General features: G+C 31.4%; 5 protein-coding genes across 21 annotated transcripts; 1 reads left to right on the top strand and 4 right to left on the bottom strand.

Annotated features, from left to right (window-relative positions):
* Window positions 1–6,116: 6,116 nt before the first annotated feature.
* On the bottom strand, window positions 6,117–9,479 carry LOC139490545 (myb/SANT-like DNA-binding domain-containing protein 4). The gene is made up of 2 exons (XM_071277365.1): window positions 9,177–9,479; window positions 6,117–8,088 (listed from the first exon to the last, which is right to left on the bottom strand). The coding sequence occupies exons 1-2, from the start codon at window positions 9,466–9,468 to the stop codon at window positions 7,694–7,696; spliced, it is 687 nt and encodes a 228-aa protein (XP_071133466.1). The 5' UTR covers window positions 9,469–9,479; the 3' UTR covers window positions 6,117–7,693.
* A 3,302-nt stretch (window positions 9,480–12,781) lies between these two features.
* Window positions 12,782–24,620, top strand: LOC139490544 (uncharacterized). Its single transcript, XM_071277363.1, has 7 exons — window positions 12,782–13,283; window positions 16,370–16,522; window positions 17,273–17,463; window positions 17,719–17,837; window positions 18,623–18,667; window positions 20,597–20,707; window positions 22,465–24,620. The coding sequence occupies exons 2-7, from the start codon at window positions 16,401–16,403 to the stop codon at window positions 22,558–22,560; spliced, it is 684 nt and encodes a 227-aa protein (XP_071133464.1). The 5' UTR covers window positions 12,782–13,283; window positions 16,370–16,400; the 3' UTR covers window positions 22,561–24,620.
* Window positions 24,621–26,712: 2,092 nt separating this feature from the next.
* On the bottom strand, window positions 26,713–62,453 carry LOC139490543 (cyclic GMP-AMP synthase-like receptor). 13 transcript variants are annotated; one of them, XM_071277350.1, is made up of 16 exons: window positions 62,394–62,412; window positions 61,725–61,835; window positions 61,199–61,270; window positions 60,294–60,395; window positions 59,712–59,783; window positions 58,981–59,052; window positions 58,508–58,579; window positions 52,227–52,328; window positions 51,881–51,952; window positions 50,691–50,792; window positions 39,787–39,855; window positions 39,436–39,489; window positions 37,345–37,556; window positions 35,166–35,400; window positions 33,988–34,200; window positions 26,713–27,322 (listed from the first exon to the last, which is right to left on the bottom strand). In XM_071277350.1, the coding sequence occupies exons 2-16, from the start codon at window positions 61,801–61,803 to the stop codon at window positions 26,898–26,900; spliced, it is 1,953 nt and encodes a 650-aa protein (XP_071133451.1). In that variant the 5' UTR covers window positions 61,804–61,835; window positions 62,394–62,412; the 3' UTR covers window positions 26,713–26,897. The 13 variants fall into 13 exon arrangements, with proteins under 13 accessions (XP_071133451.1, XP_071133452.1, XP_071133450.1 ...); XM_071277351.1 differs by lacking the exon at window positions 62,394–62,412 and adding an exon at window positions 62,227–62,245; XM_071277349.1 differs by lacking the exon at window positions 62,394–62,412 and having other exon boundaries at window positions 61,725–62,130.
* A 9,960-nt stretch (window positions 62,454–72,413) lies between these two features.
* LOC139490542 (cyclic GMP-AMP synthase-like receptor) lies at window positions 72,414–101,751 on the bottom strand. Of its 2 annotated transcripts, XM_071277347.1 has the most exons (18): window positions 101,390–101,528; window positions 95,340–95,425; window positions 89,645–89,791; window positions 89,249–89,374; window positions 87,078–87,206; window positions 86,222–86,332; window positions 85,762–85,938; window positions 85,096–85,158; window positions 84,075–84,182; window positions 83,690–83,794; window positions 83,017–83,079; window positions 81,854–81,964; window positions 81,033–81,095; window positions 78,221–78,274; window positions 76,979–77,190; window positions 76,173–76,416; window positions 73,898–74,119; window positions 72,414–72,867 (listed from the first exon to the last, which is right to left on the bottom strand). In XM_071277347.1, the coding sequence occupies exons 2-18, from the start codon at window positions 95,392–95,394 to the stop codon at window positions 72,455–72,457; spliced, it is 2,403 nt and encodes an 800-aa protein (XP_071133448.1). In that variant the 5' UTR covers window positions 95,395–95,425; window positions 101,390–101,528; the 3' UTR covers window positions 72,414–72,454. The 2 variants fall into 2 exon arrangements, with proteins under 2 accessions (XP_071133448.1, XP_071133449.1); XM_071277348.1 differs by lacking the exons at window positions 81,033–81,095; window positions 81,854–81,964 and having other exon boundaries at window positions 84,075–84,185; window positions 87,087–87,206; window positions 101,390–101,751.
* A 2,876-nt stretch (window positions 101,752–104,627) lies between these two features.
* Window positions 104,628–123,716, bottom strand: LOC139490534 (cyclic GMP-AMP synthase-like receptor). Of its 4 annotated transcripts, XM_071277336.1 has the most exons (14): window positions 123,616–123,709; window positions 121,168–121,238; window positions 117,498–117,617; window positions 115,346–115,399; window positions 114,178–114,231; window positions 113,788–113,841; window positions 113,023–113,076; window positions 112,249–112,302; window positions 111,720–111,773; window positions 111,049–111,102; window positions 109,518–109,729; window positions 108,153–108,396; window positions 106,656–106,877; window positions 104,628–105,193 (listed from the first exon to the last, which is right to left on the bottom strand). In XM_071277336.1, the coding sequence occupies exons 2-14, from the start codon at window positions 121,205–121,207 to the stop codon at window positions 104,781–104,783; spliced, it is 1,629 nt and encodes a 542-aa protein (XP_071133437.1). In that variant the 5' UTR covers window positions 121,208–121,238; window positions 123,616–123,709; the 3' UTR covers window positions 104,628–104,780. The 4 variants fall into 4 exon arrangements, with proteins under 4 accessions (XP_071133437.1, XP_071133440.1, XP_071133439.1 ...); XM_071277339.1 differs by lacking the exon at window positions 115,346–115,399 and having other exon boundaries at window positions 123,616–123,716; XM_071277338.1 differs by lacking the exon at window positions 111,720–111,773.
* Between the last annotated feature and the right edge of the window lie 3,542 nt (window positions 123,717–127,258).

The raw sequence follows: 127,258 nt of genomic DNA, 5'->3' as shown, positions 1-127,258 counted from the left end.
CACCACTTTATCGTAGAAATATTATATTATATATGTTACTGCCTTCATCAGGAATACCAATACTATTTAGAACAGTCATAAATTGTGCGACAACATCACAGAAAGAACCGAAAGAAACCATAATATATGATATTTCCCCTAAAGGAAGAGTTTAAAGATACCAAAGGAATGTTTAAGGGCATACTATACAGTTACAGAGGTGGTAATTACGTTGCTAACGCAAAACGTTATTTTCACGTGGTCAAACTGTGACATATCGGGAAAAGATGCATATTTTGACTGTTTTTATGATACAAACTAATTTTTAACTTGAAAACGGGTACATGGATCCCTCTCTTTATAAAGAGCATAAGGTATGATTATGTTTAAGATTATTTGTACCAATTTTAATGAAAAAGTCAACATTTATTTTTAAATCGATAAATATACCGAAAAAATGTATATTAAAAAAAAAAAACTTGAAACTTTGTTAAAAAAATTATTTCCAAAGAACTGCTGTACATGTTTTAAAAGAACATATTTATGTGGAGAAGATTTTCATAACGTTTTTACAAAGATCCACTTGTGTTTACCAGTTGAAATAAAAAAATGTGTGTCTATACAAATGATAGTAATATAAAAAAAAACGTATCATAAGTTTACAGTTTGTGTTAATGTGCAATCAAATTTTCTCTGTTTTAACAAATTATATAAAAATCAAGCAGATAACTTTCCTAGTGCGGTCGAAATCAGAATATACCACAAATTGATTAGTTTCTAACCGATATTAGCATAACGTTACCCAGCAAAAAGAGAACAACAATTCGATCCATATTCGAAAACCAATTTGCTATTCTAATTATCATATACTGGCAGTTTTTGTTTTATTAGAAACCTTTTTTTATATCTTTGATTTACAATTTTTTTTATATAGCAATTACATACATATGACGTCATTTTTCATAAATAATTATGAATTTATTTTATTCTCATGTATCTGATTCATCTAATTAATAAATGCATTGAATGTTGAATATGCAAAATGCATTGGTTTGTAACATTGGTTAATTGGTTTTCAAAATTTTATTTTTCATTAATTCAGTATGTAAATGAAACAGCACGAGTAAATTTATTAATTTGAACAATATTTGTAGGGCATATCATTATTATTTTGTAGGTCTGCACTTAATACTAAAACAACCTACAAATCTAACGCATCATTTGATCAATTTGTAAGACATGATAGAAGAAAAAACTAACAATAAACTGTAAATAATTATAACGTTCATTCTATTGAAAACTAGTTTTCCAATAATTTGATTTAAAAGACAAATCATATAATTGATATTAAAGTCATATGAAACGAGTGAGTGGTGAAAAATAATGTTTATCCATATTCTTGAACCAATGCATGCATATAACATAAACTTAGTCCTCTGTGCACGATTTTATCATTATTTTCGCAAATATATCATATAATCGTCATTTTTTTTTCTCTCTGTTTGTTATGATTTAAAACAAATATGGCTGCTCATTAAATGCCGTGTTTTGAAGCCGAGTTTTACCGATTGTCACCTTATAGTAAACAAATCACAAAAAACATGGGTATTGAGCACATATTTAACATGTATAATCAGATATTTGTTTATTTCAATGACAGATCCATGCGTATTGCGATCACCGGATTTTTACGAGGAGGGTTACGCTCGGGTCACTATGGATACGGAAAATATGTCCGCGAATTGCTTCCTGGAAGCAAGCAATTAAAAATAAGTAAACTTCTTCTAAATGTGGACAAATTAAAGAATTTTCCTCAGAAAAAAGTATATGTACATAAGTTGTATAATGAAAACTATTCATTTAGTTATAAAAAACATATGCATAGTTTTTTTTAATTTGAGGTTTCTTATGACTTTAAATATGTTGAAATAAAAATTAAGGTGTGTCAATCTAAAAGATAGAAATGTTAGACAAACCGGAAATTTAGAGTAAACGTTTAAAATGTCGACCCGTTTATCTCTTAAAGTGGCACATGAAGGTATGTTTTTTATTATATATTTGAAAATGCTTCGGTGTAAAATAGCTTGTATGCAAATGTTCGTAAAAAATCATCATGGCATCAAAACTGTGTCGTATGACGTTACGCACGGTATTCGGTCTATGTTTCAATTCCGTTTCTTGATGAATTAAGTAGGACGAAAACAAATCAATTCTACGAATTATTAAAAAGTAACTTGTCTGTATTTTTTATTTGAATCGAAATTAAATAAAACCTGATTTTAATAAATAAAATGATTCCGTATTCATAGTGCCATATTTGCCGTGTAAGACGTAAAAAGAACCATCCATCCAAATATAAACGAAAAAATAAATATAAATATCTGAATGGATTTCGATAAAACTTATACAGATTTGATATAATATGATCATATTTATGATGTGAAACGGTCACGATAAATATCTAGTCTGTTCACAATATAGCGGCCATTTTTGAAATTTCATAGAGCTGTAAGATTTGAAAATTCGAGTATACAAAAATGAAAGCAAACACTTCGATATTATAATATTTTCACATAAATTAAATGAAAGGTTCGCCACCTCTACACGAAAATGTGATTTTATTGAATTTTACGAAAACATTTTTATTTTTAACATAGCTTCTCTTATTTTTTTTCCAGTAATTTCCGTGTTTCCCGTAAATGTTACCATAGAGCCATCGTTCAAGATTTTCCCGTTACATGATAATTAAGGGTATTCTAAATTTGTTACAGACAAGTTAACTATGAAAACAAATGTTATTAGTGAAATGGGATTTTTTTTCAAGATGTGTTTAAGCATTCAATTTTAAGGAAACGCTAAATCGTTCATCAATTTCCAGCAAGGTTTTCGTGTCTCCCCAAAATGTAACAACGTTCAAATTGAACAATTTTTGCACGGAACGTCAACGTTACCGGCGTTATATGTACCGATTATCAGGTTATCTGCATGTTGATATCGTAAAATATCAGCTGCGAGACATAATATGAAGCTTTTTGTCGAGTGAGCGTAGCGAACGAGATCAAAAAGCCTTCATATAATGTCAAGCAGCTGATATTTTACAATATCAATATGCAGATAATCTGATAATCGATTTATCGGGCTATATTTGCGTGTTTCTAAAGTGTTTTCTTTGTTTCACCAGCACACAAAAGATGACTTGATAAGTTCGGGTCAAAGTTATTAACGTCGGTTCAAACATTATGACGTCGCTGATATGTCCGGGTCAAAGTTATTAAGGCCGGGTCAACGTATTTGACGTCACAAAGACATGATACGGAATAATATTAAGAGCAGAACAGAGTGATATAGACAGTGGGACGACCGATAAATATATATATCAAATATATAATTCTATTTTCTATTGACAACACAATCATGTATCATGATCTGTGTAATGGTATTATTTTGAGAGAAAACATTTTGATAATGTTTTTTGAAGGGTAATAAATCAACAACAAAATTTGACCTCATCAAACTTTTGTAAACAATTTGCTGATTCTAAAGGCGTCGAATTTTTCGGATAAAAACAATAATATCATGTAATAGGTTAATCATTTTTAATGCAATAAGTTAAGATTATGATGAAATACAGTTTGTTTGTCAAAAATATATAATCAGCCACGTTGTGTACAGAAATGATTTGAAATGATAGAAAAACGACGTCGAGTAACGTTACCATTACTAAACCGAATACCGTGCGTAACATATATGCTCTTTCAGTTAAGTTTTCAGACGAAATATAAGATTTTAAGTGAATTGCAGGGGAATTATGAATCAGTTGATATTTTCTTAGAAAAATGTATGAATTTTGGTTAGTTTGGTGTATCATATTTTGAAAATAATTAAGATATCACTGAAAGGGTATATATTACGTGCCTTTCCAATTTAAGTATCTATAAATAATTTTATGATGGTACCGAATATACAGCAACCGACAACGTGTTAATGTTACAAAGCAAATAATTAACGGATGAATTAAAAGACAGATTCTTCGTCATTCAATGGAATGAGCTCCACGAAGAGTCATATCTACTATGTATTGGATACCTGAACAACATTACATGCTTTCCAGTATCGTTTCATGTTGCCTGTCAGTAATTGTTGCTGATATTATGTTTGTCGGATTGACTAGTTACCTGACGATATTTTTTTATATCACAGTATTTCTGGAGCTCAGTGTAAAAAAACATAATTGGATATTATACATAAATAACGTTCTTTTCTAAAGGTTTTTTTTCGATTCCTTTCACAACTATGAATTCTGATTCCCAAAACTACACTACCATATTTTTCCAGTACACAGAAGATTTCCATTTATTAAAACAATATCAAATAAGAAAAAACGGTAAACATACGAAGGACCAATCAAAAACCATTAGTAGAATATTCAATACAACGGCAAAACAATCTCTTCAAAGATACATGGCTCTTAAGGATGTCTGCTGGTCATGTTTTTGAATTCTTGTCATATTTTCGATTTTCTCAGGTTTTATCCATACAAATGTATTAAAAAAAAATTTACACGAGACCCCACTTTTGTCTTCATAAATCTGTTCAATAGATCATTTATGACCATTTGAATTTTTTGTCATGAAATCCTTGTTATTTTTTCTTGGTTTAAAGGGTAAAAAACAATTCCAATGTTAACAAATAGTAAAGTCTGAAGAAAACCCTTTTCCCGCCATCTTCTAAATGTCTCGTATTTTGAAAACTACACACGAGACTATTGATTTTATTACTTTATTTTGTTTAAATTTCAAAGTTGTTTTCATTTTAAGCAACCACATGAAATCCTTGTTATTTTAAATTAGAGCAGCAGACATCCTTAAATCGATACGTCAGGCGTGTAAGACATATTCATGGCGTTCGTATAAAATTAATTTGCTGATTGAATTTATCATAAAGTATTTTTCGCCAGTCAAATGTTCAAAGATATTGTGCAAAATACGACATAGGCCAACTATGTCTGTAGGAAGAAAAACCTAAGTCTTATGAATAATTTAAAAATGTATAAGAAGAAATTTTCCGAACAACTTATTTACCAATGATATGTCATGTCACCACAAAATGCTGACTTTTGAAATGCATTATGAAACTGCTTATTCCAGAAGTTATGTAAATCATATGTTAATACTTGAATTTTCAAAGATCTATACAGTCTTAGTCACTTTCAAAGATCTATGCAGTCTTAGTCACTTTCAAAGATCTATACAGTCTTAGTGACTTTCAAAGATCTATACAGTCTTAGTCACTTTCAAAGATCTATACAGTCTTAGTCACTTTCGTCTTGCAATGCTATGAACACATTTAACTTTTGTTAAATTTGCAAGTATTCCTCATTCTAAACTAAATAAACAATTTATAGAGTTGGTCCTGCTTTCTATCATAAAAACGTATGACCAACGTAGATGCAAATTTAATGATAGAAAAATCTTACTTTATAAAAGTCTGATTCAAACAAAAGTTCTTTGAAACTGACATTATAAAGAAACTTGTTTTTAGACTGACATATTTGTTACGTTTGGCAGAAGTGTTTTTTAACAAACAATCGACATTCCCATAGGCAGCAACTGTGTCGACAAGTTTCGTTATTAATTTGAGTCTGACGTTATAAAATGATTTTTCTAGGAAAAAAGATAACAAGTAAGAAGTATCATTTAACTTCACATTTCGCAATATAGCCGATGTTATCTCACTATTAATAATAAAATATTAGGTGAACAAGTTGAACTTGATTACGAAGGATAGAACATATACGGTAAATTATCTTTCCGACGAGTTTTAATCTTACTTTACGGTACAACATTTGCTTAATATGAAGATAGACATGTAGCATATCCTTGACACTTGACAATCACATTACATTTGCTTGTGTATACATGTGCAGATGTCTCTCAAACAATCAACAGTAACCCATACTAAAAAGGTTTGAAATTTTAAAAAAATAAAAAAAAATAATTTGTTTGTATAGTGGTATATAAAGTTAACAATAAATAAATTTTGTAATAATATTCCCGTTGTTGTAGGACAATTAATTTGCTAAATGAAAACAATCATTCAAGTTAAGTTTGTGGACAGATAAGGAAAATCCTGGGGCCTGGTTTTCGAAAGTATCTTATGACTAAGACATGTCTTATGATGGTCTTAGGACATGTCATAGTCGTAAGATATGTTTTCGAAAGTGTCATAAGTTGAGATATGTCATAACTTTTATCATAAACTTAAGACGCCTCGCGACCTGACTTATGATGGTCTTATGATTATCATAAAAGTTACGACAGAAAGAATATGGCTGTTGTTTACATGCACATTCGACAACGAGCTGAAAATGTACGCCGAAACAGGGTCTTCCGAGACAGAAACAACCCACTAGATTACATGGACGATGATAAAATTGTACGTAGATATAGACTTTCACGCCCATTGATTCTTGAACTTTGTAGAATGTTTGAAAACGACTTAGCACGGCCAATAGCAAGATCTCGTGCTTTTCCAGTATCATTTCAAATCATGGTAGCACTCAGGTTTTATGCCACTGGAAGCTTCCAAATGGTCAATGCTGATGTACACAATATATCCAGGCCTAGCGTATCTAAAATTACAAGTGATGTTACCTCATGTTTAAAGAGGGTTTGCAGGAATTATATAAAGATGCCAACTGACCAGGCTGGACTGCACAACATAATGAGGGGTTTCTATGAAAAGACCAACTTTCCAAATATTGTCGGTGCCATTGACGGCACACACATCAGAATATAATCTCCAGCAGAGGATGGGCATCGTTATGTAAATAGACAAAAACTACCCATCAATTAACGTGCAAGCAGTTTGTGACTCCAGTATGAAGTTTTGAAACTATGTCGCAAAATACCCTGGTGCCACTCATGACTCTTTTATTTTGACCAATTCAAACATTTATGAATTATTTAATTCGAGAGAAATTGGCATTGGATGGCTTTTAGGGGATAGTGGCTATCCATGGTTGATGACTCCTATGCTAAATGCCAGTCCTGAAGCTGAGGAACGCTATAATAGGGGACATATGAGGGCAAGATGTGTTGTGGAAAGCAGCTTTGGTTTGTTGAAAGCGAGGTGCAGATGCATTGACAATAGTGCTGGAACACTTTTGTACGGAGCTACAAAAAGCTGTGACATTACCGTTGGTGTAGCAGTTCTCCACATTATGTGCATTAACCATGGCATTCCACTACCTCCAGATGAAAATCACTGTGACCGTGGACATATAACAAGGCAGCAGTACGTTTGTCATCTGAACGATGGTGCAACTGTACGCAGACGACTTATAAATGGACGCTTTTCCCAATAAAATACATTTTCTGTAATATGTTTTTTTATTTTTCAATATTTCTATTGCTTTTAAAGCTTACACCAAATACCATTGCTTGTTTTCTATATTTGAATTTTAATATAGTTTCTAGTAGTACATGTAGTATATGGAGATGCAAACACAAATCTAAACTTTCATGTTATCATTATGCGACTTAACTTCTTCAATAATGACATTGATGTAAAACAACCGATAATCAATAATTTATTCTGTAAATGGTAATGATATACCTTCTAAATCATACAACGATATGCAAAATTGAATACATTTTAAATACACAACACGTATAACATAACACACATAAATACAAACACACTTCATCAAAACTTACAAATCACAGCTGCTTTCTGACGGATTGATAGCCACACACGGATTAGACATCTGAAAGAGGGTTGGTTGTGTTGTGCATAGCTCTGCTATTTGTAACTGTTGCCTTCTGCCCCTTTCCATTTCCAGTTTTTCCTTTTCTATCTCTAATTTCTGTATCTTTAAGTTGTACCTGTCTTTTTCTAGATCGTATCTACTTCTTTCTATCTGTAACCGTTCTCTCTCCACTTTCAACCTTTCATTTTCAATTTCAATAAGGCGCAAGGTTTCATTTTCCATCTGAACTTTCTTTGTTGGAATGTCCAATTTTGCAACTTTACTTGAAGATGGCATATCCTGGGTAACTATCACATCATCAACAGCATCATCATCGTCTGACGAAATAAGAGGAAAGGCTGAAACAAAATAAGATAAGTATTTTCATTTCATGTAAGCAAAAAAAAAAAGCCCTCTATAAATAATGTGATTTTTTTTCCGTGGATCAATGAAATGTTATGAATAGATTAAAAATGTTTATGAACTGTGCGTTCTAACACCACAACCAACCTTTTATTCTTATTGGTATAAACTTTTAAGGTTTATGACCCCTTCTGTAGGCAGTTAAGTACGAACTTTTCAAACTATAATAGTATCAAAACAACAACAAAAATGAATAAAAGAGATAGGCCATTGTGTACATATACCAAGGGGGAAACTTCATGCAAAGCATTTTTATTTCATAGAGATTACTAAAACATAGATTAATCACTTGTGTTTCTATGATGTGCTAGCGTTTATTGTTCACAAAAGGTTCCGAACAACCTTAGAATTAAAAAAAAAAACTCTTATTGAGTCACCAAAGTCGAGCGCACTCTAAAAGGTGTACTTGATTTGGTCCTTTTGAAATAAAGAGCAGATAAAACAATTTGTGTTTTATTTCTATTTTGTTAGTATTTATGAAAAGAAATTAAATCATTGATGTTTCAAGATCTCTGCTGTTGAATGATTCGTTAACTAAGTTTTCTCAATATAACCCGTAAGATCCGTGACACAAAATTTTGTATCGAAATTCCCTTACCCCAAATTTTGTATCGAAATTTGACAGGACATTGATCCATGAGTTCTTTTAGGACACACATACTGTTTTATTATGTACAATTTACCTTCCTTTCACGATATAGTTTTTGATGGATCACAAGAGTCCTTCAAAAACGAGAATACACGATTTGATTGCCTATGAGACAACTATACCCATTACATTTCAAATAACATGGATGTAAGTATGTCTCAAAATAAGGCCGTCAACAATACCAAACCTCATACCGTCTACTAAGTCTAAACAATAAATAGTTTTAAAGGAGAAAACCTAAAGTTTGATAAATAAACAGCAATAAAAATTGGTTCTCGCCTTCAATTTGCCTGAAATATTTGCCGCTGGATGTTACACAATCAACAATCGATCGATTTGTCATGTAGTTTATGCTTAAAACATAACTGTACATACCTTGCAAAATGCTGGAACTTGAAGATGACTCTCTTTTATTTTCTGCTAGCTTCTTCTTTGTACTGCTGACGTAACAGGTCCACTTTTTTCGAATCTCTTCAACTGTTCGTAGGTGATCTGTGTCATTGACTGCATTCATCATTGAGCATACAGCCTCCCATCCTCTCTTTTTGGCACTGTTGGTTGCTGTGTTTGTGAGTCGGCTGAATAGTAAGGACTTGTTCTTCTCGACTTCGTCAGTCAAAATCTGTATCTCTTGTGACGTAAAATTTGGGCTTCTTTTCTTACTCATGATTGAGTATAATAAATATCTAAATTATTTATTTTCTTTTATATAGTAGTTTAGTAACGTATTTGCACGGGTATTTCGTTAAGCGGGTGTTCGATGTACAAATACTTAAAAGTAATCACAATTAAATAACACTTAATGTATAATAATATACAAGTGGTGAGACTTCAATAAAATATTGAATCTGTATATAATGATACATGAACTTGGATATCTTTAATATATTATATATATAAACAAACTAGATTTAAACATATAATTAAAAAGAAAATATTCATAAATAATATTGATGATAATAATTATTATTGTCATACTTATTTTTCAGTCTATTTATTTTTTTAACATTTTTTATATAATATTAAAATAACGTAAATATATAATGTCCACTTGTGACAGTCATAAGAGCATCATAGCCATGACTATCTTAAGACAGCTTTGATTTACATCCTATGACATATCATATGATAGTCATAAGATGGTCATAAAATTTGTCCTAAGATATATCTTATGACATATCTTATGATACTTTCGAAAACCAGGCCCCAGTTTACTAAGTACATTTGTGACCTGTCGAAAAAAGCAAAAAATTGCAACTTTGGAATTCTTACTCGACCAGTTGTCTAAAAGAAACAATTTATCTATAATACAATATGAAAGTATCCGAATTCTGCTAAATATTTCTAATCAGCGACAACTTTTGTCCGAAACATGTACTGTGGAATTATCGGATTCATTTAGTAAAGAAATATATAAAATACGCACTGGGATATCCCACTTTTCACTAATTTTTTTCGGCGGTTTTTCATGGCGGGATTAGAGTCTCTGCTTCAATGAATAGCAACTAGATATTGCTACATCGGAATAGTAAAGAATTTCTGGGGTAAGCCTTCTGAAAGGCCAAAAATTTCTTCCGAAACATGGAATACGCACTGGGGTCAGCAATCTTCCAACCAATTATCTTGGTATTTCCTTTTGGCTAAGGGTTAGAGACTCTGCATTTATGAATAGCTTTTATAGATACTACTACATTTAGGATAGTAAATAAATTCTGAGGATAGTCGTTTTACAGGCTGAAAAGTTCGCCTGAAACATTGGGATTTTTTTTTTTATATATATAAAATACGCACTGGGGTCACCAACTTTCCAACCAATTGTCTTGGTAGTTTTTTATGGCTAGGGATTATAGAATCTGCATTAATGAATACTATTAGATAGAACTATCTCGGGATGGTAAAGAATATCTGTGGTAAGCCTTCTTAAGGATGTTTTCTTCTGACGTGTCAGCCTCGTTGAAACCTTTTTCAAATTTTATTATCAATCAAGTCAGTTGTTTTAGTTAACATTTTGAGAAAATGGGTGAGGGGTACAAGAAATGGTTTTACCAGAAACATGTACATGCCATATCACTTGTTTCTTTCCAAATTTCTCAGATATGTATTTTTTCAATCATTTAATACTAAGAAGTTGATATAATATGCATTTGGTTCTTTTTTAAAAATACAGAGAAAAATCCCATATTTACAAGTGTCAGCATGGTAAATTTGACATGATAAAGCATCATAATATGATAAAACTTTCTTATTTTTTTTTAACCTATAGTTTTTTTTATGTAAAAATATAAAGATCCGTCCACTTCATTCATTTTGAAAGTATGAAAAAAAGTTTAATTGTGGAACTGCGATTTTTTCACGATAAATTAATGCCCCCCCCCCCCCCAACCCCCCAAAAAGGGTAAAATTTATGAAAATTTGGAGAATCAAAAGAAAATGAATTGAGTACTTACAGAGGGCCGTAGCAAACAAAGAAGTGCACCACTATATATTACTCTGCATTAATTGCAAGCCTTCTTACAGGCCGAAAATTTCATCCGAAACATGGAAAAAAAAGCCAAATTCTATTCGCACTGGGTTCAACTCGTTTCCGTAGTTCTCAGTGGTTAAGGATTAAAGACTTTGCATTTACAGTCACTGGGGGCCCCAACTTTCCAACCAATATTGCCCGGCGGTAGTTCTATGTGACTATGGATTAGAGACTCTGCATTGATGAATAGCTTTTATATAGCACCAAATCGAGATAGTAACGAATTTATGGGGTAAGCCCATAAAAAAAAGCTTTCCAATCCATCCCAGCATCGGCTTTAAATGTCTAGCTGAAAGCATTATTATTAGAATTTTTCTATATACACAACCAATGAGGTACCTTTTAACATGTTTAAACTGTTGATCTCATGAGTACTTTAAAAGTTTATGTATAATTATACAATTGGAAGGGAAAAAACACGGCCAATGCAAACTGTTTCAAGTTTTTAAAAATCCGATTCGTGTTCACAGTTCCACAATTATCATTAAAAAATGTGCATACCAATCGATTTCTTGAAATTTTATGGAATGATCTACCTGATGATTTAAAAAAAATGCTAATTTTAAGAGGCGAATTTAGGGCGGGGCGGGGGGGGGGGGGGGTGCGGGTCCCCCTTTTGTTGAAAAATTTTGGTTGGTTATATAGAGAATCACTGAAGCGTGACGGGAACGGCCCCCTCTTAGGCAGCCAGTGGGCCCCCACTAATGAAAATTTCTGGATCCGCCACTGATTTCAGTCTGTTCAAAAATATTTTAAAGTCATGGAACGGAAATGACTGTAAGTGCACAGTTTGTGCAGACTTTTAGTTAATATATTATGTAAATTAATTTACCATCTAGATCATACCCCTTTTTTCAAATATTTTATGCTATGCATTTTGCCAGCTTTTATGCCTAGTTTACACTTGTATGCTTTTCTGTAGCTTTAATACTTAGCTTATGCTTATATTCTGCTTTTAGTGCTTCATTTTTTGGTGCTTTGAAATTTATTGCATGTGTATTATAAAATGTAGTATTGTTAAAAATGTCTCACATGTCGGTTAAAAGCTCATTAGAGCTAATGTTTGTCTATGTTTGTATACCTTGCCGACTCTAAATAAAGCTTAAATTTATTATTATTATTTATAGATAACTTGTATTTATATTGAGTATTTACGACTAAAACGTCTCAGACCTTATAATTATTCAAGTTTTGACGATGTTAAAGCAATATAACACCATGTAAACCATGTTCACTTTTAATAAGGCCCTGTAACAAATCAATATTTATCTGTTCTTGTATAAATCCTTGTAATCCCACAGTTAAACTTTTTTTCATACTTTCAATTAAGATGAAGTGGACCAATCTATAGAAAATAAATAACTAACACTAATGATGTTTAGCATCTTCCACAAGTACCAAATTTCAAGATCAACATAGGATTTGCGGAGACTGGAGGTGCTGCTACATTGGAGATAGATTGGCAATAGGATATGAGAAAACGAAAGTAGGACCAATTTACGTTACAATCCACACAATGCTTAAAAAGAGAAATTTGTGTGTATTAGGGTTTTGATTTCATTCACAATTAACACCTGCAACGTTTTATATAATTTTTTTTTTTATAGTTAATTATTATTGTTATTGTTTTCACACTTTTACGTCAACTGTAAACAGGTCGTACAACAACAAAGTGTATGTGGCAAAAATCCATTTGTTAGTCAAAATCAATTTAAAATGGTTAAATATTTATGAAAAATGAAATGACACGTCATGTAAACTATCAGTAGATAACAGAACTGTATAATTAATATTGATAATAAGCTTAGTTTTGAGTAAAAACTGTTTGTCACTATTTCAAAACTAAAAAACATTGAACCTGACACTGAGGAACTCTGTATCCGTATAGTGTTTAGTATTGACGCTGTTATAATAGGCATTCTGCCATATACACAGTTCTATTGAAGTGTATACAACAGGTAAGATATTGTAAATTACTTTTCATCTTGAAGATAATGTTTCCTTGTTCTTCAAATTATTGATTGATGCAGATAATTTTTACTATTCATTTGTATACCGAAACATACCAGATACTTACATGTAAGCAATATAAGTATGGATGATAAAATGGTGATAACAAAAAGAAATAATGAAGATGATTTAGACAATGAATTTATGTTATTTATTGACCTATTTATAATGGAGATCAAGTTAGATTTAATTTTCAGTACTTCTAGGAGGGTCCTCTGTCTCAGATCATGACATTGTCTTTATGGAATTTAAATTTAACACTATCTAAGCTAAAACAAACACCAAGAAATGTGCAGATTTACAACAAGGCAAACTGGGAAACAATGAAAAAAGAAGTAATTAACTTACAATATACCATGATATACTATACAGGAAAAGGTTAATACACATACTGCTGATGAACTGTGGCTAGAATTCAAAACAAAACTTAATGAACTAGTCAGTAAGCATATTCCACACAAAAAGCTTACTACAAAAAATAATACCCCATGGGTTACTTTTGAAACAAGAAAATTAATGAAAAAGAGAGACAGACTATGAAAAGATGAAAAAGTCTTGAAATGACAACATGAGAAACAAATATAAGCAAATTAAACATCAAGTACAAAAACAACTCAGACAATCATTCTGGCAATACATAGAAAATATTGTAACACCAAAACCAGATGAAAATAAATTTTCCAACATGAAAAAATTTTGGTCTTATATTAAAAGCAAAAAAAACTGACTACAGTGGAATAACATCACTTAAGCAGAATGGGAAACTTATAACTGACACCAAACAAAAATCTGATGCACTCAACAGGCAGTTTCAATCAGTTTTCTCAGAACCAAACAAAATCACTGCTACTGAATTTGAAAACAATCAATACATGCAACAGAAAACAGCTTACCCTATCATGCCCGACATAAATATAACCGCCCAAGGTATCTCAAAACTACTTCTAAATTTAAATCCATCCAAGGCAAGTGGGCCAGATGAACTTAAGCCACGTCTCCTTAGGGAGTTGGCACATGAAATTTCACCAATACTATGCCTTATATACCATGTATACCAAAAATCATTAGACACTGGCGAAGTCCCTACTGACTGGCGTACTGCACATGTTTCACTCATCTACAAGAAAGGTTCCAAATATAATCTAGAGAATTATAGACCTATTTCTTTGACATGCATACATGTATGTTGTAAACTTATGGAACATGTTGTAGTTAGCGCAATCATGACACACGCAGACAAACATAACATCCTGTATCCCCTACAACACGGCTTTCAAAAAAACAGATCTTGTAAAACTCAACTTTTGGAATTTGTAGATGATGTCACTAAAAATATGGAAAACTCGAAACAAACAGATGTACTTATAATGGACTTCTCCAAAGCTTTTGATAAAGTCAGTCATAACTTGTTAACACACAAATTTAAATATTATGGGATACAGGGGAAAACAAATGCATGGATACAGGGCTTCTTATCATGTCGTACCCAAGCAGTTATCCTAGAGGGTGAGACTTCAGGCTATGTCCCTGTAAAGTCCGGAGTGCCTCAAGGATCTGTTCTGGGCCCAAGTCTGTTTTTATTTTACATTAATGACATACCAGTTGGACTAAATTCCACCATACACCTATTTGCAGACGACACCATTGCATATCTGGTAATAAAATCAAACAGTGATTGCGAAACCCTTCAAAAAGACCTCAACACACTAGGCATTTGGGAAAATACATGGAAAATGGCTTTCCATCCTGACAAGTGTAATGTCATGTCCATCAGCCGAATTAAAAATCCGTTTGTATATAATTACACTTTACATGGCCACATTCTTGAACATGTCGATAAGGCAAAATACCTAGGTGTGACAATTCAATCAGACTTAAAATGGGACAGTCACATAAACAATATCTGCAATAAAGCCAACAGCACACTAGGCGTTCTTCGAAGGAATCTTAACATCAGTTCCACCTCAGTAAAGGAACAGGCATATAAATCTTTAGTCAGACCATCACTAGAATATGCCTGTTCAGTTTGGGACCCTTACTTTACTGAGAATATTAACAAAATAGAAAAAGTACAAAGAAAGGCTACTAGATATGTCACTAACCGACACAGAAACACCTCAAGCGTTAGTGACATGATAGGTCATTTTAAATGGAGAGAAGAACAGATGCACGCCTGGTCATGTTCTATAAAATCACATATCATCTCATTGCAATAACAAAAACAGACAGACTTATTCAACGGCTCACACAGTCCAGGAACATGCACACACTCTCATACCAAATTCCATCCTGCAGAACACAAATAAGACAACAATTATTTTTCCCATGCACAATTAAAAGCTGGAACAGCCTTCCCTTGAGTATTGTGATGAGCGACTCTATAGAGTCGTTCAAAGTAGTTGTCTCAAACTACACCTACAGTCAGTAAATTAATTATGTGTAAATAGTTTTATCTTAATATTTAAAAATAATAAATTAAAAATATGCACTACCACTATGTAAAAAAATTTTGTTTTGTTTATTATCACAAATTTGTTATATTTCACTGTATATATGTCTTCACAAAGCAATGCGCAGTACAAGTGACGTAAACTTCAACGTGTTGAAGGCGGTCATTATATACATGATATAGTAGAAGTAGAAGTACTGTGGCCGAGTGGTCTAAGTAGTTACTACTGTTATCACTAGCCAGTCAACACTGAGGTTGTGAGTTCCAAACATGCTTGTGCAGGTTAACTTGACTCCAACCATGTCCCATCTTAATAGACAAGGATTATCAGTTTAAGACGTGTCACAGTACTTTTCTATCCAAAATTCATTGTATTTAGTTTTGATGTTATATTTGTTATTCTCATTTGATTTTGTCTAATGCTTAGATCGTTTCTGTGTGTGTAACATAATAACTACTAACATTTTAATGTTGTGTCGTTGTTCTCCTCTTATATTTACAATATCGTACATTATTTGGCCTTTTTATTGGAGCGTCAAATAAACATTTAACTTATTTGATTTAAGAATATGATTTTATTCGCAGATGTATTTATCAGAGGAAGAACTAAAAGACTATGCCAGTAGATCGTCGCGCAGCAATACAGCTAGGACTACTGTTAATGGCAGTACCAGCACAATATTTGTTTACTAAATTCATGTCTACAACAGATTCACAGAGAAGCTATGCTTTAAGAAAGTAAGAAGAATACTGTATTCATTCCTATTGAAATACGTATTGGCTACATCAAAAAGGGGGTTGTTTTGAATAAAAGGCCGGTAAAAGAAGAGGGGGCTTTTATTTTAAAAGATTAAAATTTCAATCATATATTGGAAAGTATTTAGACTGCCAATAAAAAGATACCACTGGAAAAGCAGAAACAACAAAATCTTTTGATTAAAATTAAAATTTGTGATTATATTTATGCTGTTGAAATTAAGTTTAATGTACACTACAAGCAGGGCTTGACATAACCTATTGTCCAATTGTCCTGGACATGCGGACATGGTGGACATACATGTAGGCTTCAGATAAGCAGAATCACCTTATCACATGTAGTTGTCTGACAGGAATATGCTGGCTGACGGAAGCTTTCATATAGAATACAAGTAAATCCTCAAAGATCATAGAATCATATATTAGTCAGTTAGGATTCACAAGGCGTTTTACAAATACATTAATTGTTTGCCTGCAAGACAGAATCTAAGTAAAAAATGTATTTAAGAACTTCAGGTTCACTGTTGCAGCAGCGCTTGTAAATAGAAAACTGTAAGCCATAGAAAAAATAAACAGAACCAAAATCTGGAAATATACATGTACAGTTGAGTATAGCATGAAGAGATGGTCATACTGGAAATGGATAAACATGTATGCTTTCAAAAAATTGTTATTGTTAAAATCTTAAGATGCATTGAAGAAATAAACATATGCTTTGTTTAAATATTCTAGCTTAGTGAATGATGCATCTGTGTTCCAAGAGAAATATTTATCATGGAAGACCTGGAAACGATGGTGTACAGATCTTCTCAATTCTGTCTCTTCACTATCGGAGTCAGATGACCCTTCTCTGGATGACCCCCAGGGAGAATCTCCAGCATTAGAAGTGTTGAAATATAAAGATCCAGAAGGACATTTTGCAGGTATTTTTTTTATATTTACTGATTATGATAGAGGTTTAGGTAGTTTTACTTTGTGTTGTTATATAGCTGTCTTGTTGATGTACTATGTGACATATTTACACCCCACATCTCCTTTTATTCTTCTTAACAGGTTACTCATTACCTGTAATAATGCAAATAAAAGTAAAATAAAAAGTGACATCTAGCAGATGTAAACAAATTGATTTGAAAAAGAATTATAAGGTTTTTTATTGTTTTTTATGCGTCAATTTTCAGCTTCTACACAACCCAGAAGTCCAAGACCTCCTAATGTGAAATACAGAATAGGTCAGGTGATACGACATAAAATCTGGGGTTACAGAGGGGTCATTGTTGGCTGGGATCCTAAATGTAGGGTAAGTACATGTATTGAAACATTTACATTGTATATGTAGATGGAACTAATATCTCTTTTCCTTAACAAGATTTAAGTATTTAACCTGTTCTACATATACATTTCTCTAATTCTTAGTATTTTACCCTTACCTGTTTATTATTTATAGAATAACTAATCGAAGAATTCAAATAGAGAAAAATATTCAAAGAGTAACTGAACAACAAGTTAATTCATGCATATGAATGCGCATAGTGCATGAGTTAATTGTCAGTGTTGTTCAGTCATGAGTTGAATATGTTTTGATATTTAAATTCTTTGATTGGTTGTTCTTTTTATTACATTGGCAAATGGTTTTCTTTCTGAAACTAAATTAAAAAATGTAAGGAATTATATCTTTTTCTAAGCATTCACAATTTGTTTTGATCCGACATCATGACAACCCCTATTGTGTATGACGTCAGAGTAGTGAAATAACCAGATTTATTTCACGTGTGAAATTATTGGTTTTTATTCACTGAAATCAATGTAATTCATTGCAACCAATGTAATAATTCTATTTAATGAACAGTTGTTTTTCATTATTTTAGTTCATCATTTGTCCTCTGAAAAAGGCCCTGACATGACAAAATGTAATACAAATTAACAGGGAAACCAATGACATGATTTATGTAAAAAAATATTAAGGAAAAAAAATAGACAGAAACAAACAACAACCACTAAATTACTGGCCCCTCACAATACATGGTACAGATACATACCAAGTGTTTTAGACAGTGGTGTAACATGACAATTTGTATTTTACAGGCACCAGCAGATTGGATAAAACAGATGCATGACAAAGATAAACCAGTAAGTATTCAATCATGTTCACAATAACTTGACCACAAGGTTAAGACAGACAGTGAGCCAGACTAGAATAAAACAAAGCAGACTACAGCCGAAGTCTGCCTTGGGTTGTTGTCTGACATTATTCCCCTTTTCCTATTTAGATTTTTATGCCCCACCTACCATAGTAGAGGGGCATTATGTTTTCTGGTATGTGCGTTCGTTCGTCCGTCCGTTCGTTCATCTGTCTGTCCCGCTTCAGGTTAAAGTTTTTGGTCAAGGTAGTTTTTGATGAAGTTGAAGTCCAATCGACTTCAAACTTAGTAAACATGTTCCCTATGACAGAGCTCCAGATAAGCTGCGTATTTGCGTGATCACGCAATACAAATAATAAAAAACCCAATGCAATTGCTCATTGCAGGGTTTAATAACCCAATTAATTCAAAGGAAAACCCAATTATATGCCCAAACCATGAGTTCTCAACCCTTTAATTGGCTACTGTTTGCGTTATTTACCCTTATCTGTTTACAGTCGTCGCGTAAATCTATGTTTATAATATTTCTAATTGGAAATTTCTTTTCGTTCTAAAAATAGATCCCTGCATCAAGTAGCTGAAATGGGTCCCTGTTGGAGTTTTCCGTTGCTCAATAGGTACACGTGTTTTTGAAAACATTTCGGTCTTCTCTGCGTTTATCCAATTAGCGTGTGTCATTTAGTCATATTTTTTTGCATTGCTCGAGATTTATCATAACATACATTGAATTAAAACGAAAGTGCATGTCCGGTAAAATTATTAAATAGAAGCATGTTTTCTGCTTCTTTTGAAAAGCTGAGGGAAAGTTATGATAACAAGACTCAGCCAGTGTTTTAGGAAGCGTCCATCGAAAGCACGGGCGTGTGTGTACCTTCTAACGAGAACATTGCTAATAAACACGGGGTTTCGTCAAAAACGAAATCAGTTGGAAAAAATGAAAGGCCAAATCAATTAATATGACATGATAAAGCATGAGAAACCAAAAGTTCATATAAAAGACAACTAAACCCAGATTTATATAAATTGAATAAACCAAAATCATTCAAGTATAATTAGAGTTTATGTAGTATTTTTTTTTCTTCATTTTACGGTTAATTAATGAATACACACACAGGCACTGGTCTCAGAATTTATTATATAAAGGTGCAAGACGAGTGCCTGTGAATACACATATCCGTTTTTGTGAGAAAATACAAAACTGGCAGAAGGTTTGGAACGGGACACAAATTAAACCTACAATTGCTCCTCAGTGAATAAACCAAATAAAACAGCTAGCAAATAACCCTAACCCTAAACCAAATAAAACAGCTAAACAAGAAACATATTTTTTAAGATGGAAAAAAATCTGGGGTTGATATTGCCTAAATATTCAATATTGTGTTGATGAAAAAACCCAATACATTCAGGAGCTTGGTGGTGAAAAACCCAATTTGATATTAACATGAGGGGTGAATTGGAATTGATAATGCAATTAAAAAACTTTATCTCCCAATTATATAAGAAAATGGTGGGTAAAAAATCCAATTTCTGAATTCTTATCTGGAGCTCTGCTATGATATGATTTTTTTTAAATTTTAATGCCAAATTAGAGGGTTTACCCAAATTTCACTGTCCACTGAACATAGAAAATGATAGTGCGAGTGGGGCATTCGTGTACTGGGGACACATTCTTGTTTGTACATGTTTTTCTTTATCATGTTATCCTCCCTTATATGCAGGTAATATTTTGTTATTGAGATTTATAAAAGCCAATATATGGAGAGAAAACAATGATTAGGATACTATTTTCCATGCTTTTGAATGTACATTGAAATCATCAGAAAATATGATATCATGGAAGTAATAGTTTTACACATAATAGTGGAGTCAACATATAGATATACAACTAATCCATATTCCATTTTTTACATTTAAATAGGAATGGAGAGACATGCCAAATTATTCCATTTTAGTAGATACAAGAGATAGATTAACACCACAGTTAACTTATGTTCCAGAAGAAAACTTTGAAATTATCAGTAATATGAAGGTATGAAATTAACATCTTACAAATATATAGGTCCTAGATTGATATAGGTAACCCTATGCATGGTTGATTTCCTTGAATGTTCCTTAAAACCATTCAGAAATTGAAAGTATGGTTTCATTTTTGGCGAGCCTGCGACTTTTGTTGCAGAAAACTCCACATAGGGATAGTGATCCATGGCTACAGTCGCAGCGGCGTTAGCTTACTTCTTAAAAGCTTTATATTTTAGAAAGTGGAAGATCTGGATGCTTTATACTGTGTATATGGATACCTCATGTAAAGTTTCTGTCAGTCACATGTCCAATGTCCTTGACCTCATTTTCATGGTTCAGTGACTACTTGAAAAAAAGTTAAGATGTTTTGTAATGTGAAATTCTCTCTTATTATAAGTAATAGGATAACTATATTTGGTATGTGTTTACCTTGCAAGGTCCTCATGCCTGTTGGACAGTTTTCACTTGACCTGAACCTCATTTCATGGATCAGCAAACAAGGTTAAATTTTAGTGGTCAAGGTCATATCTCTGATAAATAAGCAATAGGTCTAGTAAATTTCGGTGTATAAAAAGACTGTTAGGTGTACATGTCTAACTTGTAGGTGTCATCTGACCTTGACCTCATTTTTATGGTTCAGTTGTTATAGTTAAGTTTTTGTGTTTTGGTCTGTTTTTCTAATACTATATGCAATAGGTCAACTATATTTGGTGTATTGAAATATTTTATGATGTACACAAATGTACATGTCAGTCTTGCAGGATTTATTTGACCTTGACCTCATTTTCACGGTTCAATGGATAGTTTTAAGTTTTTGTTTTGGTTAGCTTTTCTTAAACAACTATAAGCAATAGAACAACTGTTCATGGTTCATTGGTCAATGTTTACTTTTCTCTGGTTAAGTCTTTTCTTAGAAACTATAAGCAATAGATGACCTATATTTACTCTATTGAATGATTGAAAGGTGTACATGTATTTATTGTTTAGTTTATATGACCTTGACTTTATTTTCTTGGATCATGTTAAGTTTATGTGATAGTTGTAGTAAAGCTATATATTTAGGACTTTCAACTTAGTATCAATGATTATTAAAGAAGGCTAGACATTTCAGCGTGTGTACTCTTGTATTGTTTTGCAATTATGAAACATAAGAAAATTTGAATAAATAATTGCCAAGTCATGAAATGCTGCATACTGGTAATAAGATGATATCCAATTCAAAGTTTGAAATATATGTTTTTGCTAAACCAGTACAGTTTCCTTTTGACCAAAATAAAACAATGCGCAAATTTCTGATAAGCAGCATTGAACTATATATATATATATATGGTGAATTATTTATATGGATGTCACAATAATGCACTCTATTAATTAATTTATATTTTATGTTCGTAAAGTTTTGATATAAGATACATGAGTTTTGTAGAGTGGAGAGAATAACGTTTTCAATTTAAAATAAGTATATTTTCGCACATTAAGTTGTATTTGGCAAAATTTTAGGAATTTTGGTCCTCAATGCTCTTCAACTTCCAACGATGGAAGTTTTTAACGACCTTGACTGGCTATACACCCCTTGCACGGTTGGCAACTTTTTTTACTAATTTGGCCTTTTAAATTTTTTGTATTCAAGCGTCACTGATGAGTCTTATGTAGACGAAATTTGCATCTGGTGTAAATATAAAATTTCATTCTGGTATCTATGATGAGTTTATTTTTCTATGTATTAAGATTCTGGCAATGACCAAACAAACATTTGATCTTTTGCAGATAATGCATCCTGGTATTGATGAATATTTTGAAGGATTTGATGGTGCTCAATATTTACCTAGACCCTGGATGAAGGTCGTCTATCCACACGATTGAGAGGATTCAATCTTTTGTATTTTGTGCTATCAGTTTTTACGAAATGTCACTTGACAAGCAGTGGGATTCATAAATAAAGGAATGACATGGCAAACCATGTGAGAAAGATAACAATGGCATTATTGAAATGATAAATAATCAAATTTATTATTAATTATGCAATGTGATATGATAAGGATCTACTTTCTGTTGGCAAATTTTATTTTATCAAAGGGCAAAAGGGAATTGAAAATTGCTAATTTTTATTTCATTTTATATTTTCATTGACTTTTTTTAGCAAGGCTTTATAAATGATTGTATATTATAGGAATGATTTTTTCAGTAGTATGATCTTTTGATGCTGCAGAATATAAACCTAATAACATTTTTTATGCATGATTTTGTTCTGATAACTGATCAATGTTAATTATACCAGGACTGTCATAAGAGCATGTTTTATCAGATTAAAAACGATGTTATATTAAAATAAGGAATAACTAATAAAATTAAAAAAGAAATTGGTATGTATTATCAACACCATGAGAGATTTATTTTCTCAGTATACTGTCCAGAACTGAATTTCTTTGCAACTGTTTGTCTTTCACTTTATGTAAACTGTAATTCCTCCAACATAAAAAGATAAACTTTGCATTTTAAAGAAAAAGTATGAGATTTTGCTTAAGGAGGCTCGACGGTATAAAAATTTCACAAAAAAATTTTTCATTACAAATTTTATTTATTACTTTATTAGTTGTTACTTTATCATATGGTACACAAATCATCCAACAAAATTTTTGGCCCCAAATGACTTTTTTAGCTCATCGTTGACCTGTATTTTTTATTATTATTTTCAAATAAGCTGTACTTAAACTAAACTATTGTAAAATTTGAGCGATTTCTGTAATTTAGTTCTTTTTTTATTTCCATATTACTTCTATTTCTCCTATTTGTTCAACAGAAAAAAAGTACCTTTACAAAAATGTATGCTTCTTTCGAAGGCAGATTGTGAGCGTAAATAAATGGTGACCCCATTTTTTTATATTATTTTTCTTTTAAGTATTAGATAAAGTTCATGTATAGAAAAATATAGAGAAATCCTACATTAAGAAAAAAAATTGATTTAGACCAGCGAGCCCTCTTAAATTCAAAAATTCAACTGTACAATGTCCAGTGTTAAACTGTTAGAAGTAAAAATAAGATCTGTTTTTATGAAGTATATTTTTTTGACATTTTTGTTTCAAAACGGATTTCGATATTAGATGTTGATCATGAATTTAAAAAGGACTGCAAGAACAGTTCAAACCTATTAAACTTAATTCATGTGATTGGAATTCAGAAAACTGATAGCCCAAATTACTTCACCCAAAAAGTCTTTCCATTTTTTCAATAGGTTTTAGAAGTGCATTTGTTTACGTACACCATGATACTATATTTAGACAAATTTTCTCTATAATTACAGGCTACGTAAACTAATAAAAAAAAATCTCATAACTATATAGTTTTAAAAATTAAGATGGATACGCAAATATTTATAGAATGTGAATTTGTAGTTCCACAGCATTTCATATTTCTTAGTAGTACTGTTTTTAATTATGTCAGAAAAATCATAAAGAATGTTTAGTGGCATAACTAATATTGTATAATAATGTCAGTATCTTTTTGAGAAAGTAACATATTTTCTATTAGATATTTTTTTTGTTCCAATGACCTTTTCTGTGTGTTATATTAGAGGATTGGTGTTGAAATATATTCATCATAGATTTGCTCAACAGTGTCATTATTCAAGGGTAATATTTTAAAAAAAAAACTAATCATCCTGCTTCAGTATTTTTTGTACGTTTTCTAAAATTATTTTATACCAATTTCAAATGGTTTTCTTGTATCAAAGTTAAGAGTTATCTTTATATATTAGGATTTAACATTGCTATTTCAAACACCTTAGTTTGATGTAACATAGATTAAAAAAATATTTATGTTATGTGTGTATTTAAACAAATGCTGTAGATATCATATGTTCATACATTTATATTGAAAATACTTTTTTCATTGTTAATTTTCAAATAAAAATGTTATTTTGTTGACACTTGACTTAGCTTAAGTTGTTTATAATTTCCTTTCACACTGACAGGCGTTCACCTAAAGATTTGTATGAATTCAGTTGTTAAAAGCAGGACCTGAGCGGTTTATTGTACAATGTCAGGTACTCTATTTGAAAAACAATAAGTTGGAATGTTTGGTTAATTATGACTTCAATAGTTATAAATCAATAAAGCAGAATGATAAAATGGAGCTACAATGCATGCTACAATGAGTGAGCAACCTTACAAAAAAACAATAACAAGAAATAACACAAAACAAGACATCTAGAGGTCAAATTTTAGTCCAGTTCTCTATACATATAGGCAAGTTTAAAAATACCATGGGGATATTTGGTTGTAGTTTTATTGTGGCTTAAATGGCACCTCCAATGAAAGTGCCAAAACAAAAAACACAAAAATAATGCAAATGCTGAAATATCATACCTATATTTCAATATTTTAAAGTTAATTGTTGGGAATAATACACATACGTACATATGTCTAAACCTATTTGACAAAAGAGCTGATTACTTGTCTGGTGATACCATTTAGGAGGAAATATTCACCAGCAGTGGCATCAACTCGTACACTCAACATTGACAACAGGGATTACTTTTAAATAAAATTCTAAGACCTTATTGCCATCACAGCTCTTAGATTGTATTTTAAGGCTGCTATATGATAGGTTTTATACTATACTACAGACAGAATTTTTGTAGAAAACTATAAGTAATGGAGATAACCTGGTATTAGCAAACTATTCTCCTAATTGTTAGCAACTAAGTGTAACCATATGGCTGTCACTAATGAGCAAAACGAACAAATAACTTATATAGTTATCTAACAGAGACTGCGGCTTAAAAAAAATTAAAAGGCAAACACAACGGACTGATGATGTTAAAACAAGTAACGGAAAACAAATATGACAGATAGCAGAAAAAACAACTATGTCAACTATTTTTGTGTTTTAAAAAAAATGAAAAAGATGATAACTTCTGAACATTAATAAATATGCTTATGATTTTGAACAGGCACATGCAGAATGTGGCAGAGTAAATCCTGTTAATGTGTGTTCAACCTTCTGGTTAACCTAGGGAAGTGATGTACCTGCAAAACACTGTAACTTAACAATAAAATCAATTAGAAATGGATTGTCTCACCAAAGCAACTAGTGTCACAAAAACAACAAACAAACAGACCAAATACACAAAGTGCTGATACTGTTTACAGCACACTTTGCACTCCGGTTAAACAACAATACTGGTTTGCGTTTCCACATGTTTTATATTAAATACGTACTTGTGAATCCTGTTTCAAACCACAAGATAGGAAGTTTCACACTCGATTTCAAATTATATGACATCTGAATCTTAAAGAAACATATACTATTGAATGCATTCTCTGTTTCAGTGCTGGTATGCCTTATTACTATTTTTGCCAGTAAATACAAATGTATTTATCTAACTCAAATAACAAAAATGTTCACCAGTCCTCATTAAATGGATCATTGTCCAAGGTTTAAGTAACATGATCGGGTCAATTTTTCACATACCATGAGCATAAGATCAGCTAGATTTGGCGTATGGAATTATTTGAAGGTGTGCATGTCAGATTGACAGGTTGCATCTGACGTTGACCTCACTTTCATGGTTTATAATTGGTTGTATTTAAGTTTGTGCTGTTTGGTCTATTTCTCAGATTCTATAAGCAATAGGTCAACTATATATGATGTATGGAATGATTGCAAACGGCACATGCCGTCTAGCAGGTCATTTGGCCCTTACCTGACATTCGTTGGTCATTGGTAAATGTTAGTTTTCCCTAGTGTGTTCTTGATCTCAGATCCTATATGCAATAGGTCAACTATGTTTGGTGTATAGACCATAGTTTATTGGTCAAATGTTAAGTTGTTCTGGTTAAATATGTTTCTTAGATACTTTAATAAACAGTCCAGCTAAATTTGGAGTATGGAAAATTGTTAGCTGTAAATGTTCTGCTGGCAGGTATCATATGACATTGACCTCATGTTCCTGATTCGTTGGTAAATGTCAAGTTTACGTGTTAAGTTCTGTTTCTATAAGCAAAGTCGTAACTATTTGTGTTGTATGGATTTATTGTTAGGTGTATATGTTGGTCTGACAGGGTTGGTAATGATAAGTTATGTGATATTTGTAATTAACATTCATCTGAAAGACTATCAACATAAAATTGATTGTGATCAGTAAAGTAGACAATGCAGCCTGTGCAATCTTGGTTTTGTTAATCATGAATACATTTTATTTATTTACTTCTTTTTTTGCCAAGCAATTTTTCGTATTCCATTTTCATTCCGCGACATAAAAGATTTAATTCATCCGTTGGGATAAACTGTAGGACATTATCATTTTGTAAAAAATAATTTGGAATACATCGTTCTTCCAGCCCCTCAATTAGATGTTTCAAAATGTTTCTTTGGATAATGACCTCCTCTGTTGGTTTTTTGGGCCAGTTGTCAAATTCTGTGAATATAAACTGTTTTATGCAGTATGAACTGAATTTCTGTATCTTTCCGGGAAATTGGTCTTTCATATTGCAGATATACAACTTGATGAAACGATAGGCATCTTTCTTGAATGTCGAATCTCCACTACTGTTGGCATGCTTCATTAACATTTTCTCTGCCTTTGCAAATGACAAACGCCACAGCAAATTATTGTCTGGGTGATCTAAAACAATCAAATCGTTCAAATACAAAATTAATAATTTTCGATTGAATTGGATTTTCTAACATATAACTCAAAGTATTTGATATTATATGAAAGTCATGCTTACATACATTTTTTTAAAGGATTGAAATATAGCCATCAATATTTAAGTTGTTGTTATAAAAAATTTATGGAGACACGATCTTATGATGATCAATTTAAGTGTTTAAGGTGGTACCCAACATCTTAACTAAAATTAATTTGGCTCGTTTAATTTTCTTAAAACTTTGACGAAGTATTTACTTTGACCCTTTGACAAAAATATAATCAAAGCACTGTAAGCGCTGTAGGCAGTTAACCAATAACCAAAGCAAACATAATTATGAAAACTGTGGTAATGTTGCTTCACTTTCTTTTTATTGCGAACCCTATCTTAGTTTTCCATAGATTCACCTGCAAGTTACCTGTCGATTTAAACTTTTGGCAGTTCTATTGTCCCATCTAACAAATACAACAGGTATTGTTCTCTGTATATTTTATTCACTGGGACCTTTAAATTTCTTCTAAGAGAAAATCTATCACTCATTGATTAATTTACCTGACCAAAAAATTATCTTCTTTTTTATTGAAATACTTCTAATAACTCACATAAACTGTATGCAATATTGTATTTATTCAATATTATCATTAATATATTTTCAATCTGTTCAATATAAAATCTGGTTTAATACTAAAAAGTTTATTTCAGACACATTTTTAGTATTTTCCAATGCATTTACATGTTTTTGTTGTTGTTCATTTATAGACTTATGTTTATGAAGACCTTAATTTAAAAATAATAATATTCAAATTTTTATTTATCAAACACACAAAAATATTGAATATTTGATCAGAAATCAACTTTTAATTTTTGAATCAGTATTACAAATGTAATATTGAACACATTAAAAACGAGTTACTCCAGGTATCGAATAAATACAACACCACATGCAGTTTTGTGAGTCCTTACTTAGTATTGGTATAAGTATTTTTTCTTCATTGACAGTTCAATTTTTTGTTCAGGTAAATTAATCAATGAGTGATATATTTCTCTTGGAAGAAATTTAAAGGTCCCACTGAATAAACTATACAGAGAACAATACCTGTTGTATTTGTTAGATGGGACAATAGAACTGCCAAAAGTTTAAATGGACAGGTAACTTGCAGGTGAATCTATGGAAAACTATGATAGGGTTCGCAATAAAAGATTTAAAAAAAAGAACAAACATTAAACATTCGTATATTGTACATTGCTGTTCATTTAATGAATTAACCATTAAGGCAAATAATTAATATTTTATCAAGGTTTTTAAAAGCAACACATATATCAAGTATTTTTTTTTCATGGTCGTGAGTCTGCAGTGGTACAAGTTCACAATGATTGCAGTTGTTCTAGTTGATAGTTAACGTTGGTATTAGTTGACTGTTGGTAGTTCAAGTTAACTACAGTAAAAGCTTGTTTAAGTATGAATGGACTTGCTACCCTTGAAAGAAAACTTGAGATTGTTTTCTACAGTACAAAAGTTATGAGACCCAAATCAGACAAATGTTTACTTCTACAGGGATCAAAGGTAGGGTCTAACTGACCTGCCCATAGTAAATGTAAATGACCCCCACCTTCACCCTAAAATCCATGATGTCTAAGTTTTGGAATAAAATGGCAGGTAATTATAAAACAGTAAGTCAAACATTCTTGGGCTTGTAAGTTATGTTTTCTTAAAAATGAGCCATTTCAAAAAGAAATTTTTTATAGGACCAGATATAATTCAAAATATAATTAAGGTAAATTCTTTAAACCTACTAATTTTTTTCCATCAATAAAATTTTATAATAAACAAGAAATAATTGTAATATAATGCTGTTACGCTACACGTAGTCTCCCAACTAAAACTCCCATAATTATTCATTCCCATTGTAGCCTTACATTGGGCAAAGTCTAGTACACATTGGTTAAGTCTAGCAAAGTGATATGCAAATGTGACGCCTATGAGATTGACCTTCCTGGAATAAAGATGGTTTATGGGTTGGTATCTCAATCTTTTACAAGTTCTCAAAACACACACAAGAGGGGTGGGGTGACCCTAGGGACTACCCCTATATTTTATTTGATTTTTTGTCATTGTCCCATACATGAATAATATTATATATGGTTTAGGGGTGGGGATCTCAACCGTTATCCAGTTTTTAAACAGGAGGGGATGGGGTGACCCAATTGACTTCCCCTATATTTTATTTTATTAGTTCTTTTGTCCCATACGTGAATGTATATGGTTTAATTTAAAGGTGGGAATCTGGACGGTTTACAAGTTCACAAACAAGAGGGGTGGGGTGACCGCAGCGACTCCCCTATATTTCATTTGATTTAGAGGTAGGGATCTCAACTGTTTCCAAATTCTCAAACAGGAGAGTTTGGGTGACCACAGGGACTCCCCCTATATTTAATTTGATTTGTTATAGTCCCATACATGAGTATATATATATATATATATTGTATATATATATGGTTAAGGGGTGAGGATCTAGACTGATTCCAAGTTCTCAAACAGGAACGTGTACAGTGACCCTAGGGACTCCTTTATAATTCATTTGATTTGTTATATTGTTCCATACATGAATATATATGGTTTATGGTTGGGGGTTTAAACCGTTTTCAAATTCTCAAACAGTAAGGGGTAGAGTAGCCCCACGAACTCCACCTATATTTCATATGATTTGTTATGTATTGTCCCCTACAAGAATGTATATGGTTTAGGGGTGGGGATCTCGACCGTTTCCAAGTTCTCAAAAAGGAGGAGTGGGGTGACTGCAGGGACTTCCCCTATATTACATTTGATTTATTATATTGTCCCATACATGAATATATATGGTTTAGGGGTTGGGATCTTGACCTTTTCAAAGTTCACAAACAGGAGAGGTGGGGTGACCCAAGGGACTCCTCCAGTATTTCATCTGATTATTTATATTGTCTCATACATGAATATATATGGCTTATGGGTGGGGATCTGGACTGCTTCCAAGCTCTAAAACAGGAGGGGGTGGTCACCCTAGGGACTCCACCTATATATCATATGATTTGCTTACATTCAGGTATCATGGCATATAATCTAGTTGCACTATTTGTGAAAATAAAGTAAGAAACTTCCAGAAAAAAAAATACCCATTGAAATTGCAGTAACTAATATGTTTAGACTTTAAAAGCATCTCACATGCATTATCAACATTTATCACTGATAAAGAAAATTTATACTGTCACCAGGAACATATTTATTGTTATATATACTGTTCCCAGCTGTCACATTCTATTTGATTTTGACATTAAAATTTGTCAAAAAGTAATTTTGAGTTTCTGTACAAAATATGTTCTGCTTTTTCTTTCTCTAACATATATCTTTTGGTTTTCAATTCTAATGTTTATATTTATTTTATACCATGCAAAGATGTATTTTGTCACCTGTATGTTTTTTTTAATGTTGTCATATCGCCAAATCCGGAATTACTCTTATCCGCTTCCGGAATCGGATCCAATATTGTAATTGGCATCCATTTTGTTTTCAATGTTGTTGTCAGTCAGATACGATTTTACTCAAATATACACATTATTTGTCGGCGATTTTCTGTATAAAGCTAGCGGTTGAACAAAATGAATATCGCTGTCATGAATAATAATGATGAACATAAGTTTTGAGGTCGTAACGTTTATTTGGAGACTTTGATAAAAAGGTTTGCAAAGTTATTTATTATTTTCTTTCAAGTGGCATGTCGGGCGTAGCTAGTATTTAAACCAAGTCGAAACGAAAGTCCGACTACAAAAGTGGAAGGTCGCGGACCTCGGATCACCGCTAATTTGAACCCCTGTTTTTATATTAAAAAGATACGCAAATTTCGTCTTCTAATTTAAAATTGCCGCCAACAGTATGATTTTAATAGACTACTGACGTAGTTGACTACGTATTGATGACAAACAATATTCCTACGACTTTTGCCATTTGGGAAATCTAAACTACCTGTCTTTAGAAATTTTCGGCGATTAAATATTTCATACATTTGTTCTTTGACATCTTAGCCAAAAGCTCAGGGGATAATAAAACTACATAAGGATACCTAATGTGCTCTACTTCCTACGTGCAACTTCAAAACTTTTGGGAAAATCGACGATTATTTACGTTTTTTCTTGTCATATTTTTCATCATCCAGAATAAAAAGTATGAAAAACTGTTCAATTAGTTATAAATAACATACTATTCAGCTAGATAATAACAATGGCACGCATTTCAGCATTTATTGGGTAGAACACAAATCAAGGGTGCTCGCATAAGGCAGCTTAACTGCCTAAAAATTTCAAAAAATATTAACCAGCCATTTAATGAGAAAAATTACGCTGGTTGTATAGCAGTTTGACACACACTTATTTTGATCATTGAGAAGCTCAATATTCCCTTTACAACACAACGTCATTAAAACATTCATCTGATTTTACAGAGTTATCTCCCTGTAGTTTTAGGTACCACCTTAAGCCACAGTATAGAAAACAATGTGAACTTGTAACATAAAACAGTCATTGCTTTCATAATTGTCTACGAAGAGGAGACAAAATACTTATATACCAAGTTAGGAATTTATCTTAATATGGAATTCAGTGAACATTGTCAGAAAAATAAATACAATACTTCGTACACTTATAGGAAATGTAGGGATTGCGCGTTCAATTTGTTCTAGTCTGACTAGGTTACTCATTGCATCAAAATCAGAACCGCGATATATCAAATACGCTGCTAGAACATTTATTTTGTTAAGGTAGTTTGGATACTAAAAACAGCATTTGAGCCCAGAAATGATTGCAATAAATTATCATAATTGAATATCCTTGAATATGAGATTATCGGCACACAAGCTTTCAACTTTGTTGGTGTTTTTTTTTTTGTGTGTGTTTCTTTTTTATTTATCGAAATGCGATTTATTCACCCAATTCACGATTGATTTCACAGTTTCACGTTTATGGCATGATTACTTCTATTTATATGAATTATAGTAATTTCGTACCCTAACCATTTCGTACTCCCCATTTCGTACCCTGACCATTTCGTACATTAACCATTTTGTACCTCATAGAATATTAACATGTACACCATTTCGTACCTCATGGAAGATTTATATGTATACCATTTTGTACCTCATGGAAGATTTATATGTACAATTTGACGAATTGACTATCACAACTTAGACACGTGTCGCCTGTCATGTTTGTTTTTGAATATTTGCCGATACTTATGAAAACACTTTGACGCATGGCTTCCTTTATGAGTAAATATCTGCTTGTCAGTGTCCCTTTTAATTGCATTTCCTGACAAAAGCAACTATTAATTTATCATAAAAACAGTTGCATTAATGATTAATTAACCTCAAACTTATAGAGTTTAACAATTAATTAAAATCAAATCCTTCAGAATTAGAACTATTGAAGTTTCCAATTTTTTTACGTCTAGATGCATAATTTTATTCAATATGTTATATTTTAAAGAAACATTAAAATCATGATATATTTTTACAAAAATATAATACGAAATAGATAACATGTATTTAGTCCATGAGGTACGAAATGGTAGATGATGCATTCATAATAATAAATTAACTGTTAACAAAACTTTGAATTTTTGAAATTCTAAGGCTTTTCTAACTCAGGAATAGATGACCTTAGCTGTATTTGGTAAAACTTTTAAAAATTTTTGGTCCTCAATGCTCGTCAGCATCGTACTTTATTTGGTCTTTAAAACATTTTTTGATTCTAGCGTCACTGATGAGTCTTTTGTAGACGAAACGCGCGTCTGGCGTATATATTAATTTAAATCCTGGTATCTATGATGAGTTTATTTGTCCCATAGGGTACGAAATGGATATTATCGTGGGTACGAAATGGTAAATGTTGGGTACGAAATGGCAAATTTGGGGACGAAATGACAGAGGAACGAAATGGTCAAGGTACGAAATGACTTGGTTCCATTTACAATAAGTGTATGGATAGAAGATGCTGTTATTAATATATGCCTGTTGATTAAATGTGTTGTTTCTCAAAATACTATAGTCTAAGAAATAGACCTGCATTTATAGTTACAGTACACAATCTATATGATTTTGAAAAGATTTCCTATGCGTTTTTTGGTGAACATTTCTTTTCTACTTATGGCAGTAATGATTGAAATTTTAAGATATACAATTATCGTTTAAACATACAGATTTTGTGTATGGATAATTTTACGGCATTACCTCAGGCATAGATTACCTTAGCTGTATTTGGAAAAACTTTTAGGAATTTTGGTTCTCAATGCTCTTCAACTTCGTACTTTATTTGGCCTTTTTAACTTTTTTGGATTCGAGCGTCACTGATGAGTCTTTTGTAGACGAAACGCGCGTCTGGCGTATATACTAAATTTAGTACTGGTATCTATGATGAGTTTATTTACATAAAACATTTAAGAGAACCCAACTGTTAAAACATGAAACTATTGAACAACATGGTCAAGGTTGCTAGAACTGTAGAAAAAATAAATAAGAATTAAAAAATTGCCCTTACTCGTGTACTGTATATTAATCCAATCATAAAAAAACTAATAGAGAGTGAGTGTATGGAACTTATTATTGGTTATTATTACCATGTGGACATTTTTTGCATACTATGTCACAAGATTTCATTGCATTGTGAACAACACTGTCATATGAAATCCATTTCGGATCTAATCGTTTTGCAACTGGAGGCCAACCCTCAATTTTAAAACAGGGAACCAAATCTACGTCGATTGCTTTCTTTCCAGGAATTGCCTTATAATCAATTGTGTAGGCCGGACTGTTTCTTGACTTAACTCTCTCTGAAATAATAAGGTGAACATCCTTAACATACATATTTTTAAAACTGATTCAAATTATCTTTCGTATGTTTTGATATTTTTGTTCTGCTGGTACTGAAATTTATTGTCAAAATCATATATGGTACAGGAAAATTGGCACCCTTAAAGCTATGCTTTGATACATTTCACAACATATTGAAGACGAATTTGCAATCTATAAGTTTACACATAATTAATAATAATTTCCGTCAAAAAGTTTAGCATATATATAAGTCGGTTTTAACTAATATGTCTCATGGGTCAAAACACCAGAATGGTATGAAGTTTTGAAATTCAAAGTTGTATTTACTTTTCGTGTCACGATGCTATTAACATAAATCAATCAATCGGTTATAAATAAGCATTATTCCTTCTACAGTTAAAGTGGAAGTTAATTTGCGTTAATCATTCTGAGTCTGGATACATTGTCTGATATAGGTTAGCTACCACCATGACGTAAAAGCAAGTTTTAATGTATTGATAAATATTCTTCAACAAACAACTTAAACCGCGTCATCAATCGTACAGTAAATTTGCCAGGTTGTAGTACTTAATTGTTAATAGAGGTAAACATATTTTTTTATAAGACACATAAGCTGTCTTCTGGATTTAATCATTATAGAAGATTAAACAAGAAAACCGTAAGCATGTCAGCTCCTATTATTGAGAAGAATAACTATGCTTGACAGATACAACGAAATTGTTGAACGCACATATGTCATCAATTCACCTGCTATGATATTTTGAAAGAAACCATAAGTACAAGGTTAATTAAATATTTCTAAGCAACGCCATTCTAAAATTATCTTTAACGGCGCAACACACGTTTTACATAAAAGAAATAAATTATGATTATAAACTTGAAATCTATCACATAAAACACTCTGCTCCAAGATTACTGTTATGACATATATGGATGTGTAAAATATTTGAGTAAATTCACTCACTGGTCACTCTTCTTCCTTCTCTGATTTTTTGAAGAACACGATCAAACAATTCAAAAACATAAGTCTTATAGGCTTCGGGTCTAATGTAATCATTCCTAGTGACTGTACCATCTAATTCGGGAACTCTTGTCGATACCATTTTAACTTTATAGAAACCGAGAACTGACTTGTCATCAAAATCTACAGAAACTTGAACATCTGGGTATATCATCAAATCAAATTCATCAGGACTATTCTGTAATAAATCATCAAATCAAATTTATCAGGACTATTCTGTAATAAATTATCCAATCAAACTCATCAGGACTATTCTGTAATAAATTATCAAATCAAACTCATCAGGACTATTCTGTAATAAATCGTCAAATCAAATTCATCAGGACTATTCTGTAATAAATCATCAAATCAAATTCATCAGGACTATTCTGTAATAAATCACCAAATCAAACTCATCAGGACTATTCTGTAATAAAGATTACAAATCAAACTCATCAGAACTATTCTGTAATAAAGGTTACAAATCAAACTCATCAGGACTAGTCTGTAATAAATCACCAAATCAAACTCATCAGGACAATTCGGTAATAAATCACCAAATCAATCTTATCAGGACTATTCTGTAATAAATCACCAAATCAAACTCATCAGGACTATTCTGTAATAAAGGTTACAAATCAAACTCATCAGAACTATTCTGTAATAAAGGTTACAAATCAAACTCATCAGGACTAGTCTGTAATAAATCACCAAATCAAACTCATCAGGACTATTCTGTAATAAATCATCAAACTCATCAGGACAATTCGGTAATAAGTCACCAAATCAATTTTATCAGGACTAGTCTGTAATAAATCATCAAATCAAACTCATCAGGACTAGTCTGTAATAAATCACCAAATCAAACTCATCAGGACTATTCTGTAATAAATCATCAAACTCATCAGGACTAGTCTGTAATAAATCATCAAATCAAACTCATCAGGACTAGTCTGTAATAAATCATCAAATCAAACTCATCAGGACTAGTCTGCAATAAATCATCAAATCAAACTCATCAGGACTATTCTGTAATAAATCATCAAACTCATCAGGACTATTCTGTAATAAATCACCAAATCAAACTTATCAGGACTAGTCTGTAATAAATCATCAAATCAAACTCATCAGGACTATTCTGTAATAAATCATCAAATCAAATTCATCAGGACTATTCTGTAATAAATCATCAAATTCATCAGGACTATTCTGTAATAAATCATCAAATCAAACTCATCAGGACTATTCTGTAATAAATCATCAAATCAAACTCATCAGGACTATTCTGTAATTGATCACCAAATCAAACTCATCAGGACTATTCTGTAATAAATCATCAAATCAAACTCATCAGGACTATTCTGTAATAAATCATCAAATCAAACTCATCAGGTCTAGTCTGTAATAAATCATCAAATCAAACTCATCAGGACTATTCTGTAATAAATCATCAAATCAAACTCATCAGGACTATTCTGTAATAAATCATCAAATCAAACTCATCAGGACTATTCTGCACTGTTATGTCAATTTAAATCAATTCAAATTATTCAAAAGAGAACTACCATATACAAATATGTGGGAATGCATATACATATCGTTGTCATCAATTCAATATGTGCTAAATTCATGAAATCGTCAATAATTGATATACATCTATATTCGAAAAAGCAAGGGAAGGATTAGTTGTACGACTCACTATGATAGAGCCTAGCTTTTTAATAGCATAACACCTTACCGTGTAAAGTCATATAGTTTATATTGTGGAAGTTTACTTTCTACTGAAAACTGATATATCAAAAGAGTTTTCTGACTGTCGAGGTATTACAAAGTTTAACCACACAAATAGTAATGTAATGCACACTTATGTATAGTTGTGTGAAAAAATCCTAAAACAAATTAACAAAGTTGGTCTGATAAAAAAAAACTAGCTCATGTTCTTCATTTGACAAATATTGATATGATTATGTAAGTAGTTGTATTGAGTTTGTGTAAGATCTATACTTTAAAATATTACTGTGACATTTTATATTTCACGTACTTTTATCAGATAATATTTTACTTAGGTTTAATTGTCGATTGATACCCCAGTTTATTTAAAGCATTTTTAATGTGTGTGAACATTAAAGACAATAATACTTACTCTAGTTTTATCATAAAAGGAACCAGAATTGAAAAAAAACCATTTCAGTTTAGAAATTTTGTTCAACTCTGTCAGGAAAGAATCAGTAAATGAGTTCATAGCCTCTGAAGCTGCACTAGAATCTTTCTTGGACATCTTGCACTCCTCCAATTGATCTGAAAGTCTATCAATAGCTTGATCTGTCACTGTGGCTTTGTCTATTTTTACCATCACTGCAATGATAATCATGTTGTACTATTAATAATCTAATATATAGGAGTTTGTGAGTTTAACAAATAGTGAATCATCTGTCAATTAATAAATAATTTAATTTTGGATGTAACGCGTCTTCTGATTGGCTGACGTTATTTTGTTATCAGACCATAGACATAATTTAGTCATGTGACCGTGACGTCATCAACGTTTTTTCAAGGTTTTCTACGGTTAAAAATGGAATTTAGAATCAAATTATAAGAAATGACTGTAATATTTTTTCTGTCTATTCGAAATAACATAAAAATGTGTGTGCACACTGTTAAATAACCCGCTACGCGCGTTATTCATTGTGCACCAAATTTTTTATGTTATTTCTTCATAGACAGAAAAAATATTACAGTCATTCCTTAATTATCGGTTGTTTTGTTGTATTCGCATTGACATATTCTGTACATAAATTTAATTCATGCAACGTGTTTGTTGAAAACTATATATAGTAATATTGGCATTGCATATTTTGTAGTTGTATGTTATCAATATGTTGTGTCTATAAACTTCGGGATATTCGGGCCTTTTTTCGGGATCCGGATCTGGTTTTGTTTTGCTCGTTCCATGTTTATACGTTGGGTTTGCTCGTTCCATGTTTATACGTTGGTTTTGCTCGTTCCATGTTTATACCTTGGTTTTGCTCGTTCCATGTTTATACGTTGGTTTTGCTTTTCGTAGTGTTATATTTTGTTGATTCATTAATTTTCATTATCATTCTTCGGCCATTAGATTCTGTTTGCTTGTTTACTTCGATAAAAGTGTCACATGCATTAAATACAATATATATGTAGGACTCAAATCTATGGCGGGTTCCAAATCTATGGCAGATTCCTAATCTATGGCAGATTCCTAATCTATGGCAAATGTGACGTTACAAATGCCAAAACAACTCAAATCTATGGCAGATTTTTGTTTTTTTCCAAATCTATGGCAGATCTTTCACACAACGTCACAATTGAAGACATCAAATAACGCCCTATTACATTGTATCCGCCGCTTACGATGGCGGAACCAATATATTTGAACACCATTCCAGATGAAGTAATTTCCCCCGACAACAATTTGCGAATGGTTTAAAGGAATCCATGTCTGACCTATTATCCGAAAGAGAGACAAAATGTGATGTACCAGCCGACGCTCGCAATAAATAATGACACTGCAGTTTTCAGTACAGGATATGTTAGCAAAGGAGTTATAATAATGGATATTTTACAGCTTGCAAAGTTTATAAAGTGAAAGATCAAATTACAAGATACCAATTTGATTTTAATTGTCATCAAATAAAAAAAAAGTATACAATGAAATAACATTATCATGAATATGTGAAAGTTCAAACTGTTCATTTTTTTTCATTTTTTTTTTCATATTTAAAAAAAAAAACTGCCTTTTTATTTGTTTAGGGACTTACTAGTTGGTTTAATGAATGTGTTAAACAGGTACCATGCAATGTTTAAAAAATATTTATTTTTTATGGGGCGCATCATTTTAATCTTTAAGTCTGTATATATGAATTCATTATTTACGAAATGTTTTGGTTTACCATCTTGTAAACGTTTATTTCACAAATGTTAATAGACATGCTCCTGTTTACGTATATTTCCACTTGTTTAAGACAAGTCATTTGTCGTATATGTTCTGCATTGCTTTCCATTTGCACAACATTTGCCATAGATTTGGAAACAACAAAAATCCGCCATAGATTAGGAATTTACAAAACTTGCCATAGATAAGGAATTTACAAAACTTGCCATAGATTTGGATGCCATGACGTCACATTTGCCATAGATTAGGAATCTGCCATGGATTTAGAACCCACCATAGATTTGAGTCCTACATATATACACTTACTATCAAGCGGAACTGAAGGAGATCTTAGAAGTTCTTCTTTTGCTACGCTTTTAGCTGTAAACATGTCGCAAAAAAAAAATTAGTATTTTTAAAACAATAACAATATTCAATATAACGCAGTGAAATAACACACAAATCAATTCATGCATTTTAAAGTTAAGTTTAGGACAGTATCAACTAAAGATTTAACATATCTGCTTTGCATTCTCTTTTACACTTCTGTGAATTCCTTTATTTTATGTAGAACAATTTATGTGCACTATTATATGAAACGAATATTTCTGGAAAACGATGTTATTTTCTTTGACAACAAAACTAGGTGACGTTATAAGTAAACATAAACTTATCTACCATACGGGTCCTTTGTTGCTGCTGTTGAACCAGTTGAATTTTTGTAACAATGTCCAGGAAAATCTTTATCTAAAAATAATGTAGGCCAGGTAAAGAAACACTGAAGATTTTACATGTTACTGCAATGTTAGTTAGATTCTCATGTTATGATATTTTTGTCCTGTATAACCTTTACGCCTTATATGAATGTTGTTGATTATAACGCAAAAGACAAAGATATACACTAACTTATTAATATATTTTGTTCTTTGTAGTGGACGTGGGATGGACAATTACGTTATTTTTTGTATGTAACCAGTTATCCGATGTAAATCAGTAATAACAGGTTTTTGTCTTAACCAAACTTCAAGACACAGGTACAATTTAATATGAACTGTGTTGATAGATTTATTTTGGCAACATCGACATAATGTTGTAGCTTAGTTTGCGATCAGTTGAAATTTTGATCGTTCAGTTTTTATGGTGTTCAGTCGAAGATTTTGTTTTTAACTTGTAATGACCAATAAAAACTCAATATAAGACATTACGGGAAAGTAATATATATATTAATATTGTTAACATGCATTTTTATGATTGTTGAATTTTCGGCTAAAACAGAAATCAAAACAAATTGTTTTGAAAATTCTTAAGTTCTTCAGATGTTATGTATAGCATGTAGATCACAATTGTCATCTCAAAATAAAAAGTAAAATTACAAAAATACCTAATTCCACGGAATATTCAAAACAGAAAGTCCATAAACAAATTGCAAAATAAAAATCTAAAACTCTTCAAAAGAATGGATAACAACTGTCATATTCCTGACTTGTAACTTGGGAGGCATTTTCTTAACTAAGAAATTATGGATTTAAAGTATCAATTGAATGTACCTTTCTTAATGACAGTAGTTTTAACAAAATGCATGAACTAGACAAGAATTGTATATAGAAAAAAAACAACGGGTTAATATTGGGTTTTAATTAAGACGATAACTTGAAGTTTGGTGGAGTTTTTATTTCAAACAATTGATTGTCGAGGGTTTTCATTGTTGTGTTTGATATAGTTAACACATGAGGGATGTCAAGTATGGCTTTCAATAACAAATGATGGTCAATAAAAATGGAAAGTAAAAGTACAGTTTGATTTATTTCATATTTTGACAAATTAAGAACGTGACGTACGCCCCCGGTGTCAAACGAAACACCTGGAGTTTTCATAAAAATGGAAAAGTTCAGTTTTAATTATTCCATTTAAGATCGTAAATCAGACATTTAGCCAAATCGAACCTAATAGTATTCAGTGAAAGGAAACATTCCTTTAAAACAAAATAATTAAAAAGTGTTCTACAGATGGGTGCGGTCCTAACCTTGACAAAAGTTAACTTAGAGTTAACTTGTTGACTGCTTTTTAAGTTAACTTGAGAATTTTTAAGCAGACCAGCAAGTTAACTTCGTCTACGGTGGACCAGACCTACGGTCCGCTTTTTTATGACTGCTGCAGACCTATCGACGGGTCTGTTCCAAACTAGACCTGTGGACAAGTCTGCTTTTGACCAGTCCTGAGGACAGGTCTGCCCCAGACCAGACCTGTGGACAGGTCTGCTCCTGACCAGACCTGTGGACAGGTCTGCTTCTGACCAGACCTGTGGACAGGTCTGCTTCTGACCAGACCTGTGGACAAGTCTGCTATTGACCAGACCTGGGGACATGTCTGCTTATGAAATGTTATCGTTTTTGCGACTTTTCATATCAGACTTGAGCTTTATTAAAATATGTATAAACAACATTCGCATTGTTCTTCCCAAGAAGGCCTCTGATAGCAAATTACTTTACTCGCTATACTCTACTAGACATTATTAATAACAACACAATTCTTTCTTTCTTTATTTTTATATATTCTTCTAAACATTAGTCAATTACATAGAGCTATCATATTTTTTTAATTGGAAGGCGGATAGAAATTAGGGTTATCCAACGCATCGGAAAAACATTCGTATATCATGGGATATCAACATCTTTGTCGACGTTACTTCTTTCCCCGTGTTTTACCTGTCCCTTCATAATTTTTACTTTACGCATTTATACATGCATGGATATTTCATTGTTATTCTACTTATTTGGATTGGATTTACTATTCTTTTTCCGCAGAATATTCTAACGAAAATTGTACAGTTGTACAGTGTCCGGATATGTACGATGTGGTAAAACTACCAACAATCCAGATTTGTCGGGAGATTTGTGCACATGAATGAAATAGTTGTTACTTAACGTTTAACTACAAACAAAATCAATCAACCGACATAATAGATAAACAGTATTACCAGAAGAGAACCCCAAATACTTTTTTTTTATTAAAAATCACAAATGAATTCAGACATGTCAGTGTTGGTACATGTACTTGGATGATGCGGCCTAATAGTTTCGTTTTACACATCCTAGTGACTGTTCAATATTATGAATACAGAGATGAAACGCTGACATTCTCAATGTATGCGGGAAAAAAAATTGCATTAATTGTTTTCCTTATTGCTTACATTTGCCGTCCTACCATCCTACTAACATGTTCACAGAAGTGCCAGGAGAAGACATAATTAGGCGCCATCCAAACAGCAGTCATTTATTTTATACATTGAATCCAGACATCAAAAATATGGCTGATTTACTATGCGGATATATATAGATTTTTAAATTAAAGTGCACATATGCAGGTCAGTTTTTGGTCGATGCAGTCAAATAATTTTGTTGTATAAGTCAGCATGAGGTATCAAATCTACTGAAATTTTGTTACGTATCAATATTTTGAATAAAAGGAAAACATGTTGACATCCAAAATTAATGCGAACAAAAATTTGTTGTTATTATATTGCAATATTATTATTGTCCATTGTATTATACATTGAATCCTGGCATAAAAAATATGGCTTATTTACTATGCGGGTATATATGGCAAGCCGTTGTGGAATTTATTCCCTATTTATTAATATTAAAAAATCATTTATTAATATTAATAAATGATTTTTTAATATTAATAAATCATTTTTTAATATTAATAAATCGAATTTTTAATATTAAATAATACGCTGATTTTTTAATATTGATAAATGAATATTTAATATTAAAAATTCATTTATTAATATTAAAAAATCATTTTTTAATATTAAATATTCAGTCTGATTTCTTAATATTAATAAATGAATTTTTAATATTAAATAATACGCTGATTTTTTAATATTAAAAAATCATTTATTAATATTAAAAAATCAACATCAATGTAACCTTAGCGTTTAATATAAGGCAAATCAATCATTATCTGTCAAACGCTTTAATGATGATTATTGGACAAGTCGGTCCGTAGAAATTTTGGAGACTAGTCTATGTTAAGTTAACTCGGACCACAGGCACTAGACGTTCTGTCAATAGTATAAAAATATTGGCAATTGGAAGAAAATTGTGTCCATATATATAATATATTATATTATATATATGGACACTATATTATATATATGGACACTATATTATATATATGGACACAATTTTCTTCCAATTGCCAATATTTTTATACTATTGACAGAACGTCTAGTGCCTGTGGTCCGAGTTAACTTATTTTATATATATGGACACTATATTATATATATGGACACTATTTTCTTCCAAATGTCAATATTTTTATATTATTGACAGAACGTCTAGTATTATATATATGCATGGACACTATTTTCTTCCAATTGCCAATATGTTTATACTATTGACAGAACGTCTAGTGCCTGTGCTCGGACCATCTTATATCGACCCTGACAAGTATTTTAGGAAAGTTTGAACTATTTAATGATTATAAACCATTAAATATTAAATGTTTAATTAGATTTTCTTTTAATAGTTTCTGAACTTGCCAAAATAAAAGCGTTTTAGGGACAAAACAAATTGAGAATGACCGATATTTGGCAAACATACCACAGTACCGTGGTTAAATATTCTGCATTGCCCCTATCAGAGCTTTGAAAAGATCTATTCATATCAATATTTAAGTTCAGGAACAAATCAAAACATAATGTCACATTCAAGTGAACCACTGACTAAATTCTCGATCGATTTATTTACTTGGGTCGACATAAGCGATATACATGTGTATACATGGTATATAGATTTACAAATTAAAGTGCACATATGGTCAGTTTTGGTCAATGCGGTCAAATCATTTTGTTGTACAAGTCAGCATGAGGTATCAAAACTACTGAAATTTTGTTACGTATCAATATTTTGAATAAAAGGAGGACATGCTGGCACCCTAAATTTATGCGAACAAAAATTTGTTGTTCATGTTGTTATTGTATTGCAATATAGCTGTCCGTTGTATTATACATTGAATCGTGACATAAAAAAATATGGCTGATTTACTATGCTGGCATATAGATTTACAAATTAGAGTACACATATGGTCAGTTTTGGTCTTGGTCAATGCGGTCAAATTATTTCATTGTACAAGTCAGCATGAGGTATCAAAACTATTGAAATTTTGTTACGTATCAATATTTTGAATATAAGGAGGACATGCTGGCACCCTAAATTTATGCGAAACAAAAATTTGTTGTTATCAGCTGGTTATTGTATTGCAATATTGCAATCCATTGTATTATACATTGAATCCTGACATAAAAAATATGGCTGAATTACTATGCCGGGATTTATGGTATATAGATTTACAAATTTAAGTGCACATATGGTCAGTTTTGGTGGAAGCGCTCAAAATATTTTGTTGTTCAAGTCAGCATGAGCTATCAAAACACTGTAATTTTGATACGTATCAATATTTTGAATAAAAGGAGGACATTCTAGCACCCTAAATGTAAATGTATGCGAACACAAATTTGTTGTTATTGTATTGCAATATTGCTGTCCATTGTATTGTACATTGAATCCTAACACAAAAAATATGGCTGATTTACTATACAGGTATATAACTTTACAAATTAAAGTGTACATATGGTCAGTTTTAGTTGACATGGTTGATGCGGTCAAATAATTTTGTTGTACAAGTCAGCATGGTCAGCATGAGGTATCAAAACTACTGAAATTTTGTTACGTATCAATATTTTGAATTAAAGGAGGACATGCTGGCACCCTAAATTTATGCAAACTCAAAGTTGTTGTTATTGTATTGCAATATTGCTGTCCATTGTATTATACATTGAATCCTGACATAAAAAATATGGCTGATTTACTATGGGGGTATATAGATTTACAAATTAAAGTGCACATATGGTCAGTTTAAGTAGATGCAGTCAAATAATTTTGCCGGACAAGTCATCATGAGGTATCAAAACTACTGTAATTTTGTTACGTATTAATATTTTGAATAAAAGGATGACATGCTGTCACCCTTAATTTATGCAAACAAAAATTTGTTGTTATTGTATATAACAATATTGCTGTCCATTGTATTATACATTGAATCCTGACATAAAAAATATGGCTGAATAACTATGCTGGTACAAATGTATATAAATTTAGAAATTAAAGTGCACAAATTGTCAGTTTTAGTTGATGCAGTCAAATAATTTTGTTGTACAAGTCAGCATGAGGTATCAAAACTACTGAAATTTTGTTACGTATCAAAATTTTGATTAAAAGGAGGACATGAAGGCACCCTAAATTTATGCAAAAAAAATTTGAAAAAAATTGCTGATTTAGTATGCTGGTATATAGATTTATGAATTAAAGTGCTCATATGGTCAGTTTTGGTCAACACGGCCAAATGATTTTGTTGCACAAGTCAGCAAGAGGTATCAAAACTACTGAAATTTTGTTACGTATCAAAATTTTGAATAAAAGGAGGACATATGCTGGCACCCTAAATTTATGCAATCAAAAAATTGTTGTTATTGTATAGCAACATTGCTGTCCATTGTTATATACATTGAATCTTGACATAACAAATATGGCTGATTTACTATGCTGGTATATAGATTTACAAATTAAAGTGCACATATGGTCAGTTGTAGTTGATGCAGTCAAATAATTTTGTTGTACAAGTCAGTATGAGGTATCAAAACTACTGAAATTTTGTTACGTATCAAAATTTTGAATAAAAGGAGGACATGCTGGCACCCTAAATTTATGCGAACAAAAATTTGAAAAAATATGGCTGATTTACTATGCGGGTATATAGATTTATAAAAAAAAGTGCACACATGGTCAGTTTTGGTCAACACGGTCAAATAATTTTGTTGCACAAGTCAGCAAGAGGTATCAAAACTACTGAAATTTTGTTACGTATCAATATTTTCAATAAAAGGAGGACATATAATGGCATCCTAAATTCCTGCGAACAAAAAAAAATTGTTGTTATTGTATAGCAATATTGCTGTCCATTGTAATATACATTGAATCCTGACATAACAAATATGGCTGATTTACTGTGCTGGTATATAGATTTACAAATTAAAGTGCACATATGGTCAGTTTTAGTTAATGCAGTCAAATAATTTTGTTGTACAAGTCAGTATGAGGTATCAAAACTACTGAAATTTTGTTACGTATCAAAATTTTGAATAAAAGGAGGACATGCTGGTACCCTAAATTTATGCGAACAAAAATTTGAAAAAATATGGCTGATTTACTATGCGGGTATATAGATTTATAAAAAATAGTGCCCACATGGTCAGTTTTGGTCAACACGGTCAAATAATTTTGTTGCACAAGTCAGCAAGAGGTATCAAAACTACTGAAATTTTGTTACGTATCAATATTTTCAATAAAAGGAGGACATATGCTGGCACCCTAAATTTATGCGAACAAAAAATTGTTGTTATTGTATAGCAATATTGCTGTCCATTGTAATATACATTGAATCCTGACATAACAAATATGGCTGATTTACTATGCTGGTAAATAGATTTACAAATTAAAGTGCACATATGGTCAGTTTTAGTTGATGCAGTCAAATAATTTTGTTGTACAAGTCAGTATGAGGTATCAAAACTACTGAAATTTTGTTACGTATCAAAATTTTGAATAAAAGGAGGACATGAAGGCACCCTAAATTTATGCAAACAAAAATTTGTAGTCATGTGTTAAAATGATGCTTTCCTCTAAAATATGTCCTTTCATAGATATACATATAAATAAAGTGCAAATATGGTTGAATTTGATAGGTATTGGAATATATATTCAGTGCCCGTTATCATTGTAACCAAGATCGTTTTTTAATTTATAGATTGGCAGATCACAGATAAATTTGTGTTTCAAGCAACGTTTTATGCGAACTTTATTTTCAAATATTTGTATTAAATCCTGTTTATAAAACGGAAGTATTAGTTTTACTTTATTTTCGATGTTTATACTACGAAACAAAGATATTAAAAAAATATTTTTAAAAAATCGATGTAGAGCGGTCCTGGTTACAAGTTAACTTAGTGTTGAGCAGACCAGTCAAAAGTTAACTTGGGAACAGGTCTGGTTTCGATAGGATTTGTCAAAGCAAAAGTTAACTTTGTGGCAGGACTGGTCTCGAAGTTAACTTATGTTAACTTTATGGCAGGACTGGTTTCGAAGTTAACTTATGTTAACTTTACGGCAGGACTGGTTCGAAGTTAACTTATATCAATAGCGGACCTGTTTCGAAGTTAACTTTTTGGCAGACATAAAAACAGTCCTAGGACCAAGTCCGCTTTGCAAGTTAACTAGATTTTGGTCCTAGGACTGGTCAGAGCAGTCCTAAATTTGGTCACAGGTTAACTTTGACCAGTCCAAATGACTGGTTATCAAGTTAACTTGCTGTACAGGTTAGGACTGCACCCATCTGTATTTTCTACCAATTAACCGCACTCTAACTAAGACACAAATCAAATGTGTTTTTTAAAACCATGTTACCGCGTGGTCATAGTTTTTGCAATAATCGTCTAATTCAATAAATTTCTATTGAGTAACTACCTGAAGAGGTCCATAATTGCCTATTACCATGATTACTTCGTAAAATTAGAACGTATTTCTCATAAACTGTACACTGTTCAGGTGCATCGCTTTTTAGTGGAAGAAGACGTCAAGTCTTCTGAAGACTTAAGGGGCTGACCATTGGCATTGAGTCTCCGTATGCCGCATTCATTTCGTGTATTACAATTTCAAAACAACTTAGATTCCTGACACCGATTTTTACACATGATTAGGCATCTCAATCATTTAATTTGTAAATTATGTTTTACGTAAAACAATCACTATCGTAAATATGACCCTTTTATTTATGTAAATTATTAGATTTCATCTCATCCACATGAACGTTATTTGTTTACTTGTAACAGGATGTTTTAACTGTAGATATTTGTATTACGCATACGTGAATTTGGTATCGGGATAACTCGCCCTGTTTACAAGTTCGCCCTTGAAGTTACGAATTTGCAATCCTGCAGACAAGAAGATTTTGTTTTTATATAAATAAAAAGGATATATAAAGTGTTGTCTTTATTCATGGTTTTCCTTTGTCATGTGAATTAGATGCCCTTCGTAACATACATGTGAACCTCCCGTTTAGGAGAAAAAACTCCCGTGTATGAAATTTTTCAGACGCCATATTTGATCATTTCTTACTACTGTACGGGTGTAATTGACACCTGTGTTAAATTTTACCTGAACATCAAAGAAGATGTATTATTATATGGCTTCACTTGACAGCTTGGGTGTCAAACATACTGGTAATCAACGATGTTTACCTCCGGCTAACTGCCGTTGTGTTATCAAAACGATGTGTATTGGGAATATTGAAATACTTTTTTGTTACTTCCCTTTGTTTTATCCTGTTTTCAGTTATTTTGCTTTTAAAAATGTAAATTATAAAAAGACTATAAATGATTAATTTTTTAATCAAATAATCATAAAAGGATGTTGATTAAATGAATTTAAATGATTTTGGACAAATAAAAAAATTAAAATTTATAAATTATTTTAGCAATCTAGACCTCCTTTCAAGGATTAAATTGAAGTTTATATCTTAATTTTGTTTACAATTGAATTGTGTTTTTAATTAATTTACGATGTTGCAAATATACATGTGGAGCTTATTTCTTTCTTATTTGTCTATACATTTACAAATGATAAGGAGATGAAGACATGAACAAAAATATATACAGATAAGATATATAAATATAATGATTCATTTGCTAGCAGTGAACAATCATTTGTCAAAAACAAAACAAAACAAAACAAGAAACAGATTCTTCTTATTATTTTATTTTATTCAAATAGAGAGGCAATAATGGAACTATAAACATTACAATTTGATGGAAATTTGAAGAAAAAACACAATTTCTACATCATTTGGTTACATTTATGACAAAATTTATGTCGATAAAAAAACATGATGTTTTGACCATTCAGTACTTAACCCTTTCCTCCATAATGACGCTTTTTGACGCCACCCCCTTTACTCCATAATGACGCCTTTTGACGCCTGTGTAGTACCTCAGTTGAAACTCTTTGACTACAAAGTGTCTGCAGTAGACTCAATAAAATTTGTATCCAATATGAAAAGGAATATCATAGGAATATTCTACTTAAATGTATTTAATGAAATATTTGTTTTTTGCAATGCATTTTAATACTTTAAAGCCTATTTTCAGCATTTTATTGAAAAATTCTATTTTGTGTTCATTTTTTACAGTGGGTTGTGATGATCTTCCAGTTAGGTTACCCTCATTTGGAGTGTTGTTCCCAACCTGTTAAAGGTCCATCTTTGTGCATAATTCAAAATTGGAAATTTCAACAAGCATCTAATATTCTTAATCTGGAAAATAAACCCTGGTCTGCTAGCTTCATGTATATTTTTTCTACCGATTTAATATATAACTAGAATCATGCAAACAGACTTAAGGAAAGGGCATGTAAGTTCATCATACAAATATGACACTTTTTCTAGACAATCCAGATCTTGCAAAATACGTCGCTAAAAATTGTAACCTTTAAAATTGTTGTGCAATAAAAACCCATATGGGAACTTTCAAAAGTTGGCAGGTATGTAACAAGTCTTACTATTTTTATGCTCCATTTATGGGCAATATGTTTTCTAGTCTGTCCGTCCGTCCTGCTTCTGGTTATAAAGTTTATGGTCGAGGTAGTTTTTGATGAAGTTGAAATCCAATCAACTTGAAACTTAGTACACATGTGTTCCTCTTGATATGATCTTCTTAATTACTGCCAAATTAAAGATTTTACCTAATTTTCATAGTCAACTGAACATAAAAAATGATTGTACGGATGGGAAATCCATGTACTTATGACCTTTTCTTGTTTGAAGAAAAAAAATACATTTTAACGATAATGGAACAAAGCAGCCTGGGTAAGTGGGGCTGCTTTTATGGTAATTCAAGTTACCTTTTATTCACCTTCTTCCACTTCAGAGCTATCAGCTCTTTGATTTTTTTAGAGTTCTTGCGTTTAGCGTTTAATAGTATTTACACTTAAAAGAGGGCCAAAAGAAACCAGAAGGACATTTAAACTCATAGATCGAAATTAAACTGATAACGCCATGTCTGAGCACATGCGATCACCCCCAGTTTTGCTGGGGTTCGTGCTGTTTAGTCTTTAGTTTTCTATGTAGTGTCTTGTGTACTAATATTTGTCTGTTTGTCTTTTTATTTTTAGCCATGGCGTTGTCAATTTATTTTCGATCAATGAGTTTGACTGTCCCTCTTGTATCTTTCCACCTTATTTTGTAGTTATTTATTATGTGTACAACATAAATGTATGTGCTATATAACATGGACTGTGTTAGACGTCATGAAACAATCGCTCAAGGAATGATCAGATATTTATAATCTAGAAATCAATAGAGACTATGTAGCAACCACTGACACAAAAATTTGCAAATAGATATTTCAAGTTGATATAAAAACAATGAATTATAGAAAAGGCACTTACGACCCGGATGTATTTACCAACCTTGATGTACTCGTCCATGATGTATTTTCAAACCTCTTTCTGTTTGGGATGTTTTGTCACAAAATTTACAGTTAAATTGCAAATCATCTGTATGATTGCCGCCTACAAAAGCAAATCAAGTTACCTGTTTGTTTTTGGTTAATATGTGCTAATTGTTACTTGCTCATGAGTAACTATACTGTTTTACAAACGTAGCGAGTTATCTAGATAGTCCAAGTAATGCATCTTATGCCTGTCAGTACTAAGGTTGTGAATTCTACCCTCTCCCCCGATCTACATGTGCGTTCGGCTAAAATCTTAATTTACTAAGATAGTCAGTTTTCCTATCGAAAGGCTATTGTTACCCCAACATCAATACAAACTTACCGCCACAAAATAGCTAATAGTGCTGAAAATAGCATTAAAACATAAAATCAAACAATCTGTAACTACCCTCCGCATCTTCGTATGGTATTTCCATGTCTTAGATTAAAGCGTAACATGCATGTTCACATTACAAGGACCTTGTTTACAGGAGTGGTGTCCTTAGACAAAAACTGATGCAACAAGGATTATATGGAAAAAGATCCACACTTCACTATAACCAAGTTAGCAAATGAAGACTGATGTACGTTGTGCTGTACCTCGACACAAGAGGGAAGTGATTTCATTAAGTTGATTTTGGCACGAGAATAGATGTCTGATCTGTTTAACTTATTATTATTTATCTATTCCGAATGGTATCATTTTGTCTGAGTCCTAATAAGAACGGTCGTTGATGCACTCATAACAGGATACATATACACTTGTCCTGTTGAAAGCTCATGCATTTTTATTCTTCAATTTTACCTGTTTATTTAACGAATGTTTTTGGAAGACTAATGTTGTCTCGTATATAACAATGGTTTGAAGAAAGTGTTTGTGTTATTTTCATCACAATTTTGATTAGAAAATTAAATCTCAACCGTTTAATTTTGATATGATTGTTAAAAAAATGTTTGAAAGACTTTAAATTATACGAAATGCTAAGGATATTTTTATCCAAAGTATAGATAATCTAAAATGTAACACGAGTAATCGTTATTTTGGTCTCAATGCACCTTAAATACGTACTTTATTTTATCTGAGTGTGAAGTGTATGACACTTATAAGCTGTGAATCTTTAAAGTGTTTTTATTAAATACCATCTTATGAAGTATAATTATGCTTACCATGTGCATCCGGCACACTTTTTGTTCCGCTTCCTTTCTGATCTGTAGAAGAGGGCTCTGGATAGGTAGTACCTGTGAGAAATCATAAGATAACTAGGTCTGTAATACATAGAAAGAGCATCAAGTTCTTATTATACTTTTAGATAGCTGTTAAGATATCTGATCATTTCAGAAATGATCAGATATTTATAATCTGGAAATCAGTAGAGACTATGGTAGTAACCATTAACACAAAATATTTGCAAATAAATATTTCAAGTTGATATAAAAACAATGAATTATAGAAAAGGCACTTACGACTATGAATTATAGAATTAGAACATAAGACCCGGATGTATTTACCAACCTAGGTGTACTCGTCCATGATGTATTTTCAAACCTCGTTCTGTTTGGGATGTTTTGTCACAAAATTTGCATTTGAATAGCAAATCATCTGCATGATTGCCGCCTACAAAAGCAAAAAATCAAGTTACCTGTTTGTTTTGGGTTATAATGAGCTAATTGTTATTTGTTCCTGATTAGCTATATTTTAGCAAATGTACCGATTTATCAAGATAGTCTAAGTAAAGCATCTTATGCCTGTCAGTACTAAGGTTGTGAATTATATCCCCCCCCCCCCCCCCCGATCTACATGTGCGTTCGACTAAAATCTTTATTTACTAAGATAGTCAGTTTTCCTATCGAAAGGCTATTGTTACCCCTACATCAATACAAACTTACAGCCACAAAATAGCTAATAGTGCTGAAAATAGCATTAAAACATAAAATCAAACAATCAGTAACTACCCTCCGCATCTTCGTATGGTATTTACATGTCTTAGATTAAAGCGTAACATACATGTTCACATTACAAGGACCTTGTTTACAGGAGTGTTGTCCTTAGACAAAAACTGATGCAACAAGGATTATATGGAAAAAGATCCACACTTCACTATAACCAAGTTAGCAAATGAAGACTGATGCGTTGTGCTGTACCTCGACACAAGAGGGAAGTGATTTCATTAAGTCATTTTGTCTGAGTCCTATTAGAGATTTCCAATAAAATGACTTTACTCGACATAACCGACCTTACTAAACGTATTTCGTCCTATTGCATTGAAGCATGACTGAAGGGAGCATACACTGCATGCATTTTTTGCTTTTTGAAAAGACATTTTTGCTGATATAGACTTAATGTTAATATCGACCCCAACTTCTTTTTTTAATCTTTAAATACTTTGTTATTAAATTTTAAATGATTTTATTGACACAAATATTTTAATGGAATAAGTAAGCTAGAAACTTGTAATCAAATGCACCCATCATTTCTTGTCATTTCACTTGACCCATATTTCAGTTCTTCTCAAAATATGAATTTAAAAAACTACAAAGTTAAAATTTAGCATAAAAATATTAAACTATGAAATCCGAAGCAAGAAGGTTATCTTTTTTGTTTGTTTTTATAATTAACAAATAAAAGTAGATTCCAACACACCCGAATGAAAAAGGTGTACGCGACTAATTTTTTTTAAAATTATTTTTGTATAATTTATTTCAAGATAATTTTACGAGGGCAGAAATTAATATCATTTATAAATTTATCAAATAGTACTGTTTCGTCTTTAATAATAATGCATTGCTAGAGGTTTTTGTACATGTATATCTAAACATGCATTTCGGGATACAGGGGTAGAGAGGGTTCTGTTCCCATTCGATTGCCAAATAATTTTGAAAATCTCACGTTTTCCTCGTTATCTATACAAATGTTTAGTATGCAATCGTTCTTTTTTTTTCATTGCTACGCTCGGCAGGATGAATTCAATTATCGGGAACTACGCCTTCTTTCAAATACTAGTATCTTGGATCCGGCCTTAATCACAAAATCTGTAGCACAAAAAAAAATAATGATTGTCGTTTGACTTTGATAAATACGTTTTAAAAACAACAATGTTTGAACATTTGACATCTTGCATGAGATTTATAAGTTTTAGACTACATACTGATTTTTTCCCCCTTGATTTAAATCTAACTTAACAAGAAAATGTGATACTTGGCGTGCAAATTATGAACACCAATGGTCCTACAGGCACTCTGTGCTTTTGACATGACAAAGGGTCTTGCTTTTCTAGACTGTTTATGTACTTTTTATACTTAATTTGTGTTATGTACAAAAAAGAAGATGTAGTATGATTTGCAATGAGATAACTCTTCACAAGAGATCAAATGACAAAGAAATTAACAACTATAGGCCACAGTACAGCCTTCAATAATGAGCAAAGCCCATACCGCATACTCAGCTCTAAGAGGCCACATACTTTATATATGAGGACAAATATAAAACAACTAAAACGATAAATCAAACAGCCTAATTAATGCAGAGAAAAATTAACGAAAGCACAGAAACAGCAGCAGCACGATAACCACTGAATAACAGGCTCCTAACTTGTGACAGGCACATCCATTCATAATGTAGCGGCCCACTTACCTGCGACAGTCGGGTTACAGTACGAAATAATTGATTAATATTTTAGACATGATCGTTAGTTGTTGTTGTTTTAAAGATAGGATTCAGTAGTTATGAATAATCTTAGATCGGCACATGAAGTTTATTTGGAAATACTAGTCATTGTTGTTTTTGTGCTTCGTTTTAGTCGGACGAGTCAATCCCTTGCTTACTGTTTTGATTATAGTAGACGTGATCATTTGATAAACATACTTCTATCATCTCTATTGGCCTGAACTTGGATATTTACAAAACCTATGTAGCAAAGAGATGCATGCGTAAAAAAAAGTTCTCGTCATAAATTGGCTAAAATATCAGATAAGAATTTAGCCTCAAGCTATAAAACATACGACGAAGATTTAGCTTCAACTTTTATTAAATACTAATGATGATGATGATACTGATGTATGTCTTATATCCAGCGACAAATATTACATATATTTTATGCTTTATGTGCATATATTATTGTTCTAGCAACATTTGGTTTGATTTGATAACACTTTTTGTTGCATAATTTATTTGATTTTTTGTCCTTGTTTCTCTGTATCAAAAAGCTCAGTTTTTATTGTAAAATGGCGTTTCACAGCTTCCATTATCCTTGTGACTTGCTATTGTATTAGAAATCCAGTAAGCATGCAGTTATTATTCTAAATAGTATAAAATGTTTTTAACAAGTAAAGATTACCCGTTTTGATCCAGACTTCCTTACCACTAGTATCTAAGATACATACACTGAACAAATATTTTACTCGCACTCATGTTACAATCATCCGTCCGCCTGTCTATCCGTTCAATATATATTTTCAATTTGTCTCTTTAAAAGCATAAGTATGCTGAGCATGCATTATTTTTTTTTTCGATTTATTCCTTACACTCCGACATGTATATATGCAATCTAATTTAAATACAGATCTCTGATTTCGTTATACCAGCAATCTAATTAAAATATAGATCTCTGATTTCGTTATACTCATATGTAGTATAACGAAATCAGAAATCTATGTTTTAGTTAGATTGGTATACCTGGATCCGTGTGGAGCGTCAAACTATCAAACAGAGTCCAAATGGCGTGAATAACGACTACAGTGGTTCGTGCTGTTGTCAACAATAAGTAAATACTCATATCGTATTATCAGGCACTAGCAAATAAGGCATTGACTTTGAAAAACGAAAATAGATATTTTCACCTGAGTAAAAATATACCAAAATTGGCAAAAAGTAACCAACGACATCAATTGAATTGAAAGCTCCTGACTTGGGAACGCCAATATAGTATTTGGTTTGATTAAACGCGTTTATCAGCCCCAACACTCTGTTGTAACAACACCAATATCAGAAAAAAAATTCAGTTGGTAATTATAGCTCAACTAATTAAATTTGAATTAAGCCCAAAACAATTACATTTTTTTATGACCAAAGACACAGAGTACCGATCTTAAAGTACCCCCAGGTACTGAAAGCTGATTTTTACATCTTAAATTATCTGAGAATATTTAACGTAATTAGTTAAAAAAAATATCAAGGCGATGTGGTATGATTACCAATAAGAAATGAAGTTGATGTAAGCAATGATAGGCAACCGTACGGCCTGCCTAAATGAGAAAATCCATGCCACATAGTCGACTATAAAACGGTCCAACTTGAAAAATATGAAACAATTCAATTGAGAAAACTACCGGTCTGGTTTAAAACAAAACAATTTACGAAAAAGAAATATAAAAGATATGAACCAACGACAACAAGTGAACCATCGGCTCCTGCACATAAACATGATAAAGAATATATACATATTGAAAGTAATTATGAATAAAAAATGTGTTTTCAGCCGTGTATCACATTCACTGGTGATACTACGCATGGATAAGTCGTACAGTTAAACTTGTATATATAAATATATAGCTCTAAGGCGAGACAAAAATTGAAACTTTTTCTTTTTTTTTCTTTACTCAATCAATATGTTATCATTTTAGAATCCACTTTTAAGTGGATTAGTAAGAGTTGTAATAATCTAAAAACAACTATGCCAATATCAAGCCTTATCTTACCTCCTATACATTTCTAGGAATATGATTGGTTAAAAGCGTCCTCGTGGAGACCGTGTATATTTGATATTAGGTTAGAGGGAGGCGGGGCTTATTTCATACACGGTTAGTAGTGGTGTTACGTCCCTTTATATTCCATATTAGGTAAAAGGGAGGCGGGGCGTATTTCATACACGGTTAGTAGTGGTGTTACTTCCCTTTATAAAAAAAAACGGTACTGAGAAAAAAATCTTAAAGGTTTCAACAGACGAAGAAATTGAAGATTTAGATGGAAATAAATTCATAAAACACATTTAAACCTAACAAGTTGTTATTGTTGGCATCTGTTTTTGTAGGATCAATGGAAGTAGCTAAGTTTCTTAATGCTAACAGTATCGAAGTATTGCTCATTTTGATAGGTCACCAGGTCTAAATTTCACATGTTAAGATAGTCGGCAAGAAAAATTCGTTACATAGTGTGCTAGTTACGTAATACGGTATATATGGGGTCAGTAAATTCCATATGGGGATTCGAGTTTCGCTCTCACCTCATATTAGGTCACTAGCACACTATGTAACTAATATTACTAATTAAAATACATTATAAAAAGAAAATTACTGTAAAGACTGAAGTGGCATTATAGTTGTCTTTAAAGTATAAAAGTATGTAAAGGAGTAGGTCCGGTAAGGACCGATTTTGGCCTCAAATTTCAGGTTCATCTGATGAAAGATTTTGACCACTTTTTAAACACTTAAGTGTCTATTTTATTTGAATTAATTAGTTTATGTGAAAGATTTTAACAGATTTAGTCCTTAAAAACGATACGTTTCAAGCTCAAATATGAAAAATCTACCTAATATGCAGAAAAATGTCACTTTTCAGATGGTTTTTGGTAAAAATGAAAGTGGCCGCATCCGTGTTATTCCTCAACCTTTATATATGTTATGTATTATCATAAAATACAACTTACATTTCAATATTAAGGATGAACACGAATGCGGCCACTTTCGTTTTACACGAAAACCGTCTAAAATTTAACTAAAATGCTAGAATTATGAGGATTTCAGTAATTTAGCATGACTTAATGGTGCTAGTACCGGATATATGTGCATTGTATTGTCAAAAACAGCCCATATTTATGTAGCAAAAGCATTCTACTGTCCAATAAATAACTAAAGGTTTACATTTTAACAATTTTGTAAAACTGCTTTATTTTGGGCCAAAAAGGGGTCTTACTGAATCTACCCCTTTGAATTCTCATCCACTGTTAATCAGAGATACTTTGGGACAGTCAGGACATGTGTTAACCAATTACTATGTACAATATATTGATAGTTTACTATTCACAGCGGTCAATGTTTATATGCAGATTAGTCATCAATTGCACTTTCCAAATTACAATCTATGTAACGAGTTGGTGTACGCACTTATTTACATATATAATTATTATTTACAAAATTATTTTTTTTAATATCATGATTTCTGTCGTTTTTCATCATCTTAGAAATACTTGATATTGATAAAATTTATCATGAATGGGTTAAATAGTTTAGGAGTACTTAGTTAAAACTTGAGCGACGCATTTAACAAAATTAATAGGTTAGCAATAACCGGTCCCGTTACGTGCGTACGTCGAGATAGGTGCGTATTTCATTTTATTGGAAATCTCTAATAAGAACGGCTGTTGATGCACTCTTAACAGGATACGTATACACTTGTCCTGTTGAAAGCTCATGCAATTTCATTCTTTTATTTTACCTGTTTATTTAACATATGTTTTTGGAAGACTAATGTTGTCTCGTATATAACAATGGTTTGAAGAAAGCGTTTGTGTAATTTTCATCACAATCTTGATTAGAAAATTAAATCTCAACCGTTTAATTTTGATATGATTGTAAAAAAAATGTTTGAAAGACTTTAAATTATACGAAATGCTAAGGATTTTTTTTTTATCCAAAGTATAGATAATCTAAAATGTAACACGAGTAATCGTTATTTTGGTCTCAATGCACCTTAAATACGTACTTTATTTTATCTGAGTGTGAAGTGTATGACACTTATAAGCTGTGAATCTTTAAAGTGTTTTTATTAAATACCATCTTATGAAGTATAATTATGCTTACCATGTGCATCCGGCACACTTTTTGTTCCGCTTCCTTTCTGATCTGTAGAAGAGGGCTCTGGATAAGTAGTACCTGTGAGATATCATTAGATAACTAGGTCTGTAATACATAGAAAGAGCATCAAGTTCTTATTATACTTTTAGAAAGCTGTTAAGATATCTGATCATTTCAGAAATGATCAGATATTTATAATCTGGAAATCAGTAGAGACTATGGTAGTAACCATTAACACAAAATATTTGCAAATAAATATTTCAAGTTGATATGAGAAACTATGAATTATAGAATTAGAACATAAGACCCGGATGTATTTACAAACCTTAAATGTAACATGAGTAAACGTTAATTTGTTCTCAATGCACCTTAAATTCGTACTTTATTTTATCTGCGTGTGAAGTGTATGACACTTATAAGCTGTGTATCTCAACAGAGTTTTTATTAAATACAATCTAATGAAGCATAATTATGCTTACCATGTGCATCCTGAACACTTTTCGTTCTGCTTCCTTTCTCATCTGTAGAGGAGGGCTCTGGATAGGTAGTACCTGTGAGAAATCATAAGATTACTAAGTCTGTAATACATAGAAGGAGAATCAAGTTCTTATTATACCTTTAAAAAGCTGTGAAAATATCTGATCATTTCAGGAATGACGAGAATAGATGTCTGATCTGTATAACTTTAGTTCTATTCCGAATTGTATCATTTTGTCTGAGTCCTAATACGTCTGGTCGTTGATGCACTCATAACAGGATACGTATACACTTGTCCTGTTGAAAGCTCATGCAATTTCATTCTTTTATTTTACTTGTTTATTTAAAATATATTTTCGGCAGACTAATGTTGCCTTGTATATAGCAACGGTTTGTGGTAGCAACATTAAAATATAGTTTTGATTCTTCTGAAATAGAAAGCGTTTGTGTAATTTTATCACAAATTTGATTAGAAAATTAAATCTCATCCCTTTAATTTTCATATGTGTGTTATCAAAATTGGTCGCAAGACTTTAAATTATACGAAATGCTTAGGATTTTCTTTCGAAAGTAGAGATAACAGAAAATGTAACATGAGTAATTGTTAATTTGTTTTCAATGCACCTCAAATTCGTACTTTATTTTTTCTGGGTGTGAATTGTATGACGATTATAAGCTGTGTATCTTTAAAGTGTTTTTTTAATACATTCTTATGAAGCTTAATCATGAATACCATGTGCATCCAGCACAGTTTTTGTTCTGCTTGCTTTCTTATCTGTAGAGGAGTGTTCTGGATAGGTAGTACCTGTGAGAAATCATTAGATAACTAGGTCTGTAATACATAGAAGGAGCATCAAATTCTTATTAGACTGTTAAAAAGCTTTATTTTATTTTGATATATACGAATGCAGATAACAACCATTTAGATATAGCCCACTGCATTTAATAGTATGTTTTATTTGAACCTTTAGATTAATCGTGTAAATGGAGCGTTCCTTATATTGGTACTAAATGTCATGTAAACTGGAATTAAATAAGTATTGTAACTTTAAATAAGATGTGTTATTGGTTAGGTTAATTATCTGTTTAAACGTAAATATTTGATACTTTATTATGCGGTAATTTATATTAGATATTTATGGGCCAACGACGAACACAAGTCCAATATAATCCATTAACACCGTGGATAAAACGAAAACAAACAAAAGGGAAGCGACTATAACACATTAAATAAATATGTTAGAGATTATTTTTCATTACATCTATCTTTAAACAATGATTTAAACATATGTTTAGGTGCACTGTATCTACATACCTTTATGAACTATTCCATGATGAATTCGCAAACCAGTTTCTGTTTCAGTTCTTTTATCACAAAATTTGCATTTGAATTTAAAATCTTTTGTTTGATAATCGCCTACAATTAAATAAAATAAAAATTACTAGATTTACAAAAATGATACGTGGACAAATTGTTGTGTTTGACATGCAAAGTTTGTACCTATTTATCAAGAACTTCTTAAGTGGTGGTCCTATATAAAGGCTACAATAGTATACCGCTATTCAAAAGTCATTAATCGATTAAAGAAAAACAAATCCAGGTTACAAACTAAAACCGAGAGAGAGACATCAACTATAAGAGAAAAACAAAGGAACAACAGGCACACTGAATTCGAAATGCAACAAAAAAGCAAACGCCAACATACATAAGGACGAACTATGTGATTACACCTGCTATACTCCTGACTTAGTTCAGGTCTTAAATCATTTGAGTATGTTCCTGTTGTGTAGAATATGAAAGTTATAAAACGTTTGTATAGTCCGTATTTGATTTAAACACAGTCGTTTAAATTCTTAACGATTATAGCTTGGAATATATCATCTTCTATAGTTATCCATTTATCAAATATAACTATACATAGACCTATGGATGTCTGCGTTAGGTTGAGGATTCACTAATTTTACGAAACATCTCCATTAACTTCAACACAAATACTGTGGAATCATAAATATTCGTTTGATACGAATTTTCGCGGCTTTCGAGGTTACAGGAGAACCACGAATTTCAATGTTAAACAAATAACAAGTTTTTTTTTTAAACAAATGTATGCAGACTTTGCCAAAAGCACGAAACTAAATATCCACGAATATATAAGTTCTCCTAAAAGCACGAACATTGATATAATATATAAAAAATATAAAAAAAAGTATATTACTTACCATATGAGGCCTGTACAGCTGTTTTTGTTTTACTATGTTTATCTTTAGTTGATGCACCTCCTAATGGTTCATCTTTAACAAATGAGAATAATTTTTAAGTCTGTGGCAATGCAGAAATAAACAGCTTCTAGTCATGATGTGTTTGGTTCATACAAATAGTTTCAAATTAAATCTTTACGAATAAAAGAAAATGAAATGGTATAAAGCAAATGCATGTACAAAAATATTTTATTTTATTTTATCAACCTAATCTACCGAAAAATGAGGTTTGAACAGACCTATATAATATATGTATCATTTTTCATACCAGTCTTATGAATAAACATATATCAATTTTTAAACCTATGTATAATTTTTTATCCCTTTTGAAGAAAATTCAATACTCTTCTAAATATAAACTGAAGCAATTACTGTAACTACAATGTCAACACTTCACAACAGCACTCTAAAAAGAAAGGGTTAATCTACAATAAACTAATGAGATACAAATTTTCAAATGTTGTTAAAACCAGTATGAATCATTTACCTTTGTGCGCTTTGCTTTTATGTATCCTGATACCAGCATCTCCTTTGTAATCTTTGAAACAAATGTCACATTTCTTCATTCTTTAGTTAAACTGCCCTTTTTGTATGATTACTAAATACAGAATTGTTTTGATCAGATAACTTCTTATAAAGCGTACATTTAACATTCCTTGTCAAGCTATGTTACACAGGTTTTTATCATTCTGAATTCTACTTTCGATTTGCTAATGATTGCACGATGCATCTACAGTACAAAATCATTTTTTGGAAATCACTATAATTAAGTCGTGTGCATCAGCCATATAATTGTTATGTGTGTTTACTTTAACTCTTTTGAATAATATTTGAATTGTTTTTAAATGTATACATGTCGTCTACCGAATATCGTAAAAATCGGAATTTACAATGTGTCTATTTATATCTTTTTTACATTTATACACATTGTTTGGATTTATTTTTTATTTCATTGATAGGAAAGGAAAAACATTGTATTTTAAACGTACTTGAGGTTGAATGTTAAAAAAAGTAATACAATTCCAAAAGATATAAAATAATTCACAACTACATCATTCGATTTTAACCAATAATGTCCCAAACACCAAGGATTCCAAGTCAAAATGACATTATTTTAGGCAAAACGTTTGCGCAACTATATTGTTTTACTACCAACTGTTATGTTTGTAGCGCTACTCATCTTGTATAGACGAGACAAATAATTGTCCTACACACAAAATGGGAGCATGATATCTTTGATGTTACACACAGTAGGTCGAAAACACAACCTTATGACGTTTGGTTCTCGAGGTTATCATCAGTCTAGTCGTTAGTACTTCAGTTATTTGACGTAAAATGTGTCTTTTGTCTGTACATTAACAGTAAACAATGATAAATGTATACACTAAATATAAAAAAGAAGATGTGGTAGGATTGTCAATGAGACAACTGTCCACAAGAGACCAAATGACACAGAAGTTAACAACTATAGTTCACCGTACGGCCTTCAACAATGAGCAAAGCCCATAACTCATAGTCAGCTATAAAAAGCCCCAAAAATAACAATGTTACACAATTCAAACGAAAAACTAACGGCCTTACTAAGGTTGTTCTATCCCAGGAAATGATGGCCGTTGTTGTATTTAAATCAGCTCTTCTGAATAATTGGTTGTCAATGCTGTTTAAATTTGCACTTGATTTGGCCTTCCATTTAGGATAATGCGAGTGTCGAGTACCAGCAATATAACATTATTGCTACTCATTTGGATGTAAATATTGGAAGATGTGGTATGATTGCTTATGAGAAAGCTCTCTACAAGAGACCAGGTGTTGAAGTCATAAAACTTATATCGGTGCTCGTAGCACAAAAATCATGCTCGAAACATGAAATCCGGCATTTTGATTGGTCGAGTTTGGAGTATGATTTAAAAAAACTGACTTGAAAGTTTTATGACTTTAAGGCCAAATGACATAGAAATGAAATAATCACCAATACGTAATCGTACGGACTTCAACAATGATTAAAACTCTTAAAGCATAGTTTTGTCTAGTCAGTTAAAAAATGCTCCGAAATGAAAAATGTTAATTGATTAAAACGAGACACCCTACGCTGAATGAAACAATCTTATCACAGTTTTGCTTTTATTATCTCTACCTGAAATTTAAAACTTAACCTATGCCCCGTTTCCTGTGTAAAAATTACTTTTATTAAAATATTTAGAACAAGTGTTTTGAAGGCAGTTTTAAAATGTGACCATGTGTCTCTTTTGGACCCCACAATTCATCTTTGGGTTTGTGTGGCTAAAAAAAGGGTGGGGGGGGGGGGGGCTTTTGTGTAGGTCAAAGAAATCGTTCTCATCTTGATTCAAAAACCTTATTCATTTTTTAGAACAACCCAATTTTATAATTTTTTATTAATTTTTTTTTGTGATAACTCCTTCCTGAAAGTAAAAAAAAATGTTTATATCTATATTATGCATAAAATTGAGAATGATAATGGAGAATGCGTCAAAGACACAACAACCCGACCATAGAGAAGACTACAGCAGAAGGTCACCAACAGGTCTTCAATGCAGGGAGATATTCCCGCACCCGGAGGCGTCCTTCCGCTGGCCCCTAAACAAATATATATACTAGTTCAGTGATAATAAACGCCATACTAAACTCCAAATTGTACACAAGAAACTAAAATTAAAATAATACAAGACTAACAAAGGCCAGAGGCTCCTGACTTGGGACAGGCGCAAAAATGCGGCGGGGTTAAACATGTTTATGAGATTTATGCAGGTCTGTTTGAGATCCATTTCATAAGACCAATGATTTTTATAGAAATCATTGTGGGACCAATTATGAATACATTTTTTTTTATTATTCCTAGAGTAGATAATAATTTTCTTTTAATCTTTGGAATGGTCAACTGATAAGTTGTATGGCTGCTTACAGGTAAATCAGTAATTTCTATTTGACAGTTGCGTGTATTCTGGGGTGTGGAATACCTTAATTTTATGGGGAACATCCTGTCCAAGTGTAATACTTAATATATATTCCAACAGATACCATCACACACTTTTTTCTTCTGTTAAATGAATGATTTGTATATCATCATAATTTGCTATTAATATAAACCACATTTTTGTACAATAATTATTTACCATATTAACATTGAATATTATGAATGTAGAATGAAATATGTCTACAGTATGATTGGTTTTAATCATTTAATTAATAAGATTTAGGAATCAAAATTATTTTATACATTATATTTCAAAGCCATATTTGCATTTGTAAAAATATTTAGATACCCAAATTTTCAATTATAGTACATGCCTAACTTTCATATTTGCCCAACTTTGGTTGTTGTAAGAAGTGTAACTTAAAACAACAGTATATTATGTAAAGAGAAATAAAGATGAAATTTTATTATGAATATTGGTCATGATTTGTAAAACTCAGAACTGTCAAGTAAATTTAAGACACAATTCAAAATGTTCCGAATACGTCAATCTATACTGAGAAAAAATAAGAATGTCGAAAATATGTCTAGAAATTTCAAGACAGTATTCAAATGTCAAGAATTTGTCAAGAAATTTAAAGACCATATTCAGAATGTCGAGAATGTGTCGAGGAAAGTTCATACAAATTTGGTATAAATGAGAATTTGTAAAGAAATTTAAAGACCATATTCAGAATGTCGAGAATGTGTCGAGGAAATTTCATACAAATTTGGTATAAATGAGAATTTGTCAAGAAAAATTAAGACACAAGTCATACTTTTGGAGGATGTCGAGTAAAAGTTCGTGCAAATCAAGACAAAAATTGGTCTTTTCAGACTTTTTGAATTTTGTAGTGTTGACTTGTGAACCCTTACAATGTACAACAGCATGACTAATGTATCCTAATAACAATTTATTTATTCTTATTCCGTATTTTATCGTTAACATTTAATATAGGTTTCCAATAAAATGACATACGTACGTAACTCGACGCACGAATCTTATGGAACTAGTTATTGCTAACCATTGTATTTGATAGAATAAGTTGCTCAAGTTTAAATAAAAATTCGAAGACTTTTAGAATCACACACTGGAATTTTCGTCCACATAAACTAATTTTATTATGACGAAAAGTAGAAATCTTCCATTTCTAGTTCTAACTAACTAATTCCAGACTCCCACCTTTATTTTTTTACTGACATAAGATCACTTATAAACTCACTATCTAATACGTAAGATTTTAGTTATATTTCATAGTTTTGATTAAGACAATCATTGTTCAATATAATTAGCAGACGAACGTTCCATTACACTTTTTGTCTGTATTTCTTTAAAGTGTTTCTCCTTTTTTATGAAATCTGTTGCTGGGAAAATGTTAAGAGAAACCTGTCGGACAGTTTTAGATATACGAAGCGCGAGTTTGTCATAGTCTGACTCTATAAAAAGTTAGAAATTAAGATAAAATGTATTGATCAAAAAATCTCTAGATAAGATTTTTTTTTTATTAAAGTGTGTTCGACTAAGGATTGTCCTGTATTAATTTGTTTAACGAGAATGCTTTCGGAGTCCAAAATTTATACAAAAGATATTTCCATGCTATTTTTTTTATATCCCCTAAAATAATTTTATTGATAAGAATTAAAATTTATCTTCTGAACAAATCATTCACGGAAATGTGTAAGATAAGAAAGAAACATTTAACAACATCATCTCGTTGTATTTTACATACTTATGAATATATTTAGGACGAGAAGATGGGTATGAATCAAACGTTTGCTATAACTGCTTAACATTGCTGATTTGAAACGGGACAAGCATCTATCACTAGAATGCACTCTCTCGTACAGTGGTGCAGATTTCATACCAGGCAAAGTGTCTTTTTATGTCGGATGTATAAGTACCGGGCCACGTCTACTTGTATTTTTGTCCATCTGATGAGTTAAGCCTTTTTCAACTGATTTTTATAGTTCGTTCTTATGTTGTACTGTTATACCACTGTCCCAGGTTAGGGGGAGGGTTGGGATCCCGCTAACATGTTTAACCCCTCCACATTATTTATGTATGTGCCTGTCCCAAGTCAGGAGCCTGTAATTCAGTGGTTGTCGTTTGTTTATGTGTTACATATTTGTTTTTCGTTCATTTTATTTTACATAAATAAGACTGTTAGTTTTCTCGTTTGAATTGTTTTACAGTGTCTTATCAGGGCCTTTTATAGCTGACTATGCGGTATGGGCTTTGCTCATTGTTGAAGGCCGTACGGTGACCTATAGTTGTTAATGTCTGTGTCATTTTGGTCTTTTGTGGATAGTTGTCTCATTGGCAATCATACCACATCTTCTTTTTTATAAACGCGAGAAAGAAGACGTAGATTCTCTTCCCAAATGGATTAAGGCTTTCAGGTCGTTAATACAAATCCGAATTAAGAAACTTAATGGGTGTATCAATACCAACGCTACGTCAATTCTTAAAGACCCAAATGTTACAAAAAACTTGTCCTACCTTCATGACAAACATATTGTTGTCCCCGCAGATAAAGCCCCAAACAATATCGTTTTTTGTCTGGAAATATCGTTACATAAACTGCTTGATAAATAAATTAGGTATTGACAATTCACTCGGAAACTCAACAAATACCCTCCCGACACTTACCAAAGAGGAAATCATGTTTAATCATAGGTCTTTTCTATGTTCCTTTGGAATTTCAACCAAAGATGAAGAACAAGATCTTCAATCACTGTATTGGATACCTGAACTACATAAGTGTCCTTACAACCAACGGTATATTGCTGGGTCTTCAAAGTGCTCCACGAAACCTCTTTATAAATTATTAACATCTTTTTATCAACAATTAAAGATGGCCTCCAAAGTTATATTTTGTTAAACTGCCTTTTCTAGAGGTGGCGTGAATCAGATGTGGATACTAAAAAAATCAAAAGATCTTTTATTGTACATACAATCTAAGACTCTCTCATCTTGCAAAAGTATTAAAACATTTGACTTTTCTACACTTTACATAAGTATTCCCCATTCCAAACTAAAAGACCAATTGAAAGAGTTGGTATTATTTTGTTTCATTAAAAAGAATGGCGAACGTAAAGAATTACCCTGATTCAAACCAAAAATTCTCTGAAACTGACATTATTAAGATGCTTGATTTCTTGATTGACAATATATTTGTTACGTTTGAAAGACGTGTTTTTCAACAGACTGTAGGAATTCCAATGGAAACCAATTGTGCCCCTCTTCTTGCCGACTTGTTTCTTTATTATTATGAGGCTGACTTCATACAGGAACTTCTTAGCAAGAAAGATAAGAAGTTAGCCATATCCTTTAACTTTACGTTCCGCTATATAGATGATGTTCTCTCACTAAATAATTCAAAATTTGGTGGCTATGTTGAACGAATCTATCCCATAGAACTGGAGATAAAGTATACTACAGATACAGCTTAGTCTGCCTCATATCTTGACTTACATCTAGAAATTGACAATGAGGGTTGGTTGAAAACAAAACTTTACGACAAAAGAGTTGAGTTCAGCTTCCCAATTGTGAACTTTCCATTTCTATGTAGCAACATTCCAGCAGCGCCTGCATATGGAGTATATATCTCCCAATTGATACGGTATTCCCGGGCTTGTATTTCTTATCATGATTTCCTTGATAGAGGATTGCTACTCACAAGGAAGCTATAAGACCAAGAGTTCCAAATGGAGAAGTTGAAATCATCCCTTCGTAAAGTTTACAGACGCCATCACGAGTTGGTTGAACGTTATGGTTTCACAGATGATATCGAATATGTTCCTTATGTCGTAACTACAATACCCTTTCCCCTTCACGAATGTGCCCTACCGAATTAGACTATTGAAAGGATTTGTTATAACATAAGCAACACGAGGGTGTGACAAGTAGAGCAGGATCTGCTTAATCTTCCGGAGCACCCCAAGTTTCTGGTGGGGTTGAATTGCTTAGTCTTTAGTTTTCTATGCTGTGTCTTCTGTACTATTATTTGTCTGTTTGTCTTTTTATTTTAGCCATGTCGTTGTCAGTTTATTTTCCATCTGTGTGTTTGACTCTCCCTCTGGTATCTTTCGGTTCTCTTTCATTGACGCAATGAAGCAACCGCCTCTCCAATATGTTTTAGCATTTAAAAGACAGATAAAGAGATAACAAAAAATGCATACCTCGCAATAAAAAGACTGATTCAAACAAGTTGTAATAACTGTGAAACTGATATGATGCTTTATTCATTTAACAACGAACTTGTTACATTTGTTGGACAAAGTTTTGAACAGACACTTGACATCCCGACATTTTATGTATTGTTTTTCTACATTAGTTAATATAAGCAAGATTTTATGCTAGTAGTTCATCCAATTATTATTATTGTTACATTTTAACAGAAGCTTAACATATAAAGTTAAAATAAATACTGGATCTTAACCGTAACATCCCTTAATCTGTACAAAAATATTTTAGAGGAGGTCATTCATATAATTCTGTGAATTATGTTTGCTTTAATCAGGACCTGCTGTAACTGGATACTGATAATTAAACCTATAACGAGCAGGTTTTTTTTTTAAATTTTAAATATATTAGTTTAATGTGCACTAGAAATATTCCGTGATAACGTTACAAAAATCTGAGTTTTTCATTGACAGGATCTTTTTGCCAGTGTGTAACCTATCATGAGAATGGTCACCTACACCTATTTTGCGATTCATATTTTAAAATTAACTGTCCACTTCCTGTTGGCATTGATGTTTATTAATCAAGGTGAAACATTGACTGCCAAGAAAGACTGAAATCATTTGACTCACCAAAATAAAATTAAAGTTACCGTCGATTGATTGATACTTGGTTGCTTTACATAAGACTCGTCAGTGACGCTCAAATCAAACAAGTTTGAAAGCCAAAAGAGTAGAGTTGAAGAGCATTGAGGACACAAAATTCCAAAAAAGTTGTGCCAAATACGGTAAAGTTAATCTATGCCTGGGATAAGAAAATACTTAGTATTTCGAATAATTCATACATTTGCAAACAGTTAATTGAAAAATTAAAAAATGACCATATAATTGATATGCATGTCAACACTGACATACTGACTACTAGTTAAAAAACAGTAAAAGTAATAATTTACAAAGACAAGTAAAAAAATACTATATAGATATAGGAAGATGTGGTATGAGTTCCAATGAGACAACTGTCCATCCAAGTAGCAATTTATATACGTAAACCATTATAGATCAAGGTACGGCATAAGACACGGAGCCTTGGCTCACACCGAAGAGAAAAGGCTATAAAGGGAACCAAAAATTACTAATGTAAAGCCATTCAAACGGTGAAACCAACGGTATAATCTATATAACACGCTTTTATGATGATAAGGAACTCCAGTATATAGAATCTAAACTTCAAGATCATCATTTGTTATTTGTGTAGTTGATACGGAATATTATAAACAATGTGTTAGTATCATCATAACAAATGTTCTTGAATACCGAATGAGTTGGAAAATGTATATTTCACATGCAGGTTAAGTTGGTATATTAGGTGAGGGTATAATGATAATTTTGAAATTAAAATAGTCTAGTTGGTACTGAAATAATCGCTCAGGTCAAATTATAGATATAAGTCTTGAAATGAGGAAGCGGTTTCTTTTGTGTCTTTTATTTCTAGTTCTGGAGTATAATGAAACCCAATCGGAAAAGTTTGAATTGTTAATTGAAAGAACATTATTAATATATCTGAATGTTAAATTAAAATATCTGCAGTCTTTGGTATTCTTGGTTTTTTTTTTACAAGTGTCTGAAAAAACATTGACTTATATGATATAAAAAGAGGTCGACCAGGAAAGTTCCCATAGGAATACCGACATTTTCCTTCCGAAATCAACACATAAGTTGTCAGTTAGAAACTCCAGAAAACTAATCACTTCTTCCTTTGTGCAGAATTTTTCACTTTGTTTTTTCACTATTAACAAAATACCCGTACGGTACAAGTTTTATGTTGAAAAAAATTGTGGATTATTTCTTATAGACGATTTTTCAAATTCACATGAGGAATAGTGGTATGCAAGGTTGAAATTTTTTTGGATAGTTTGAAAGAACTAATTTCATAGCGCATATATGTAAGCCTCAAATCTATGTCCGGCCTCAAATCTATGTCCTTTCCGCAAAACTATGTCCTTTTTAATATTGCGTCATAGACATTCCAAATCTATGTCCTTTATTGTCTCAAATCTATGTCCTGTACATAGTCTCACATCTATGTCCTTTATTGTCTCAAATCTATGGCCATTTTTGGCTCAAATCTATGTCCTTTCATCGACGTAAAATATAACAAAACGTCATCAAGTAAACAATGAAAAGTTAACAATAACAGGTGTAAGTACGGCCTTCAACACGGAGCATTAACTCACACCGAACACACATAGTAAAAGTGGTACAAAATATGACAAAAGCAACGTTAACATTTTAACTATTACCACACATGATTTAAAATTGCTTTATGATTTGTCTTTAAAACTGGAGGAAAATCTGTTATGAATAGTGGACTGATGGGAAATTTTCAAAAAATTGTCTTTAAAACTGGAGGAAAATCTGTTATGAATAGTGGACTGATGGAATATTTTCAAAAACGTCAACTATAGAGATTTATCCTCTTGAAATGTTTTCTGACAATTATCAGGATATCTTTACTCCTACTATTGTGGAATATTTACAATTCAAAACAAATCCAGCCATGAACAAAGGGACTGGAGAGAAGGGATATGTCAAAACATAAAGAATGATTCTTCTCGGGGAAATATTTTCGTTATTAAAGACATTATTACAAGTTTTACATTTAAACTAAATAGATATCAGCTAAGACCAAACAATTGAAATATGTTCTTTTGTGATCCACAAATATTTCAATTAAAAATATAAAAAACGTTTTATTTTTAGCAATTTAAAATGATTTTTTGATACTAGTATTCAAGAAAAAACATAGATAAAGTGGTATAAATGTCAATGAAACAGCGATATGAACAAATTCAAAGACAAAACGAAGTAAGTTGATGTTGCAAACAAATATTCATTCTTTACTGTCTTTTTGAGTAAAATTAATATGGTTTTGTGGTTTCATTCTTAAAGACGGAATACATACCACATCTTCTTTTTTATATACAATAATAACACACGCATCATATGTAAAGATTTTAACCACATACATGAAGAAAGACTTAATAAAACAAAAGCATATACGACTGTTCTTGAAACAATATCATAAATACCAGCTAAATAATTTAGCTGGATTTTCTTAAACGTATACTATACTTCGGCTCTTGCACATACATGGATAACACATACCAACTTAATATTGAATTATGAGAAATTACTTAATAAAATAAAAAACCTATAAAGCCGAACTTATTAGACGGGCATAAATTTGCGCATGGCGAAACAAATTGCAAAAAAATTTAAAACATAACACTGATTTGAGACCTTATCTTTCTTATTACGGACACAGATTTGCGAATGACGTCGCGATTAAAAATCGGACACAGATTTGAGGTAGAATCTTTTTTTACGGACATAGATTAGCGATTGACGTCACGATGGGGCATAGATTTGAAAAACGGACACAGATTTGAGGTCGTACACAGATCTGAGGTTTACATATATATTCACGGCATATATATTATAGCATTGTCATTATTTATGAAACTTTTGGATTGTTAGGGTAGCAAATCAACACCCTGCATTTATTGGAAATTAATCTATTGATAACTATTTACACCACTGGGTCGATGCCACTGCTGGTGAATGTTTTGTCCCCGAAGGTATCACCAGCCCAGTAGTCAGCATTTCGGTGTTGACATGCATATCAATTATATGGTCATTTTAATAAATTTTCTGTTGACAAAAATTTAAATTATTCGAAAAACTAAGGATTTTCTTATCCCAGGAATAGATTACTTAAGCCGTATATGGCACAACTTTTTGAAATTACGGGTCTTCAATCCTCTGGTCTATAATTTTGGGTCCTCAATGCTCTTCAACTTTGTGTTTGTTTGGCTTTATAAATATTTTGATATGAGCGTCACTGATGAGTGTTATGTAGACGAAACGCGCGTCTGGCGTATTGAATTATAATCCTGATACCTTTGATAGCTATGTAGATCAGACGAAATTTCAATTAAACATAAGTAAACATCAATAATACTCAAAGAAAAGTATTTTCAATTGAAAAAAAAACTTTTATGTCAGTGTAGTAACTTGTCTTTTTCCTGTAATCCTTTTACAATCACTGCAATTTCTTCGCTCGGCACATATCTGATAACATTGTCATTTGTTATGAAATAGTTCGCAATTGTAGGATTAGCTAGACTTAACGTTTTTATTAGCTCTCCTATTAGATATCTCTGGATACGAACTCCTTCCCTTTCCCTCGTTGGCCATGTATCATACTGAGTCAACATGAATTGCTTGATATGATAAGAACAAAACTTTTTAATTTCTCCAGGATGCTTGTCTTTTAAATCTTGAATACACAGTTTAATAAACCGAAAAGCATTCTTTTTTAAATTCAGTTTGTCTGCACTGTTTGCATGTTTAATCAGCATTTTTTCAGTTCTCGAAAAAGATAAGCGAAAAAGTAGGTTTTTGTCAGTTGCATCTAAAATGAAAAACAAAGTATTACACTAAGAAATGCAATTAGTTTTGAGTATGACTAGTTTCGTATTTATATAATTAGCCAATGTTTTTATTTTACAGCTTTTGTTTTTTTTTCAATTCTCAAACCATTGTATTTGGTTTTGGATTTTCAAATATTTTTACCTTGAGCTTAACTGAAGATTCATTACTTGTCGAAATGTGCATCTGGTTGAGACCAAATGGTACCACCAACGGGGTAAATGTTCATTTCAATATCTTATAAAAAAAATCTTCATCGTCCAGACATTATCAGGTATATTCGCCGTTTTCATAATTGAAAAGATAAGAAATAAAAATATGTTGTTCATAGATCGATTACTTGTATCTGGCTTGCTCTCTAGTAATTCAAAATTTGCGAACCGAAAGTGTAAAATGTGTTTTGGACTTTTACGATAACGCTTGCAAAAAAATGTGATATAGTGTCATGGGTATTTGCTTTGTCTCTAGCGGTAACACTTTCAATTTTTGATAATGTGGTCAGTTAAAAAGCAGGCAAAATCGAATGCATAAACAGTGCAATATCTATGGGAATAATGCCTTATTGCACCTTCTCTTTTCCCTAAATACATACAACAAGATATTCAAAATGTATATAATTGTGTTTTGACTATACAAATTGATTTGTAATTTAATTTTATCTTTATTGAATAAAACAGGTAATTCAGTGACTTACTTTCACGTTAAGTGGTCTCTGTTGAAAAGTTGCCTGATTTGCAATCATACTATATCTTCTGATGTTTAACATTTTTAGGTGATAAAGATACATTTTAAGCATTTCCGCCCATAACTCAAATATGATGAAGGCCGTACATTGACCTATAATGCTTTACTTTTTACAAATTGTGACTTGAATGGAAACTTGCCTTATTGGCACTCATACCCCAACTTTTTATATCTATATACATTATATTGCTTCGGAATTATATCAGAATATAGAAGTAGGAATTATGTTTCAGTTTCAAATTTCACGAATAATATTTCATATTTCCTACCTTCCGGGCAGGTTTTGCAAACAACATCATAAGATTTCATTGCTCTGTTCACAACATCATCAATTGCTATCCACGATGGATTAATTTTTCTAGCTATTTTATCTGGTGGCCATCCATCAATATTAAAGCATGGAACGAGATCAATATCGATCGGCTTTTTTCCTGGAAATGCATCATAAAAAACTGTGTAAGCTGGACTACATCCGCCTGGTTTTGGCATTTCTAAAAAAGGAAAATAAAGAAATATATGAAAAGAGGGACGAAAGATACCAAAGGGACAGTCAAACTCATAAATCTAAAACAAACTGACAACGCCATGGCTAAAAATAAAAAAGACAAACAGAAAAACAATAGTACACACGACACAACATAGAAAACTAAAGAATAAACAACACGAACCCCACCAAAAACTAGGGGTGATCGCAGGTGTGAAGTTCGGCATTAACAATTAACATTATATATGTAATAAAACTATATAGTAAATTATCTTTCAATGATTTGACAAAACATAATAAGATAAATCATTTTAATAATCATATCAATGAAAAAGTTACTGATGTTCATACTTTTTTCCAAATTGAACTAGTCGATGTTTGGTATGCTATCATTGTTTAATTCCAGCAAACATTACCCTTGTAAGAGATACATGTACAGGCAAACATGACATCCTTTACAGGAATGTATTATAACAATATGTCAATAGATATAAGAAGATGTTGTATAAGTGCCAATGAGACAACTCTACATCCAAGTCATAATTTGACAATGTTAATCATTATAGGTCACAGTCTGCTAGTCTTGTTGTTACTTAGTTTATGAGATTGCAACTCAAACGGACAAAGTTGACCTTATATGAAATTGGCTTTTATTGTAAGATTCCGTTTGGCCATTAAGATTCTAAAGAGGCTGCGTATTTCTACATCATAAGGCGTTCATTTCGCGATTTCATGAAATAGGCAAAATTCATAAATCGTTTTTTTTTCATTTAATACCTGCATTGATGGCATTAGAAATAAAGAGAATATAAATATCATTTAAAATTACTATGTCTTAAAACTAAGAAATTGATATAAAATTTATTCAATATGATAATGGTTTCTCAAGCATGGGAAACGTTTATACTTTTATTATATGGACTTCAAAGCTTGATCACATAATAATCGCTCTCGCCAATTCATTTTCAATTATTATAGGACAAAGGACTAGGTCCGGTAAGACCCCTTTTTGGCCCCAAATATAGCAGTTTTACAAAATTGTTAAAATGTAAATTTTTAGTTATTTATTGGACAGTAGAATGCTTCTGCTACATATATATGGGCTGTTTTTGACAATACAATGCACATATATCGGGTACTAGCACCATTAAGTCATGCTTAATCACTGAAATCTTCACAATTCTAACATTTTAGTTAAATTTTAGACGGTTTTCGTGTAAATCGAAAGTGGCCGCATTCGTGTTCATCCTTAATATTAAAATGTTAGTTGTATTTGATGATATTACATAACATATATAAAGGTTGAGGATGAACACGGATGCGGCCACTTTCATTTTTGACAAAAACCTTCTGAAAAGTGGCATTTTCGGCATATTTGGTAGATTTTTCATATTTGAGCTTGATTCGGGTCGTTTTTAATGACAAAATCAGTTAAAATCTTTCACACGAACTAATAGAATCAAATAAAATAGACACTTAAGTGTTTAAAAAGTCATCAAAATCTTTCGTCAGATGAACCTGAAATTTGAGGCCAAAATCGGTCCTTACCGGACCTACTCCTTTCATAAACAAGGCAGAAAATTATGTTATTTATCAAAATAAAACTTTCAACTTTTATTCCAGTCGTCATTTTGTGAATTTAATGCGTTACATAGGCAAATAAAAGCTAAAATATCAGAAAAACTACTAAAAAATAGATTTTCTAGAAAAAAGAAATGTAAAGGATGAAGGTCAATTAGTTTACTTTCCAAACTATAACGATAAGTTCAGGAACAAAAATCTGTTTCAGTTAGAAACATCGTCATAAAAACATCTAATTCTCGAAATTAGTCTTTGTTGGGGTTTAGCTGAGCTATATGATTAATCAACTGTAAATACATTTTATCCTATATTTATAGCATCAATGAATTGACTATTCAACTCAAACAAATTCTTAAGAACATAACGATACGGTGCTCAACTTTTGTTATAAGATTTGTGTTATCGTCCTGTAAATTTTTTTTTCGATCTTGAATTATTCAAAACACTAAATAAACACATTATATGATTTCTTTTCTCACTTTTTGTTCTTCTTCCTTGTCGAATTCCATCTGTTCCCAACACCCGATCAAACATTTCAAAAGCATAGTTTTTGAATTTGCCAGGAATAATATATCGATCATTGTCCAACACGTGTTCTAATTCCTGCACTCGTGGTGACACCAGTTTAACCTTGTAGAAGCCAGGGGTTTTTATGACATCGAAATTAACTTCAACAGACAGATTAGGATAAATCATTATATCAAATTCATCCGGATGGCAATTCTAAAAAAAGAAAACCAAATTATTTTCTGTTCCGTTATTAGTTCTGACAAATAGACAACAATACGTGTATAATAACGTATAAAGGCAATTTTTCAAAATTGACTTTTACACAAAAATTATGACACACCCGTTCTCGCTCCAAAAGAAAAGTTCATGTTATTACATAGGGATTTCCCCTTCATTTGTATATTTAAATGGACAAACATGTTGGAAAACAGCAAACCACTGCTGCCTATCTTAATCAATTTATTAATGTATACATTCATCAGGGATACCAACATTAAAATGTTGGTCATCAGACGCGCGGTTTGTCTACAGAAGTTTTATCAGTGACAGGCAAATAAAAAAAGTTGGAATTGAAATGCCAAGAAATAACGTACGAAATTAACGAGCATGAGGACCCAAAATATGAAAGTTATTTTGTAACTTTTACCATATAATGATAATTCATTTCAACACAAAAGTTATAATTACTGTGCCTGTGATACAAATAACAAAATCTGTTACAGTAATCGTTCAGTTTTTCCCGTTTACTTTGTGAAATTATACATCTAATACTTGCCTTTGTTTTGTCATAATATGATCCAATATTAAATCTGCTCCAATTAAGAGTAGATATTTCTTTCAGTTTTTTTATAAATTCGTTACTGAAGCTATTTATAGCTTTTGCAGCCGGTGAAACTTCTTCCATGGAAAGTTTGCATTTTTCTTGATGATCAATCAACCTTTCTTTAGAAATTGGACTGACAGGGGCTTGGTCTTGGGCTTTAACTTCTGGAAAAAATACGTTAAAAAGAATATATGCTAAAGCTTAGAAAAATGGACTTTAAATTAGTTTTAACCTCAATGAATCGTTTTAAAGTCAAATGAAACCTCAAATAAAAAAAAATGATGCATATGTCTTTTTTATAATTAAATGGATAGTTTTCAATATAAAACGTATGTACATATACTTTTTGCTGATGAAATTTCTTTGATTTGTCCACATTTAGAAGAAGTTTACTTTTTATAATTGCTTGCTTCCAGGAAGCAATTCGCCGACATATTTTCTGTATGCAAGTGACATCAGCGTGACCCTTCTATTATACATCTTCGGATTTCAAATGTTTGGCTTTGAGCGTTCCTGATGAAGGTTAATCCAGAAAAGCGCTTCGGACGCATGAAATTATTAAACGTGTTGTTTTCCATTTTTTTTCTCGTAAAAATCCGGTGATCGCAATTCGCATGGGTTTGTCATTTACTATTATCTGATTGTAAAAGTTATACACATGTTTATCATCCATGCTTCTTGTTGATTGTTTACTATAAGTTGACAATCGGTAAACTTCGGCTTCAAAACACGATAATTAAGTAGCTGACATATTTTCACACAATAACAGACAGAGAGAACAAAAAATTACGATTATACGAAATGTTTGCGTAAAAACATGATAAAATCGTGCACAGAACACTAAGTGTTTGATAAATACATGCATTAGTTCAAGAATTGGATAAACATTTTTTTTCACAAGTCACTCGTTTTATATGATTTCAAGTAAATGTTAATATCATATAAATGACATAATGATACAATGGGTTTAAAACTTAAAAACAATGTCTATACATTTGCTTTTAATATGTTTTGATTACAATATATGTCAGCAAATAAGATATTTTTATTTTTATTTTATTAGTAAATGTATTCATAAATCAGTAATGCACAATATTTTTTAGCTTAAATCTGTTAAAAAGTAATAAACATCTACTTGCAAACATACCACAGCTTCTTATTTTTAATACAATAATGATTGAAAACTTAACTCACTCCCCAATGGTGTTGATGGAGACTTCTCTTTTCCACATTTATCTGTACGTTTCTCTGTTATGAACAAATGTATATAATATATAGTAACACAAAATAGACATAGAGGTGTTTCTTAATTACAGTAGTTATCCGATCCCTTAAATTGCAAAGATATTTAAGGCTTTAACCCTGTTAATGGTACTACTTGATACATCATAAACACTATTATTTTATAGCTTTAACCTGTTTGATTTTCAACAACAAGGCTCAAATGTAATAAATCAAAAGCATATCTATGTACAAAATACGAGAAAACCACTTTTTTAGCGCTATAAAACCAGGTTTAATCCACCATTTTCTACATTTAAAAATGCCTGTGCCAAGTTAGGAAAATGACAGTTCTTGTCCATTCGTTTTTGCTGGGTTTTGTCATTTGATTTTGCCAGGTGATTAGGGAATTTTCGATTTGATTTTCCTCTGAGTTCAGTATTTTTGTGATTTTACTTTTTACAACGTTCCAACAGCACCTGCAGACGGATTATATATCAAAATGATTAGATATTCCCGTGCTTGTTATATTTTTTTTCTATCAGGATCTCTTTGGTAAGAGGTTACTGATCACAAGAAAGCTATTAAACCAAGAGTTCCAAATGGTGAAGTTGAAACCATCCCTACGTAAATTTTACAGCAATCACGTAATGGTTGACAGTTATGGAATAACTGTTTCACAGATGATATAGGATATTTCGTCGTAACTACAATCCCCTTCCTTTTTCATGAATGTGACCTACCGAATATGACTATTTACCGGGTTTGTAATAACATGAGCAACACGACGGGTGCCACATCTGGGGCAGGAACTGCTTACCCTTCCGGAGCACCTGAGATGACCCCCATTTTTTGGTGGGATTCATGTTGCGTAGTTTTTAGTTTTCTATATTGTGTCATTTGTACTATTATTTGTCTGTTTGTCTATTTTAATTTTAGCCATGGTGTTGTCAGTTTGTTTTCATTCTTTGAGTTTGACTGCCCTCAGGTATCTTTCGCCCCTCTTTAATTACAAAGATATACTTTTCATTTACAAAATAACTTTCCTTATTCGTACAATGAAATCATGACTAAAGGCACAATACAAAAAATGACAAAAGCAACTGCAGTTGTCCAAAATCTAAATTAAACTCTCTCTAATAATAAAGCTTGTATCAAACTATACTGTTGATAGCAGTACCTCACACTGGTGTTATCCCGCATGTAACATTTGCATATAGCTTTGAATAAAACCCCACACCGACGAAATGCCATTGAAGTAAACAAAACAGCACATAAAAGCTACCCAACACGTCCCACATAAACAAAAAAGATAGATATTTGTTTAACAGTTTGCTAGATAAGTGGTCCACATTTTGCGATACGATACGGATAAGTAGCTAGTGACTAAACGTAATTTCTAATCTAACAACATAGCCACAAAGATATTCTATAAACCTCATATAATGTATCGTCGGTAACAATAGATGTATGATAAAAAGAACTTCCAGACTTTTGTGATTGAACGATAGGAACAGTGACTCAGTATTATCAAGTATAGAGGCACATAATCGTGAGCTTCAAAATCATTAAATACACTTGATAAAACGACAAAATTAAGTTACTTTATTTTTTAACATATATCACTTTAAAAAGGTCTTCTGGTCTGTTTTCATTATCTTGCTTATGATAAATAAGGCAACAGTAGTATACCGCTGTTCAAAACTCATAAATCCATGGACAAAAAACAAAATCGGGGTAACAAACTAAAAATGAGGAACGCATTAAATATAAGAGGAGAACAACGACACAACATTAAAATGTAACACACACAGAAACGGACTAAGCATTAGACAAAATCCTATGAGAATAACAAATATAACATCGAAACCAAATACATGAATTTGAGATAGATAAGTACCGTGACACGTCCTATAGTAATGTGAATTCACACTCAAAATTAAGAGAAAACAAACGACACAACGGAAACGTGAATATATATTGTAACCAAGGCACACAAGGGTTAAGTTTCTTATGAGCCATTGAAGTTCAATTATATGTTGATAATGATAAGGCTAATATATAGGTAAAACCTTATTTGATAAAACAGCACAGAAGAAAGTTATTTTCTTTAAATTTTATGTCATATAAATCGATTGGCTGATGTTTTAACGCCACTTTCAACACTATTGTGCTATGTCGTGACGCTCAGTGTTGCTAGTGGAGGAAGCCGGAATGCTCTGAGAGAACCAGCGACATTGGTATGGAAAATTTAAAATCCTAGTCCATTAAGACCATGTACACAAATTGGCAATCGAGGTCCTATGATGTCATATGATAATGCTCTGCATTTAAAAAGATACCAACTAATAGTTGTAGGAATAATGTCCCGAATTTTAGAATTCTTCTTATATTATAAATAGTATTTAGAAAATTAGATTAAGCTTTGAAAATGATCTTTTTTTGTATAGTCAAATTAAAGATTTAAATTAGTGCTGCTAAATATATAAGTTAGTTTATCTACTAACCATTGTAACATTCAGGCAGATCTGTTGTTCTAGGACAATGTTTGGTTGCTTGCTCTTCAGATTCTTTAAAATATAAAATCTTAAAGTTTGTCTCATTTGAAATTATGTATTTTTTTGTTTTTATAATTTCATATCATGTTTGAGGTTTAAAGTATCGAAAGGCGCTTCTGACGTACACAATTTTTTACTGTAGTTATTGAAAATGATCTTTTTTTGTATAGTCAAATTAAAGATTTAAATTAGTGCTGCTAAATATATAAGTTAGTTTATCTACTAACCATTGTAACATTCAGGCAGATCTGTTGTTCTAGGACAATGTTTGGTTGCTTGCTCTTCAGATTCTTTAAAATATAAAATCTTAAAGTTTGTCTCATTTGAAATTATGTATGTTTTTGTTTTTATAATTTCATATCATGTTTGAGGTTTAAAGTATCGAAAGGCGCTTCTGACGTACACAATTTTTTACTGTAGTTATTGAAACAGACATTGTCACTTGTATTCTGTAAAAGCAGGATTTCATTTTTGTTTATAATTATATTATGATCATTTTGTAACTGCTAAAGAGCAAGCTATTCGTAATGTTAAAATAAACATTCTAATACAACGTATCATTAGTAAATGGCCTAGTGATTAAATCTCATAGCCATTAAAAAAACACAAAACAAACACAAACATTATTTAAGACGACCCATGGTTGATTTGGTATTATAATTTTCTTTATTTTGAGTGCCATTGATAAGACCCAAGTTGACGAAAATGCTGGATGGACAGAAGAATTATCTTTGATAAGACTCAAGTTATTTTGTTCAATACATTGTGAGTGTATTTTGACGATAGACGATTTTGATCGAAATTAAACATCTAAAATCACTGTATTCAAGAAAATTGCGCTGATATGTGTTAAGATGCTATCTCATACATGTTACCATATTTTGCCTTTTATTCACACATACCTGCATCCCTTTGAACATAGCATTGTCTATAACCACATTGATCTTTATATCTAGCTCTTCTGTAGTCATAATTTCTTATTTCATATCATGTTTACAAAAATCTGCACTGTAAAATTACGAAATAAATGTTATATATTATATGTTACCATCATCCTTTGGAGTATTTGATCGTCTATGCCTATATTGGTCGTGTTTATTTGGTCTTGGTGTGCCATGATAGTCATCCTCGAGGTTGGACATTAGGTTCTCTGTATCTACTAAATATTCAATAACTATTAGCGTAAATATTCCTGCATATGTAACATGGTTTAATCATTGAATTATGAATAAAAACTTAGAACTTTTATAATTACGGTGATTAAAAAATGTGATGAAGAACTAATACGTTTGCATTTGCAGGATTATATAAATATTGTGATTTTTTTACTGTTTTTCCCCCCCCCCCCCCATGTTATCATGTTTTAAACTGCTAATGAACAAATCACATATTGATGATCTCTCAATATTGTCAATTTTACATAATGTAAAAAGATAAAAAATAAAATTAAACCATCTAATGCTTTCAAAAGTGACGTTCTCATTTATAGAAAGTACATTGAAATAGAGTAAAAAGATAGAAACAGATCTTGTATAACTAAGATTGTGAAGTGGAGAACTCGATGTTTTCATTAGTACAGTCTGTAGCCTTTGTTATTCTTGGATTTTCTTTTTTATATTTTGATTCATGTGTATGCTTAGGTATTTTGTGTGCCATCTGTTTCGCTGACTAGTAAATTCACGGGCTTAACTGTTTTGTTCTCTTTGTTCTGGTTGTTTTCTCTTTAACACATTCCCCATTTCATTCCGTATTACTTTATGACTACGATGTCATATTAATTGATTGGCTGATTTTTTAACGCCACTTTCAACACTATTGTGCTATGTCGTGACGCTCAGTGTTACTTGTGGAGGAAGCCGGAATGCTCTGAGAGAACCACCGACCTTGGTATGGAAAATTGAAAATCCTAATCCATTAAGATTGAAGTAGTGTGCACCTTGCAAGTGTGGGATTCAAACTCACAACCTCACTTTTGAACCATGTACACCAATCGGCAACCGAGGTCCTATGATGTCATATGATAATGCTCTGCATTTAAAAAAGATGCCAAATAATAGTTGTAAGAATAGTGTCCTGAATTTTAGAATTCTTCTTATACTATAAATTGTATTTAGAAAATTAGTTTAGGCTTTAAAAATGATCATTTTTGTAAGGTCAAATTAAAGATTTAAATTAGTGCTGCTAATTATATAAGTTTGTTTATATACTAACCATTGTAACATTCAGGCAGATCTGTTGTTCTGGGACAATGTTTGGTTACTTGTTCTTCAGATTCTTTAAAATATAAAATCTTAAAGTTTGTCTCATTTGGAATTATGTATGTTTTTGTTTGTATAATTTCATATCATGTTTGAGGTTTAAAGTATCGAAAGGCGCTTCTGACGTACACAATTTTATACTGTAGTTATTGAAACAGACATTGTCACTTGTATTCTGTAAAAGCAGGATTTCATTTTTGTTTTATCATTATATTAAAATCATTTTGTAACTGCTAAAGAGCAAGCTATTCGTCATGTTAAAATATACATTCTAATACAACGTATCATTAGCAAATGGTCTAGTGATTAAATCCCATAGTCATTAAAAAACGCACAACAAACACAAACATTATCTAAGACTTCATGGTTGATTTGGTATTATAACATTTTTTATTTTGAGTGCCATTGATAAGACCCAAGTAGATAAAAATGCTGGATGGACAGAAGAATTATCTTTGATAAGACTCAAGTTATTTTGTTCAATACATTTTGTGTGTATTTTGACGATAGACGATTTTGATCGAAATTAAACATCTAAAATCACTGTATTCAAGAAAATTGCGGTGATATGTGTTAAGATGCTATCTCATACATGTTACCATATTTTGCCTTTTATTTACACATACCTTCATCCCTTTGAACATAGCATTGTCTATAACCATATTGATCTTGATATCTAGCTCTTCTGTAGTCATGATGGTTACCCTCACTGGAATAGCATTGACGTTCTACTGTAAAGTATTGATAAATAAATTATTAATTGCTAAACGGTAACTGTTCATTACTTTTAATGAACCCCTTTTGTTACAGGTTTGATTTAGTTAATGCTGATGGATCTCAATAGTTCCACAAACATAACAAACTCCATATGAATTGTTTCACACCCTTTTGTCGTACGTTTTTGTTATTTTTCTAATATTGTAGTGTTGAAATCTCCTTTTTCTTATTTCATATCATGTTTACAAAAATCTGCACTGTAAATTACGAAATAAATGTTATAATATATGTTACCATCATCCTTTGAAGTATATGATCGTCTATGCCTATATTGGTCGTGTTTATTTGGTCTTGGTGTGCCATGATAGCCATCCTCGCGGTTGGACATTGGGTGCTCTGTATCTACTCAATATTCAATAACTATTACCGTAAATATTCCTGTATATGTCAGATGGTTCATAAATAAAAACTTAGAAATTTCATAATTACGGTGATTAAAAAATGTGATGAAGAACTAATTCATTTGCATTTGCAGGATTATATAAATATTGTGATTTTTTACTGTTTTTTTCCCATGTTATCATGTTTTAAAATGCTAATGAAAAAATCACATATTTTAAAATGATCTCTCAATATTGTCAATTCTACATAATGTAAAAAAAAGTTTCATTATTACAGTCTGTAGCCCTTGTTATTCTTGGATTTTTTTCTTTCCTTTTTTATATTTTGATTCGTGTGTATGCATAGGTGTTTTGTGTGCCATCTGTTTCGCTGACTAGTAAAATCACGGGCTTAACTTTTTTTCCACTTAGTTCGGGTTGTTGTCTCTTTAACACATTCCCCGTTTCATTCCGTATTACTTCATGACTAAGATGTCATATAAATCGATTGGCTGGTGTTTTAACCATTTTTCAACACTATTGTGCTATGTCATGACGCTCAGAGTTTCTGGTGGAGGAAGCCGGAATGCTCTGAGAGAACCACCGACATTGGTATGGAAAATTGAAAATCCCAGTCCATTAAGATTGAAGTAGAGTGCACCTTGCAAGTGTTGGATTCAAACTCACAACCTCACTTTTTGCCCATGTACCCCAATCGCAATCGAGGTCCTATGATGTCGTATAATAATGCTCTGCATTGAAAAAGATACCAAATAATAGTTGTAGGAATAGTGTCCCAAATATTAGAATTCTTCTTATATTATAAATTGTATTTAGAAAATTAGTTTAGGCTTTAAAAATGATCTCTTTTTGTAAGGTCAAATTTAAGATTTAAATAAGTGCTGCTAATTATATAAGTTAGTGTATGTACTAACCATCGTAACATTCAGGCAGATCTGTTGTTCTGGGACAATGGTTGGTTGCTTGTTCTTCAGATTCTTTAAAATATAAAATCTCAAAGTTTGTCTCATTTGAAATTATGTACATGTATGTTTTTGTTTTTATAATCTCGTATTAAGTTTGGGGTTTAAAGTATCAAAAGGCGTGTCTGACGTACACAATTTTATACTGTAGTTATTGAAACAGACATTGTCACTTGTATTCTGTAAAAGCAGGATTTCATTTTTGTTTGATCATTATATTAAAATCATTTTGTAACTGCTAAAGAGCAAGCTATTCGTCATGTTAAAATATACATTCTAATACAACGTATCATTAGCAAATGGTCTAGTGATTAAATCCCATAGTCATTAAAAGACACAAAACAAACACAAACATTATTTAAGACTTCATGGTTGATTTGGTATTATAACTTTTTTTTTATTTTGAGTGCCATTGATAAGACCCAAGTCGACGAAAATGCTGGTTTGACTGAAGAACTCAAGTTATTTTGTTCAATACTTTTTGTGTGTATTTTGACGATAGACGATTGTTATCGAAATTTAACATCTAAAATCACTATATTTAAGAAAATTGCGCTGATATGTGTTAAGATGCTATCTCATAGATGTTACCATATTTTTCCTTTTATTCACACATACCTGCATCCCTTTGAACATAGCATTGTCTATAACCATATTGATCTTGATATCTAGCTCTTCTGTAGTCATGATGGTTACCCTCACTAGAAGAGCATTGTCTATAACCACATTGATCTTGATATCTAGCTCTTCTGTAGTCATGATGGTTTCCCTCACTGGAGGAGCATTGACGTTCTACTGTAAAGTATTGATAAATAAATTATTAATTGCTAAACGGTAACTGTTCATAACTTTTAATGAACCCCTTTTGTTACAGGTTTGATTTAGTAAATGCTGATGGATCTCAATCGTTCCAGAAACATAACAAACTGTTTTTTGTGAATTGTTTCACACCCTTTGGTCGTACGTTTTTGTTATTATTCTAATATTGCAGTGTTGAAATCTTCTTTTTTTTTTTTCATATCATGTTTACAAAAATCTGCACTGTAAATTACGAAATAAATGTTATAATATATGTTACCATCATCCTCTGAAGTATTTGATCGTCTATGCCGATATTGGTCATGTTTATTTAGTCTTGGTGTGCCATGATAGCCATCCTCGAGGTTGGACATTGGTTGCTCTGTATCTACTAAATATTCAATAACTATTACCGTAAATATTCCTGTATATGTAAGATGGTTTAATCATTGAATTATAAATAAAAACTTAGAAATTTCATAATTACGGTGATTAAAAAATGTGATGAAGAACTAATTCATTTGCATTTGCAGGATTATATAAATATTGTGATTTTTTACTGTTTTTTTTTTCCATGTTATCATGTTTTAAACTGCTAATGAAAAAATCACATATTAGTGATCTCTCAATATTGTCAATTTCACATAATGTAAAAAGATAAAAAATTAAATTAAACCATCTTATGCTTTTAAAAGCGACGTTCTCATTTATAGAAAGTACATTGAAACAGAGTAAAAAGATAGAAACAGATCTATAACTAAGATTGTGAAGTGTAGAACTCGATGTTTCATTATTACAGTCTGTAGCCCTTGTTATTCTTGGATTTTTTTCTTTCCCTTTTTATATTTTGATTCATGTGTATGCTTAGGTGTTTTGTGTGCCATCTGCCATTTCGCAGACTAGTAAATACACAGGCTTAACGTTTTTGTTCTCTTTGTTCGGTTTGTTGTCTCTTTAACACATTCCTAGTTTCATTCCGTATTCCAAAAACAACACAACAAAGCTGGTTCACATCTATGTTTTATATAAGTTTGTGGTGTTTTTTTTATCGAGTAATCCCTACAAGTTGAATGAAATAAAATCGTACTTTTCTCGAAAAAAGTTTTTTGACTCATAATTGCAAATGTAAAACTGACTACCATTACCCCTTGGAGTATAGAATCTTCCTTGTCCATGTTGCTCGTGTTTATTTGGTCTGTGTTTGTGTATCCTTCTGTGGTAGAGGTTGCCATTCTCGTTGTAAAACCTATTGGGTTCTGAATCTGCTGTATATAAAAAATACAATTGTTTTTATGTTTGATGTAAATGGTTGGTTATATGTTAACTAATATATATGCAGTTATGGAATCATGCTTATACTGAATATAAAAGCGCATCAGAGAGAATTCCTGTTCATAATAGTGGAATAGAAAAACATCAAAATGTAAAGCATAATCATTTATCTGTGTTTTTTTCAAAGTATCGTCGTGTCATATGTTTTCGTATCATCCATATTTCATCAGTTTCGATTTCACGATCGTATATTGTTGCGGATTTTTCGGTTTCTATATTTGGAACAACAACAACACTACAATTTGACATCTTTAAAACATATTCAAAGTCGTTTTAAAAGACCCTAGAACAAATTTAAAAAAGCTGACCAGATTAGCCATTTTTATTTAAAGCCCAAAATATGCCTCTCTAGAATAGTTGTTGAGCAATATTCTATGGAGTATAGCTATGTCGTCTGCCTGCCCGACATCGGATCTTCAAGACATGTGGCTGTCATGTGGTTTTTAGGTCATTTTCATAACAAACGAGCGTGTTTAAATTATCATGGTTCTTATATAAAATGGCTGTTCAAAATCCATTTATTCAATATTTTATTGACATTTCTTTTTATACATCATTGATACACGAAGATGAAAACAGTCTTAACTTTTTACATTTAAACCCCAAATTTTAAAAACTGCATTTTGTTTTCAAAACAAATTATGTCCTTTGTAGAAACCAAGTATCAATCGAAAATAAATAAAAATGTAACAATTTCAGCACATGAAACACCAACCTAAAACTATTAACTATTTATTTCTAGTACAGACAAGTATTGAATAACCTTCATTATGATTCCAGCGATCACCAGAACCACGACTTTAGAAAATACTAATTTCCGGATTATATAGTCATTTCCTGTCCGTGAACTGATCCAATTTTTAATTCATTCGAAAACATATGACGCCGTTTTTTTGACAAACAAAAATTGCAAAGTAATCGGAAACGGTTAAAAATCGTAGAAAGCCTTCACAAAAAAACTAGATACCTAAAATCATTCGGTAGGACATGCTTTTCAAATTTGAGTAAACATCTGAATAAAAATTCAACAGTGAAAATCACGTGATGATATTTGATTTTTTTTTCAAATGTTTTACTTCATTGTTCAACCAGTTAGTGTGAGTATAAATATTGTTAAATAGGCATTTAAACTACAAATATGCATCATTGTTGACAAACGATACGTTGAAACATAGCATTAAAAAAATTTCAAACTCCTGAAATCCATATTCTCTAATGTTCAAAGACTCAAATTATATAATGTGCACAAGGAAACTACAATTAACAAACTGGAAAAATGGGACATTACACTTATTACTTATCCAAAGCAAACAAAATTTACAGCATGCATTTAAACCAAATCTAACAGTTGCTATAATCATCGGACACGGAATTTAATTTTGAAAATACATTCATACGTTCATATATACAAAGATCCGAATGTCAAATAATGGTTATCTTGCGCACAAAAAATCAATATAATTAGACAAGATCGCTGGAACACTACACTTTTAATTTTACTTAAACCGGACATTGTATGGATGGACCTAGTTCTGTAGATTCATTTATTTTCGTGGGTACCAATTTTCATGGAATATGGAAAACTTGCATGAAGTCAGCAAAGAAGCCTATAAAAATTTGTTATTTTTAAAGATTTAATTTCGTAGTTCAGCTGTACCAACAAAATCCACGAAAAATTGGTATCCAACGAATATTAATGAATCATCAGTATGTGTAAAACTAGGGTAAATCCACAAACTGAATGACAACTTTATAATTGTATAAATCTTACTATCATTTGAACAGTTTTAATTAATGTAATGCCTTACAATTCAAAATATTAAAGTTGTCTTTACATATCAAATTAAACTATTTTCAGTCTTTCAAATGCTTCTCTATGTTTAATTAAAATTTTGGAAATATTGAAATGCTTTAATAATCATATGATTTAAAAACAAAACAGTTGGACAGATTTTTACAAAAGTATTTGGATTACCATAATCCCTTGCTTTATACGATCGTCTATGTCCATATTGCTCGTGTTTGTTACGTCTTGGTGTGTGCACTCGTATGTGACTTTTTTGGCCATCCTCATGGTTATCAAATTGGTTTTCTGTATTTACTGAAAAGTTATTGGAAAATATTGTTGTAGTTGTAAAATTGACATGCCATGTTGGTTTGGGTTTCAGAGTAGACAATAGATAAAAAAAACCTTGGCATAAAAATAAAATAAACGTTCAATGTTTTGTATATTCGGAATTAATGGGTTTTGCCTACATTTACGAGAATATATCCATGATTATCATGATTATCACAAAGTAGTCTTTTTCTCCTTCAATTTTGAATTAACTATAATTAACTGTAATAAGTATTTACTCGTTTGAATACATACCCTTGTGTCTAGGTGAAAAAGGTTGTCTTTGTTCATTGTTAGTAGTTATTGAATCATGCGTTTCCGTTGTGGCTTGATTGCTTGTTGCTGATATATGCTTTCCCTTATTATCTTGGGCATCGCGTATGGTGATAGGGCTTTCAAAACCTAAAAAAGATCAATGTACAATTTGACTCAATTCTTCTCTTATCTTTAACAAACTACACGTCTTATTGTTGTAAAGCAGTGCCATAACAGACAAAGTTACTGTTTGCATTAAAAGTCGGGACAGGATGTAAATCATTTCGTTATATAATTGTGATACATTGGTTAATGTACAATAAACAATATTGATCAAATCAAAAGCACAGGTCGTTTCTAAATTAGTTTCCAAAAAAATGAGATTAGATTTGTGATTATTGGTTCAAACGTCGTATTCTAAAGAATAGATTGATGTACACATGGACACAACTGAAGTGATTATGTTGATAGTATGTAAATGGTTTTTTGAAGCGAGGAAATTATCATGCATTTAATAAAGTGTCATTTTGAAAACCAAATCTGGGAAAATATGTGTAATGTACAAAATTGTCTGAACATAGGTATGCCAACCTATTTTTTTTTACAGTGAATGTCGCTTAAGATGCAAGTCAGATTGACATAATCTTGTGAGATGTTGGATGCTCTTTGACGTTCTGGCATGAATATTCATCAATGCAATGCAGAATGTAGATGCTTCTTTTTCTCAAAGGTCACTACGCCTTATTGGATGTTAACACACAGTTGTAGGATTGTGTGTCACGGAATATATACAACATATCATAAAGGTCAATGACTTATTTTAACGTATTCTTCCATTTTCTTATTGATAGATGTCAAGTAGTATCTGATATCATAACTTGAATGTATATTAGTACTTTATATAAGTCAATTAAACGTTCGAGTTATCTCTTTTATGAAAGAAGAGTCTGAGTAATGTATCTTCAAGACACATTCTTACTCCAAGATGCATGTAGTCACATGGCAACTGTTATTGTATTTCCAAATATATAGTTAAGCATTTAATTTTTGTCAGGTAACAAACTTTTACTGTATTATACCATGATTGATTGATGATTACTTTTAAAACACTGCATCTGCACAAAAAGGCTAAATATCGGCGACATAAATTTTAAATATAAAGTTATTAATTTTTTAAAAAATCAATTAACGGTACCCAAAATACATTTTGTTGTACTTTACTGACTGAGAACGCGTGAGATTGACACCGGAGCCACGCCTACTACGCTCATGCTAACTTTAAATTAGAATACATTAAACCTTTTTGTCAGTGTGGTTCCGATATTTTCAATCTTTAAACATTAAAATTTCAGTTGATCTAAATACAATATAAATCAATTACGTAATACCGCAATTTATAAAAACAAATCTACCGTTTATAACGCACTGTTAACCTTTTACCTGCTTTTAAATGTTTGTAAGATAACTTCAGTAGAAAATATAAGAGTCAGTTATAAATAGGGCAAGCTGAATATCCGGAAGTGTTAAGTCATTTAACGGAAAATTAGAAATCTTAATTTATTAATAATTTCAAATTAAAACTTTCAAAAACTGGTCTGACTTTTTAAACGATTATATTTCATATGATACAATAATAATTATAACATGGATTGATACATTGTTAAATAGACAGACATACAGATGTATGTCCCTTTCTCGTGTTTTTTTTTCTGATACTTTTTCTGAAAGATCGTTTTTCGGAACGGAATAATTATCCCAAGAGGACATGGAGGACACGATGTGCTAGTGTAAGATCATCCAGATGTACACTGACACACCAAGTTCGAATGGGATAATTATTTTACATCCCAGATAAGATGAAAAAAACAATATTTAATCTTCATAACATCTAGTTAAGAACACCACACAATCATTATAATATACTTTACATATATAGTAAATGTCCTTTATAAGCCCCGGGTAAAATGTCTTAATAGCTTAATTCAACAGGTAGCTCATGTCTAGTCGTCATGTTGTAGGGGTATGAGTCGTGGGTCTATATTGTAAAGGTCTCGAGTTCGATTTCTTGCATATACACTGGATTTTGTATACATAAAATTTTATTCTTTTTTGTATGAATATTACTAAGTTTTATCAAGGATTTTGCCAAAATATTACAAAACAAAGGAAAGCTTAACAAACAAAGAAACTCAAGCCAGGGTGATCTGGTAGGGTTTATCCGACTCAGATCGTCCCTGGTAGAAACTAGAGGCTCTAAAGAGCCTGTGTCGCTCACCTTATAGGTCTATGTGAATATTAAACAAAGGAAGCAGATGGATTCATGACAAAATTGTGTTTTGGTCATGGTGATGTGTTTATACATCTTACTTTACTGAACATTCTTGCTACTTACAATTATCTCTATCTATAATGAACTTGGCCCAGTAGTTTCAGTGGAAAATGTTAGTTAAAATTTACAAATTTTATGAAAATTGTTAAAAATTGACTATAAAGGACAATAACTCCTTAGGGGTCAATTGACCATTTCTGTCATGTTGACTTATTTGTAAATCTTACTTTGCTTAACATTATTGATGTTTGCAGTTTATCTCTATCTATAATAATATTCAAGATAATAACCAAAAACAGCAAAATTTCCTTAAAATTACCAATTCAGATGCAGCAACCTATCAACGGGTTGTCCGATTCATCTCAAAATTTCAGGGCAGATAGATCTTGACCTGATTAACAAGTTTACCCCATGTCAGATTTGCTCTAAATGCTTTAGTTTTTGAGTTATAAGCCAAAAACTGCATTTTACCCCTATGTTCTATTTTTAGCCATGGCGGCCATCTTGGTTGGTTGGCCGGGTCACCGGACACAATATTTAAACTAGATACCCTAATAATGATTGTGGCCAAGTTTGGTAAAAATTGGCCCAGTAGTTTCAGAGGAGAAGATTTTTGTAAAAGCTAACGACGGACAACGACGTCGACGACGACGGACGACGGATGACGGACGCCGGACGCCAAGTGATGAGAAAAGCTCACTTGGCCCTTTGGGCCAGGTGAGCTAAAAAGGAGCTGGGATGTACTAAGATTGATAGTATTCTTTATATGAGCGCTTTAAGGTCTCGATGACAATTTGCCTTATTTCCGAAAGGTTGACCAAGTGTACTAGCCTGATAATAGCATAGATTTTAGACAGATACTAGCAAAGGACGTATAAGAAAGACGTGCTTGTCCATGCCAAAAGTCAGTTTGTAGCAATTCTATATTGTCATTCAGACACAAATCATGTGAATATCACTGTTATTCTAAGCGATATTTTACAAAGGTATATATATTTCTCAATATTGGCTTCAACAGCGATTTATAGTTCTGAATTAAAACATATCAATTTCGTACGAATTTGTCAAATTGTTGATTGATTTTTTTATTTTGGGGTAGATGCGGAAAGTGAGTATATTTTATATACTACAATGTGAGTAAGTTTTTACCAACTTTCAGATTTTGAACCGTTTATTGCAACAAATACAGGATACAAAAACACCTGTGCCAAGTCAGGGATATGGCAGTTGTTTGCCGTGTGTTTCATTGGTTGATAGGTCTTACTTTAGATTTTGTAAGATTTTATGAACTTGCTCTTTTTGAATTTAAGTATATATTTTTTGAGACAGAATTTTCTTATAATTAGCTAAAATGAAGATTTCACTATGCTTTTTCAAAAAGTATGGGTCACCGCGCTATTTTTCAAGATTTGTGTGCATTAAAAAAATTCTATGAGGTAGAATTTTGAAATAAATTGTGACAAGATAGGTTTTATTATATGTTTAAAGAAAATAAAAAGAAAAAATGGTGTCACCCACCGAACTTGTTTTCTTGCTACAAGTGAAAAAACATCCTGATAGTCCAGTATAACAATTTTACCAAAGGAGTTATTTCCCCATAAATGACTCACTTGAAAAATGATATTTAAAACGAAAACAAAATGACATTTGTTTAAATATTTTGGATAATACAATAAATCACCTAGTTTTCTTTATATAATTAAACAGTCTAACCATAAAACATTAAATCTGTCTCCACATTTGCAGACTTGGGTAAATAACTAGACCGATTTTGTACTGCGATTGTACAATCCAAGATTGCGGTATACCATGAATCTACCTTAATACTCATTTGTCAATCCAATTTTTAACATTACTGCGACCAATAAGCTCAGTTTAAATTATACTTTGTTTTCTAATTGTAATGTACAAAATGACAATGAAGAATAAGTATTTGGAAATTGGATGAACTCCACACGGAGAGTGAAATAGTACACCTACAGTTTGAGTCTATCATTTTAAGTAGGCATGGTTACATATGAGGACGTTAACTGTCACCTATAAATCTAAAAAAAAAATTACGGCAATATCATGTAATCTGGATATTGCTGTTGTATCTTTCTATGTTGTCACAGGAAGAAAAAGGTATATCGACTGAACCTATCACTTCATCCTTCCGATCATGTAGTATGAGGGACTCTTTCCTGTATTGAATTTAAACTTGATGACACTTCAAACAACCACTCACACTGTTTAAATGAGGAGCGTCGACTTTAAAATTTATGAATAATTAAATTCTGCCGTCAAATCGTGTCTTAAATGAACATTATAAACAAAAACCGCACTCCGAGGAAAATTCAGAACGGATATTCCTTAATCAAATGGCAAAATCAAAAGCTCAAACACATCAAACGAATGGATAACAACTGTCATATTCCTGACGGTGTAAAGGCATTTTCTTATGTAAAAAATATTGTATATTGAATTACAAGACATATAAATTTGGATCTTATCAAATTGGTATTGGTGCAAGCCAATACAAATTTGTATTCTTGAGTTCATATGTTTTCAAACCTCTGTTATAAAAGCGAAATCCTCATTAATAGTTAGGTAAATGTTTTGGTGTTTTAAAAATGAACTGGACAAACAGTCAACTGGACACGTTTGAGGGATGGATACCTTTCTAGAAGAGACAAACTCCTGAATGTTACATATATAATGACGTATATGTTATTCCTCTGGTCTATACATAGTCGTTCAAGGCTTTTTTTTATTGATAATTAGCATATTTTTATTTTTAACCGTAAACTGAGTTAAGAAAATAGACAGAAAAACAAGCATTCTGTGAGTATTGCATGGTAATACATATTCCCTTACCTGTTAAAGATTCATTGTATTGGAACAAAATTCTCATTTGATCTATAAATTGTCATGGTGTAATCTATATAATAAATATCAAGTCAATATCTTCAAGCATAACGAAAAAAGTGTTTAAAACTGATTATTTAAGTGAACTTTCTAAGTCAAAGGACTACAACTTTGCACAAAATCTTCAGACAGGAACAAACTTCGACCTTGATCTGTAACTTGGCATGCTAAAATTATATACCAATTTTCAAACCAATTCCTCAAGAGTGACAAAAAAAAAGTGTGGAAAAAAGACCATAACTCTGCACAAAATCATCAGACCGGAACCAATTCGAACTTGATCTGTAACATGTCATAATTTAACAATACACCCAGTATCAAATATTAATCTTCAAGCATGACGAAAACAAGAGTGGAAAACTTTTTTGCCGGATTGACAGACAGACAGACAGACAGACAGAGTGCAAACTTAAAGTCCCCTTCGACTTCTCGGTAGGGAACTTAAAATAACAGCATTACCTTCACATCTAGGATAATCATAATTGCTGTATCTTCTTTCTTCGCTTCTCTTCATTTCAAAGTGAAAACATCTTCAGACATTTAATCTGAAATGGATGGTTATATTAAATATATGGTGTTATTGAATTTAAATTCCTTTGATGTATAGTTTGAACAAAATATAAAATGTTTATTATTTATTTTTTCTGTATTGAAATTTAAAAAAATATATATATTATGTGCATTGTCTTTCTCCACTTAATGGTTTAAATCATTAACCAAATTCTTAATAAACGCTTTAATAAGACTATTCTGACAAAGATGCAAAATTATCTAACACAAGTAATAACTCAAAAACGCAATGAAAAATAACTACGGCAATGTTTTTGACACGTTGTTTTATGCGTTATGCATACTTTCACATACAACAATTTGACGAATTATATATTTTTAATCCAATTAATTCGAATATGTAATTCAGAAGAAAAAAACATAACTTCATGTGTTTTTAGAGATAAATATTGTCCATTTTAGTACATTTCTCACAATATCGATTTCTGTGTCTTTTATATCCTTTGGACATACAAATTTTTTTTTTATTTACTTAACAAAAATGAACACAAGAGAATTTTTGTAAAAAAAACTTTAGGAATATACTCTTAAAATAAGTATGCTCTTATATTGTGCAATATTACTTTGGACATAGTTCATGTTTATAAAATTATCGTAAGTCTAGAATTTGTTTTAACTTTGGTAAACGACCTTTAATGAGCTATTAAAGTCTTATATGAAAAGGGAAAAAAAAAGTGTTGTTGGGCAAAATATTTTACCTTGTATCGTTGGAAAAAAAAGGAGTCTTAACATTTAACAAAATTCCTAAACCTGACATAAGTAACTTCTCATGCATAATCAAAACAACTATTTGGCATGTATCGTAATGTAGTTTGGTTAAACAGTTTTAGATGAATGAATGCAATCATATCCAAAAGACATTAACCCTTTTGCATATCAAAATAAGTTGATTGAATGTTACTGATAAAGTCAGGAATATGACAGTTGTTATCCATTCGTTTGATGTGTTTGGACTTTTGATTTTGCCTTTTGATTTTTGATTTTCCTTTTTGAATTTTCCTCGGAGTTCAGTATTTTTGTGTTTTTACTTTTTATAATGCAGATAAAGAAAAATAAATGTCAACAGTGGTGATCCCAACACTATACTTTTAACTTGATGCAATGTTTATGAATGAAAAAAAAAATTGTGAAAGAAGAGGGACGAAAGATACTAGAGGGACAATCAAACTGATAAATCGAAAATAAACTGACAAGGTCATGGCCAAAAATGAAATGGACAAACAGACAAATAATAGTGCACATAACACAACATAGAAAACTAAAGAATAAGCAACACAAACTCCACCAAAAAAATAGGGGTGATCTCAGTGGCTCCGGAAGGGTAATCAAATCCTGCTCCACATGTGGCATCCGTCATGTTGCTCATGTTATAACAAATCCAGTAAATAGTCTTATTCGGTAGGTCACTTTCATGACAGGGAAGGGGATTGTTGTTACGACGCGAGGAACATATCCGATATCATTTGTAGACTAACAAATAATCATATTTAAAATTGAGAATGGAAATGGGGAATGTGTCAAAGAGACAACAACCCGACCAAATAAAAAACAACAGCAGAGGGTAACCAACAGGTCTTCAATGTAGCGAGAAATTCCCGCACCCGGAGGCGTCCTTTAGCTGACCCCTAAACAAATATATACTAGTCCAGTGATAATGAACGCCATACTAATTTTCAAATTGTACACAAGAAACTAAAATTAAAATAATACAAGACTAACAAAGGCCAGAGGCTCCTGATTTGGGACAGGCGCAAAAATGCGACGGGGTTAAAATTGAGAAAGGAAATGGTGAATATGTCAAAGCGACAACCACCCGACCATAGAGCAAACAACAGCCGAAGGCAACCAATGGGTCTTCAATGTAGCGAGAATTCCCGCACCCGTAGGTGTCCTTCAGCTGGCCCCTAAAATATGCATAAACATGTTTGTGAGATCTCAACCCTCCCCCTATACCTCTAACCAATGTAGAAAAGTTGCATTGAATAGTTATTCTGACATTCTTAATTTTTTTCTTCTTTTTTAGCTGTCACATTTGATACATATTTGATACTATTTGAAAATATTAATTTTCCATCGGCGCGTTTCGTCTACAAAAGATACAACAGTGAGAATTTATAGTTGGATTTATCACATTAAGGGAAAAGGGAACGGGCACGGGAAAAGGGGAAGGACAAACCATTTTTCTTTTGACAAACGGTAGATATAAAAACCATTAATACACATTAAAGAAATATATTTTTAAATTCAAATCAGAATGTGTACTTTTACAGACATTTGATGAATTTTATTTAAAATGATTACTATTACAGACATTGTACTGTACGAATTCTTACCCCACCACTTTTCCCCACCAAATAAATATAGGATATGCTTTTGGATGGTATGTAAAATAGTTACGTGTGTGTTGAAATGAAATTAGGTATCGAAAATGTCACTGCACTGTGTGCATGTAAAATCAAATGAAGTACATTGAAATTATAATACATTATGTACAGTATACAGACTTGTTAAGAAGGGATATTATTACGATACTGTTGTCAGGCCATTAAAGATTGCATAGTTTGGCTAATATTCACTTATAAGGTCTTTGCATCGGAATTAAACACATTTAATTAAAAACCAGTTGTTGGCATGACACGGGTACTGTTCTTCTCATGTATTTTTATGATGGTACAGTACTACCTGTGACATTATCTTATTCATGGTGGCCCTTAACATTATGTCCATCATGGTGGCCCTTTATGTCCATCATTATACCCCCTATTGCTTAATCAATACACAAGGTATTAATCATAAACCAGTCAAGGATAAATGGAAATATTGGGTGCATTGAAGTGTTAAAATGATATAACATACAGGTCATATGTCTCAGGTAAAATATACATATATGTGTTTGTCAAATTTAACAACTGTGATTATGTCAAGAAAATTCAAAAACAAAATGAAATAATAAAACTAATTTAACAAATAACTAAATATTTTTTTTAGTTGACTCATGACTATTTGTTTGACAATATACCTCTTAAATAGTTTTTAATCAATTTTAAAAGTTATTTTTTTACATGTGCTTTATGGTAAGAAGAATAAATGAATATCATCTTCTAATATAATGCAAACTTTCCCAATGCCTGCCTTTTTCTATTGAAAAGGTGTTACTCAAATTAATTTTCTTCATTTAAAATGGTTTATAATTAGATCATTGTAGAAAGACTGATCTGCATTCAACACTGTTTAACAAAGGTTAAAAAATGTTTTTAGGACTTATTCTATATAAAATTAAGGCAATTCATTATTTCTCTATTGAATTACAACAAAATTTCATAATATTTTTATTGTCATATAAACATATTGTATTTAGTTTGAGACAAAAAAAAACCTATTATAATGCAAAGAAATAACAATTCTATAAGAAATCAACACATAGAATGTTTTTTTTAGGTTTCAGTTCTAATTTATGACTATTTCATAAAGGAGCCAATATTTTAAACATGTTCATATATTGAGGTTTAGCATTTCTATCATTTTTTGTACTTAAGAGACTTTTTTATGAGAAGGTAAACAATTTTCAAGAAGATTATCTCAAGTTATTTTGTTAATTTTACCATTAAGGAAGGAGTGTTCTTCATTGTCCAGCAAGTGGCACAGTTTTACATATTCTATCCTTTCTAGGAATTATGTATTGTCCACTATTTGCTATTTCTAAATTATGACCACTAACTCTCTACTTTAGTGACACATTTGAGTATATACAGTTTTTATCAAAGTTTTTATTCTTAAATCTATTTTCAAAAATATTCTTATATTTTTCTTTAAATTAATTTTTCCTCAAGGTCCTTAAAAAGGTTTAATTCATTCAAGTCCCTGCAATTATTAACTTTATCTCAAAAGCCTGGGTTGAGGTAAATATTGTTTGCAAATGTATACCAAGAATATGTACATATATCATGCCAGTCCAGCACTTTCAACAATATAATGTAGACACACAAAAAAATGATTTAATTAATAGACCATAAAAGTGTCACCCTCAATATAAGTGTACCTTTGTGAATTGTAGCCTTTAACTGACAGAAATTAGCCAAACCAAAGATAACATATTTAATTAGTTCATAGTTGTTTAAAAAAGCAAGACATTTTTTTTTCCATTAGATTCACTTTATTCAGATATAGGAACATTTTTCATTATGATTAGCATTTTTAATTAGTTTTCATCAAAATTTGATGATAACTAGGTTATCATTTGGAAAATAAGTCTCTTCAACAGTAATTGTTAATGCATAACTCCTGTTTTCAGATTTGAAAAAAATAAAGATAGACAAATAGTTTTTTCCTAAACCGTATAATGATATTTGTAGTTCCCATGAATGATTATAGATGTTATCAAAATTAATTGTAAAAGGATTGATATTGATCAGTTCATTTTGTTAAGAAACCGGCTTGTTAAAAATTACTTGCTCATGGTTTCTTTAAAAATATCATTTGCTTGATTATTAGTTATTATTAATAATAATTCATTAAATAATGCAAACAAACAACTGAATAAAGAACAGCATGTACATTTATTATGTTTTTACTTAAAATATAATTATTTAAAAATCTGTTGTCTTTCAAATGCTAGTCAAGTTTTATTTATTAAAAGAATAAGAAACAAAAAACATACAAAAATGAATATAAAAACAAATAAAAAAATGAAAAAAATAAATTTGAATAAATTTAAAGACAGATAAATCAATAAATAATATAAATTAACAAAGAATAAAACAATATTTTATTCTACATTTTCAAAAAATGGTGAAATGTCATTTTTAAAAAGAAACCTGAGTAACCTGTACAGGTAAATTTTAATGAAACATACAAGCTGAAAACTTCAACCTTGGTTGATTTCAACAGGTAACATAAGTAGATAAAACATCAACCTATGTTTTTTTACTCCAATAAATGGACCAACATCTCAAGATTGAATACCCCAATAAATGGCCACCATTGAATGTTGACCATGCAAGAGGGTGGACATAATTAAGAGGATGTCACAGGCTGTACTGTATAATACTAAACCCTAACGGGAGGGATTGTTCCTGATATTCCTATGATGAAGACATAATCTTTCAATCAGTTTAATTGAGGTCTGGAGCTTGCATGTCAGTAGCAGCTGTTGTTATTTATTTATTATTGTCATTTTATTTATTTTCTTTTGTTACCTCTTCTGACATCAGACTCGGACTTCTCTTGAACCATGTGAATTGAATTTCACTGTGCGTATTTTTATGCGTTTACTTTTTTACATTGGCTAGAGGTATAAGTGTCGTTTGAGACATCAAAAACATGTTTAACCCCGCCGCATTTTTGCGCCTGTCCCAAGTCAGGAGCCTCTGGCCTTTGTTAGTCTTATATGATTTTTAAGTTTAGTTTCTAGTGTGTAATTTGGAGTTTAGTATGACGTCCATTATCACTGAAGTAGTATATATATTTGTTTAGGGGCCAGCTGAAGAACGCCTCCGGGTGTGGGAGTTTTTTGCTGCATTGAAGACCTATTTGTGACCTTCTGCTGTTGTCTGTTCTATAGTCAGGTTGTTCTCTTTGACACATTCCCCATTTCCATTCTCAATTTTATTGTTAACACGTTATTTACACGTGCCATTGAACACATTTGTAGGAATGTTTGATATCTATAATATTTATTCAAATTATAACTAATGTTTCACCTGGATTCAATCTCTTGACTGTATACAAACAATATCAATATTTAAAGTCAGTATTATGTGTATTATGTTATTTCTCCGAGAAATGCAATTCTTGATAGAAGCGTATCTTGTGTTATTGACTATGCATGAAATGGAAAATATGAACTTAAAAACCCTGTTCATATTTTCATTCTAGTAATTGATTACCGGTAATAGACTTAATATTATGTGTTTTGTTAACGAACAGGAAAATACACTTACCGTATTCATAATTAAGACACCGTTACTTGATGAAAACATATACATTATACAAATAGATTAATTCTACTTTCACTTCTTCAGCGGTTTTTACGTGATTAACCGGAAAATGTAACTCATATTTTCAAATCAACCTTTTCTTGAAATACGATTATCACTTAAACAATTACATTATCTACTAATACAAGGTACACACGGAAAACAGAAAAAGATGGTGGAAAACAGGGCCATAAATAAAATATTTAGGTTATCTAAATAAAACCAGAACGTAAATCCAGATGCTATATTATAACAGTGTCTTTTTAACGTCGATAAGAGATTATGCAATTTTGTCGGTTTTAACTCCCATCATGTCTGTCTGTTCTACGCCTTGACATATGGCATATCTAATTTCCAAATCATCACAGCGTTTCTGGTAACACAGGGGTGAAACATACTAGAATGACATTAAAAACAACTTAAAAATTAAACTGACACCGCCATGTCTAAAAAAGAAAAGACAAACAAACAAACAATAGTACTCAAAACACAACACAGAAAAATAAAGACTAAGCCACATAAACCCAACCAAAAACTTGGGGTAATATAAGGTGCTCCAGAAGGGTAAGCAGATCCTACACCACAAGTGGCATACGTCGTGTTGCTCATGTTAGCAAGACCGATATATAATAACAAATAGTTAATTTGACTGAAGGAATTAGTTTCTTTGAAAATTCTAAATAAATCAACTCTAAGTTTTCGGACTTTACTGTAAACCAATTTATTTCCGTGAATAATTCATTTCGTTTTTTGGTCCTTTTAACCCTCTTCGCTGTGATTTCATTTTGCGACACTCAAATTCAATTGATGTAGTTAGAAAAGATCATAGTTTTGAATTTACGCGACCATTCATGTTCGTGGTATTTTTCTTTTCGCAAAAAAGCAAAAACATCATTCGCAAAAATAAGTTGGTTTACAGTATGTGAACATTCCAAAATTGTATGTAGGCATTTATTTTTATATTTAAGACTTTCACATCATAATGAACAGGTGTACAAATAATCAAGTTGACGTCACTGCATTCAATCAAAACTTCGTTAAGAAACGGAATAAAATAATGGACAACCATAAGGATGGACAAATATATTGGAACATAATGCCATTATTATCGAGGTGTTGCATTACATTCTTGATTTGAGCAATGCCATTATATGCAGAGTTACGGTTTTGAAATATTTATTATCTTTTTATTTATATATAAAAAAAAAAACATGCACATGCTAGTGATGGAAATGAATAAACACGGAATTAAGATAGATCAGACGGAATTTTAATCTAATTTAGTAGATATTAATCATATTAAAAGAGCAGTGCTTTCAAAGTAAGAATAATAATTTTATCAATGAAGTAACTTGACTTTTTTCTGAAAGCCTTTTACAATCACTGCAATTTTTTTCGCTTGGTACATATCTGATAACATTGTCATTTTTAATAAAAAAAAATAGTTCAGGATTGAGGGCGTTTCAAGGTATAGAACCACTAATTCAAGCCCGGTCGGAAAGAACATACAAGAAAGTAGTATATATTTTAAACAAAATAGTTCCTACGCAGAGCTGTATCTTTGTCAATATTTGGGTAGTTTTTCTATCAAATGAAAGCTTGGGGACTTGAGATCACTGCATGCAGAACCCTTGTTGAAAGTTTTACTTCAATAATAAAGAAGTATATGAAGTTTTAATAGGAGGGCACATTTGGCCTGTTGTTCAGATCAGAAATTCCTGTTTTTGTACTATCAAACTGCGGGGAACCAGTACGCTCTAATATGCAATTAAAGGTATGTTGATTCTTTCAGCACAAGTCAGCATAAGGTACAGTTTTGACATGAAATAACTGCCACTTTATTTGAACATAAGACAAAGTAGCCATAAATGCTTGAAATTGCAGAATTTAACTTAGAAAGCAATTGGGCTATGAATTAGTGGTTTATACCTATTACTGACAGGCATGTAAATTCTATTTTTAGAAATCAAACCCTTTACAGTGAAAATTGGTCACATATGTTGTTAGAAATCATGTTACATTTTTTTTTTATGTAACAATTTTTTTAGTGTCAAATTACAGCCCTCAAATTGCTACAATAAGGTATGCTAGCCTTTTTTGGTCATTTAGCATGCACACAATTAAGATTCTACCTGAAACTTTATTTTTTGCATTATCTAACACTGAAACCAATTGTCAAATTATCTAGTTATTGTTCAGGTTTTATTGTGTTTCTTAGTACATTATTTATTTCAAGAAAGATTGGTGTATACTTATATAGGAATTCTAAAATCTCACTTGAAATGCATTTTATAACCATTATAGCAAGTTGTCTAGCTTGGAGACACATAAATTGCTCTTGTTGATCCATGTTTATACATAAAAGTATGGTTTTTACCAAATCACTATCATTTTTCAACATATAGAAAAAAGGGGGACACAATTATCAATTATATTTTATGTTTTGACCACTGTATTGATTTTCAAGGAAGATTCTCTGATAAAAATAAGATATATCTGTAAGAACACTGTTTTTTTAGTAGATATAAACAAATCAGAACTGGAAAAAACTGCAAAAGTGTCATATCTGTCACTATTAGTATCCATATGGAGTTTTCTTAGTTTAACGCATATGTTACTACCAGTCAAATTTGAGCTTGAATTTAATGATATAGTGTTTTGACAAAAGCTTTATATGTTTTTCAATCCTAGAAATAAATCATACAAGAAAATCATGTCAAGCAGAAGTCAATATAACAAGTTTGGTGCTGTTATAGGTTATTTCCGTGAATAATTTATTTTGCTTTTAGTCCTTTTAACCCTCTTCGCTGTGATTTAATTTTGCGATACTCAAATTCAATTGATGTAGTAAGAAAAGGAAAGATCATAGTTTTGAATTCACGCGACGATTCATGTTCGTGCTATTTATCTTTTCGCATAAAAGCAAAAATAAATCACTCGCAAAAATAAGTTGGTTTACAGTATGTGAACATTCCAAAACTGTATGTAGGCATTCATTTTTATATTTTAGACTTTCACATCATAAAGAACTGGTGTACAAACAATCAAGTTGACGTGACTGCATTTTAATCAAAACTTCGTTAAGAAACGGAATAAAATAATAGGCAACCATAAGGATGGACACATATATGGAAACATAATGCCGTTGATATCGAGGCGTTGCGTTACAATCTTGATTTGAGCAATGCCATTATATGCAGTGTTACGATTTTGAAATATTTATTATCGTATCATTTATATAAAAAAAAAACATGCACATATTGGAAAATTAACATAGATCAGACAGAATTTCAATTCAATTTAGTAGATATCAATTATATTAAAAGAGCAGTGCAAATTATGAATAACAATACTGTCAATGAAGTAACTTGACTTTTTCCTGCAATCCCTTTACAATCACTGCAATTTCTTCGCTTGGTACATATCTGATAACATTGTCATTTTTTATGATATAGTTCAGGATTGTAGGTGTTGGAAGACTTAACGTTTTAATCAGCTCTCCTAAAAGACATCTCTGGATACGAACTTCTTCACTTTCCCTTGTTGGCCATGTGTCATACTGTTTGAACATGAATTGCTTTATATGATATGAACAAAACTTTTTAACTTTTCTAGGATGCTTTTCTTTTAAATCTTGCACACACAATTTTATATATCGAAAAGCATTCTTTTTAAAATTAAGTTTGTCTGCACTGTTTGCATGTTTGACCAGCATTTTTTCTGTTCTCGAAAAAGATAAGCGAAATAGTAGGTCTTTGTCAGCCGCACCTAAAATGAAAAATGTATAAGTATTATACAACTTCAAATCGTATATCACCTAGTTGATAGAGTTGAATATAGAAAACAGTGACTAAATGTGCTATTAGCACTGATTACATGTCAAGGTGTGGTTTTATTTTGATGTCTTTAGGGGTTTTCTGGTAACAGACATTAGTTATGGTTTTGGATTTTCAAATGTTGTGGCCGCGAGCATCATTTATGATAAATGGATTGTCAAAATATGCATCAGGTGCAGAGAAATTGGTACGGTTAACGATTTTAAAGATCATTTCACTATCTTACAAAAATTGAGTTCTACTTCGATACATTATCAGGCATAGTCGCTTTGCTTTGTAATGTAAAATAAGAAGAAAAAAGAAGTGCACCCTAAAAATTAAAATAAAGGAGAAATTTTATCGGATATGTTGTTCATATATCAAATATTTTGTCGAGAAGTAGTATCGGTGTTGCTTGTATTGATTTAATATTTGCGAAATGCGTTTGGAACTTTACGTTAAAGCTTGCAACAATTGTTTTCTATAAAGTTAACTGCTTTTTATCCTAAAGTAACGTTTTCCATAATAGATAATAAAATCAGCTTCAAGAAAAGGCCTTATCTTACCTCCTATACATTTCCAGGATTATGATTGGTTAAAAGCGTCCGCGTGCAAACCGTGTATATTTGATATTAGGTTAGTAGGGAGGCGGGGCTTATCTCATACACTGTTAGTAGTGGAGTTACGTCCCTTTATATTCCATATTAGGTAAGAAGGGGGCGGGGCTTATTTCATACACGGTTAGTAATGGTGGTATGTCCCTTTATAAAAACAAAACGGTACTGAGAAAAAATCTTAAAAGTTCCAACAAACGAAGAAATTGCTGATTAAGATTGAAATAAATTCATAAAACACATTTAAACCTTACAAGTCGTTATTATTGGCATCTATTTTTGTAGGATCAATGGAAGTATTTTCTTAATGCTAACATATTGAAGACTTGCTCACTTTGAGAATCACTAGTCTTAATTTCACACGTTCAGATAGTCGGTAAGATAAATTCGTAACATAGTGTGCTAGTGACGTAATACGGTATAAATGGAGTACTGACCCCATATATACCGTATTAGGTCACTAGCACACTATGTAACTAATAATATTGCACTAACACCTTTTCTCCGTACAACAGGACAATAATATGATAATTGAGAATATAATTAACTCAATATATCTTTCAAATCAAAAAGTTCATAAAGTTACTAAGTTCCAGATCATATGGTCTCTGTTAAAGTTGTTTAATATGGCAAACATGGCACATCTTGTTTTCATACATATTGGGGTTATGGGGGATATTATTATCAACATTTCAACCCAATATTTAAACATACATAACATTTTTCGGAATACCATCAAAATATTTATGAGAAGGAGTGGCATTTCAGTAATGTGAGAATGCCACAAATCATATTTCGTACCTTCTGGACAAGTTTTGCAAACAACATCATATGATATCATTGCTTTGTTGACGACATCATCGAATGATATCCATGATGGATTTATCTTTCTAGCTATTTTTTCAGGTGGCCATCCATCAATATAAAAGCTAGGAACCAGATCAATATCGATCGGACTTTTTCCTGGAAATGCATCATAATAAACTGTGTAAGCTGGACTACATGGGTTTAGTGTTGGCTTTCCTATAATATGAAAATTAGATTATAATTGAAATATTAAAATTTGCACATTAACAATAGGAATTATACAAATATTTTCAAATTCATAAAAACTATGTAGTTAACTATTTTTCAATGCGATGATGAAGTCATCGAACATATCTTATTTAGATATGTTTTATATCATTAAAAAAAGGTAATAGTTTTCAAATCTTTTGAACTGAGCCAATTGAAGTTTTGTACGCTGAAAGAAAATGTCCTACTGAAAGTTGTATGTACATGTATACATGCTACACTAATGGAGTCTTGTTGTTACTTAGTTCGAAAATATCAACTCCATCAGGTAAATTATTTTTGTGTTCCCTTTGCCATTAAGCTTCTGAAGTGGCTACATATTGTTACACCATCAAGGCTTTCGATGTTTAGATTTGAGTTTTCGTGATGAAGGTAAACTCATTAAAAGCGACCCGTACGCATATTCACAAAATCAATTTTCTCCTTTAATCCTTCCATTGATGATATTAAAAATAAAGAGATTATTAAAAACAAATTAAAAAATTGCCCTCGAACAAACATGATTGTGAAATTGTTATTCTATTTTAACAAATGCCATTTAAGGTGGTACCTAACACTACAGGGAGATAACTCTGTAAAATCAGCTAAACGTTTTAATAACGCTGTATTGTTAAGGGAATATTAAGCTTCTCACTGATCAAAATTAGTGTTTGTCAAACTGCTATATAACCAGTGTAATTTTTCTGACAAAACGGTTGGATCAAATATTTTGAAATTTTTTTATTTTTGTCAAAAGGTTAGAGTAAATACTTTGTAAAAATTTTATGAAAATTAAAAGAGCCAAATTAATTTTGGTGAAGATGTTGGGTACAACCTTAATAGGATAATGCTTTTCCAAGCATAAAATACTTCAAATTTGAACTTTACACTCTAAGGCTTAATCTCGTTATTATCACACTGGCTAGTCAATTATACAATTCTTATATTGCAAACAAATCCATTTCTATGTTTACACAAACAGGAGTAATAGAAAAAAAACACGTTCAAAACCAAATTTTCGAATATCTGGACAATTGATTTGAAATATGAACTTTACAAACAATTTTTTCTCTTCAAACTATAAAAATCAGTTCAGTTGGAAATATACACTCGAATTGTGACCGAAGATTTAGTTGGGTTTCTACTGTACTTCTTTAAAAAAATGAATGTTCACTCCAGATATCCTTTCCACTTTACCATATCTGTTATATCTTTATATGTTCATATTATATGTTTATCACTTACTTTTTGTTCTTCGTCCTTGTCGAATCCCGTCTGGCCCTAATACCCGATCAAACAATCCAAACACATACTTTTTGAATTTGTCAGGCATAATATACCGATCTTTGTCCAACACATGTTCTAATTCCGGCACTCGTGGGGACACCATCTTAACCTTGTAAAAGCCAGGGATTTTCATGTCATCGAAATTCACTTCAACAGACAGAATAGGATAAAACATTATATCAAATTCATCTGGATGGCAGTTCTAAAAAAAGAAAAAGAAAAACATTTATTTTCTGATGCTTGATTTTTCTAACAAATGAACAGCGATACTATTTTAATGGCGTAAATCTTTTAAAATTTACAGTTTATTCAAACATTCTGATACCCGTTCATGCTCCGAAATAAGATCATGTTATTACCTCAGGAATGTTTTCTTTTGGTTTGTATATTAAAATCGACAAACACATCAAAGAACTGCTCTTTTATTCAATTAGTTAATACTGAGATATACCAGGATCGCAATTTTGGTCAATCGCCCCGTTTTGTTTACAGAAGTTTACCAGTGACGCTTGATTCAGAAATAACAAATTCCAAATACATTAAAACGTTGAGTAGCATTGAGTCCACATATTTCCGAAATATTTTGCCTATTGCAACTAAGGTAATCTATTCCTGGGGCAGTAGATCTATAGTGTTTTTTTGAAAATTGATAGTTATAAAAATATGTAAAAGAGGGACGAAAGATACCAGAGGGACAGTCAAACTCAAAAATCGAAAATAAACTGACCACGACTGGCTAAAAATGAAAGAAGACAAACAGACAAACAATAGAACACATGACACAACATAGAAAACTAAAGAATAAGCAACACGAACCCCACCACAAACTAGGGGTGATCTCCGGGGCTCCGGAAGGGTAAACAGATCCTGCTCCACATGTGGCACCCGTCGTGTTGTTCATGTTATAACAAATCCGGTAAATAGTCTTATTCCGCAGGTCACATTCATGAAAGGGAAGGGGATTGTAGTTACGACGTAAGAAACATATCCGATATCATTTGTGAAACGGTTATTCCATAACAGTCAACCAACTCGTTATGGCGTCCGTAGAATTTACGAAGGGATGATTTCAACTTCACCATTTGCTTCCTTGTGAGCAGCAACCCTCTATCAAGAAAATCGTGATAGGAAATGCAAGCATGGGAATATCGTATCAATTGGGAGATATATACTCCCTATGCAGGTGCTGTAATTTATCGTTAGGACCATTTTAATTCATGTCAACACAAAAGTGCAGATTACTAGATTGTTGATACAAATTAGGCCAAAATAACATTTTTTTTGTATTTGTAACCATAATCAAGTTTTTTTTTAAATACTTGCCTTTGTTTTGTCATAATATGATCCAGATTTGAAACTGCTCCAATTAAGACTAGATATTTCTTTCAGTTCTTTGATAAATTCGTTAATGAAGCTATTTATAGCTTGTGCAGCCGGAGAGACTTCCTCCATGGAAAGTTTGCATTTGTCTTGATGTCCGCTCAACCTTTCTTTAAGAATTGTATTGACAGGGGCTGTGTCTTTGGCAGTTTCTTCTGAAAAAAGGTAAGCTAAAAATAACATATTTTATCAAAATGTAGATATATTGCATTGACATTGATACTGTATATTGACTCTATAAATCGTTTTAAGGAAGTTGTAATATCAATAGATAGTTAACTGTATAATGCGTTTCAAACTTATATCAAAGCTCGAGTTTCATTTGTTAAAGAGATATTTGTATAGCAATATAATGTCAATAATATAAAGTCAAAATGTGTTCCGAGAATTCAAATGTCAAGAATAAGCAGTGGATTGTATTTCTCTGTAGTATCAGCTTACTAAATTGTGTTTTTTTAAAGATAAGTTTAAAAATCTTGCTTTCATCTTTGCTGGATATGGAAGGGGGGAAAGATTTCAAAAATGCTTTAAGGTAGACGGGGCTTCTAAATTATAATCAATAGAAAAACGTAGTTTATATCATGCTTTTTACAAAAAAAATAATACTAGTAAAAAGAATGGGTCACGGTGCTTATTTTCACGCTACAGGTTGTGCAAAATTGACAGATTTTGTATATATTATGCATGGAAAAACCCAGTTTTCTACCATAAAACAAAAAGTACACCATGGAATTTTGAGATAAAATATGAGACGATAGTTCTTATATTATGCTTTCAGATAAGAAAAAGAAACAAAATCGGTCAAGGGACCTGTTTTCTTGACGTATTATAACATAGGTAAATTCCTAACACATTTTACTGTGAAAGTAACTTTATCTGAATTAACTGTCCTAACAATTGAGTTGACTCCCCTTATATGGCAAAGTTCATAGATATAAATATGATAAAACTTGTCATTTTCTATATTGAAATGTAAATTCTTGCACATGAATTACCTTCTACTCTAAAATTTGCACATATTTTATTAAAGATCTAAACCGATTGTTTTCTGGTGGAGGAAAACACCCTATCTACCTTAAATGGGAAATTAAGTTGACGATTATGCTTGTAATATATGTTGAGTATTGAATGTAGCTATAAATAATTGCAACAGACTAATAATATATCACAACTTTGCATTCCTAAATGTCTTTTATATACAATTACACTTTTAAACTGTTTTCATATTAGCATGATTATTGGCATTTGGTAATTAAATTTGTAATCTTCATCATGATTTTGCTTTCTATATGCACAACACACGAGTCTTGAAAAAAGTTAATGTTTCTAATTGTTTGTAAATTTCCTGATAATAAAATAATGCACCTCATACCTAGATAACATAGAGTCAAGAAATTAAACATAACTAACAGATAAACTTCAATGTACGTTCTTTATGACTTTGTCATATATAATGATTGAAAGCTAAACTCACTGTCCAATGATGTTGATTGAGACTTCTCTTTTACACATTTATCTGTAGGCTTCTCTGTTATAAACAAATGTAAATAGTTAATATTAACAAAGTTTAAGCATGGGATATTCCTTACTTACTGACAATTATTGCTGAGCCATAACTAAATTGGTGATAACACTTTAAAGGGCTTGGTCAAAAGCAGTTGCCCAAAATTAAAACCTTAATATGAATCAGGATCTGCTCACCCTTCCGGAGCTACTGAGATCCCCAGTTTGTGTTGCGGTTCGTATTGCTTAGTCTTTAGTTTTCTATGTTGTGTTTTCTGTACTATTATTTGACTGTATCAAAACTAAAATCCAATTAGTAATATGCATTTATCATTAATAGGGAATTTTAATGTTCCTTTTTATTTTGATAAAGGGATTGGTTAATAACAGTAATTATCTGATCCCTGAATCGCATGACTATGTACGGTCTTTAATTCTGTGAAGGATACATCAGGTTCTATTGATAAACAGCTTAGTCGATATACCCTAACGGTTTTGAATAGTGCCAACCTGTTTAATTTGTTTTTAAACAATTACAGATCAAGGCAAATACACACGTTAAAACTAAGAAACTTGAACACTCTTCATGAACAAAATTGTTTTAATTCATACAGTGATATCATTAATAAAAGCTAAACTCACTGTCCAATGTTTTGAATGGAGGCTTCTGTTTTTCACTTTTATCGGTGTGTTTTCCTGTAATATATATATATATATATATAGATATAGATGATATAATAAATACTAGTTGTCGACTTATGGCAAACAATTGGTGATTCATTAATAATTATGCAATTTAATTTTGATGCAATTTAATCAAATATTAAAACAATTGCAACGGCATTTGTCCAAAATAAAAATAAAAAGTTATATTATATCAGAGTTAGTATCAGAGTTTTACTGGACTGTTGTTTTACGGGTGGCAGTATGAATGCTCGAACCAAAACATCTGAAAGACCGTGATGTACGAATTAATATACAGAAAACGTTAAAGATCTACATAAAATCTGAGGTTTACTTTATTTTCAGGAATTTTAGTTTCATCATAGTATATTTTGATCTATTTAATAAGTTTAGCATTTCTTCTTACAATAACATTAATTCGACTTATAAAGAAAACAGTTTTCATTTTTTTTCACGATTTGAACTGATGATAAAAAGGTTAACTCACTGTCCACTGAAGTGACTGGAAATTTCTGTTTTTCACTTGTATCCGTTTGTTTTTCTATAACGAAGAACATAAATCTTAGACAAGGGATCATTTCAAAAACAAAAATTCCAAAATTCCAAACGGAAAGTCTCTAAGCAAATTAAAAAATCAAAATCTCAAAGACATCAAACGAATGAATAACAACTGTCACATTCCACTCATTACAGACGGTTTTTGAGTCATATTGCAGACGATGCTTTAAATGAAATATGCTTTTATATTGATTGATACGGCAAAAGTATCTATAGCTCTCTTAGACATTATCTTACATCACAGTAAATACCACACTGGTGATTTTCTTTGTCATGTGATACATTTGTATTACTTTGGTAGATGCATCGATCATTAAAGTGTTGTTGGAATCATGAAGCATTGCGTTTTGAGTGATAACGTCTGTGTATTCCTAATTCAATTAAAAAAAAAAAGTATTGATTTGTTGAAACTGAAATTTCAATTATTAACATGATGCATTTATCAGTAATGGGGATTTTTAGTGCGTTACTGTTTGGACTGTTATATTATTTTGCTCATTTGATTATGTTTTCTTTTTTTCTTAATAAAACGGTTGGTATCTTTCCCTTGAAATAGCTAAAATATGTAAGGTCTTCAATTCTATGAAAGGCATATCATATTCTATTGATATAAGGGAAAACGGATGTTACAAAACTTGTAATTTTTCTTTGACAAAATTGTCCTTATTCATTTAAGGAACACATGACTAAAAGCTAAACTCACTGTCCGATTTTTTGGCTGCAGGCTTCTGTTTTTCATTTTTATCGGTGTGCTTTTCTGTAATATGTATGACGTTATTATATATCAGTTATACATGTACAACATGAAAAGTTTTCGATTTATTGCACATTATTGTTTAGCAATAATTAAAATGTTGCATTTTTTCGCTTTCTAAAAAAAACATTAAAACATACGCAAAATTCTAAAAGTAATCATATAGTACAATTCGCACTATAATGCTACCTGACGGATGTCTAACGGATATTACTCTGTATACTTCTATGAATGTGTGAGATAGTAAGATCTTTCCGATCCTGATATTAAAAGTCTTTGTTTTATAAAAAGTCACATAAACATTAGTGATAAAAGAAAAAGAACTGTTTAGTCTGAAGATTTGTTTACAGCATTGAATTTAAAAAAGAAGAAACAACATTCTATAAATTATGTGCATCCTTAACACTTTTTCTGGTGTTATCTCCATCATGAATGCTCAAACCAAATGTTTGAATGTCAGTGATGTTTAAATAGTTTTTAATGTTTAAAAAGAAACGTTAATAGCTGCATCAGATATCAGCACACAAAAAAGAAAAACCAAATTCATCTGAGATCAAATTTGAAAGATGAAACTTTGTAAGTAATATCAAAATTATTTTTGTTCTGTTAAATTTGTAATGACATTATTCTTAGCTGAAAGACTTATTCATTCCTCGTGAATAAAGTTATCATTTGTTTTTAAGAAAATATGTGAAAAATAAAAGATAAACTCACTTTCCACTGGTGTAGATGAAGACTTCTCTTTCTCGCATGTGTCTGCTTGCTTCTCTGTAATGAACAAATTTTAGTAACATATAGTAACACAATTAATACAACAAGAGGTTGGTTGGTTTACATTCATTATCCAATCATTGATATCACAATAATATTAATGCCTTCGGCTCTGAAATTTTACTGCTTTATCAGTTATTTGCATACCCTAAACATTTTGGTATAGCTTTGACCTGGTTTATGTGAGACTTCTGTAGCTAACCGATGTTCAAATTTTATAAATCGATTACATATCAAGGCACAAAAGATGAATACGTGTGTTCCGCGACTATACAACGTGAACACTCTTTGTGTTATTCGTGCTATGAAATTATGGCTGAAAGCTAAACTCACTGTTCGCTGTTTGGGCTGGAGACTTCTTTTTTTCACATTCAACTGGTTGCTTTTCTGTAATAATGAGATAAATAATATCCTGTTACACATTTACGACATAAATTATTTTAAACTAATTGCTAATTTAATGTCCAGCCTTAATTAATTTAACGCTTTGTAGTGCTATCGTATTATGACAAAGGCAACTTCAGTTGTCAAAAATCTAAACTTTTTTTTATGTTACAGTTAGTCTTACAAGTTTATATTTTATACTGCAGTAAGTACTCAAATGTTTCTGGGCTGGTGTCTAACTAATGATTCCCCCTCTTTGTCCTTTGATGAATAGTAAGTTCCTGTAAATCAGATCCATTTTCTAAACCCTGGTACTTATCTATACTGGTCTTTATATTCTTCAAAGGTGCGAATATAATAATTATAAAAATACTAGTATACACTTTATAGCATTGTTAATAAAAATAACCTTTTATAGATTGTGTGCATTTGAGCACGTTTCTGGTTTTACCTTTAAAAGGAAAGCTAGAACCAAAACAACATTTGAAAAACCAGTGATGTAGAAACACTGTGAATTTATTACTATTCTTTGGATATCAATTGTCGTGGATCTATGAATTTAAATGTATATTGAATAACAAATTTTCATTAAGAAGATATGCAGACTTTGGCAAAATCACAAAATAAAATATCCACGAAAATGCAAGTTTTCCCAATCCATCAAAAATAGTTCACAAGAAAATAAATGAATCTACGGTATGCAGAAACATTATGTGCTTCATGACATTAAAGATCTAACAGAATAATCAAGTTACTTCTGAGGTCATTATTTTTAAACAAAGATACCAGAGGAACATCCGAACTCATGACAGCGCCATGACTAAGAAAGAAACAAACACAGCAGACAAACAATAGTACACAAACACTGTAAAAAACGGGTGCACCGGAATAGTGAGAAAATCCTGCTACACGCGCGTCTGGCGTACAAAAATGAATTCTGGTCTTTTTGATGAGTTTTTTTTTTTTTTGCTTTAGGAACCTTAGTCCCTTTATCATTATTATTTCTCAATAGTAAATAGTGTTTAAAATTCATCTTAGATCAAAGATGAATTCACTATTCATGAATAACATTGTCACGTTTTAACTAAATGAAATGGTGATTCAAAGATAAACTCACTATTCAAAGATGTGACTGGAGACCTCTGTTTTTCGCTTTTATCTGTTGGTTTACCTGTTTTGATTAACATATATTATACATTTAGACATCTCATAGTTGCACCTTATTACATCTTATTTTTAACGATTGTTCATATAATGATTTGTTATTCTATTATTAGAATAATTTTCAAAAATGACTTCATATATCAAGATTCATGATCGATTTCGTGTATAAAATTAACATGAACGATAACATTGAAATCAGAAAGAGAAGAAACAAATTGGGACTTGATTGGCCTTGGTAATTCAGCATGAAAATATATAAATTGGGCTATCAAGAACAATAATATTTCGATAATTCTACTGAGAGGGCTTGAAACAAAACATTCTATACTACTTTTCGTTTATTATCGCACTTTGATGATTTCAACAAATAATTTAAAGCTTAAGTTCATAATGGAGCCACGAATTAGTGATGTTATGATATGAAAGCGCATTACCAGTATTACAATATTTATAGTCTTTGCACCTGTCCTAAGTCAGGAATCTAAAGGTCGTACATTGACCTATAATGGTTTACTTTTGTAGATTGTTATTTGAATGGAGAGTTGTCTCATTGGCACTCATACCACATCTTCCTATATCTATTTTATTATTTAATAATTTAAGTCACAATACAAATTTGTCTATATATTAAATAAGTTTTCCACAGGTACAGCCTTTACATGCAAAACAAATCGTTGAATCTACGGATGGTTTAGTAAAGGTTTTTCCTCATTTGTGGTAACAAACTCCCTAATTTGATAATATACTAGCAGTATATTTAAATCCAAAACAACACTACAAACACAATCAATGCCGGACTGGTTTGGGTTCAAACATAGATGAAGTATTATCGACATATTGATAAAAACTGAGCATAAAATACAATTAACACTTCAGTCTGTACCAAGTCAGGAATTTAACAGTTGCTTTCCATTCCATTGACGTGGTTGTACTTTTGATTTTGCCATTTGATAAAGGACTTCCGTTTTGAATTTTCTTTGAAGTTGCATGTCTACTTTGTTTTTTTAAATATTTTCGCAATGTGGACGTTTTGGAATTAATTAGTATTGTTTTGATTAATTAGTATTGTTTTGGTATTGACTAGTATTGTTTTGGTATTGACTAGTATTGTTTTTGTATTGACTAGTATTGTTTTGGTATTGACTAGTATTGTTTTGATATTAATTGTAATTTTCATTGTTATTAATAAATGTTAGATAAGTCATACAAATCTAAACTTGAATTCCATCTAAATTCTGTCTTAATTTTGGGAACTCGTTTTAGAAATTCAAATGTGACGTCACTTTGTGTGTTGCACTGGCTTTGGCTTACACAGCTATGTATTTTTGTAATGTATCCATTTTATTCTGTAGCTAGTAACTACTTCAGATAAATCATGTATATCTACTATATAGTCATTTTATAAAATTAACTGTTTGCAGAAGTATGAATTATTCAAAATAATAAGGATGTTCTTGTCCCAGGCGGATGACCTTGGTCGTATTGGTCACAACTTTTTGGAACTTTTGGTCCTCGGTGCTCTTCACATTTGTACTTGTTTTTGCGGTCAAACTTTTTCATCTTGGCGTCACTGGTTGGTCTTGTGTAGACGTTGCGCGCGTCTGGCGTATTATTTTTTTCAATTTTGTTTTAACCTAGTACCTTTTGTTGGCTATTTTTCGTTTGTTTTTCTCCCATTTATTTGTATTGTATTCCTGTCATGTAATGTTGTCATTTTAATGTTATAATTAACATTGCCATTTAAGCAGGAAGTTTGTCATGCCATAAAACCAGGTTCACTCCACCATTATTTCTTAAAATGCATTGTACCAGGTCAGGAAAATGGCCATTGTTATATTATAGTTCGTTTCTGTGTGTGTTACATTGTAATGTTGTGTTTCTGTTGTGTCGTAGCTCTCTTATATTTGATGCGTTTCCTTCAGTTTTAGTTTGTAACCCGGATTAGTTTTTTTCTCTATCGATTTATGAATTTCGAACAGCGGTATACTACTGTTGCCTTCAGGAAATATTGTATCCATTTACAAAGTAACTTGCCAATGTATCCTGCGTTATCGTAAAGTAGTTATTTGTAATTTCTCGTCAATTTATTTACATTTTGTTGTTACCTTGTTTACTAGTAGATGGTTCATGCGTTTTCTTTGTCTCTGGTTTGCCTTTTGCTGATGCAGGTCTCCTCTTGTTTTCTTGGGCATCATGTTTGAGATTTGGGCCATTACTTTTAGAACCTGTAGAAGTTAATGTACAACTTTACTTAATCCATTTTAAAAATAAACTATGTAAAAAATCAATGGCATACTCGACAAAGTAAACAAACGTATTGCCAGCAATTAAAAGAGCGACAGGTTGAAGATTATTACTTAATGATATGATAATGTGATATTTATAAAACACTGGTACTTGAGTTTCAAACAAATATTATTACTATATGATAGATTTTATTTTTGTTTTGTATTGTCATCCTTTTTCAATAACAAATTTCATCTAAAAAAAAATTGACATGTTGATTAACATTATGTAACTGCTCTTAATTAAACAATCTCGCTAGTGTTTCTATTTTACAACTTGCCTCTAAATTTGAAGAAACAGAAGTAAAGCGACTACCAATCTGATAAATCGATATAGAAGATAGAAATTGAGATAAGAAACAAAAATTGAGGGACTGGCATGAACTACAAAAGTAGAAATAGTAGGTGCATTTCAGGGAAAGCGACTCTTGTCAGGGGCGGATTTAGGCGGGGCCGTGGCGGGCGTGCGCCCCCTCCCCTAAAATTTGCAAAGCATAGGTTGTCCCCAGCTCAATAAAGTATCTGAACAGACGACGAAACATAATGTCGTCGCATTGCAATTTCTGTTTTATCATTCAAAGAAGTATATAAAACAGTAAGTTTAACAGAACCAATGTGATTGCTAATATACTGACCTACGGTTTATCTATAAGTTCTATCATAAATATCATGAATATGGTATACTTCAAAGAAAGGTGTCAAACGCGGTACTGCGTTTGATGACACATATCATAGGCTTTAATTGGCAGTTAAAGTAAAACAATTTATAAATTATAAACAATTTCTTTGATAATCGAAACTCCAAAACATCACTAACCCACTTTCCAACGAAGTAGGTGAACATGGTGAAAGTGCCCTACCCGCGGTTGGATTGGGTATTTCATCATTGCACAGCGAAGAAAACAGTCAAGTTAACTGGTTAAATTCTTTCTTAATGAAAGATAGAAATACTGGTTCAAGCGAAAGGTTAGTTTTTATTAATTTGTATCAATATTTAATATATCTGTATCAATACATGTTTCTCACTTAATTGCAACCTGTAAAGTTTGCCGAAGCATGCATAAACGATCAAGGCTCCAACTCGTATTTCCGTATTACATATAGGATCCCATGAAAATAAAGATCTCATTTTGAATTTAGTGGTTTGCTGTAAAAAAAAATGTACATAAAAAGTTTGGCACGACCTCCGAAAACAACAAATAATAATAATAATAAAAAATTGTGAAAAGACAATGAAAAATCACTGGCAAAAGTAGACCGTTTTTTTTTAAAATCTAATATTGGTCAGCTGAGCTATTGTTGAGTCAATGAATTGAAACTCGCACATTTCTTGTCAATTATGGTGATTGTAGATTGACAGGGGTGGATTTATGCGGTTTTAGCTTGAAACTTTAATTTCTCGCTTATTTTAACACAAAATATTCGCCACGTTTTGCTTGCCATGCAAAATATCTACATTGCACCCTCTTTAGAAGAATATTCCAATAATTTCGATAATTATACCTCAAAGAAATTTTAACATTGCGCCCCCCCCCCTAATCTGAAATCCTGGATCCGCCCCTGCTTGTTATCTATTAGAATACACTTACAGTAAATATTGCACACTCAGGAAAGTGACATGTTCTATAGCATACAGATTTTGGTTGAGAAAAATAATTGGCATCTTGAACTTTTTTTTTTAATTTAATATTTGTTCAATAATGTATTTTACTGTAACATGTGTAAGTACATAACGATAATATTCATATGTAGTAAAGTAACAATTTTTCCGACTTTTAATTCCGTTCCATTTGCTAAATAAGTAACACCGTTTCTTTTTCAAAAATGTTTTAATTGTTAATGTTCTAGTTTATTGCTTAAGAAGAAAACGATGGAACTATGAATGTTTTTTCATGTATTCGTTACAGATATCAGCTTTTCAAAATACCGAACTATTTAGCGAACCATTTATTTATGTTCATGAATGTTTTTTTTGTTAATACACATTTGATCAATAGTTGTTTCATTTTCAAATAATTTATGTTCAGTTTAATGAATTTCTGACCCTGAACTCAGGAGATGCATGTTAAAATTCTTTGACGCGAGTTTGAAGAGTGGTTTGCAAAATTAAAAATTAACATTTTATTACAAATGTCACTAGAATCCCTTTTTTATGTCTTTTAATTCTTTCTTCATAAATGAGACAAGACTGTAATTTTAAGGTATTGAAAATTTCACATTTGCAAGAACAGATAGTTGAAAGAAGACCGTGAGAAGTAGTCTTATTCAAAGTACCAAATCGGTTGTTGGAACGAGGAATTTACAATACAATACAATTCAAAACATATACATGTTTACCATATTGAAAAAAGTTGTAATGGATTAATATTACAACAAATGATTCAATGTCAAGTAGTATTTTATATAATACCGTTCATCTGTTCAAGGACATTAGCTAATGAAGCATCCGTGAGAGGATTTGTATTGGTCCAAGATAAGTCTTTAGTCCGATTACCAATAGGTCACGTGTTATCTGTGTTCTAAATTCCACCACTTAACGTCAGGTTATTCCGTGAAGCCTTACATGTAGGTCAGACTACCTAGTTTTTTTATGGCACAATGCTTATTCTACGAAATTCCCCTTGATGAATATGTATGCCGAATTATTTGATTTTATGTCACTAAGTACCTATATCTTACTTTTAGATATATGTTATTTATCTAGATTATTCATTTTGGGGGCAGTATTACTTTGTTAGTGTAAACTAAAACAAGATTACATTAAACCCATAGCTGTCAGTGTCAGCGAGGTTACGATATTTGTCTAAATCTAAACAAATCTAATATCTGCTTTCATTTCGCAATCAAATATATGCCAGGAAATTAGGGTAGTACCTATTACAAACAATTGTATGGAGTGGTTTCTGTTTAATCTTGTTTTAGGTTGTGGTTTATAATTATATAAATATGAGTGGGTTTGAGGTTTCGATTTTACAAACACGTTATATTAACCACAATGAATGCATGAATCATAGTAAACTGTTATGACCTTAGAACTTGTATGCGTGTCAAATGAATACATAAGAGCTTTCTATTCGGTAGTATTAAGTCAATAAACGAAATATTAAAATTTTTATTCATTCTGATATAATTTTTAAAAAAGGCTTGATATTTAAAACCGTATATCTTTTCGAAATAAGCACTTTCTAATACGGTATTCAAACAATCAGGAATCAGAACATTCCATAAACCTTTTTGTCATCTGCTTGACCACAGTTTATTATTTCTTATAAAATTGAGGATCAGAATATATTTTAGGAACAAGCCATAACCCCCTTTTGATGTTAAATTGCCAATCCCTTAATGTACTGATATGTATAGTTATATACTGGAATTGTTTGAATATCCTTGTATGGCTGTTTTAATCAATAATGGTATTATTCGTCATTTTTAAAGTAGTTTGAGTAACTAATAATGTATATACATATATAAACGTGTTAGCCATCTTTACCTTCACATTTTGGAGACTGTTTGTGATCGCTTCTCTTCATTTCAAATAGTAAACTGCTTCAAATATTAATTCTAAAAAGGAAGTGTACATGTATATGAAAATTGCATGATGTTATTAAATGTGAACTTCTTTAATTTATAGTTTTAAAGACGTATGACATGCTTCCCTCTTATTTGTTTGTATTGAGACTGTGTACATTATATTATATTTTGGACATTGCTGACAAAGTGTTCTCTTGCATTATTCGTGATAAAACGGAAGAATGAAGTCTATAATAAACATCGAGATAAAATACATCAAAATGAAGATTAAGGAAAAGGAATTCAAAAAATTAACATGCAGATAAGGAAGACATAAAAGGTTTAAAGAAAAGTGTTCTTTGGTTTATTATGAATGACGACTTTTTGCATAATGTTTAATCCACAACATATATAATAAAAATATAACATCTGAAGCTCATTACATGGTTTTCATAGCCATTTTTTGGAGATAAGTGACAGTCTAATCTTACTTTTGTGGAGAGTTTAGGCGTTACTATAACATCTATTGTTTAAAAGTTTGAGTATGGCTAAAATGATGAATATGTAAATAAAGTACAAATACTGTAACTAAATCTAGGACAAAACTTGTCAAATGTTAGAATAATTATTTTTTTTACTAAATTGAACCTTTCATTTATTTTGATTTAGCTAAATAAGTGAATGCAATTATATCTTTTTTTATAATTATTGTTAAAATAGTCATTTTGATTCTGACAATTACACATGTTGTAGCACCCTTTAAAGGGGCACTAGCTGTCAAATTCATGTTCACCGACTTAATTCAAAAAATCCTATTTTATTTATAACAACGTAAAACATTTATCCAAACTATTAAAAGTCTAAAATAAAAAATAAACAGGGCACGAGCATGAAAATACGTAGCTTCGTTTCGTGTGAATTTTAGTCCAGACGCAATCTAATTAATTATCGAGTTGACCTTTAAAGTCATGCGATGACCATATAAGCAATGTAAAGCTAAATATAGATATAAATAGATTAAGCAAAATCGTGTTGTTGGATTATTTTAGGTCTATTTAATTTCATTTTATTGATGAAAAATAAATGTTTATCATCGTTTTACATGTATAAGAATGATTTTTTGTGGATCGAATCAGTCAATCAAATGATTTACCTTTGTTTCACTTTCAATGTTGACATTCTTTTCCTTTAAATAACTTTACACATACAATTCACGTGTTATCCATCTCAAGCTAAGGGGGTTAAATTGAAGTTCACATGAATACGGATTCAATGAGGTCGAATTATTCACTTGCAAGTGAATAATTCAAAATCAATATTTTTTAGCTTATTTTGACAAAATTGAACCGAACTGGCTGCGAAAAGCTAATTATTATTTCACTATTTGCATTTCATTATTGATTGAGCAAATAAAAAAAGTTATTAGATTTTTTATACATCTCGTAGTTAGTGCCCCTTTAAGAACAAAAATCTACCAAATAATTCCACTTTAAGCTTTTTCTCATTTAAAATAAAGTCCCGTTCAGTTTTCCAAAGTATCCCATGTACAAAAAAGGAATCTTTTGTATTTTGCAAATGTTGAGTAAAACTATATGTATTCCGCGATCTACGAAACTGACCATTGACGTACGGATCAGAAATGAATGCTGTATTATTTGGATATTTATAAACTAATGATCATGTTGACAATCACAGAAAAATACATTTTAAAATTCATAACATTTACGATATTTATGAAATTGACGTGTATTATTTTAGGAATACAAAAATAATATCTTGAAATACGATTACTTGAAAATTAACTGTTGTATCCTGTTCTCGCAATTTTGGAGGCGTTAAACTGTTTATTGTCTCATTAGTTGAAAACCAGATTACTTTATTTTACAGACATTTAATGAATTTCGATGATTAATATAACAGAATTATACAGTACGAAGTTCTTAACAAAAAGTTCATGATATATATGCTTTTGAATGGTGTGTAAAATAGTATGTAAGTGTGTTTACAGTAAATTATAAACACACATAATGTCACTTCACTGTATTAGTGTATATCAAAATAAGTACATTAAAACTTTGAAAGCATGTACATCGTAAACATGGTAAAATGTAAGATGATGCTAACACCTTGGTTTTGTTACTCTTTGAATTATTTTTTGTAGGAAAGAATAATACCTTTAAAAACATTTCTTCTATTGATGACTAATGTATGACCTATATTCCATCCCTTGACTGTACACATGAAATGTCAATATTGAAAGTCAGTATTATGCAATTTGCTCGAGACAAAGCAAATCTTTTAAAGAATTCTGACTTGCATTATTGACTATTTATGAACAATAAGATAATTATGAACTTTAAATCCTGCCCAGACCTTTATACTAGTACTCAATTAGCGGTTATTACTAACGCAATGAAAATACACTTACCGTATTCATAAAACCATGCTTCTTCGTCAGAACATTTTACACTATATATAAATAGATTATTGAACTGATGCTTTCACTTTTATACCGGTTTTTCCGAAGATGATTCCGAAAATTTAAAAATTTCAATTTTTGAAAAATTACGATAGACACTTAAGAACTAATCATGCTAATCAAAAGGTGCATTAAAGATGCGATAAATAAGATAAAAATAGAAATAGATAGTGACATTTAATCAGGAACAAACGATACAATATTTAGGCCATTTAAATAAAAAGAAGGTGTATCGAACCGTTTATATATAGACTGAAGAACACAAAAAATATTGTATAATCTTCATGCATGAATTCCTCAGATGAATTCATTGTAATATTTAACAATAACAAAAAACAACTAATCTTCCCCATTACACAAATGAGAACGTTTTTGTTAATGGAAAAAGTCATTATTTATCAGCGTTTGGGTCTGTGCCTTTTTGAAGTGTCATTTCAAAATTAAAAACCCAACTTATAGTGAGAAGGTATTGCCATCACATTTTTGATTTTATTTAGGGGGAGGGCGTCACACAAAAAAAAAGTGTTTTTTTTTTTTTATGTCTGAAAAGTATAAACATTATTGGTGATGTTGAAATGAGAGTTCAATCAATTATCAAATAAATAACTTCAATCTATTATTATCAAATCGTTGATAGAGACATCACCCACCAGTCGCCTAATCTCTGAAATTGTAGTTAAGTTAACCACTCTGAATCACGTTTATTATCCATAAAGAATGTGAAAATTAAAAAGTATCTTTAAAGAATGTGAGAATTTACAATCACATATCTTAATTAAGATTAACAACTGTACGTGTGACACATTTAACTCTAGGTTTGACAAAATAAAATAATCTTTCGTATTAAGGAAGCACTACATTCTGATTTTTCTGACAATTAAAATCATGAATCATTTTAAATTTAACAGGTTTAATGCACTAAAAAATTGAGACTTGTGTCCCCTTTTATGTTTTCCTTCAAAATAATTATGTGACAGCAAAAACTTACATATTTTTCATTATATAGAGTAGAAAAAATTACTGGAGGGTGCTGTATATATATAGCATTTGTAAAATTATGGGTTACAGACAAATCAAATTGGAACAAATAATCTTCTATCTGTTCCCTACACTTTTATTAGCACCTGCTCAAATAAAAACAGATTGTCGAATAGAGCCTTTATAATAGATTCATTGTTTACTGAATTCGCAGATAAAAAAAATCAGTATTATGGTAAATTTGTGGATTCTTGTCTTCAATTTATGCTAATATGATTGGTCTGTGTGCCATTTTGTGCTTCTTTGTTACATATTTGTTTATTTTTGTGGTGATTAAGATTATAACACAATGTTGACTGCTGTACCTCTGTTTTTTTACATTTGTACTGATTATGTGTGTTTATTTTGTTGTCAATATAATGAAATTTGACGCGACTGTCATACAAATGAGAGGTTTAGCTAGCTTTAAAACCAGGTTTAATCCACCATTTTCTATACATAAGAAAATGCCTTGACCAAGTCAGGAATACCATAATTTAACCTTATCTTGATTTATATCCAATTTTTAGAAATTTACCTGTGACGTCACTTTTGTGGCGTTGATCCAGTCGTGTGACAGATTGTTCGTGGTTCTGTGAGTTGTCCTAGGTTGTTTATAGTTTGTGATTATCACATCGAAAGGTACAATTGTATTGTTTATTGTGTATTTCTCTGTCCTGAATGTTCTTACATTTAATTGTACTGTATTCCTGTCATATAATGTTATATTTAACATTGCCTTAAAAGCGCAGGGTTTTGCTAGCCACATAACCAGGTTCAATCTACTTTTTTTCTTTAAATGTCCTGTGCCATGTCAGGAAAATGGCAGTTGCTATCTTATATTTCGTTTATGTGTGTGTTGCATTGTTCTTTGTTTTTATTGCACTTCAGTGTTTCTGTTGTTTCATTGTTTTCCTCTTACAGTTGATGTGTTTCACTCGGTTTGAGTTTGAAACCAAGATTTGTGACTTTCTAACATCGGTATATACTACCGTTGCCTTTATATATGACAGTTGTTATCCATTTTTTTTATGTGTTTGTGCTGTTGATTTTGCCCTTTGATTATGGAATTTCCTTTTTAAATTTTCCTCAGAGTTCAGTATTTTTGTGATTTTACTTTTTTTTCTAATATTACAGATTAAGGAATTACTGAACTAGGAACACATTTAATTCACAGACTGGATTATTTAGTAACAAGACATAATAAATGAACGACAACGTTATGCTAGCTTATTTTCTTACTAAGAATACAATGTATGAAATATGCCTCACATGAATAGAAACACATTAATATTACGATTTGGAACCCCACAGCATATTTGAATAAAATCGATATGATATATCCCTCTCATAAACAAATTAAGTGTATCGACGGTGGGAATCCCTAGGACAAATTTAGGACCAACTAAGTTCAAATCTATCTTAAAGAAGTGTAATGGGAAATACTTGTGTAAACGGTTGTCAAGTATAATAATTTATATAATTGCAAGAAGGAAGATCAATTATTGTAAGTTGTCAATTAGATCATTGATGAGTTTTAACATCCATATCTGTATCAAAATGCCAGTAGAGTATGTAAATTCACTATTACTGTGGCGCACGACTTTGATTGCTGATTAAATTGACATTATAATCGGGGAACAATTGGAAGGTCCGAGTACAACGTTAGCTGTAAGAACACTCATGATATTTAGGTACTTTAAAAATACAGCAGGTATAAACGTTTTAACGTGCGGTTTCAAACTAACTTCTCTCTCAATAATTTTGATTTGGTCACAACCAATATATTTGATTCAACATAAAGCAATTTTAAACACAGATGCCTCTCTAAAATTGTAACTACTGCACATGTACATTTAAAATTTCAGCATGTAAACCAAGAATTAACCCCTTACTTGATAACAATATCTGTTCATAAACTCCTATGTTGACAAAATAGTATGGGCAGTTTTCACGGTAAGTCAAGTTTAAAAGGAAACAACAATTAACAAATGACTAATTTCAATGAAATGGATCAGCAGAAGACTGAGTAAAATCCTTGAAAAGAGTTCAAATTTATTTTTAAAAAGTAATTTTTTTCTGCTATTTTTAACTTGACACAAGCCATTGACATATGAAAATAAGGAGATGTTGTATGCATGATAGCCTAAGAGGAAACGATCCACCAGAGACAACATTTTCCTCCAAACCACCTATCAGGTCATTGGAAAAATGTCCAAAAGAAAATAATCCTGAAAAATGCTGTCCTAGGTTAGTAATCACACACATGTAAAACCCATCCAGATTCTATAAGCCCCAAGTCAAAAGCCTTTTAATACAGTGGTTGTTGGTAGTTGCTGTCTTTCATATTTATTTTCGATTTATTCTTTCATGATAAATAAGATTGCTGATTTTTTTAGTTTTAATTGTTTTACATCACGTCATGTCATGGTCTTTTATAGCTTGCTATAGGGTATTGATTTTGCTCATGACATGCCATAAAATGACTTACAGTTGCTTACATCAACATTAGTTTGGTCTGTCATGAATAGTTGTCTCATTTGCCATCATACTGTAACTTATCTTTTATAGTAAC

Source organism: Mytilus edulis, chromosome 10, assembly GCF_963676685.1.
Source record: "Mytilus edulis chromosome 10, xbMytEdul2.2, whole genome shotgun sequence".
NCBI classification, from domain to species: Eukaryota; Metazoa; Mollusca; class Bivalvia; order Mytilida; family Mytilidae; genus Mytilus; species Mytilus edulis.
The sequence above is the reverse complement of the archived record's forward strand: the minus strand, read 5'-3'. Positions and strand labels throughout refer to the sequence as shown.

What these genes read in the sequence shown, in the direction of transcription:
- LOC139490545 (XM_071277365.1), bottom strand. Translation starts at nt 9,468, where the DNA reads ATGAGTAAGAAAAGAAGCCCAAATTTTACGTCACAAGAGATACAGATT. An exon ending in AAGTTCCAGCATTTTGCAAG is followed by an intron (nt 8,089 to 9,176) that starts GTATGTACAGTT and finishes ATTTTGTTTCAG; the next exon opens with CCTTTCCTCTTATTTCGTCA.
- LOC139490544 (XM_071277363.1), top strand. Translation starts at nt 16,401, where the DNA reads ATGCCAGTAGATCGTCGCGCAGCAATACAGCTAGGACTACTGTTAATG. An exon ending in AGAAGCTATGCTTTAAGAAA is followed by an intron (nt 16,523 to 17,272) that starts GTAAGAAGAATA and finishes TAAATATTCTAG; the next exon opens with CTTAGTGAATGATGCATCTG. An exon ending in AAATTATCAGTAATATGAAG is followed by an intron (nt 20,708 to 22,464) that starts GTATGAAATTAA and finishes GATCTTTTGCAG; the next exon opens with ATAATGCATCCTGGTATTGA.
- LOC139490543 (XM_071277350.1), bottom strand. Translation starts at nt 61,803, where the DNA reads ATGAAGAAATGTGACATTTGTTTCAAAGATTACAAAGGAGATGCTGGT. An exon ending in TCATGGAATAGTTCATAAAG is followed by an intron (nt 59,784 to 60,293) that starts GTATGTAGATAC and finishes GATTTCTCACAG; the next exon opens with GTACTACCTATCCAGAACAC. An exon ending in TCCTTCAGTTCCGCTTGATA is followed by an intron (nt 37,557 to 39,435) that starts GTAAGTGTATAT and finishes TTATCATTGCAG; the next exon opens with TGATGGTAAAAATAGACAAA.
- LOC139490542 (XM_071277347.1), bottom strand. Translation starts at nt 95,394, where the DNA reads ATGAAGAGAAGCGAAGAAAGAAGATACAGCAATTATGATTATCCTAGA. An exon ending in TTTTTCACCTAGACACAAGG is followed by an intron (nt 89,375 to 89,644) that starts GTATGTATTCAA and finishes ATAACTTTTCAG; the next exon opens with TAAATACAGAAAACCAATTT. An exon ending in GTATAAAGCAAGGGATTATG is followed by an intron (nt 87,207 to 89,248) that starts GTAATCCAAATA and finishes TTTTATATACAG; the next exon opens with CAGATTCAGAACCCAATAGG.
- LOC139490534 (XM_071277336.1), bottom strand. Translation starts at nt 121,207, where the DNA reads ATGAAGAGAAGCGATCACAAACAGTCTCCAAAATGTGAAG. An exon ending in TCAATCAACATCATTGGACA is followed by an intron (nt 109,730 to 111,048) that starts GTGAGTTTAGCT and finishes ACCTTTTTTCAG; the next exon opens with AAGAAACTGCCAAAGACACA. An exon ending in TTGCAAAACTTGTCCAGAAG is followed by an intron (nt 105,194 to 106,655) that starts GTACGAAATATG and finishes TTTTCATTTTAG; the next exon opens with GTGCGGCTGACAAAGACCTA.